The sequence below is a fragment of the Dermacentor silvarum genome, chromosome 8 (assembly GCF_013339745.2).
Source record: "Dermacentor silvarum isolate Dsil-2018 chromosome 8, BIME_Dsil_1.4, whole genome shotgun sequence".
In the NCBI taxonomy this organism is placed as follows: Eukaryota; Metazoa; Arthropoda; class Arachnida; order Ixodida; family Ixodidae; genus Dermacentor; species Dermacentor silvarum.
Window position 1 is genome coordinate 158,727,582 of NC_051161.1, and position 144,179 is coordinate 158,871,760.

At 46.7% G+C, this 144,179-nt stretch overlaps 1 protein-coding gene across 1 annotated transcript; it reads left to right on the plus strand.

The window, feature by feature from the left end:
- Positions 1 to 4,673: 4,673 nt before the first annotated feature.
- Positions 4,674 to 120,895, plus strand: LOC125947748 (uncharacterized). The gene is made up of 8 exons (XM_049673022.1): positions 4,674 to 5,043; positions 42,763 to 42,896; positions 74,452 to 75,051; positions 93,581 to 93,746; positions 96,069 to 96,245; positions 104,341 to 104,454; positions 119,310 to 119,392; positions 120,836 to 120,895. Exons 1-8 carry the CDS (start codon positions 4,674 to 4,676, stop codon positions 120,893 to 120,895), a joined length of 1,704 nt encoding a protein of 567 aa, XP_049528979.1.
- Positions 120,896 to 144,179: the final 23,284 nt, after the last annotated feature.

The window sequence follows — 144,179 nt, forward strand, 5'->3', positions numbered from 1 at the left end:
GCCTGCCTTCCCGGGAATCGCCACCCTGCCCGATAATCAACTGCTGCTGCCCGAGGCCGGTGAGCGTCTGCGTCCGTGGGCAGAACCTGAGCTGTCGGGCTACGTGCCCGAGAGCCACGATCAGCTGCCCGACCAGAACGCCACCACAGTCGGCTCGTCCTGCCGAGCCGCCTATCTTCCCCCTCCGAGCCAGAGCTGCCACGCTCTGGCAGCCTGTACGACGCTCCGACACAACGTCTTTTGGTGAGACCAACACCGCTTCTCTCGTCGTCTCCGCTTCGCCGCATCGAGACTGTAGTGCATACGCACACCCGCAGCCTGCCCGAACTTGCCTCATATCATTAGCGTTCCAGCTGCGTGTTTTCATCTTATCTTTGTGTGTTTGTTTTTATGGGTTAATTTTCGTTTCTAGTTTCATTAAAAGTTTGTGTTTATCAACAAACGGCTTTGTCCCCAATTGGGTCTTTGTCCCCGATTGGGCTTTGCCCTTAATGGGGTTGTCCCCCAATTGAAGAACCTGTCTGCAGTCACGCTGCATCACATATGTATAAGTCAGGGCGCCTATATAAAGACGCTGACTGCCTGTCCCGCAATCCCGTGGATCAACCGGGCGATACCGATGCAGACTCGGACATCAGTATTCTGTACCTCTCCGGCTTTCTCGATATTGGCGACGAGCAACGCCAAGATCCTGTTCTTCGCACACTTATGGAACGCCTAACCTCCTCTCCTAATGACCCGTCCCTCCGGATGTTCACCTTGCGCCATGGAACATTATACCATCGTAGCGTTCGTCCTGATGGCCCGGAGCTCCTCCTAGTCGTTCCAAAGCACCTTCGACTGGCCGTGCTCCAGCAACTTCACGATGCTCCTACTGCTGGACATCTAGGCATCACTCGTACTTACGACCGCCCGCGGCGCCGCTTCTTCTGGCCCAGCATTTATCGCTCTGTGCGCCGTAATGTCGCTTCTTGCGACCTGTGTCAGCGCCGGAAGACGCCTGCTATGCCTCCTGCTGGTTTGCTTCCCTGGTTTGCTTCAACCGATTGATATCCCTACAGAGCCCTTCTTCCGTGTGGGCCTCGACCTCCTTGGCCCCTTTCCAATTTAGATGAAAGGAAACAAATGGATTGCTGTAGCAACAGGTTATGTCACGAGATATGCCATCGCACGAGCGATGCCAACCAGCTGCGCTACAGATGTCGCCGACTTCTAACTATACGACGTCATCCTGCACCACGGCGCCCCTCGCCAGTTACTCACGGATCGCGGCCGCTGCTTTCTATCGAAGGTCGTCGATGATCTGCTCCGCTCCTGTTCTACAGAACACCAGCTTGCTACCGCATACGACCCTCAAACAAACGGCCTCACCGAACGACTCAACCGTACACTAAGTGAAATGCTGGCTATGTACGTTTCCGACGATCACCGCGACTGGGACGTCGCTTTACCATACATCACTTTCGCATACAACTCATCCCGTCACGACACTGCCGGATTCTCACTATTTTACCTTTTGTATGGCCGCGACCCCACCTTGCCCTTCGACACGTTGCTACTTTCCGCAGTACAACCATCCAGCACTGGTTACGCTCGCGATGCTATTGCCTTAGCCGCCCAGGTCCGAGAGGTCGCCCCTCATCGGCTCACAGTCTCGCAAGCTGCTCAAAAGCGACGCTACAACCTTCGGCACCGAGACCACCATTTTTTCACCTGGTTCCCTTGTCCTTCTCTGGGCGCCTTCACGTCGCGTCGGCTTGTCGGAGAAACTTCTTTCCCGTTATTCTGGTCCATACCACATCTTACGACAAATGTCCGACGTGACATACGAGATCGCCACAGTCGGTCAGCCTTCAGTGCCTCCCAACGTCACCAGTGATGTTCACGTCGCCAGGCTTAAGCCATATGTCTCCCCATTAGGTGAGGCTCTATAACTTGCACCGGGACGGAGCTAACCCCACCGGGAGGGTGATGTTACGGTGAAGGGGAAGAAGAAGGGGACACTAAAGAGAGGAAGACAAAGACTCTGGCCGTTGCCTGAACGCCATATACATCGCTTGTAAATATACATTCTTCTACGCTCGTGGGCCTGCTTTCTTCCTGTAACAATGTTTAAAAATACATTAACGTTTCGGCTCCCCCACGGGAGCCTTGTTCAACTAACCTTTTTTTTCAACCTTTTTTAGTCCGTGTCTCGATCCCTTCATTTTAAGTACAGACTCTGCAATCAGTCACTTCAGTGTAGCTTGTGCTGCACTGAAGGTTATCGAACAAGACAAGGCTACACCCAGGCAAGGCTAGACAAGCAGGTTTTTGGCTATCGACCAAGAAGAGCAATGCTGAAGAAGACTAGGAATTAAATATGGCAATCAGAAAGCTTGCGTTCATGAAAGAAGCCACTCGGCTCTGCAAGCACTGAGCACCAAAAGCATTAAGAAAAGTCAAATGCGCATGGTGCAACGGTTAATGCAAGATGCATGCTGATGCTGCATCGGCTATTTCTGGAGAGAAATTGCACATGGCAACGTACACTAAGAAATACTGCTACAGATATGGTATGCTACTAGACAGTGAATGGTGTTAAGAATGAGCAAAAAATCGGTAGACCTTCATGTTTGGATGAGGAAGAATTAGCCCTAACAAGAGTGGGGAATGAAAAAGATTGCATTTATAGAAAAAAAAATGTATACTTGGCACAAATGGAATTTGACATGACAAGGAAGCTGATCAGGAAGCTGATTCAGGAAGCGCAAACTGATGGAACTCTTTTGGCCAGCGTCGTCCGTGCTTGTTCAATGGCTGCAGGTGCATCTCAACATGAAGAATTTCTAGAAAGTCTTTGTTGCAGTACCTGGATGACTCGGCCAATATCCGTGTTGGTGGAATGATGGCTGAGGCTCTTTTCAGTCTTGACACAGTCCTCCGTAGACTTGATATCTCATCCAAATACTTCTGCGTCCGCTTCTTTGTTTGTGGTGTAAAATGCTTGTAAATTCGGCTCCAGCCCCTTCCTGTCAGGGTAGATGAGGGCTCCTGTGATGAGGACCAAGGTGTGCTTGGTGCAGATTCTGTTGGGGCAGAACAGTAACACATGAGACACAGCACAGAGTAGCCAAACTCATGTAGTGTTTTCCTTTAAGTTTGAACCAATTATGCTGAACCGTAAATGTGAAAAAACATTCATATCTGCCGCAAACAAATGACATGTATCTCAAGACTAGCGAGCCAATACAGTATATGTAAAGCATATATATTTCTGAACTTGGTATTGTTTACCTTCTTGTAACAGCCAAAGTCCAACTAATGGCCTTGTTGTAGCAGGATGTAGCTTGTCTTTGGTGTGTGGAGTGTGTTGCTTCACACTGGTGTCATCCTCTTTACTGCATGTCTGGAACAGAAATTTTGACTGCATCAGAAATTGAAAAAGCACAATTTTGCAATATGAATTGTAAGAAGGTGTGACATATATTGTAATGGTTTTAGACTGCAGAACACATGCAAATGTACAGTTTTTGTTCTAGGTTTCTTAAGCAACATATTAATTAAATGAGTATTGCTACTGTCCATGAAATTGGTGCCTGCCTAATTACAATGACTGTCAACAGCTTAAGTAGGATTAGGATCACAAATGAGAGCATTTGTGCGCTCATTTATACACTAGAAGTTATTACGCTGCTGGTTCCACAAGCAAATGCAAGACAATCATGAAGCTATTGGAACTGCTGCATTCTTTTAACTGATGCATTCTTTTTCTGCATGAACAGATGCACCACTTCATTAATGGAAAAATAAATGCCCCAAGGTATATCAACACGGACAGCAAGAACACTTGGAACCAACAAGTACGAAATATGGGTAAATGAGCATGCGTGCAACTGTTTAATACATTAAATTCAGTACTTCCACTTCAATTTACCAAAGGGTTATCCGGTTTTGTGAACGGAGGAAGTTGGCGGCAGAATAAAAAAAATATGCATATATAAATATATATTGAAAAGGCTACTAAGTCGCCTACGGCCACGGATACAACGAGATGAAAACTGTGACGTGCGTTCCAATATCGCTCTCTTTTTTTTCGTGATTGTGTTTGCATAACGACGGCCTCGCAACTAGAGGTTTATTTGAGAAACATTAACGGAGGGTCCTGACTGCCCATATGTAATGCAGGATCTAGTTCGTTAACTTGTCTCCGCCTGTAAGTTAACAAGACGAATATTACACAATGATTCAAGAAGCAGCGATCTTAAACGACTTACCCGTATTGCCGTCCTCAGTCGCAGCAGAATCTGACTCCCGTTTCGATGCAGACTTGTTCCGCATGGCTCACGACCGAAACCTAGCCTTCAGGCTTACATATCCTCTCGCAAACCCGTCACTTCACCCCACGTTAAATAACGCGAGGTGTCGAAGCGCGATAAACTGGTTTTAGCACAAGATAAGTGTTGTATAAGGCATCGCCGCCGACTGCAGCGCCATTAGATGGCGCGTGCTTGGAGCCGGCCTGAAGAGAAAGAGGAAGATAGAATAAACAGTCAGGGACTGAGTAATGGCTGTAATGTCTCCTTCCAGTATCCTGCACGATACAACATATTTGGCGACGAGGATTTAACAGCCCATGTGCTACCGGCTTGCCCCTCATCTGTGCCTTCGATTGCTGCCTATCATCCTATACGATGAGTATTTCGGGACTACAACCACCACCCCCTTTCCTATCCTCACCTGGACACCCGGTCATTCCATGGGAGCAATGGATTCAAGCGTTCAAGAACTACATGGTGGCGTCGGGCGCCTCCGACCTACCTGCCATGCGTCGGAAGGCGATTCTGCTCAACTGCTTGGGCTTGGAAGGTCAACGTATCTTCCAGACTCTGACGTCGGAGGACGACCCGCGCCTTTTGGCTTCGAGCGCCGCTGGAGAGACGTTGACGGCTCCTGGCCCTGATGAGTTCGACCGCGCCATTGTGATTCTTGCAGACCACTACAAGAGCTCTTTCAACGTCACTGCAGCGCGTCACCGTTTCCGTCGACGTGCACAAGCCCCAGGTGAGACGGCCGTCGATTACGTCACCGTGCTACGAGGTCTCGTTGGAGCATGCAATTTCGGTGACTTGGCGGACGATATGATACGCGACCAGCTCATAGAAAAAACTACCAGTGAATATTTGCGCGAACGTCTTCTTCTGGAAGAGTCTCTTACGCTTTCTCGGGCTCTTACCATTGCGAGACAGCATGATCAAGCGACAAGAGAAGCAAAAGAACTTGCACGACACGAAGCACAAGTGCATCACGTTAATGACGAAAACACTTCAGAGATCAAAGAGAAGCACTGTGGCACGTGCACATGCTATAAGAAGCAAACTGAAAGTCGTCGAGCCTTGCAAGAGCAAGAGTGTTATCGTTGTGGTTCTTAGACCATCTTGCGAATAGCCCTCTCTGCAAAGCTAGGACACATAAGTGTCGTAAATGTGGAAAGATTGGCCATCTGGAAAAGGTCTGCAAGTCTCTCCGAAAGTCTTCAAGTCCGAAAGTTCAGCATGTCGCGGAAGACGACAAAGATACAGCTGACCCAGACGATCACTTAAGTGTTTGTCACATCTGGAGCCGTAAGAAGGGAATTTATGCCGTGTTGGAAATTGAAGGAGTTTCCGTATCGTTCCTGATTGACACCGGATCATCGGTTTCAATCCTAGCCGAAGAACTTTACCAACGTCATTTTGCTACTGCATTTCCTCTGACATCAACATCCGTCCAGCTCCTCGATTATTCTAAGTCAGCAATTCCAATCAAAGGATGTTTCATTGCTCCAGCCACATTTCACGGCCGATGCACTTCTGTTCTTCTGTACGTTGTGCCTGGAGGAACAACCATACTTGGTTTAGATGGTATCGCAGCTCTGGATATGAAGATTCAAGGATCGCCGCTCAGGTGTCTGCTAATGACACAAGAAACTCCTGTGCTACCTCCTGAATTACGTTCCGAGTTCGAGCACTTGTTTGAAAAACAGCTAGGAACTGTCAAGGGTTTCACTCACAAGGTCAGAGTTCGAGCGTCTGTTCAACCAGTGGCCAGCAAGATGAGACGACTACCACTCGTCATTCGTGAGCAAGTCTCGGCAGAAGTACAAAAATTAGAAGCTCAGGACATCATTGAGCGCGTCGACTCTTCAGAGTGGGTCTCACCAATTGTTGTAGCCAGAAAAAAGGATGGCTCGATTCGCATGTGCGTAGATCTACGAGAGCCAAACAAAGCTATAGTGGTGGACAGTTTTCCCCTGCCACAAACTGAGGAACTTTTGAACAGCTTGGCTGGAGCACAGCGATTCTCCAAGCTAGATTTAGCTTCGGCCTATCACCAATTGCCACTAAGTCCAGAAAGTCGTGAACTTACGACGTTTATAACACACGACGGCCTATTCCGCTTCAAGAGGGTTTGCTTCGGACTGGCATCGGCACCGTCAGCGTTTCAGAAGATGATGCATATGATCCTCAAAGGATGCAAATGCGTGTTATTTTACATTGACGACATAATCGTGTACGGACGCACCCGAGAGGATCACTTGGTCAATTTGCGCGCGGTTTTGAAACGGCTCTCTGATGCTGGTCTCAGGCTCAATCATAAATGCGTTTTTGACGTCGCAGAGTTGACTTTCCTTGGCCATGTTGTCAGCGCCAAAGGGTTATTCCCACTGACGTCATCTATCGAGGCGATAACCAAGGCACCATCACCTACAAATATCAATGAACTTCGTTCGCTGCTGGGACTTGCAGGCTTCTACTCCAAGTTCATCCCGCATTTTTCTGATGTTGTGGAGCCAATGCGTGCTTTGCTTCGAGGAAATGCGCCTTTCGCTTGGACTGCAGCAGCACAAAGCGGCTTGGAGCAGCTGAAAACTCTGATAACGTCTTGCGAAGTTCTTCACCTTTTTGATCCTCAGTTACCTGTGTACGTTACAACTGATGCCTCAGGATATGGATTAGGTGCTGTACTGCAGCAGGCTAACGGAACATCACTGCAAACTGTCGCGTTCGCCTCTCGTACTCTGCAGCCACATGAACGGAAGTACTCGGTCGGTGAACGCGAGGCCCTTGCCTGCGTCTGGGCCTGCGAGCACTGGCACGTTTACCTGTGGGGCCGACCTTTCATTTTGCGGACAGACCACGCTGCTTTGGTTACGCTCCTTTCAACGAAAGGCACAGGTCACCGTCCGTTAAGGATTGCGCGCTGGTCATCACGGTTGCTGTGCTACAACTACACCATGGAGTACAGGAAGGGTAGCGAAAACGTCGTGGCTGACGCACTCTCCCGGCTGCCCCTAGAGAATTTCATCCGCGATGCACCCGAAGAAGAATTTATATGTCTTCTGTCCCCAGTAGTTACCATGCAAGAGCTTCAAGAAGCATGTGCCGCCGATCAGGTTATCTCTCAAGTGAAGCAGTTTATCACTACTTCTTGGCCTGACAAGAAATCCCTGTCAAAAGATCTGCTACCGTACTTTCACGTGCGATCTGAACTCTCTGTTGTTAGCGACGTTCTGTGCCGGGGTGACAGGATTGTCGTGCCTACAACTTTGACACGCCGTGTTATGGATCTGGCACATGAGTCACACCCAGGAATTAGTCGCACCAAAGCTCGTCTTAGAGAGTCATATTGGTGGCCATGCATGGATAATCACATTGAAGAACTTGTGCGCACATGTGTAACTTGCCAGTCATGCGACAAATCCGCGCGTACATCTGCAGCTCCAATGCAGCCCGTCACTCTTCCCGAGAAAGCTTGGGAAAAAGTCGCTATCGACATTGTGGGACCTTTCACGCAAGCTTCAGCCGACTGCCGTTTTGCCATCACAGTTATTGACTATTACAGCAAGTGGCCAGAGGTGGCTTTCGTACGAGATGCGACAACATATACAGTGAAGAAATTTCTACTTGAACTTTTCGCAAGAGAAGGATATCCACGCGGTATCGTATCCGATCATGGACCACAATTTTCTTCAGCGAATTTTGAAGAATTTCTCACAGAGCGCGGAATCACGCATTATAACTCTTCTGTGTATTACCCGCAAGCTAATGGTTTGGTTGAAAGATTTAACAGGGTATTAAAGTCATACATTCAATTGGCCCTGTTAGAACGCCGTGATATGAGAACAGCAATGCTTGATTACCTGCAAACATATCGCTGTACGCCTCATGCGACTACTGGTGTTGCACCCGCTGTTCTTCTTCATGGACGACAACCTCGAACCAGACTCGACATTGTGGGATTGCCTGACAAATGTTTCAGCACGGACCCTTCAAAGGCACTGCAGGAGTTGCGAGAGCGCATCAGGAACAAGCAAGTCAAGTCGAAGCGTTACACCGATGAAAAGCGCGGTGCCAAGGAACCCAACTTCGTCGTTGGTGACTACGTCCGGGTTAAATTACCTGCAGTTCATGGGAAGCTATCTCCACAGTTTTCTGCGCCCAAGAAAATTATTGAGAAGCGTGGACCCGCCTCTTACCTGTTAGAAGATGGCCGTGTCTGGAATGCTTCCAAGTTAGCGGCCGTTCACCGCGAAGCTATCAGCAAAATGAAGTTCGGTACCTCTGCTGTCATGAACTGGTCACCGGCATCCGATAATTCCGCTACTGCAGCTGTAAATCACCCTTCACAACCTGGCACGTCAAGCGCAGATAACTATGAGAATGCACGCTTTAACCATGAACCACCTGCTGCAGAGCGCACGCAACAAGCTTCATTTAATCTGCCGGGATGCGAAGCCCGCGTGAGAAGAAGCGCCCGTAACAAGAAGACGCCGAAGAAGCTGCAGGACTACATTAGGCAATAATGGACAAACAACCGTTTTCTTTTTTTTTTTTCTCTTCGTGTTTTGTATTTTTTTTTTCCAAGAGGGGATATGTTGTATAAGGCATCGCTGCCGACTGCAGCGCCATTAGATGGCGCGTGCCTGGAGCCGGCCTGAAGAGAAAGAGGAAGATAGAATAAACAGTCAGGGACTGAGTAATGGCTGTAATGTCTCCTTCCAGTATCCTGCACGATACAACAATAAGCAATCAGCATAAGTGTACGAACCAATGAATCCGTGCTTTGCCGTGTACGCGATAATACCGGTAAAAATTTTAAATCCAGGCCAGAGGTCACGTGGGAGATCGATGATGATGAACGTTACTTTGCGTTTATAATGGCAAAAAAGCAACAGAGTTCGTTCTCAATAGTACAATCCCTAGTTAAGAATAATAATTTTGTACTCTTTGTCATGTAATAAAAACGCTTCGATAAGCGCAGGAGAAAGTGTGTAGGTTAAAATTGCGTTTATTACGGCGCCTCTAGCGGGAGCTACTGAACTCACGTAGGCATATTTTCGAGAGGATGTACTATGCTTGTTTTATTAGCAGATATTTTCTCGCCCTCTCTGGCCATTTGGTGAACTCGGGAGTTTCTGGGGCCTGTGCTCTGCGCCGACAGCGCACGCTTTTATTCTGCTCAGTAGACCCCCCCCCCCCACCGCTATCTCGCCCCGGAAAGCGTCGCGCCGCCGCCGCTACGCCGCCGTCTCTCTCTCCTCGGCTGCGCCCACCTGTCGCTCGGCGCGCGTTCTCCCTCTCGCATCCTCGCCACTCTCCGACCACCTGTGGCTGGCGCGCGCTTCGCAGAACTGATCAACGCTTGGCACGGTTCAACCTCGGCCTTAAACAGCTCCGCTGTTAAAAACGCAAAAAGGGAGAGGGTTACAAACGCAGAGCAATCGTATACCGCGCAAAGTAACAGAGCCCAACAAAACAGGCGCAATTAAAACCTCATAAGCCTTAAGCACCAGCAAACTAAGGCGGCAGGATGATAGGCATGCGTGTCGCCCGTCCCACGCTCATAACTGCGTACGGTCTTTGTAAAAACAGGCAGCGTAGTAACTGGGGCCATTCGGTAAAGAAAGCTGACAACGCGGCTCTTTAGGCTCGCGTATATTTATCGAGTAACCGCTTGCTCAGAAAAGGGTTTCCACGACGGTGTTACGATTCCCTTAGACCTGCGATTCCCGCAGCAGGTGTGGTGAATTCCGATTCACGTTGAGCGACCATGCTCGGACCACGTGCAAACGCATGGTGATCGGCGGGCCTAACGATCTCCCTCGTCAACGTGAATATTAGATATCTCATTCGCGAGGGTTAGAGACGAAACCTTTCGTCCAGCCCTAAACCTTGCTTCCCCGCTGAGGACGTTCACCCCGCTCCGGTCACTCATCATCTCCACTTCGCCTGGTTTGCCCTGTCCTGCGGTGGGGGGAGGAGAGGGAAAAATTTCCCGGATGGATAGGGTATAAGAAAGCCAGCCAGCAGCCACGTGGGGACACTATTGCTTTGCCCTAGCGTGCAGGAGCACGCACCCTAAACTTGTACGTTTTCCTTGGAGCACACCGCTCACTAGTAACCATGCATTAAACGTCAGTTACTTGTTTTTACGTCGCCTCGTCTTCCCTGCCGGACCCTGCCCGATGGTCAACCTGGTTCGAACTCCAAGCAGGCGCTGTTGAAGGTACCCCCGAACCTCGACCCGTAACAACGGTCAATTGGCCACAGTTTCAGAAAGAGGTTTCCACATTGTCACAACTGGGAGGGTACGCTCAGTGAATCATGAGAACGGCGCTCGCGCGTTGTGTGCCGGTGAGACGCGTGGCCGGCGCGCGTCAGGAACCAGTGGCGGACACGGACCTCTTATTTTTCGCCGTTACAACGGCCGCACAAAGGATGGACGCGGTGCAGCATCGATTGTCACTCTTCTTGAGGTCAGTTTTGTGCACTAATGGTTGCTAATCGCGTCGTCATGCGCCTCCTGCGTTTGTTCAGTGCCAGCCAGCTCAGATGCACATATCGTAACCCTTAACCGCGTTCGTCCCGCTCGATCCCACGTGAAAGCACGCCGCTGAACGTGCTTCGGGACCTTGCGCCGCAGACGACCAGGGTCATTAACGCGTCACGAATTGTGGGCAACAATCGCCACTCCACGTGTCGGGTGTAATCGGCCTGCGCCATGAGCCGCGCACCTGTGTCATCTCGGCGCCGTCACCGCGACAGGCACCCGCCGCTGACAACCAATTATCCCATTGTATTTCGCTCATCAAGCAAGAACCAGAATGGCAATACTTCTGTCACGGGCTCAAGCCAAGTCTCGCCTATTCTGTCCTCAATTCCGCAGAAAAGTAAGTTTGAACGACGCAGACGATTTTCTGCGTCGTCACATTTTCGGTAAGAACTTTGATTTTGGTGGAACGTGTTGCAAGGCTTTGACGCTCGCCTTTAAGCCTATTTCATTGGAATGAGACCTCTGCACAATCATTAGGGCATCGCTGCGAGCCGAAAGGCTTGTACGAGGGTCTCGATGCTAGTCTGTGATGCTCGGATTAGTGAAATTTCCCACAGAATGGAACTTTGGTATGTTTTTATATGAGATATGACTTTTGCAATAGTTTCAATGGACGGGAGTGAAACTTCAACTGGTCCTGGATTTAAATTTACGTCTCCCGACAGCAATAGAAGCAGATGAACTGCTTGAGCATTGATGTAGAAAGAGGACGGTGAAACGACATTCGACATAATCGAATGCTTGTCTAAAATCTTCGAATATATCCCAAGAGTGAGGAGCTTGTTTTCACAATTATGGAGTATAAATTTTTAATCATTAGAACTAACTCTGTGGACTTGTCTGTTTGAAACCCGTATGAAAATAGGTAATTAGTTGTGCTTTCCACACAACGAATTCATACGAATTGAAATTATTTCCTCTAAGCCCTTGAAAAAAATACTAGGATGGATATCGGCGTGCAATTCTTTATATCTAGCTTGTTGCCTTTCTTAAGATAACCATTACTCTTGCAGTATTGGTCTTTCTCAGGAATACACCGGTTAAAATGCGCCTGCTGCATACGTGTACAAGAAGCTCAGCCATCTCATGCAACACCAATTTATCATGTGTCATTCGGATCCCGTCAGGGTCACAACTTGAGGAATCCTTAAGGCTCGAAAATGCAGTATTGGACCTCAAGGTCCGCCGGCCACCACGTTGTCTTGATGAAACAGAGACGGCACATCTTAAGCGCGTACTCTTCTTTTAATGGAACAGCAAATATATGGAAAGAATGGCTTCATGCCCTCGAGCGAGCGGAGCTCGAGAGGCGGAAAAAACGATGATGATGAACGATCGTCTGCTAGACGTATGAAAGACGAAGTTCCAACATCTTCCCGCGCCCAGCAGATGGCGTTATTCAATTCCCAACGGGTAGAGCAGTTGAACAGGGCGTCTGACTTCGGATCCGCCCGGCAAACGTAGTGAACAGGAGGAGACCTTTGCATCACGTCCGTTATGTAGTTCCCCAATATATCGAATGTCTTCACAAAAAGTGCGGGCATTGTCGCTGTACATGACCTTGCATATTCCTCTTCATGAAATAAATATCCTGAAAGAAAATATGCACTTTTCGGCAGTCATGTCTTCGACCAACTATAGACGAAAGACGGATGATTGTCTAGCAAAGTCAACTCCTGTGAGCAAGAAAGGTTGTGCTTTTGTAAATCTGTCTTCTGGTAAAGGAGGTGTTTCTTGCTGTACTAGCTTTGCTTGCAGCCGCTGACATACCAGGTGCCGACATATGGTTTTCTTGACTAGCTGTCTGGCCTGTGCAATCTGAATCAGGGTATCTCGAACGCCGCCATGGAGAAACTTCATATGTGCTTTTAGAATAGTCAGCGTTGTAAAGTGAGTGTCCTTCGCAAAAGCATCAGATTCTGATTTCCATAGTTCTCGTTTTTGCTGTGAGCACGACCTTGTACACGAATTATTCTTTTCTTGTCGAAGAAAAGTCGTAGATGCTTAATCTGACTCCGCAGATGAATAGGCTTGTTTTCCGAAGAGCACTTCAGTTCGTCGCTTAAATGTGTCTTTTGATCAATACGTATCAGTTAGAATTCTGCCTCTTGGAGCTCGTCATGCATCCTAATGGCATCTTCTGTTTTGTCAGCTCCAATCAGAAGGTCGTCCATGTAATGGATTTCTGAAGCAGTAAAGCTGTCATTTTGTAGGTATCCTCGGGGCACCGAAAATTATGTTGCAACGTGGCCGTCAAAATAAAAGGGCTTGAAGTGGCTCCAAATGATACTCTGTTCATCCTCCAGATTTCTTGTTCTGGTAAAGGTTTGTTTGTTCGTGAAGCTCTGTAAACCCGATGAATCCCAGTGAATCTCTGTCCTCATCATGCAGGCCGACTTGAAGGAATACCTCTTCAACGTTTGCTTTCATAGCGACCTTCTATCGCCGGAAACGCAAAAGTAGGGCTACGTCTGAGTTTAAGCTCGGCCCAGATTCCAAATTTACGTTTAATGATTGCGCTCCACGTTCATGCGAGGATGCGTCGAAAATGATGCGAATCTTTGTTGTAGTCCGGTCTTCCTTGATCACCGCTCGATGTGGAATGTATAGTAAATTCGAAATTTCCTCGTGGAACTTGAATACGAAACTCTTTCTGCTGATCCTTCTTCGAGATATCCCCGAATGGTCTTGTCGTACCTCTTCAATGGGCTGCGGTCCTTGATGAGTTTGCGCATCAAATTTCAAAGACGTTTAGTGGCCACAGAGAAATTGTCTGCCAAGTCCCCTGTTTTCTTCCAAGGAAGTCGAACTTGATAACGACTGTCCTTATAGTTATATTTTTCTCGAACTCTTGTAGCGTCAGTTCACTATCAAGCAGGCTTTCCTCATCAGCTCTGACACCTAGACTTTCCAGGTCCCAAAATCGCGAGAGAACCTCGGAGACAGTGTCCTCTTCTACGCAGGTTCGGAGTATAATGACGCTGGAACAGTGAACAATGCTGCCTAGGAAAGGAAGAGGCCCTTGCACAGTCCATCCTAATTTAGTGCGCACAGATTTTAGATTCTTCCATTTCTTCCACGCGGTTTTCACGTCGCCAGTCACAAGTTGCCAGTAGTAGTCTGAACCTATAAGTATATCTACAGAATTTCCGCTATCTCCACCTAAAGAGAGGGATCGTGTATCTAATCCAGTTTCTTCCTTCTTCTTTATAACTTCTTCATCTGGAATGGGAATGTGCTCGATGCAGATATCTGCCACTTCTAAGGCTTCGATTTCGATAGGGTTATCTGTCTTTTCTGGGAAGACGATCACGCGAACTCTTCTCATTGTTTTCTGAGTCTTCCGTCCTCCGAAAACTCCTACATTCACCGTTTCCTCTTCCAGAAACTGACAGCCGAGTGTGCGAGAGGCATCTATGGTAATAAAGCTGCGCTGGCTTCCACCGTCGAAGAGTATCCTGTAATGTTTTGAAGTTGCCGTGCCTGCCACTCTCGCCGTCAAGCACTGCAATAATATAACGGGGCTCGCTTGTTGAGAAAGAAGGTTAACTGCTGTCGTAGAAGCCTCATTTTCTTAGTTCTTGAAGTCAGGGTTACACATCGAAGTGACATGACGTCGAGAGCATCGATCACATCTTCGTCTTCCTCTACAGTCCCTTGCCGTATGACCTTGTTTTAGACATGGAAAACATCGTCCGGCCTTGGTGAGAATCTGCTTCTTGTATGTCAGGCTCACTTCATGTTGTCACAGACTGCAGGACTATGCCTAGATGATTTGAAAAACAGGCACAGGTCAGTCTTCTCCAACACATTTTGTAGAGCTGCTGTTGACGACACGTTGCGATGCTGAACAGTTCGCGATGCCTCTCTATTTTTCTGGACAACTTCTGGCGTTTTCCCAGACGTATATGTTGTCACAGCTTCTCGGCACTGAAGTTGATGATCGAATTACTGCAGAAGACTTGGCAACTCTTTTTCTGCTTTCGTCATCCGGTGCTCTGAGTCAACTTCCGCTTCATTCGTTGATACCGCTGAGGACGCTTTCGTCGGCTTGTAAAGCTCTTGAAATTTAAGCACTAAGCCTGACGGTAAGACTCGTAAAAGAATCTCCCGTAACATGGAACAGTACGTTGAAGGGCTCGCTCCAAGAGCTTTGAGGCTCCTTACATGCACCTGTACTTGGTCATAAAGATCTCGAAGTTGCGTGATGTTCGAAGACGACGAGATAGGTCTCAAATCTAAAAGGCTTCGAAGGTGCTTTTGAACTATTATACTTTCATCTCCGAAGCGTTTCTTGAGAATATATATTGCGTCCTTATACCTCTCTTCCGTTGCCTGGAGTCCAGATATGGCCGAAGCGGCTCCTCCATTGAGTAGGGTGTTCAGGTAATTGAACTTATCAGCAGTGCCGAGCTCTTCCTTATTGTGCACTGCTGTCAAAAACTGTGTCCAAAAACAGTGCCATTGCTTTCGGTTGCCATCGAATTTCATCAGTTCCAACTGCGGCAGTCTAGACTTGACGCTGACTGAAGCTGGGCTGCTCGTCTGGCACGAAGCTTGGGACGTACGGCTGTTCTGAAGCTCCAAACGGAGTTTTGATGTCATTGTAGCAACCTTGTCTCCAGATTTGCTCGCGTTTAACGTCTCACTCTCGATTAGATCGTCAGCCGTCTCGTCTAAAATCCCCTCATCTGTTTTCGCTATCTGCAGGTAGAGTGCGTCAATCCAATCTTGTAAAATGCTGACCTGTGATGTTGCTGGCTCTTGCTGTTCTCGTAGAATGCCTTCCGCTTCTTTGAGGATGCCGTGCAACTGCGAGCGCAGGCACTTGCGTCGTCGGAGTAGCCGTTCCATGAGTCAGTTGGCGGCCGGGAACTCTTCGCCAAATGCACAGGTATCACAGCGCGATAGCGTGAATCGATGAGGTTGACGTAGTTAAGAAGATCCCAGGGGGTTTCAGCACTATGTTATTGGACCGCAAGGCCCACCGGCTACCACGCTGTCTTGATGAAACAGAGACGGCACATCTTAAGCGCGTACTCTTATTTTAATGGAACAGCAAATATATGAAAAGAATGGCTTCATGCCCTCGAGCGAGCGGAGCTCGTGAGGAGCAAAAAACGATGATGATGCATTATCATCTGCTAGACGTATGAAAGACGAAGTTCCAACATACAGGATGCACTTTATCAACGTCTGTAGGCTCAAAAAAAGTCACAGGCCTGAGCAGCACAAGCAGCACAGTCACAGCGTAAGCTGGTGGAGCGGCTCAAGAGTAGCTCCAATTTCGGCACCACACACAACAGGGCTTTCGCGGCAGTCTCTTCGCCTCGCTTTGACGAGAACAATCTGAACTGTCCGCCCGGCGTCGACGGCAACCTACGGCTTGTAATGCTCTCTGCACAGCAATCTGCTGAGCCCGATGACGCCTAGTGGTAACCGCGCACGTCTCTACGATTCGCTTCTTCAGCAGCGGTTCGTACCTTGCGAGGAAACGCCATAACGTGTACCGAAGAGGTATCCAGAATACCTGGTACAGTTACATGCAGCATGCAACTTCTATAGACAACTTAAATGTCGGGCATGATGCGTTTGCAGGCGCCTTAACTAGATGGCGCCACAATACTGGCGAAGGTTCGGGATCCCGTTGATTTTGCGCGGCAAGTCTGAATCGCATCTCGTCATCCGCGCTTGCGCGCCTGCCTAGGAAGCGTTTATAGGGCATTTTCCCACTGTCTGATAGCAAGCGATTGCGTGGCTCAGTGATAAAATATCCGACACATGCGCAGCGGGCCTGGGTTCGATCCCGCCGGCATCCGGGTACTTTTTTTTTGCATTTCCGGCGATAGCGGTTACGGTCACCGGCATCGGAGGCGGACACCATCGCGAACGGAAACGGCTATTGGAATGAGCCCATAAACGCTAACGCTGTAAAAAGAGCCTGTCCTGACTTTGCGGAAAAGGAAAGTTTGGAAGTATCACAGAGGGCATATCAGTATCTCTCTGCATGAAATATCTATTTAATTGTTCTACCATCTAGTGCCGTGAGAACTCACGTCCTTCGTAAGCAATGTTTTATATTGGCTTAATCTTACGCTGTGGCCCCATTAGTGAATGTAACTTATTCTACACCTTATAGGTTTGAGAGAAAGAAGTACCTGCAAATAAGAGGCGTCGCTTGCTTTTCGTTATTCTTTGGTCATTTTTATTTCTGTATTCCGTAAGTTGATAAATTTACCTTAGATTGTCACGTTTTCTGATGTTCTTACATTCGTATCTCGTTAGCCACGGTGTTCTAAAGTTTTTATGCTTACGTTTTTTCTTTAGAATGCGTTTTGAATAAACATCAAAGAAAATTGTGATTAATCCACAGTAAGCTACTTCAGCACTTTTTATGAAGAATATCCTCCCACGTTATATCGATTAACTCTAACTGAATCTGGTGCAACGTTTCTTCAGTAATATTTTGATAAAGTGTGAAGGGTTTTTTTCTATCCACCACAATATCATTACTTTCAACATGCATACAGATTGGCATGTGGTCACCAACACAATGCGTTAAAACGCAACTGCTAATACCGGAATGATCGTAATTTGTCAAAAACGGATCAAGAATAATTACATCTGCAGCATTAATCCTAGTCGTTGATTCTATGGCACTTATGCAACCGTTCGCAACAAGCGTATTGATAATTACTTGTCTTTTTATTATCAGAACGCATATTTATATTAAGGTCAACACCGATAATTAGACGTTTTCAGTTATCCCTTAAAACGACAGCAGGTCACCCACAAATGTAAAGAAAACATTCAAGCTACCATCAGGCGGTAGGTGACAAGCAGCAAACAACGCATCCCTTCTTTCAGCACTCAACGCTTCAAAGTCTTCTGTCATGGGAGAAATTTTGCGACAGATCACACAATACAGACTGATTTGCCAACAAATATACATCTCCACACAGTTACCTTCTGTTCAAATAAAATAATTTCTTTCTAGGTAGCTAAAAAATATCGCTGGCAACAGTCTACCATGTTTCCGTAAACATATTTTACACCGCCAGTTCTACGCCCGTAGAGTTTCCCCATTCGCATACCGAATAAACATTTATAGCCCAGCATTCTTACGCGATCTTTGGCATAGAAATGCTTTTTTGAGCGAGGGGTCTTAATTTCAGCGATGTAAACCTTATCTTCACTTTATGTCGAGTTTCGCTTCTTAGCAAAGCAAGCATCGGTAAATTCCTGGCATGCAACATGTACCAAGGTTCCTAACGGTTTCCTGGGCTTTCTAGGTAACCTTTGAAGGGCGACGACATCTTTTTTGCTCAGCAACGCAACCTCTAGTCTCTTGGCGACTCCGTTTAACTCACTCAGCATGTCTTCTCCATCACATTTAGTGAGACCGTGATTTTCCAGATTCAGTCGCCTGCTCCACCTCTCGAGAACCTCAACACTAGATTCCAGCTGAGAAAGTTGAAGTGTGCCCTATTTCTTAATCTTTTCAACCCGATACCTGAAGTATCTCTTTCTCAAGGGTATCCAACCAATCTTGAATAGCGTAGAAATATTAATATAATACCTCAATAGACTGTTCCAAGGAAGCAACCTGAGCCGGAAGCTCCAGAAGCGAAGTTAGCTTGTGGACACGTTCCGCCAGCTTCACAAGAACACCCGGCTCACATGTCTCATTTGCAGCAGCAACATGGCTCTTGCCTGCGGCAGACTCCCCGAAGAACAATTCCACGCTTTCATAGACGACTCGCGTGTTCTATTAATGGCTCATTACGAACACTCCATTACATGAAACCCAAACTTGCACTCAGAGCAAATCACAATCTGGGCATCATCGCCCAGTGGTACTCGGTAAGCATAACGGCTCAATGCGCTTGTCTTACACTTTAAAACGGCGAAAGAAAGCAGCGCTTTGAAGTGCACACAGACATGGTTCAAATGTTCCACACTTCGATACACTTTGACGGCAGCGGCAGAGCATGAATGCGATAAAATAAAAAGACAACAAAGCCAACTAAGAAGGGATTTACAAAAGCGCTGTTTAGAAAACGTGCGAGAGGGGCTCCGCGTGTACGCCAACTGATGAAAAACGTGCCCCGCAGTGATCAAAATTGTTTATCTAGGCCGGAAGGCACAGCACACGCAAGGTCGAACCAAATGTTCGTGAAGCTTTGGGCGAAAAAGCGGTTCAGAACGAATTGTCACCGACATCAGCAAAGGTGGTTATGGGAGCAGCGATTGAAGCACACATAGATTCATTCAACGAAAATGCAATTCCTAATCAATTTTATATACGCATGGCGAGAAAGGAACAACTCTGTTTTACTTGATCATTATCAGTAAATACCTTTTCTCAGCGCTCACCATAAAAGCGCTCACCGATAGCTGCGGGCGTTGACACCGCTATCACTTGCGATGCAATGCAGCTCTTGAAGTGGGCAGAAAGGGCCACTCGTAAAGTTCAGCTGTTACAATGCGCCCCCTCACATGTTGTGTTGCTTTGCTTGTCGACGTTTGTGTGAATTTAGTGAAGCTTGCAGTTTCATTGTTTTTTAATTTGTTCAGTCAAAAGTAGTGAGTTGCGACCGCCAGATAATTATTCACTTTAGTTGTGTTCATGGGACAACGCTGGCCGACGGGCTTATCGTCCGACGAAAGGACGAGCACTCTACGCCCAAAGCGTTCGTCGGCCTCCAAACAAAGTATGTTCTGCACAAGGGTTTGGTTTCGACACCCCTATTGCTGAACTTTTCCTGCATCGGTTTCCGCGCTGAAAGCTCGAAACGCCCATCACGTCGAATGGCAGGGCATTTGAATATACAGCTCTAATGGCAGGCCCCCCAAAACAAATTTCGCGTCCTTGAGAACAAAATGACGTTACTTCTGTTTTTAACAGATATGGCATCACATCATTTTTTCTTCCGCCGGACGTGTTCCCTCCTCACACAGATGGCGCTAAGCCCCACGAACCGCCGATGAACCGCTGTGTTTTGAACATATGGGTTTCTATGGAAGCTTTGCTACCAGGTGTATTTACCTTGGCACACGGGACTATGCAACTTCTTCCCGCGCCAATTTGAAAGACGAAAAAGGCACTGGCCCAGGCGAAGTTCACCGGTTAAGCCACACCAGGATGACAGTGCAAGCGTGTTAATCTCTGAGTTCGCTGCTCAGTCCATCGCGAAATCTGGCAATTGCAGGGTACCTGTTTACAAGTGTTTAGTGTTTGTCAAGTTGATAATGCTGAAACTTCAAAACCTAATTAACGAAACTCGCAACTTAACGAAGTTTTTCACTGCAAGTACACCTTTTTTATATCGAGGTTGGTCTGTACATATAGCATAATGTTTTGTCATGTATAAGTACGTGCCCGGAGCTACTTATGCTATTACAGCACATGGACTTTCAGCGATAACGTATGCTTGCTGAATATCTACCAGGTGTTTTCTGCTATGAAGTAATTAGGCGATTGCAAACTGCCACTCCTATTTAAAAAAATAAAACAAAATCAACATGAAATAAACAGGTCATCTGCTCAGACCTGTGAACTTCCGCCGGACGTGGCTTAACGGGGCAATTTGCAGCTGCGTTTTCGGCGTGGTTATGTTATGTTTCATGGGGGCAACGTTCTGAATAGCGGACAGATTACTTTGACCAAACGCACATCATGAAGCGACGGAAGAAGACATCTACATAAAATATACGTTACCATATCCATGCAAACGCACACTGCTCGTGCATAATAACTCTTTACCTAGCTGAAATTTCCTGAGCAAACGCAATAGGTAACGAATGCAATACATTATTTCTTGCAATTTTATTGCAGTTAATGCGATATTGAATAGTAAGGTGTACGACTTAACAACATGAAGCCTTAGTTAGACTCTTACTAATATCATCTATCATTTGTAAAGTTATACCTGACTAGCCCACTATACGGCCTATGCGCATTCTCAATGAATAGGTTAAACACACAAGCTCTGCATCTGCCCACGTCTCAACTGTTCTTCCTTTCTTCTAAGAAATCAGGCACCTGGTTCAGAATTTCATGACACGAAGAAACTCACGGGAAATAACATGTGTTGCTTTATTGAAATAAAAATACGTAAAGCAGAGCTGTAAACGCTTACATGAGGCCGCGATGAGGTCTTTGATGAGCAAGTGCACGAATGGGAACACACACATGTGAAAAAGTCGCATTTTTGCCCGCAAGACGAGGTAGTTTTAGCTATAGCAAAGTGTCAGGCCACTACACAAAGTAGGGTTCGCAGTTTTGTCAGCGGCACATACTGCAGTAAAGATAGGCTTACAAATTAAATTAACAGGTAAGGCATGTTGTTGGGCTAGTCGGTTCGTGGATCCCGAATCTTAAACTGCGCGATGGAGACGGGACGTGAATAGAAACGTAGAAGTGAGTAAAAACGTAGAACATGAATACAAAGGTAGAACGTGAATACAACCGTAGAAACATAGACACAGACTGTGTCTGCATTTATGTTTCTACGATTCTATTCACGTCCTGTCTTCATCACGCAGTTTAAAACATTGCTTAATTAAGAAGGTTCGAGCCACGCACGCCTAGGCAAACATGAAGAGATCTCGCTCGACGACCGTGAACCACGATGACCTCTGACAACGAGGGCGTGACGAAAAAGGCAGGCAGAAGGTAGCGCGCGTTTCAATCTGCCTCTCGTGTCAAAACATGTCTGAAACCTGAGACTACGCGACCTCCAGCCCTGCACGTGCGAGAAGATGAAGATAACATGAATGACAGAAATCTGCAAAAGTGAATTCAATTGCATGTATTGTTGGAAAGATCCAACCTAAACTGGCGAACACTCTGAAATGCGACGCATTGGGGCCATCGGAAGCCTCTCATAGAACTGCGTGAAAATTGGACCTCCAGCAATTTATTGCAGTTGATTCAATATTATTTCTGGTCTAAATCTGGTTCCTCCATCGAAAAACATCTTGGAGCTTTACTCAAGTGGTGACCGGGAGGACGATGTTACCGGAGTGGATTTTAATTTAGAGGATGTTTCCGGAGAACTGAAGTTGTCAATCAAATAAACATGCAAGATCTGACATTGCGACCTGCCTCTGGTACCATGGAAAACGTCGAAAAACTTACAAATGAAAGAAAAAAGACTTTTCTCTCCACTTCCCCGGCTTCCCCCAGGCTCTGCGCTTGGCGGACAGCCCGAAAACTTATTGCACCCGGAAAACACGCAAATGGAGCACGTTTAGTTATCGATGCACGTAAGTGAGTTATTATTCAAAAAAATGCAGAAGTGACAAATTTATACGGCCTTCAAACGAAACATACGACCGTGAACATGACTGCCGGAGAACATGCTATGGTGTTCCTAGATATATAGTAGCGTGGATTTACTCATTTCTAGATGACAGAGCATTCTATCGCGGTAAATGTGTTTTTTTCTGCTTCTAGGTTTAAACAAATGGTAGGAGTACCACAAGGCTCAGTCCTTACCCTGGTGCTTTTTTAATATTCTGATGAGCATAGTTCCCCGTCATGAGGAAGTAGCTACTCATGTTTACGCAAACGATATTGCGTTTTAGCATCTTCAAAAGGCACCCACACGCACCTACAAACTTATCTTCGTGTCCCGGAGAGGTGGTTAGATGTTAATAAGTCTTTACTCAATGCCAGGAAATGTGCCATTTCCGTTTTTTCGCCACAGGTCCCAGTGTCTTGCCACCTTGAAGACATATCATAGGAAGAGCTTATTAAATATCTTGAAGTGATTTTATGATGTCCCTGTCAAGTGGCGCACACACATAGATCGTTCGACACCAAACGGTACCCGTGCAACTTGCATTTTGCTTAGGTTGAGCAATCGTCGAATAGGATTGAGAAGAGATACGCTCCTAATGATATATCGTATGTATATTCATCCTGTATAATGTTTTGGTTGAATGCCTTGGAAGGCCGGGACAACAAATCGCCTTGGAAGGCTGGGAAAACAAAGACCGGTCATAATTTATTTCCAGGATTTTAATGAAAAGAAGCTTGTGCTCAAAAACGCTTAGAAATTAAAGGCACCAGAATGACTATTCGCGAAGTACTCTGAATAAGCGAAGACTTCTATGGAACAGCGCAAAAGCTGAGAAGGAGCAAGGAAAGAAAGTCAGCTTAATTTATGACAAACTGCGAGTGGATAGTAAGCTCTTCATTTGGGATGAACAAGAAAACTCGAGAACGCAAATTCGAGGTAATCAAGGCACTCTAATGTATGACTGACGCACTACGGTTGCAGCTAAAGAACTACGGATTCTAAACAACATGACTGGCAGCATTGTTAACAAATCGGAGAAACTTGAATCGGTTATCTTGAGTTACAATCCCTATGTAGTTGTGTTAACCGAAACGTGGCTACATGACGTTATTGATGACACAGTTGCTTTTCCCCTGTCTTATCAGGCTTATCATCGTGATAGGTCATCGAATGGAGGCGGAATGGCAATATTGGTTAAAAAAATATAACTGCAAGATATTATACCCATGTTTCTGGGCAAATTCCGGGCAGTGGTGCTGGCTCTAAGAAGATTAGGTCCGTGATAGTCATCAGCCGTGATAATAACTGATTCGTTATCATTGTGCTCATCCCTTATTGCTTCTCGTGACTCTCAAGGCGTTGCGCTGCTGAGCACGAGATCGCAGGGTCGAATCCCGGCCTCGGCGGCCGCATTTTGATGGCGGCGAAATGCAAATAACTGTAGCGGCTGACAAGATCATAGCTCGCGAAGTTCAGACCATCGCCTTCTTCGGAGTAATCTGAAAACGTCTTCTTCATCGCTCTCATAGCTCGCACAACCTTTTCACCTCGCAGAGCACGCGAGTGCGAACGCCCCAGCTGTGGACGAAGGCGACGACGCTCGAACGCAATCATATTGTTCGCATAAATGCATGCTCTGAAGGCGTGGCTGTATAGCCTAGTGGTTACGGCGCTCGCTTTGGGACGTGGGGTACGCGGGCTCGCATCCCGCTTTGGCAAGGAAGTTTATTTTCTTTTCTTTCTTGGTAGTTTCTTGCCACGTACCAGAGAGAGAGAAAATAGCGCCTCTTCCTCTTCACAATCACAATCTCTCTCTCGGCTACGCACCACCAATTACGGCTGGCCTAAACAGCTTCGCTGTTAAAACGCCCGTGTGCTTGTGTTGTAGTGCATGTTAAAGAACCCCAGGTGGTCAAAATTATTCCGGAGCCTTCGACTATGGCGTGCCTCATATTCAGAACTGGTTTTGGCACGTAAAACCCCAGAATGAGGAAGTCTCTCCAGTAATGAGGCGCTTCATCAATTGGTACCTGGATACTTGCGAAGTGCTTGTCTAATTTCGGTGCCTGGTCACAAGGACTACTTATAAGATTGCAGATTCTCTAGCCAAAGAATTGATAAGCCGCCCGATTCTCCCGCATTTTTGACTGCTCAGGTCACTGCTTCTCGCGTTCGCATGAGTGTCAGTATGCAGGCGTTTTTTTTTCTTCTAAGTTAGGGGGTTTTACGTGCCAAAACCACCAGCTGATTATGAGGCCCGCCGTAGTGGGGGACTTCGGATTAATTTGGACCACCTGGGTTTCTTTAACGTGCACCTAAATCTAAGTACACGGGTGTTTTCTGCATTTCGCCCTTATGCAGGCGGTGTCAGGCGCCGCAATAGCTAACTCTGTGGTTACCGACATCTTCTATATCCCTTGAGACAGAGATTTTTACGAAGCACGGAAAGCTGAAGTGTACATCAAGAGGCTGTGCTGCCGTATAACTACGTTAAAATCTATCTACACAGGTACGGCCTGGTCCCCTCACCATTAGCCTCATTTTGTGGCGAAGCGGAGGCATTAGTGTGGCGAGATGGGCTTGTTGGTTCATCTTGAATGGCAGCAGTTGAGCGCTTAATAAAGACGAGAAAAAAAGAAGACACACAGCGCCCGTGTGTCCTGGAGGCATTAGACCATTTCTTGTTGTCTTGTAGGCGTTTTTCCGCAATAAGAAAAAGATTACTGGAAACCCCGCTTCGCAATGTGAACCATAGATTTACCTGTGACTGTGATCGAATCTTTTGGAGCTTCTATTATTGGGTTCAGCCACTGAAATGGTTGCATGGCAATCCAAAATTACCCGATTGAATCAAATCGATTACCAGGCTAGACTGATCGCGCCCCTCCCCACCCTAACTTTTATTTATTTACTATTTTATTTCCTTACTTGTATTGCATTTTCATTTAAACTTTAATTCATGGTTTTCTTCCGAGTGTTTTTTACTCTCACAAGAACTTTACTTTTTAAGTTCGAGCATTTAAAATATTAATTCCCTTGCTTTTATCCACCAAATTTTATTAGCCGATTCATGGCGAATATCCCACTGTGGGGATGCGCCACAACCACTCACGTCACCAAGAACAACAATAAGTAAAGAAGATCACGGCCATACGCTCGGGATCTTCCCAGGAGAAGTTTGGTTTTAACGCGACAGCGTTAAGGGCCCCATGTCGCAGAAAATCTAGCGTCGGTGTCGGCGTGCGGCGTCCGCGGCCAAAAAAATCATCCAGACCCACCCCGATCACGCAGGCTCTTCTTGTACCGCAGAGGCGCTTTTTAACTAATTGAATTTCTCAAAGAAAATTCGGCAGAAAAATCGTAAAGTACGACTTAATCACAACATACAAGTACGGTAGCGTCGGACTGTAATTTGAATATACGCGAAAACATAATTATGTTACTCGGCAACTCAAACACCAAACCAGTTGCGTCTCGAATAGGCAGGGCGCATCCTTGCGTTGTTTGCATCGAGGCAGCCGCTTTCATCAGGGTCGCCTAGACGGCGACAGTGCCCGACGCCAAACGTCACGGGAAAACAGGCGCGCCAAATCGGAAGTGAGCAAACTTTGGTTGTTTCCATCGAGGCAGCCGCTTTCATCAGCGTCGCCCCTACGGTGACAGTGCCCGACACCGAACGAGACGGACAAACAAGCGTCCCAAATACGTAGTGCGCACTCTTTGGGTGCTTCCCCCGATACCACCCGCTTCAACAGCGGCCACCTAGCTGGCGACGCGGCCCGACACCGGCTGGCAGTAGTGTTTCATTTTCATCAAAGTTTCATTTTCAGTTTCATTTCCTTACACCAGGGAATTGGATGATCTTGGTGTGGCCAATCAGAGGAGTCGTATTGTTCACAGAACTCCGCCTCTGATATCAACCTTCGAAGAAAAGACGAGGCAATCTGGAAGCATTCTTCCAGATTGCCTCGTCCTTGCTTGGAATGTTGACATCAGAGGCGGAGTTCTGTGAACAATACGACTCCTCTGATAGCCCACTCCAAGATCATCAATTTCCCCTGGTCTAGGGAACTAGGGAAGACGAACTGCTTAAAAGAGGTCTCTCCAGTGTGAATGAGAGAGCTCTGAATAGAATCTGACTACTTGTTTCAATATGTACATAAACATTTCTCTTTCGCTCCTACCCCCGCACGTACTCATCGGATTCCTGGCGGATTCCTGACTTTGACTCAACTCCGAGACGCGACAACCCCTTTTCCAGCATTTCTACCATTCATACAGCGGCACGCCCTGGTCGCTGTTCCTTTTAAAAACACCGTCCAGATGGCGCTCAACTTATCGGCAGTGGCGCACCGAGACGAAGGTGAAGAAAAAGAAAGCCGCACTTACCGGGAAGCCTGACAAACAGTCAGAAATATTTGAATGCTATGGCGTTCCCCTCTTGAAGGCAAAGCTTAACCGTCGTCCAACTTTTTTCATTTGTAATTCAAATATCATGTTCGGTAATACGTAGATACAATAGAGTTTACGTTTTTCATTCAGCAGCAGCAGCAGCGGAAGCGGCAGCTGCTGCTGCTGCTGCTGCCGTGCTTTTACAGCGGTGCATTATATTCCGCGGTTTCATGGGCCAGTCGTATACGTACTCAGATGCCTGAAGCAAACAAAATTTGCAGTCAAACTCATGTCAAAGCAGTCATCGGTATCTTGTAGCGGAACTTGGTAAACACTGCTATCACGCCAGGCCAACTTGGCAGCTGTGCGCTACGACTTCACATCGCTTTAGTCAATACGTTCTTTGCGCAGTCTGCTTCAAGCGTGCCCACAACAAAACTGTTCTCGTAATCAAGCAAGGATCTGTCCCATCTACCGGCGATCACTTCAGTCATCGACGGTTTGGTGTGAGGCGAGGTGACTTCTCCTGCGCATTACACAACGGTTCCTCGACTCTGCATATATAAAGGGACCATCCGCTTTTGTAATCTTCAGTTTGGAAGCAGTGCGCGACGACTTCCCATCGTTTTCCACAATACGTTCCTAACGCAGGTGAGCGTTGTTTTACATGCCTTATATGTTAAGGCCGCTGTTCCTTGCACCGCTGCCAAACAATAATGCTTGTGTTTCCTGTCATGGCGAAGGATATTAAAAACGTGCTCGGGGACTTTAAGAGAGAAATTCGTGCTGAACTCCGAGGTTTCAATCAGTGCGTTGATCCAATTGTAGTAAAACTTGTGCCAATGTAAGCGTGCTCTCGCAAGAAATCAAGGCCTTGCGCGAGGAACTCGCAACGACGTGGAAAACTAATAATCAACTCATTTCGGAAAATCGGCAGCTGCCAATGAAAGTGGAAGAGCTAGAACAAAAGACCTGCGCTAACAACAGTCGAATTAAGCTTGCACCCGCTGAGGGAGATGCACTTGACATTATGAAAACAAAATGTGCTGCAACTCGGGAGCCAGTTACAGAATCTGACATTGATACCTGCCGCAGGGGCGGTACAAGTAAGCAAGGAAGTACAAGCATTGTTGTGCGTGTTGTACGACGTGAAAAACCAAATGGTGTTCTCGTGAAACTCAAGAAAGAAAAGCCCTGGACTAAAGCAATTGATTTCAAGACCTCAGCTTCCGTCTTTGTAAATTAAAACTTAAGCTACGCAGGGTAAACAAATACTTGGTGCTGTGGTGGCAAAGGAACGAGACGTTGACTGGCATTTCGTATACACACAGGGAGGAAAAACCTTTGCAAGGAAATCGGAAGCATCAGAGAAGTTTAGAATTTGTTGTCGGGAAGATGATGATAAAATGCGTCACTAGATAATTTCAGGTCAATCGGCTTTTGTAAACTGCACCAAGATGACCAAGAAGGCAGGTTGCCAATATTATGACCAAGCTATTTTCTCTCGGGCGTTAGGAATGTTGTCTAAACAGTTCGCTGCATTTCACCTAAATTTTCGTAGTATTCAAAATATAACACACAGCCCGAGTTCCTACAATGTCTTGACACTAAATTTGATGTTATGTTATTTACGGAATCCATGTTAACTCTGAATGACAGCCCACCACACTTTAATAGGATATCTTTAAAATGGCATTATCCTTCCTAATCGACGCGGTGGAATTTGTTAAAGATTTCCTCACCCATGATGGTATTAAAGAAATGACCTTTATCACGCCTAGTATCGAACGTGTTACAGTGCGCGTGCAAAATTTTATCGTTGCAGCTGTTTATCGACTTCCCAAACGGTATAAGAAAGAATTTATTGATTTTATGGAAGCGTTACTGGGAAAAATTCATTTGATGCTTAGTCCATTCTTTACCATAGGCGATGTAAACAATGACATGCATCTTAAAAATAGTGGGAAACCACTATTTTTAAGCTGCACTGAGCAACCACTGAGCTCGTATGGTTGCTCAAATGTCATTGCGCAACATGCTCGTCTTACCGACTACAGTGCCATGTTACTTGATATCATATCAGTATTGGGAAATTATCAACTGCTTTCTAAACAGCAATTCTCGACCAGAACAGGTATCAAAATTTTCTACAATAACTCCCCTATCAAAGTAGCTAACGCCTTCAATTCCGATTTTTTTTCACAATGACACACCCTCTCATTCACAAGAGGAATAATGATTATAAACAGGGATAAGGTGCCTCAGAAAGGCTGGCCAACGTTTCGATAGGAGGACCTATCTTCGTCAAAGGCGGCCTCGTCATCCTCGGCGGGTTAGTTTTAAAGGGTTAGTGGAGTGAGGTCACGTCGATGTCGGCTGTGGCTGGCTGTAAAGGAAGAGACTGAAAAGAAAATGAGCGCTGGCGCTTGACTGGCTAGGCGCGGTTTGTAAGACGAGGGGACAAGAGCGGGAGAGCGAGAAAGTGGCAAAAAAATTATAAAAAAAAGAAAAAAAACCGTCAGAGGGGGTTGGGGGAGCGAGAGGCGAGTGAGCGTTCGGAGGTGTCGTGGTCGGCGTGCGTTTGGGGTCCCTGAAAAGCCGGTCAGTGTGCAAGTGACAATACGAGTTGAAAGCATGACTTGAGTAGCGTAGCATCAAGGCATCGGGTAATTTTGTGGTTGACAGGGAGCAGCTTGGTCCGTCAAGGGACGTTAGCCTCACTAGTTCGCCGTAGGCGTCGTCGCGGCGGTATACATAATTGGCGAGACCCTGTGTGGTCAAGACGCCGAAAAGCTATCCTGGCGTCTGGCATTTTGGACTGTCTCGGTGTGGATCTTGTGTGGAGAAAAAAAAAAACCGGCACAGGGGGGTGACAGTGTAGAAAAAATATAATTACAAATTTCAACATGGCGGGGAGACAGGTGTACCTTGAAAAGCGCTCGTATGGTTTATCAATGCGTAAAAGCATGGAGGACGATAATAAATTGAGTGGTAGGGGAGATGCAGGGAAGAACTGGAAATGGAAGATTAGGTGAGATTGAGGGGAAAAAAAACGGCACAGGAGAGTGACATCGGAAGAAATATAATTTGAAACATAAACACGGAGGGGACAGGTGTACCTGGAAAAGCGTTCGTATGGTTTATCAATGAGTAAAAGCCTGAAGGAGGATAATAAATAATAAATTTATTATCGCCCTTCATGCTTTTACGCATTGATCAACCATACGAGCGCTTTTCCAGGTATACCTGTCTCCCCCCCATGTTTAAATTTGTAATTATATTTTTTCTACACTGTCACCCCCCTGTGCCGTTTTTTTTTCTCCACACAAGATCCACACCTAGACAGTCCAAATCCCAGACGCCAGGATACCTTTTCGGCGCCTTGACCGCACAGGGTCTCGCCAATTCTGTATACCGCCACGACGACGCCTACGGCGAACTAGTGAGGCTAACGTCCCTTGACGGACCAAGCTGCTCCCTGTCAACCACAAAATTACCCGATGCCTTGATGCTACGCTACTCAAGTCATGCTTTCAACTCGTATTGTCACTTGCACACTGACCGGCTCTTCAGGGATCCCAAACGCACGCCGACCACGACACCTCCGAACGCTCACTCGCCTTTCGCTCCCCCAACCCCCTCTGACGTTTTTTCTTTTTTTTAATGTTCCTTTTTTTTTCTTTTTTGCCGCTTTCTCGCTCTCCCGCTCTTGTCCCCTCGTCTTACAAACCGCGCCTAGCCAGTCAAGCGCCGGCGCTCATTTTCTTTTCAGTCTCTCCCTTTACAGCCAGCCACAGCCGACATCGACGTGACGTCACTCCACTAACCCTTTAAAACTGACCCGCCCAGGATGATGAGGCCGCCTTTGACGAAGATAGGTCCTCCTATCGAAACGTTGGCCAGCCTTTCTGAGGCACCTTATCCCTGTTTATAATCCTTATTCCTCGTGTGCTACTCCATTAGTCAGCCATCTTTTTTGATTTTGGACTCTCATTCACAAGTCAGTCATCTCAGTCGTCTCCCTCACAAATTTTTTCTCCTTCCCACAACGCCAGGATTAATACATAAGGTACGTCACCTAAAGGTACGTCACCTAGGTACGTCGCCTGGTACGTCACCTAAAACCACCAGTGCGGGAATTGATGAAGTTCACCCTGCTAACAATAAAATGACTGCGCACCTAATTTCTGATATTTTGTCTTCAATTATTAATTTTCATATTCAAGACTGGTGTGTTTCCTAATGAGCTTAAGCGTGGTAAATTCATCCCAGTTCTAAAAAAATGTGACAGCACAATATTACATAACTACCGCCCTATTTGTATATTAGCCTCTTTCGGCAAAGTTCTCGACAAATTATTCGAATTGCGTCTAACCAAATACCTCTCTAAATTTAATATTCCCTCTCCATGCCCATTCGGTTTCCTTAATGAATAATCCACAGATCTGGCACTCACACACCTAACCGACCAATTAAAAAAATAATTGACGAAGTACTACTTGCATGTTCAGTCTTTGTAATCTAACAAAGGCATTCGACTGCTTAAACTATAGTATCCTTTTGCTAAGCTTCAGGCTATCGGCGCACGTAGTCCTCACCTTTCACTACTAAAAAGCTACTTATATTATATAGTTCAGGTTGTGTCTGTCTCTAATGCCTATTCTAGACAACAAACCACTAACATTACGGTCCCTCAAGGATCCATCTTAGGACCACTCCTGTTTTTTGTTTTATTGACCCTTTTCACGGAGCAGTTTGCTCTAGAGGAACGAGATGGTGCTTTCGGCCACGCGCCATATGTTGCCTCAGTGAACGCGCATGCACGAATACGTAACCATTACTGATTCTACCCTGGTATAGTGCGACCGCGCTGTCGAAAATGCAACTGGGTGTGCGCTAATGCACTGTGCCCAATTCATACTGCAAAATGTGTAACGATAAAGGGAAGACGTGTGCGGTAGTTCGCTGCAAAAATAGCGATTCACATATTAATGAATGGAATCAACCTGTGTCGCCGCTGCTACATAAGGACTGCCTGTGTTGCCGCCCTTCGCGATGCACGGCTTTCCTCAAGGATAAAAAAATAAAATTCATCCGCCTGCGCTGTATACCTAACCTCCAAAGAAACGACTTCAACTCCGGAACATCGGCACTTGGGAGTGAGTACCGCCCGTTACAAAATGAAGTAGTGCCACTTAATGGCATAGTAAGTTTCCGGCAAGCTATCTACACACATCCACCCTTACTCGCACGAAAACTTACGCCCACCCTATCGCCAACGTGTGAGTGAATAGGCGCACACTTGAATCAATGTGCCAAAGCATGAGTGACGGCAACTACACCGACAAGACACGAATGTTGGAAGCTGAATGTTTCGTGACGTTCCACAGAGTAAGCGAGGGCCTCGCGATAATACGTCTTTGCTACGAGCTACCGCAAAGTACGGCACATTTAAATTCCAAGCTTTGTGCGCAGCAAGAACAAAATTTATCGCAGCAAAGCACACCCGCGAGTGATTACGCTGAAAATAAACAATCAGATAGTGGCCGCACCGAGGAAATTTACTGAGTCATGACACGCCGTTGGTTCAAAATGTTTGCTAAATAAAGAACGCAGAGCACACTGATCCCGATTTAAATCATAAGCGGAAAGTTTGGACAGCTTGGAATACATTTCTAGCCCCGCTTTTAGTACAAGCACCATATACGGTGCTCACGCCGTTTGGACAAGGCGTAAAGAGCTCTGAAAGCACTTACATGTCCCCTAAAACTGTGGCCAAAGGTTCGTGTCGTACACGCAGTCACCGTCTACGATACGCGTCGAAACAGAGGTTTGCTGCGCCGCGCCGGCGTCACGCGCTTGCATTGTATACGCGGAGGCAACGGAGGCGGCTGAAGCAAGCAATGGACGCGTCACCACGAGATCAAACATGGCAGCGCCCACGGGAGCGCCGCGAAAAGGGTCAATAATAAAGATCTACCTAAGTGTTTGTCGTCTACTAAGTGCACTCTGCACGCTGATGATGCTACCACATTTGCATCTAATAAAAACACTTTACTCTTGTTAGCAAGCTAAATACTGATCTAGAAAAATTTAAGTCGGTCTAATGCTAACTTATTAACAATTAATGCCACCAAGACTAAATCTGTTGTATTTTCCTGACATCAACAATATCCTGTATTTTTTCATTCTTTAACTTTTGGCTCAAACTCTGTCTCTGCCATTCCATGCTCATCTTTTCTTAGAATTTCTCTTGACTGCAACCTGAAATATAAAGATCACATTTCTCACGTAAAACATGAAATAACATACGGTATTCGCGTTCGAATAAAACTCGTCCCTACTTTAGACATGACATATTATTTTCGCTATACCACTTATTTGTTCACCCTCATAATAACTACGGCGTAATATACTGGGTCAAAACTTATACCACTCATTTGGCATCCCTCCAGGTAATCCAGAACCAATCCATAAGAATTATTACAAGCAGTTCACGCTTTGCTAATGGAAAATCCCTACTACATGAAATCAACATCCTAACCATTTGAGAAGTCACCAAATATAAACTTGGGATTTTATTTTGCAAATATATGACTAAGGAAGTACCATCAATCTGCTTCTCACCTCCTGACTTGATAGCTCATAGTAACACTAGATTTGCATACAATAGCAGTTTCCTTTTATCTGAAATGCGTACTAACTACGGTAAACAGGCTGCGGGATTTTCCTCGATATCGCTTTGGAATACTCTGCCACCTAAATCAAAAATTTTAAATATTTATACCAATTTAAAAAAGAACTAACATCACATATATTACATACTTACTGATATTGCCATTTCTTTATACTGTTAACATTTGTTGTTATTACTCGTATGCTATAAATGTTTTTACTCATATTTCTCAGCTGTGATACTGTTGCTTCAAACATTGTGTGCAATCATAAGTGCTTTTAACAGGAGATCCCGATACAGTCTTCGACTATGAGACCTCCTTATTTATAATATACACATGTAATATTTCTGTATTTGTACCAATAAATTCTGATTCTGATTCTAACACATGCTATTTTTCGAATGCTTGAAACTGGAATCTTCCCCTCCGATCGTGACCTTGCCCGCAAATGCACAATACACAAAAGTGGTGCCATCAGTGACATATTTAATTACAGGCCAATTTCGGTGCAGCTCGTGCATGCTATCTAAAGTCCTTGAATATGTTATTAACGCGCGTCTCGCTAATTTCATAACTATAAGCACCACGTAATAGATGACGCGCAGTATGGTTTTCAGAAAAGGAAAACCACTGAACTAGCTTTAATACATGTTAAAGGTAAAATACTGAATGACAATGAAAATAAGCTTTACACTGTTGGTCTGTTCATTGATCCTAGGAAACCGTTTGATTGTGTGAATCATGACATTCTATCATTTAAACTGAATAATTGCATCATTCGCGGCATTGCCTTACATCTTCTAAAATTATCTTTCTAACAGAAAACCGTCTATGAAAATTGGTGATGTAATATCCCCAGCTACTACGTTAAAACAAGGAGTATCTCAGGGGTCGATTCTAGGCCCTTGTTCTTATACTCTACGTAAACTTCATTTTTGTTATCCCTAACTGACCAAAGTTAGTCATGTACACCGATGATACCAATCTGTTTTTTTTTACGCATCCACTTACTGACCTCTAGAACACAATAAACGACTACCTAATACAGCTTCATGGTTGGCTTCATGCAAATAAATTACCGTTAAACCTAAAAAACCTAACTATGTCTTCTTTAAACCCACTAACGAACCATACGACATTGAACTTAAGTGGATGTTTCACGGGACACCGTCATAGAACGCGTAAAATGTCAAAAAGTTAAGGTGTGTGGTTTGAAGAAAGTACCCTGCATGTCGTGGAATGCACCCATAAACAAACTCACCTCAGAATTAAGCAGAACAGTTGGTTTGGTATTCAGATTGTCGAATCTATTCCTCTGCAGCTAAACAAGGCAATATACTATACGAACTTACTCACGTTCATCCTATTTCACACTAGTCTGGGGTATTACAACAAATACGAATCGTAACAAATTGTAGGTAGTCCAAAATAAAGTGCTGAGGATTTTTGATAATCATTATGGTGAATGCAAAGATTTATCAACTAAACATTTGTTTACCAAGCACAATTTGCTCAAACCGAGTAAATTATACGACTAGGAACTCCTGCTGCACCTACATAAACATAACGTGATACGGTGATACATGTACGTCATTTACAAATAACCTGCAGGTACAACTAAAACCTGTGCCGGTATTTCCTAGCTCCAGAAAATTTGTTCCAGCGGGTGGTCATATGCCACACTGTTTGACAACTTGCTTGCCTGATTTGATGGCTTTATTGCACTACACATAGTGCTGTTTCACCGCTTTCCATGCCCTGCCATTACTATTTCAAAATGAGCGGCTTCAAATTATTATTTGTTTCTGAGGGGGATAATAAAATCAGCAATAAGCATCTCCTACTAGCGACAAGTTATTTTACTGTCCAATTTCGTTTTCCGTTTTCCTCGTTATTTTATGCATTGTTAATTTCAACTACAGATAACTACCCTTACACTTTGTTTATTTCATTGCCTGTGCTACTTATATGGTCGTAATTATATATCTATAATGAAAAACGTAGTGGGCCGCGCCTACGTCTCCCTTTATTCAATTTCGTCCTCTAACTCTCTCGTCTCGCCAGTCATGTCTTCTTGACCTGTGCGTGACAATAGATGCATATACGTGTATTGTGGATCGGTCATTCAGCAACAGCATCAGCGCAACAGAAAAAAATACTGGCTCGAACCTTCGTGGCCATTAGTGGAGTGCCGTGATGGCAGCAAGATGGGAAGAGGCTGGTCAACTGTGCGTCTACAAAAACTGATTGCCTTCTAAAGTATGAAATCTCAAAGCACCGTCTTCTTGCACGTTAAAATACCACACACCTGAACATATCTTCTAATGATATAACAAAATTTGCCGCCATTTCTACATGCAGCCCTGCAATGCCGATTTGCTTTTTTTTTCAAATATATCGTGTACTTCGTGCTAGCAAATAGAAAAAATGCCTTTGAAAAACCCATAATTCAGTCTTCACTTATTTTTGGTGGACTCGTATTAGGCAGTGCAATGGTTATGGTTAGTAATAATGAAGCAGACTTAAACGTATGCCTCGATACCAAAAACGCTTACTTCCGCCGACGGCATCAGAGGGCATTGTTACTGTTACACGCTTCGATTGTGGTCTCGTATACATCTTTTAGTTTGCATTGCCTTTAACTGATGGTTACTTCGACTGTTTTGTGTGTCTGGTTGTTCTGGCGAACATTGTCAACTAGAGATGGGCAAAACGGCTCACTTCCGTGAGCGGCTCGGAACGGCTCAGCTCACTGAAATGAACCGGTTCACTTGAACGGCTCACCGGTTCACTTGAACGTGTAACCTGTGTTATGCATGTTCTATAGCCATGTGGCTTTGAAAAAAAACGATATATGCATAATTTAATAACCGAGTTATTGGTATTTTCCCTATGTTTAGAGAATATTTTTACATACATTAAAAACGTGATTTGAAGCTTTCTTTTCTGATATTGGGGAAAAATGCTTATACTGTGACAGGCAGAATGCGACGTACTTTTTTCAGAAAAAAAGTAACTTCGTCGTCATTACAGAAGCTTGTCTGTTTTTGTGGTACTTTAAAATCAACTTTTGTCAAAATAAGAACACAAAATGATTGGACATTATGTTTTAACTTTATTCATTTATTCACATACTCTGCTATGAGTAAGCTGTAACGCCATGCAAAATGAATGTAGAAATCATTTCTTGAAGTACAATACAAAAATCATACGAAAGATCCACCAAACTGCCGCACGAACCTTTCGTTTTTTTCTCTCTTGAGTGCACGTGCGATACTGGCGATCATGCCATCATACACCAGGGCAAAAAAGAAATGAAGTTTTATTCGTTTTATTCGCCTCGTTTTTGACCTGCTAATGATACACGCTCAGAAAATGCACTGAAGTGGATGTCATGGGCGACATTCTTATGACTACACTAATTAGCAGAAATGAAGACCAGGACGTATAAACTGTACGTTCACCTCTTGTCGTTAAAGGGCCCCTAAACCACCCAGAGGTCGAAATTTAGTTGTTGTGTTGCAGTTGTGCACGAGTCTACAACGAACATGTAGCTGCGAGAATTTTCGAAATTGTGCCGTAATAGCGGAGTTACACGCGTTTGATGATCGAAAAACGGCCTTCGCTCGTTTCGCTCTTTCCTTTGCTACTCTCCTCATCGGCTGGTCTCCCCTCCTCGCCGAGTGCTTCTCGAAAGGTCACGTGACACACGTCATCGCCAAGGGGCTTCTCAAAACACTGCACACTTCCGGTCACGTCCACGCTAGCGGCACATATAGCGACGGTGAACCAGTGCCGTAGAACGTCTGCCACGCGAGAGGTGTCCAAAGTAGACGGCAGTTCGGCCGGCGCCCCGCCCGCTGCACCATCAATGGCCCAATCGACGACCGCGAACCTGCGCGCCTCCGCCACCGGCAACGAAAACATTAGCGGCAGCCGGGAGACGACGGGCTCGGCTGTGCTCGCGTCGCAGCCGACGGCGCCGCTAATAGCGTATTTTTCTTCTTTGTGTACGTACAAGTATTGCGAAGAGCGATTACAACGATAAGAAAATATTGCGGCTTGTGAGCGTCGATATTTCATTTCAAAGCGCCGTCCGTTTTAGCTTTGAGGGGAACCAGAAACTGCTTAGCGACGATATCGGTGCCGTCGAGCGATCAGCGGCGGTGAATCTACCGCACAAATGAATCCCGGTCTCATCCTCTCTACGTACGGCAAGAAAATCTCGCCGTTCGCGGGCAAGAATTAACCGCCGTCGAACGGCGGCCCGCGATTGGCAAACAGCGTGCGATGAGTTACCGTGCCGGTAACGTAGACTCAGCGCTTCTCGGCTACCCGCTGTTGCAGCGGTGCCGGCCCGTGTTATGCGAAGCGTACCGCTATAGACCCTGTGTTTCGCACACGTCTGGAAAAGCCAACACTGTCACACTCTGTTCGCGCAGCTAATCAGACCGCTAAGCACGACTGTGTTGGAACGCGAGCGATTTGGCACTTGCGTTGCGGGCTGTAATTACCGATTCGCAAGGGCGCACAAACGAGCAACACGACGAGGAAGAGCAGAAAGCGCGCGTACCTGCTAGCAGACTAACCGGAAGTCGTAGGTTCTTGTTCAACCAATGGACATCGTTTCCGCAGTTGACATCACCAGATTCCCCCTGCTGACATGGTGACGACCGCTGGGGATACCGGAAAGGCGAGGGGAGGAGAGCGGCATTGTTCTTTTTTTGTGTGTGTGGCGCTCCCGCAGCGCGTAGCGCTGCAGCGTTTGACATCGTTGATCGTGACGGCAATCTGAACTTGATGCGCGTTTACTTGAAATGTTCAAAAAATATATGAGGTGGTTTAGGGGCCCTTTGAAGACACGGAAGACCATCTTCGAAGTGTTATTGGACCAGTGCCCGACGTGCGATCGGTGAGAGTCGTGCGACATCGTTCGAACAGCAGCAGGCAACGAACGGTACCATCCTTTGCCAATTAGGACTTCTTTACTTCTCCCCTCGGTGGCATCGGGTGCCACACCATAAGACGCACAAAAAACCAAGGGGACTGCTGCGCACACCACACACTGCGAGCGAGTACCAGTAGCGCGAGTCGGCCTCACTGGCCACCCTTCGTCGGTCAGAAATCAAAAAACATCGAAACCCACAAGAAGACCCAGCTCTGACGGAACGGTTCGACACGGCTCATTCAAGGAGAGAGAACCGGCTTCCTCACTCCGAAAGAACCTCCGCTCACTTACTGAACCACGGCTCTCTCGGTCTTCAAAAGAGCGGCCCGCTCCTGAGCGCTCAGGAGCGAGCCGGGTCTTTTGAAGCGTGAGGGAGCCGAGGCGAAAAGAGCGGCTCGGTCCTGAGCGCTCAGGAGCGAGCCGGATCTTTTGAGCCGCTCTTTTGAAGAGCGAGGGAGCGGTGGTTCAGTAAGTGAGCGGCGGTTCTTTCGTTCTTCAGCCGAAGGCGAGGGGGTGAAGGCGACTCTTGCGAGGAAGGGCGGGAGGGCACTTGCTTTCTCGTACCGCTAATAGATGGCGCGGAAGTCGCACCCAGTAGAAGACCCGGCTCTGACGGAACGCATCGGCACGGCTCTCTGAACGCGAGAGAACCGGCTCCCTTTCTCCAAAAGAACCGCCGCTCATTTTTACTGAACGACCGCTCACTCGATCTTTAAAAAGAGCCGCTCACAAGATCCGGCTCGCATTCAGATCCACGGAGCAGTTTCCAGCGGAAGTAGAATATCTGTTCTGCGTTCACTTTAAGTTGTCATTTAGAGCATCTGAACTAGAAAAGAGTGTTCAATAAATTGGCGCAAGTTTAATATTGCCTTCACAGCCATTTCATTCATTCCGAATTTCAAGTTTGCCACCTTGGGCTCACCACCATCTCTATATATGCACCCCGCCGCCATGGTGAACCAATTACTATTTCGTTCTCGGAAAGACTTCTAAATGTACTCCTGCGAACATAACACGAACAAATTCCCAGGTTTTGACGCAGAAACGAATAATTATTCTGGTAACCGAAGCTATATAACTTTAGTCTTCCTGCTGTAAAGCGTCCGAAAAACGCAGACATGTGTCATGGAGCAAATTGCTGCTCATGTATTGGGAGAACACCACTATAGGCTACGAAGTTGTAGCAATTTCCTGCATTAGTAATTAAGACTTTACAGCACTGCGCGCGTCCGCTTCCGTCGTTACCTGTCGTGTAATTGCGATGCAGCACGTTAATTCCTGCAGTATGCGCACGCGGCCTCAGTAAAGCTCAACTGCCACATCATCATATTGTCACGTTCGCTACATTTTAGTGGCACGTCTTCCGTAAAGATCACGACAATAAATAAATGGCTTTGATTCATTTGCGACATCCTAACTCGTCATTTGCATCAGTTGGTCGGTGATCGCGAACTGCAGTCAATTTACCCGTCGAAACATGACGCTCAGAAACGCGCAAAATTGCATGGTTGTGCCACGCACGTTAGAGAGGCACTGCAACTCCTCTTGAACAAGGTAAGAAAACCTCTAGGTAACTCTTCTATGAATATGCAAGCATTAGTTCGCCGCATGCTGCAGGAAGCCCACAATCTCTCAAAATGTACCGCGGTATCTCTCCCGCGCTCTTCTGTCTTGTAGTGCTGGCACGTGTCATTGTCAACGTGGCATTGCACAGGCTCCAAACCGGAAACGGTTGTTTATTTACCTAGTGTATGTAATGTGGAGGTGTGTACTATCTGCATTGTTTGTACTTGCCATTGTCCAATTTCCTTGTACCCCTATTGAAAATTATCTTGAATTGGTTATTTATTGTACTTTCCAATTTATACGTAACGTTTCTGCATATGGTTCATTGCGCGACTCACTGCCACCATGTAACACGGGGGCTAAGGGCACCTCAAGCTGCCTCACTGCAGCTTTTATCTTAGCCCCTGCCATTGTATTTTGAGCAATGGAAACAACAAATAAAGAAAGAAAGAAAGAAAGAAAGAAAGAAAGAAAGAATCCCTCCCGAGCGAAAACTCGCGCTTGCATACACACCACTCCAATCTTTTAGCCAATGCGGAAGCGGTATTTATTAACGCGTCCAGCCTGTTCTAGTCCCCGTTGCTTTGGCGTGCTGGGGAACGTTTGTCGTACGCAAACTTCGAAAGGTTACCATAAGCGGAAAGCCTAAAGCTGAAAAAGAAAGGATCAGTAAGTAGGGTATTGCTATCAGATCCGTTTCGGCTGAAAGGCTTACAAAACACGTTGTTGGACTGGTTGGTGCATGTTTTTTTTACCGGTAATTGTGGTTCGGCAATAACTACACAGCATAGCGACGACATGGACGGGCGTGCACTTCCAACTAATTCATTTCAGCAAGAAAGCAGGCGTCATTTATTTGCAGCACATGTGCAGAGAGGCAAGAGCGAGGGGTATCTAGATGGGCTAATCAGCTGAGAGGAAACGCTGTGTTGTGATTTAATAAGGAAAGTAAGCAATGCTTTTTTTAAGTGTCCGTTTCTATTAGGTGCTTCCCAAAAATTTTTTTCGAATCTCTTCGTTGAAAGCCGTCTCACTTATTTTAGTAGGTATATCAGTTTTCATGTAAGGTTGCTGCAGCGGCCTTTTAATTACATCTTTATAAATATGGACGTGCCCCTGGAATCCCGTTATGGCTTAGACTTTCCCGTAGAACAACATTTTCATAGCCGCAGCATCAGCTTTTTATCTAATTTGTAGTATCACTGCACTTGGTTTACTTAGTGCGCTGTGTGTGCCAAGTAGAGCAATATTAGTTGTATCAGCTCTGTAAGCTGTATAAAGTTCTACAACTCCTTAACACTCAATAGCCCAGTAATGGAATAAATACCCAGTAATGGAACAAAGTATACTTTGCAGTCATAGGCGTATGCAGGACTGGACTGGACTGGAAAAACTTTATTTAGGTCCTGCAAGACGCGCTTAGCGCGTAGCGGGCGTCTTCCACGTGGGACCGCGCGACAGGGAATACCTGGCGGCCGCTTCGTGGGGCTGCTGACCGAATGAAGAGAAAGGTAAAATTTGCCCTATATGAGGACCCCTTTGGAGGGCACACAATGCCGAACTTCCGAGGCAGACAAGTACAACTCTTCCGGAACTATCCATCTAGGTGCTTTTGAAACGCGGTGCATTCGTGCGTGGTAAAAAAAATATATAAAAACTATAGACATCCCCCGCACTGTGGCAATCGATGTAAGCGAAGCTTTGTATGCTGTTTGCGAACACTGACAGTATTTAGCGGTGATGTTGACGACATACGACAGTCGTGATGTGATGTGAAATGTTACCTTGCCTGCATCACTTGTGTTTGTCCACGTAGTACACAGAACACGGAGAGACATGTGATTCATTCACTTATTGCTTTACTCAAAACAGCCCAAATTAGCAATACTTTCTTGCGACGCATTTTATTTCTCCCATGTCATGTTATTTGAACTTCCATGCGCGCAGAGGGGTAAGGTTAATCAGCCGTTTCCTGACTGCGTCGGTACGGGATCCGATTTACCCATTCCCTGCCTCCCCTCTCTCTGCTCCCTCTCTAACCTTATCCCTACATCCTCCCCGGACTGTCGTTCATATTCTACATGAGCACGGAGCGAAGTGCGGCAGCTCTTGAAATGCTTTCGCGGGGAGTCAGGTCTAATTACGTCGTCCACAAGGCATCGTTGCGTCCCCCAAAGAGCTTCAGAAGGCATTTCGGTGTCCCCCACGGCGCGTCGGAAGGCATTGAGGCCCCCGCTCTATCGAAGCGTCATTGACGTCGCCTATCTCATGTCCCGCTTCTATCTACGTCTACTGTGGACTTGCCCGTTGGTCGAACGGTAAGCGCTGGAGTTTCTGCAGTGCTTTTGAGGAGGTCACGGATAATTACAGCTGTCAAGAGGCTAATGTGGCGACCCTCAGGGAGCTCCAGAGGGCGTTGTGCACATGCCACACCATGTAAAGGTACAAACGAGCTTCTCGCGTCGACGTTCCTCTCTTCCACGCTCCTGCCATGTATACACACGCTCTGGATCACCCACCGATGAGGCCTGCAAGGAAATAGCAGCACGCAGCAGTGCAAATGTCGTAGGAAGAAGCAATGAAAACTCCGCTTTAAAAACAGTGAATTTTGAAGGCTGGAGTTCATTTGCCCAATTAGGGTATCGGAAAGACCGATTAAAAATGGAACCGATCCGACGTGCCGTGTTGAAATCTATATGCAGCGAAGCTTACGAGGCAGTCTTCACGCGCACCTTCTCATCAGGCTCAAGGATTCCGCGAACGATGACCTCTGCAGTGCAATTCACCTTTGAACTTAACCAGCATTATAGGGGTTGAAAGAGGCAAGCTGGCTTTGTGCTCCATTTGTTTGGTCTACGCGAGCGCCCCTTGGAGGTGCAGTTGCGAACGTCCACGTGGTTTCCAGGCGGCGCAACACATGCGCAACGTGAGGCCATCTCCTCCGGCGCGCTCTCTCTCCCGTCTCATCGCGGCTCCCTCGCCCTCTCCACCGGCGGTCAACTACGCGCATGCGCAGGCCAGCTTCCCACCTCTGCCTTCTGGCACGGCTGCGGCCGAAGTATAGTGCTCCTAGATGGCACCGCCGTACCGGAGCCGAGTGTTGACTATCCGGCGAGAACGCTCGAGCAACAGCAGCAGGCGGCAACCACGGTCAGCGATAGGCGCAGGGGTGTTCGCAAAGAAAGTTTCGCCTTAGTAAGCTGCGTAAGGAACTTCACGAGTCCATCAGCCCCTGTCACAGAGGGTCTCAATAAATATTTTCGTCATCCGTGACTGATAAATGATTCATGCCGTCATTTGCGAGCAAATAGTTGTATTCAAACAAGGCCTGGGTTGACCGTAATAGTTTACGGCCTCCCAAAATTCAAGATTGCTCTAAGTGCAAGGTTAGTTGGAAAGCAGGTTTCCAGAAAACGAGAGGGGTTATTTGTGTTTGCGGGGCTCCACCTATTGTGTTCTGATTTTAGAAGCTGCCCGAATATTTTTTTTTTTTAGTCAGGCGCTCTGCGACGCATGAATGTGCGCGCTTCCTCATGAAAAGGCAACGAATATGGGCCTTTCAATCGAGCACAAAAATAACCTGCCCATGTCTTCCTACGACGCCCATGTGAGTATCAAATTCTGTTAATCAGCTCACACATCCAGCAGTCACACACTGCTGGATGATTTCGCATAGAAACTCACCCGCACAGTAGAGTTCTATTTACTACCACTTCGAACACAAAAGTATGGAAAAGCGGCAATCCGCACTACTGCCTTGGTTCTAGGAATTGGCGCGACGTCGTGAAACATGGAGTTCGATAATATAACGTAACATATTATTCACGCATATGTGTTGAAGTAGAACTTATGCAAAAAGCTATAATTTAACGCTTTATTTATGTCTAGGCTAAAACCACATCATAATTTCACATAGTTTGGCTCGTTTGTGACATTACTGGCTTCTGCAGAACCATGAGAGCGTGGGTAGTGCGTCCGATTTCTTAAAACTATGGTGCGCATTAAACCCCCCCTCTTGTTCCTAAGCAGCTAACTTCGCCAAACCCCTCGGCAGCAATGAGTACATATATCCTTAGTGATGTGTTGTGGAGGCCTCGCCAACCAGGCGCGCTTCGTGTGAAGGCGTCTGTTGTTTTCTTACCCAGCAAGCAGCAATATATTTTGTATTCAGTTTGTGGCCATGCCAGTAGTGTCCTTTACTTCGCAATCTAATATCGCCTATTATAACGCATCCAATTCTCGGTATTTTTATTGGCAGCGGTTCTAGGATGTTAAAAGTTTATTTGGTTTCACAAAACGATTTATCCTTTTTGAAATATACGCACAAGCCTTTCAACACAGAACACAGTCATGCAGCAAAGAAAATTTATATTAGCAATTGCATTCCCCAGAACGAGAAGGATTCGAAAAAAATTAATAAAAACTGTAGCAATTTCAACAACTTTCTTGGGCGCGAGGTAAACAACATCCGCCAGAAAAAATAATTTACAATGAGGCCGTGTAAATCTCGCCCGAAAGTATCCGTAATGATTTGAGGGCGTATCTTTCGTCCCACATTAGCTCAACGCGTGAAGATACTGATGCAAAGTGCACTACCCGTACAAAGACTTATAGCCTACAGACGAGCTTGAGGTGGCTTCAGTTATTTCGAGTTTGCGAAACGCAGCCTCTGGAATTAACAATAATTCGTGCGGTGCATGTCGTTAAAATTCTAACAGATATCGTGTCACCAATTTTCGGGCGTATCGTCAATACTACGTGTATATTGGGGATGGGTGTGTTTCCAAAATTGACAATGTGGTGCCACTTCACGAGTCAAAGCACAAGTACAAGATAGAAAGCTACCGTCCAAATTCTAGTGCTACCGTTCTTCAGCACAATAGCTGAAAAATATTCGGGAAGTGTCTTAATAAGCGTTAGGGCAAGCATGAAAATCTTTCTCTTCACCAATTGGGTTTTAGAAAAAGGCTTTTCCACACAACCTGCAAACTCAACATTTACAGACCTAATTAGTAAAGCAATAGGCAGTGATTACCTATTGACGTGATTGTTCATAGACTTTGCGGAAGTTTTAGATTCTTTAAATAATGTTATATTGAGACCTGCACCTCCACCACTTGTTAGACGACGCCAGGGATGAAGGCAGAGCTCTTCTATTGTCACACAGCACCAGACAGCCCACGAACACCAACCCGAAAAATGATGATGATTATGAGGATGGTTATATACACATGAAGACGATGATGAAGTGCACAGTTAGCGCTCACAATAATAATAGCTAAATTGCTTAACTGCGCAAATGTTGGACTACCTTTGACGTTAATTCGCAGCTATGTAGAATACCGGCAACACATTTGTCAACCAGCGATTTTGAGTCCAACAACTCGGCGTTCCCCAGAATTGTTCCTTCTTGAGACCAAAATTTTTTTACTGAATGTTAATGAATTCCCTTGCCAGCTTGCATGTGCGACCCGAGTACTCAATGCAAACGACACTAGCCTTATAATCTTGAGGAATAAAAAATAACTAATAAGCTTAACTCTGAATTATAAATTCTGCACCATTCCTGCACATTGAATGCTCTCCACCTTACCCCAACGAAGACTGCTTTTTATCTTATTTCACTCACAAAAAAAGAAATCGACTGTTATTTTAGATGTAATTTACAGTAACCATCCTCTAAAGCAATCTAGTGAGGCAAAATTTCCCTATGGTATTATCCATGACCATGTGAAATTCGCCTTCCTGTGCTTTTCTCGGTGCTCTCCAAATATTGTGACTATGTCAACTTATTTATCAACCTTTACTACGCATTTGTTCACTCGCATCATTTATTGCATAGCGAGATGGGGTTGCACATACAAAACTCACTTGTAACGCATTTATACACTTCAAGAGATTGCTCTGCGCATTATACCACCACACAATACGTAAATTAACAGCAAATAATAATTTAAAGCCTTGAATATCCTTAAGATTTACGATTTGACACCTGCACCTTCAGTCATCAAATAGTTAATGAAAAACTCTCGCCGACCACAATCTCGCTCCGCCCCTCACTTCGTACACTTGGCAACGCATAGAACTGGAGTTTTTTTTTATAGCCTAGGGTGAATACAAATTACGGTCACACTACATTGCAATCTACAGGCGCCTCAATTTGTAATGGGCTTCATAGTAATCAAACGCTACATTGCATACTTTCCTTTAAAAAATTAAACCAATCATTTATTGGCAACGCGTAGCATGGCGCATGCATGCACACTTCTTCCCTTTTTCTTTTTTGCTCTGCAGATGTTTTCAAAGATGTCAAAAGAAAATTGTCACACAATTAATAACCTGTGTAAAGCTTTCCCCACTGCAGCAATTTCGTCTCTTACTTATTTCAGATGCTGTCGTTTTATGTGATTACGCAGTTTAAACAAGCCGCTACAATATAAGTATTCTTTCTTATTAACAATCAGCCGGGAGCCCCGCAGGGGCGTCTGCGTCAGCAGGCGTTTGGTGTGTTGCGACACCACGGACCCGAGCACATGAGGGTCGGACCCTCCTACGCTTAACCGTGCGTGGCTTAGCCGTGTCCGGGGAAAAGGGGATCCTGGGGGTTGAGCCGATGCCGGGAGTTGGACCTTTATGGCCCCCCGGCGGAGGCAACACACTTCTTTGGCCTCCGCTTCACGTAGACGGCACCCCCGGACTGACCCACCCGGGGGAAATCGGTAGTTGCCTTTTCCTGGCTCTCTCTCCAATCTTCGTCTTTCCCTATCACTTTTAATCTTTCCTGTCTTCTCATCTTTTCCATTCACTTCAACTTTTCCTGGCGGCAAGGGTTAACCTGGTGTGGCTGTCCTACCTTGGGTATACCATATTAGGTTATAGTAACGGCATACTGCTGGCGCTGTGCAGACTTGTTTACATGTTCTGCCACGTCCCTTTGTTGGGCTCCGTGGTGGGTGGCAGACGCCGTTGCCGAATAAACCACTTCTTTCCATGGGATCCTCAAACCCGTTTACAACCGATCGTGCCTCGAAAAGGGTACGCACCGACGCAACCTCGCTATTCTGGCCAAAAAAACAAAGAAACTTTCCCGAAATTTCACGTCCTTCACTGTGAGCAACCATCTACGAAAGCTAGAGCAATTTCCCCATTTCTTGTGGCCAAGTGCCTAAAAGAGACCATTGGAGCTGGGTATAAGGCAACAAAGATGGCAACCGGAGATTTGCTCCTCGAACTAAAAGACAAGGAACAATACAACAAACTCGCACACCTCGTAGCCTTTGGTAACATCCCTGTTTCTGTAAGCGCACATCGAACAATGAACACAGTAAAAGGTGTAGTATCAGACGAAGACCTAATGACATTGAATGAAGAAGAACTCCTGGATGGATGGAAGGACCAAGGGGTAATCCATGTGCAGCGCATCAAAATCAGACGGAATGACAACGAAATCCCAACAAAGCATTTAATACTCACTTTCAGTTCAACTACTTTACCCGAGACTCTTGAAACCGGCTACGTAAAACTTCATGTTCGACCATACATTCCGAACCCGCGACGTTGCTTCAAATGTCAAAGATTTGGTCACGCATCCCAGAGCTGCCGAGGGCAGCTTATGTGCGCAAAGTGCGGCACAACCGGTCACTCTTCTGACGATTGCAATAATTACGAGGTACATTGTGCTAACTGCGATGGCAGTCACCCTGCATACTCCAGAGCTTGTCCAGCCTGGAAGAAAGAAAAAGAAATAATTACTGTAAAAGTGAAGGAGAACATAACATTCCGTGAAGCACGACAACGTATCTCCTCTTTATTCTTGCTCAAAACATCTTTCGCCGAAGTGGTGCAACGGGGGGCGGCACCACAACGGCATCTGGCGGCAGCCCGGACCACGCCTAGCGTGCCGAGGCCAACGCCACCCGCCCCTAAGGTGGGAGCAGCCAACGCTGCCCTGCCATCTCTCAAATTGTCCACACCAGTGGCCTCTACAAGCTCCGGCAGCAGCCAGGGCACCGCAGAGGCCCCAGGGGTCCTGTCGACCTCCGGTCCGGTGAGGACGCAGACTTCGTCGCTCGAGATGAAGTCTACGCGACGCACACATCGCTCTCTGGAGCGGGTGTCCAGTGCCTCGCAAGAGGCTATGGACACCAGTCCAAGCCAAACGGCGCTAGTAGCGTCGATGGAGCGGCGAGGTTCTCTCGACCGCTCCAAAAAAGACAAAACACCAATTACAGGGCCTAACAAAGGCTCTGTAAAGTAAGTTACTCTCCTCCCTTTTGAGACACACAGCACCTTTCATTTTCCTCAAACATGAACACAATAATGCAGTGGAATGTTAGGGGACTAATCCACAACCTAGACGAAATCCAAGAACTTATCAATAAATTCAATCCAAAGGTGCTGTGTGTTCAAGAAACACACCTAAACTCCAGAAACACCAACTTCCTACGTCAAAATACTGTTTTCAGAAGAGACCGCGAGGATTCTGCCTCATCATCTGGTGGTGTGGCCATCATACTCGACAGAAGTGTAGCCTGTCAGCAACTTCCACTCAATACGGCACTTGAGGCGGTAGCCGTTCGTGCTGTACTTCTGGGTAAACTCGTAACCATTTGCTCGCTCTATATACCCCCACATTATCCTTTACACAAGCATGAATTTCAATCATTTATAGATGAATAACCGGAACCTTACCTCGTTCTTGGCGATTTCAATGCACACAGCAGCTTGTGGGGCGACACGCGTATCGATGCGCGAGGACGCCTAATCGAACAATTTCTTTTCTCCTCTGGTGCGTGTCTCCTGAATAAGAAGGAACCCACCTACTACAATCTTGCAAACAAAACATTTTCTTCCATTGATCTCAGTGTGGCTTCCCCGTCTATATTTCCTGAACTTAAATGGGAAGTTATAAAAAATCCTTACGGGAGTGACCACTTTCCCATACTGCTGAGATCACCACTACAAAACGAACCTGCACCACAGGCTTCCCGGTGGAAGTTCGATAAGGCAGATTGGGAGAAATTCGAAAGTCTTACGAGTAGTATCTCGTGGTCTGACTTATCTTCGATGGAAATTGATGCTGCTGTCGAGTATCTTACATCCTTCATAGTCGATGCCGCTTCTGAATGTATACCAGAAATGAGTGGTGCGACCTGCAAACGCCGTGTCCCATGGTGGAACGAGGAATGTCGGAACGCTCGTAGGAAACAGAACAAAGCGTGGGGGTTGCTACGCGACTCCCCAACTGCGGAGAATCTTGTAAATTTTAAGAAAATTAAATCGGAGGGCAGAAGAACGCGCCGACAGGCCAGGAGAGAAAGTTGGAAGAAGTTTTTATCAGGCATAAACTCGTATACAGACGAGGGCAGAGTCTGGAAGAAAGTTAATAAGATAAAAGGGCTACAAACTTATTCACTCCCGTTGGTAAACACACAAGGCGACACTCTGGAAGACCAAGCTAACTGCCTAGGAGCACATTTTCAACAAGTGGCCAGCTCATCTCATTATTCCCAAACATTTAAAAGGCACAAGGCTATAATAGAAAAACAGAAACTAGAAAGAAAATGTACTGGAAACGAAGCATACAACCAGCCATTCTGTATTGCTGAACTGTATGCATCACTTAGTTGTTGCAACAAGTCTGCGCCAGGCTCTGACCGCATAGCTTATCAAATGCTGAAACACCTTCCCCATGAAACAAAGAAAACTCTCCTCACCCTATACAATGCTATATGGACCTCCGGCAAGATCCCCTCTGCCTGGAAAGAGGCCATTGTCGTTCCTATACTGAAGCAGGGCAAGGTTCCCATCGTCTGCTTCGAGTTACCGCCCTATAGCACTAACAAGCTGCCTCTGCAAACTGTTTGAAAAAATGATAAACCGCCGACTAATACATTTCCTCGAATCAAACAAACTGCTTGACCCGTACCAATGCGGGTTTCGAGAAGGACGATCCACCGCCGACCATTTGATACGTATTGAGACGCAAATTCGAGAAGCTTTTGTCCGTAAACAGTTCTTTGTCTCTGTATTCCTTGATATAGAAAAAGCCTACGATACCACCTGGCGGTTTGGAATACTTAGAGACCTCTCACACGTTGGTATACGTGGTTGCATGTTAAATGTCATCGAAAGTTATTTATCTAATCGCACATTCCGTGTTCGTGTGGGAAATGCTGTATCAAGACCATTTGTGCAGGAAACCGGAGTGCCACAAGGCGGGGTGCTCAGTTGCACTCTCTTCATCGTAAAAATGAGCTCCTTGCGTCTGTATATCCCAAGAAACATGTTTTATTCTGCATACGTCGATGATGTACAGATAGGTTTCGCCTCGTGCAACCTCGCAGTCTGTGAGCGGCAGATTCAGCTTGGTCTGAACAAGGTGTCTAATTGGGCAGATGAGAATGGATTTAGCCTTAACCCACAAAAGACCACCTGCGTCCTGTTCTCCAGAAAGAGGGGTCTGCACCCCGATCCTGACATTGAGTTGCAGGGAAAACGTGTGGCCGTAAAAACAGAGCATAAGTTTTTAGGTGTGATTTTAGATGCGAAGCTAACATTTGTGGCACACATACAGTATGTAAGAAACAAGTGCATGAAAACAATGAATATTCTAAAAGTATTGTCACGCACCGCTTGGGGTAGTGACACAAAGTGTCTTTTGAATTTGTATAAGAGCCTCATACTCACAAGACTAGATTACGGCGCCATAGTGTACCATTCTGCTACACCAAGCGTCCTAAGGATGCTGGATCCTGTACACCACCTAGGCATCCGCATAGCCACTGGTGCCTTCAGGACAAGTCCTGTGGCAAGCCTGTATGTAGAGGCAGACATGTGGTCGCTTGACATGCAACGTTCGTACCTAAGCCTCACCTATTTCATGAATGTTAATTCGAACTCGGAACACCCGTCCTTCTCAACCGTAAATGACATGACCAGTGCCACACTCTTTAATAACCGGCCGACAGCAAGAGATCCCTTCTCAGTACGTCTAAGAAACATTAGTGAACAAATCGATATCCCACTACCTGGAAATACTCTGATGGCCCCAGCAAAGCCAGTGCCACCGTGGCAGTGGCAGCTCATAGAGTGTGATACCTCATTTGTAGAGATCACGAAAGACGCTCCAGAGGCACATATCCGAATGCATTTTCTGGAAATTCAGTCCAAGTACTCGTCCTGCACTCAGTTCTACACTGACGCTTCCAAGTCACATGCAGGGGTATCTTATGCGGTAGTCGGACCATCGTTCTCAGAGTCCGATGTACTGCACCCGGAAACAAGCATTTTTACGGCTGAGGCCTATGCACTTTTATCGGCTGTGAAGAGTATAGGCAAATCAAAACTGAAAAGATCAATAATATTTACAGACTCCCTAAGCGTCGTAAAAGCCCTCATGACTCTACATAAACACAAAAACCCTGTACTCATTAAACTGTATTCTGCTCTGTGCAAAGCATACATGTCTAACCAGCATATTATTTTGTGCTGGGTGCCTGGCCATAGAGGCATCGAGGGCAATGTTCTGGCTGATCAAATGGCCACATCAACTACATCGCGAGCCCTTATCCCTACCGCTTCTATCCCTGCCACAGATCTCAAGCCCTACTTGAGAAAGAAACTTCGAAGCCACTGGCAGCGCTTGTGGGATGCCGAAACGAACAATAAGCTCCACTTAGTTAAGCCACAGATTGGCCCGTGGCATCCTGTTACGAAAATACGAAGAACTAATGTCCTATTCTCTCGTTTGAGAATAGGACATACATATGGCACCCACAATTTTCTATTAACTGGAAATGACCCGCCAACCTGTGGTAGATGTGGAGAGAGGCTTACCGTGCTACACGTGCTGGGAAGCCGAAAGAGAGAGAAAAAGACACTTCCCTTTAGCGTACCAGTGCCGTCTCCCTCTCCACCCTGCTATGTTCCTTGGCGACGAACCTCTGTTTAGCACTAAAGCTGTTCTGGATTTTCTGAGCGATGTTGTACTGCATGTTATTTGTCCAATAGTTTCGTAGCGCGTCCTCTCTTCAGAGAGATGTCGCCGCGACAGTAGTTTTGCATAGCACGCGCCTCCAGGCCCTTACGTTTTCAAAGGGTCTGTCAAGGCAGTAGTGCTTTTTAAAAAGATTTGTCTGTGATATATTTTCGCCTATCGTTATTATCTTGCAATTTGTTCTTTCGTGATCATAGTGCACCTCATTAGCCATTGCCATAATTTTATTACTTATACATTTTACGCATTTTACAGCGATTGTTTTTAGGCCCTTTTACAGCCACGACACATCTACCTTTCGCAATTCATTGCTCCATTGTCAACTCATGAACACTGGCCTGGCGCTCTTTGGCCATATCTGGCCCTTGCGCCATTAAACACCATACATCATCAATCAGCCGGGAGCCTTTAAAAATTTTTTGACACCCAGAAGTGTGTACTTTGTATTCCTATTAACTATTTATGTTATAGTTTAAAACTCGCAAGGCTTTCAATGGTTTTCACAATACCAAATGAATAACCATCCGAAGCTAATGTTAACCAATGGAAAACTTAAGGGACACAAAGGAAAATATTAGGTCAAACGAACGTAGGCTTCTTAAATAACGAATTCGTCGTTCGATCGCAGCTAGAGCAGAGAGTTTATAAACGAGAAAGTTACGCAAATGAGAAATCAGCCTTTGAGCAGACTGGCGCTCACGGCAACGAGAGCGGGGCGCTCACAGAGCAAGTGTTACAGCGTCTCAGACAGAAAACAGTGAGTGAGTGAGTGAGTGAGTGAGTGAGTGAGTGAGTGAGTGAGTGAGTGAGTGAGTGAGCGGGCGGGCGCGCGTGTTGGGTGGAGGAGAATCAAACTTTAATGCACAAGAGGGATCTCTGGCCTAGGAAGGGGAATAAGGGTAGGATAGGTTAAAGGCTAGTAGTAGTAGTTTCGCTTCGCACTCAAAGTGCGAGAAAGACATAAACGTGCACCGGAAGCTTGCCTGAGCGGCCGTCCTAATCTAGTCATCCAGAGTGCGTCTTTCTTACCTCTTCGAGACCAGGGCATTACCACAGCAAGTGGTGCAGACGGGCGTGGCCACATGTTGCATGCGCAACTCACAGCAAGCGCGTTGGAGGAAGATGATTCGTCTCGCGTAAGCGCACCCTCTTTGGCGCTGTCTCTGGTGTTTTATGTTCCCTTTATGTGATCCTTCACCAAGCCTTCACATCCTCCGTGAGGGCTATTTCAGTCCTGGTTTAGTGGACCAGGACCTGAGAGCCACAAGGAAGTTTGTTGGGGAAAGGGTGAATGTTATGTGGAACTCTTGTCTGAAGGTTCATTTTGCCCCTCATATGCCGTGCTCTCGTAAATTTCCCGGTCCCATAATCTTTCGCGCAATAGGAACATCGTCCATGGGAGTAGAGGGTCGGGAGTATAGCAGTTTGGTCGCTGCGATATCGGGCGCGCCGTTGCTGAAACTGTTCGCCCGCCTGAGGAATCAGTCCATGAGAGTCAGTCCTACCTCCGCTTCGTGAGACACATGAAGATCTCACGCAGCTTCTTTCATAAGATATTCCCAAGTACCGTACTTAAGCTCGTTCAAAGCGATGTCAAGCCATCCAGCAACTCAGTAAAATTGTTATTGCTTGGGCCCTATGTGCACCGTCATTGTATAGTATCATTTAGTCTTTGCAAGGCGAACAGCATGACGGGAACTTATATCTTCTTAATTAGTTCCACTTGCTGTCAGAACACCACAACAACACTGGTGTTACCACACGATGACGCCAATGCCGAAAGTCGGGGCACTCTATCCCACGCGGCGTCGGTGAATGCATCGTCCCTAGAGCACTGCACGGGCTCGGGCTTACCCGAAAGCCCGGACCCAGGGCAGTTTTTTCATGAGCTCGGGCCGGGCTCGGGCACGGCATGTGCTTTTTGACCCAGGCCCGGGCCGGGCTCGAGTATTTTGACGCGGGCCCGGCCCGGGCTCGGACTTTCAGGTGGTGTGCATATAATCTGCAGCGAGGTATCCTCGCGTGTCTCGGCTCTAAAAAACCTGTTGCCCCGGCGCAGCTGGAAGCTAGCAGTTCTACTCCTGTGTACTCCCCTTTTCTTCTTCCGTCGTATTTTGTGCTGTTTGAACAGAATGTAAAAGTCCAGAAAGACCGAAGTCGCCTCAAACCAAAGGATGCCATTGTATTCTTTACCTAAATCAATGGAATTATAGCTTTCAGCGCGGTGCAAGCGCGTTCGCGACTTGCTGATTCTTCAAAGGCGAATGGGTAAAACGATGACTGGTGAGATAGGATAATTCGTCACGCGGCTGAAATATGGCACTGCGTCCATCCATAACGGCACGCATGTTCTTATCCGGCCGCCTTGCAGCAGCACATTACGCTGCACCATGGAGGAACGCGAAGCTTTCTTTCTCCATTTACTCCATCCATGCGCTGCGCTCACGACCGGTCGTGGCTGCGCTTCGGCTATAGTGTACGAGAGTACGGTTGAGTGGGACAAGCGGCTGGGGCGGCGCATGCTTTGCAGTGAGGCGCCCGACGTGGAAAAATACTCTGGCGGCACTGCAATAGAAGTGGATTCGACCGCATCAAGGTCGTGCCGTAATTGGAAACTGTTGGCGATACTGCTCGGCAGGGTCATTCGTATTACTTTGCCTGCTGGTATTTGCGTTCAGACTGCTCAAATGATGTTCGTAATTGCATTTGGCATATATTTATGCTTAAGAATAAATTCCTTTGATTCTATTCTTTATTTAATTTTTTTAATGCCGCTCGGTGAACTTTTTCGGTCTCGGGCCGGGTTTGAGTTTGAGCCGGGCTGGGGCCGGGCTGGGGCCGTGCTAGGGCCGTGCTAGTGCCGTGCAAGGGCCGGGCAAGGGCCGGGCAAGGGCCGGGCAAGGGCCGGGCAAGGGCCGGGCAAGGGCCGGGCTAGGGCCGGGCTAGGGCCGGGCTAGGGCCGGGCTAGGGCCTAAGTCAAAGGACCGGCGGGTCGGGCTGGGAGGGTAACGTAGATTATTTCCGCGCCTGGGCCGGGCCGGTGTCTCACCATACAATTTTTGGTCGGGCTCGGGCGGGCAGCCCAAGGTAAAAACGGGCCCGGGCCGGGCCCGGGCTGAAATAATCGGCCCATGCAGTGCTCTACATCGTCCTCGGTATCGCCCGCTCTTCCGGCAATGGCCGCCCTGTGATAAGGGTGGTTGTCCTTGCAGTGGTGGTGGGTCACCGATTGGGCGACTCGCAACTACACAATGTCCGATCGTGCTTTCTTTGGTTGTAAGTTATGCGTAACTTGCGTTTAGCCAGTCTAATCAAAGAAGGAGATATCCCGCATGGGTGAAACAATGGCCCCACTCGTGTCCGACACTTTAATCCACTATGATGTCTCGCAGCGGTGGAAGGCCCGAATATGGTGGAGGTCCTGAATTCTGGTGTGGCCAGGAAGCCCTGTCATTACTAAGCGTTCCCGGTGGAGTTTCTTGTGTTTTTCTTTTTAAACTTTCGTAAGCTAGGGCACGCCAAGAAGATGATGCCTCCGTTCAGACGGCCAAACCAAACCGGTTTGTAGGTCCAGAAAGAAGGCGCGCGCTTTCCTGCCAGATCCAGTTTTTGTGAGAGTAAGAGGCGCCTGGCCAGCTTCGATGCGCGGGTCACGGCGTCGATAGGCGAGTTCGTGTCGCATGTGGTTGCACGCAACGTCGATGCGTTCTAGTTTGCAGTGACTGTTGTGGTCGGGCTGTGTGCCGCTTTTGCCAACTTGTCAGCGGCCTCGTTCCCTGGGATGCTGAAGTGGGGTGGTATCCACTGACTGAAGGATAAGGTGAGTAGCGCCGTTGTTTATGATGCATCATAGTTTGCTGGCAAGGTGTCGCGCAAAAGGGGAGGCGCTCTCTTTTTTAAACAAGTTGCATCAGGCCACTTTAGAATAGCAATAGACTGGGGCGCTAGTGCTGTCGGGTGGCTTGTAAAGGAGGTCAGTCGCAATGTGTAGAGCCGCAAGATCTGTGACAGTGGATGAGACACGATAGCCTAAACGACATCGCTTGGCGCAGCAGAAGACGACAGCGCCTGCACGGCGTGTAGTGAGAGAGGGAGTGCAGAGGCAAGCTAGCCGAGGCAGTCGGGTCAAGAACCGCCGGCGACGCGTGTTCAGAGAGCTGTGGCAGAGAAGGTGACGTGAAATTTACGGCATATCTTTAGTTCTGATGGCGGTGGGCGATTCAAATTCAGGAGCAGGAGGGCGCAGGAAACGATGGCGATGACAATAGGCGCGCAGAAAACGATGAATGACTTCTAGACGAATAAGCTACCGATTTAACTGAACTTATTAGTTTCATCTGGTGTCCCTTCTGAAGGGGTCTTGCTCACGCTAGACCTAACAACATAACTGTTTATCTTACAAAATGCACTACCTTTTTACAAATTCGAAGACACTAGTTCGTTCTGCTGGACAACGAGTTCAACTACAGAATAATTTCCAATTACACATTAACGAAAAGTACTAGTAGAGACATTTCGCACTTTTAGTAAACGAAGTTGGCGTAGAATGTACAGACGAATATAATTTTTTCTTAATTTGGCATATCTCACGCACAGTGTGAATCGCTGTTGTGGGAAGTATTTTGCTGGCAGCTCGGTACACTTGCATTGTTCAGGATTCCGCAAAGCGTTACAATGCAGACAAGCATGTTTCAGCAAGACGAACAGCTACGTGTTTGACGTGGACATGTCTGTGATGACAGCAGCAAGACGACGGCGAGGACGATCGTGGGACGCTGACGGCAGGATTTCTGCTCCGATAGTTCGACGCGAGCTTACAACAAGATGATTGTTGTTTTACAGGGGTGTTGGACGTGAGTGTATTGAATTGAAACACACATTTTGACATTATTAGCGACAACGTGTTATGCAATTGTACGTATACCTATGGCTATGTCTAATTGCACATGGTAAAGTTACAGCATTTGCTCTCAGGCCAAGAAACGTTAAAACCTTCTCGATCTCGGCCAATTATAAATGCGGTAGTGTGTCGAACGGTTTATACGTATGACTAGCTGCTACGAGTAAAGTACTGGCGATCTGGGCCGATCCCGGTGTCCGTGTGTCTAACACCGCGTCTCAAAGCGCGAGATGTCACGAGGAAAGAACACGAGCAAGTGGTGTGCTGGCACTCACGAAACATCTGAAAGAATAGTCGCCTTTGAAATAAGAGGATAATGCATACACGCGTGGCCTTGTGGTTCCAGCGTTGGGCTGCTGAGCTCGAAGGCAGAGGTTTGATTCTGCTATGGCTCGCGTTTTAATACGATTGGCATTGTTTGGTAACCTTCGGCCACCTTAAGCCTATCTATCACGCTGCCTATGTCTGTCCTCTCACGCCGACTCAGTGACCCATGTTGGCTAATAGCCTGGGCCACTTTTTATGTTCTCGTGATGGCATCGTGGTCATTGCATCACCGTCATTTTGGCTTCGTCATCCGATTTTTGCAGTGCTCAGTGCTGTAGTCCTCGCGCTATTGTCGCCATGCATTTTTTGTCACGCCTTCATCGCGAGGCCTTCGTGGTCTTTTCATCATCGGCATTCTTACTTGTTCATCCAACTCTGGTCATGCCGTCATCATCACGCAGTCGTCGTCCTACTATGGTAGTCTCACTCCCGTCATCGCTTGAGAAACGTCACCCCGTTGTTGTCTTGCCGACGTCGTCATATCACATTCGGCGTTGTAGTGTAGGTCGCATATAGTCGAAACAAATGTAGTCATGTACGCGGCCAAATTGCGAGACGGGCTAATTGGTCTATGTTCATCGTAAATTATTGTTTAGAACGATCACTGCAGATTTTAAATAAACGTGTCTATAGCAGTGTGGTGTCTCCCTGCATTGCATCAATGCTAATCGCATTACCGTGGACAGTCATCATGAGCAGGTTTGTGCTGCATGTTTTATCTTATTACAGAGTTCGGAAATGTGGCGAGACAGAAAATACCTACACTGTAGAAAATGCTGCAGTAAACGACGTGATATATCTTTGCAGTACTATTACCACCCGTTTAACCGGTAAAATAATGGCAGGCCATGGTTTTGTAAGGCGCACACTAATGCTTACTGCACACAGTAGCCAATCGAATGGGGTTATTATCACGAGCAATTTCTCTTTTTCTTTTTCATGTGTAATTCCTGACTCTATCCTTCACTCCTTGTTCATGGCGATGAAAACGGCTTATCGGAGTGACGCCGATGGCTTGTCAAAAATTATAAAAACATGACCGTTGAAGTGACGGCTGTTTTTTACAGTGCACCTATACCTACCTAATGACCTAACACAAGGTGCAAGGCATGGGACGCCAGGTAGGTTCGCATTAAAACAAAAGAAGGCAGAAGACAAGAAAATCAAGTGCACGAACTATTGATACTGTTAGAGAATCATAGCCAAAGTGGACCGTAAATGTGACGGTATTTTGTGAAAATTTAGGTGGTAAAGTTATTCCGGAGGCCTGTGTGAGAATGCCTCCCATAATCATCGTGTTTATTTTGGACGTTAAAAGGCGCCAAAATAATTAGTGAAAATAAATTAATATATCCTTAAGATGTAGGCAGCAAATGCTTGTACACACTGCACACCCAAGTAATGATACGAATTACCTGTTTGAGACCAGACCGCCGATTCACGAACGGGCTCCGATTCGAAGCATATTTTCGAATCCACAGAGGGAAACACAGCCACGGCACTTAATTGTTGAAGACTGCACGCTTCACTAAAACTACTTGGTGAATTATTACGGCAATGTTTCCCTAGGAAAACACACCTTTGTTTCAGTGCACTCAAAAAAACGTGGAGAGCACGTTGGTAAACACTAACTTCTTAACGATTGCCTAGGCAATTAAGCGGAGCTCAGTGGCGCGTTCCTTCAAAACGCCACACCGTCGTCCACTTTCTTGAGTCGAGGCTGTGTATAGATTATAGGAACAACCGGCAATACCACTTCCAGGGTGCCGTCCCAGGGACGCCTCACCCACACATGGTACTGCAATCCGGCATGTGAGCTGTCCTGCTTCACGCTGCCGACGGTAAACAGGACACTGTACGCAAGGGCTGTGCGCCTCGCTGACACAGTCTTTGTGTTTAGTTTAAGTGCCATGAACTTACTGATGAACCCATGCTGTTCTACTAGCGCGGCTGCAGTGAGTTATTGTGTAATGATATCATGTACGCGGCCCAATTGCGAGACGGGCTAATTATCCTATATTCATCGTAAATTATTGTCTAGAGCTCGACAGCTGATATACACACAGAGAGATAAAAAAACGAAAGAACGATAGCACAACGCTTTCTCGCAGCTTAAAATATCAAGTAATCCCCCTCGTAAATACATGGACCTTTAGCGATACACGCGCGCGGGAGAGAGCACAGGCGTACACAGACAATCCTTACGTACGTACGAATGTGTCCATTAAACTGCAACGGAAACGAGACGCCAAACCGTAACCACTGAGCTGTCGATTTTTTATTTCTACCCCCCTCACTGTGTGTGCCAGCAGCTGCGTTAAAAAAAAGCGTCCAGATGTGCGCGAATGAGCAATGCTATCGTCATTCACATACACGTTTTTCAGACACTTCAAAAAGGTATTTGTTTCCGTTTTCTGTACCCAAAGCAAACAGACTCAACTGAACGTGCACGTATTTTTGTTCTGTTCTCATTTGTCAATTTCCTCGTAGAAGTCCAATTCACCACAATTAAAATTCACAATATATCAATAGTCTTTCTCCCCGAATAAGAACTGTGTTTACGGATAATTTATAATTTGACTCCTGGTGCTTGAAATCGTCCAAAGACGTCTGTGCTTGCACTACAAATTTAACCCAAGCAAAGCAATCGACTCTGTGGACTGAGCCTCTCACCGACTCACCGGCTAATTTCCAAGCAAATCATCATCATCAGCCTATATTTATGTCCACTGCAGGACGAAGGCTTCTCCCTGCGATCTCCAATTACCCCTGTCTTGCGCTAGCTGATTCCAATTCGCGCCTGCAGATTTTCTAATTTCATCACCCCATCTAGTTTTCTGCCATCCTCGACTGCGCTTCCCTTCTCTCGGTACCCATTCTGTAACCCTAATGGTCCACCGGTTATCCATCCTACGCATTACATGGCCTGCCCAGCTCCATTTCTTCCGCTTACTGTCAGCTATAATATCGTTTATCCCCATTTCTCTCTCTCGCTCTCTCTCTCTCTCTCTATATATATATATATATATATATATATATATAAATGGAGGTTATGCCGGGACCCGGTAGTGGAACAGGTACTTGTGGGTTGTGGACCCACGTGTGAAAAAAAAACGATACTTGATTTCCTACGTTTCAGCCGGGTCCCGCATTCGTCAGGGAATACATGAAATGGTAAGGCGTTGTGCTTAAATACGCTCATGGGATCACGGGCCCCCATGCACATTGTTCCTGTAAGGAACTCGCATATATATATATATATATATATATATTGTGGGCGTTTATTACGCACGTCTTCTTCATCTGTATATTATCATCATCATCCTACGTTGCGCGATCCTCATCTTCAGTTATGTGTGATCATCATCATCGGGTGTGTGCTTTTGCTGGTTCGCTGCCGAGTACTCGGGCCGAATAAACGTCGTGCCAACAGAGACGCCATAAGTGGTGGAGGTGCTCTTCGATCCTCAGTCCTCTGCCCGCTCAGTCTACCCCCTGGAGCTACGTTCAGGCCGCCGCTTGGGCCCACTGTCCGCTAGCATGTCTGAGGACGCACCACCTTCCACTTCTACAGCTACCGTTCTGACACCACCAGCCACCCCTTACATCCTCAGCAGCCACCAGCGTGACCCCCATCTCTTCGCTGGTCTTCGTGAAGAAGATGTGGAGGACTGGCTCGACGACTACGAGCGAGTCAGTTCCGCTAATCGTTGGGACGACCTTAACAAGCTCCGCCACGTCTCCTTCTACCTGACGGGTGTGGTGAAGACATGGTTCTTCAACCACGAGATCGACTTTACTGACTGGGCTGTCTTCAAGCAGCGGCTGCGCCAAGTATTTGGTACACCGGCCGTTCGTTCTACCATCGCAAAGAAAACCCTCGATACTCGCCAACAACAGCCAGGCGAGTCTTACACATCATACATAGAGGATGTTCTTGCGCTTTGCCGCCGTATGAGTTCATCTATGCCAGAGTCAGACAAAGTGCGCCACATTCTGAAAGGCAATAGATCAGTCGCCTTCAATGCCCTTGCCATTAAGAACCCCGCTACAATCGCTGACGTTGTTACAACGTGTCAGCGCCTGGACGAACTCGAGTCTGTTCGCCTTCAGCCGGACGTTGGTGACTATTCTTCTACGGCGGACCCACATCTGCGTGTCGTGATACGAGCAATGATACGCGAAGAATTACAGTCAATGGGCTTGCGTCGCAAAGCAGCTCTTCGGATGTCACTTCTGCGCCGGTTTCCTCTCTAGCCACCATAGACCGCCTTTCTCCGGACGACGATCAAACATTTGCATTTCGCCAAAGGGCTGACCCATATTGTCGGCGTATGATAGACCACCTCTCTGGCGCTTCTCGCCCACCTAGCGCGGCTTCGACGCCAACTCGCACAATTCAAGCTGAACAATCACGTGCTGTATCGGCGCATTTACCACCTTGGCGGTCAACGCTGGGTGCCCGTTCTCCCTCGCTCTCTTCGAGCCCATGTCCTCAGAGCATTCCACGATGACATGACTGCTGGCCATCTCGGTTTCCACAAAACCTACGATCGCATTCGAAGCCGTTACTATTGGCCTGGCCTTTCTACTAGTGTGGCGAGATACGTCGGTTCCTGTTCTCCGTGTCAGCGTCGCAAACTCCCAACCTCTGCTCCTGCCGGCGAATCACTGCCTATTCCGTGTCCTGACGCACCATTTGAGGTTGTTGGTATCGACCTTTACGGGCCCCTTCCTGTTACTGCAGCTGGAAATCGGTGGATAGTGACCGCCATCGACCACCTGACGTGCTACGCTGAGACAACATCAGTGATCACTGGCTCAGCTTCGGAGGTTGCCGACTTCGTCCTTCAAGCTATAATTCTGCGCCATGGTGCTCCTCGAGTACTGCTCAGCGACCGTGGAAAGGTCTTTCTCTCGCAACTTTTAAACGAAGTCCTGCGCGCCTCTGGTACCACCCACAAAACAGCGTCGAGTTACCATCCACAGACTAACGGCTTGACAGAGCGATTTCACCGCACGCTTGCCGACATGATCGCCGTATATATTCAGCCTGATCACAAGAATTGGGACATACATACATATATATATATATGTATGTATGTATATTCGAGACGAAAGTAAACCGAGCGGCCCGGTTTTTAGTAATCATATCAGAAGAAGCCAGCAAACAATGACACCAAGGACAGCATTAGGGGAAATTACTTTAGTTCCTAATTGAATTAAAGAACTGGTAATTAAATTCAAATGAGAGTGCATGAAAAAGCAACTGGCCTCAGGTAAGGTACGAACTCATGGCAGGTGATGCTCTTACCACCTCAGATACCGCAGCACCCTTTTTTCATCCACTTTCTGGGGTATTTATGTATATCTAGTAGAACTAAGCCTGGCATATTCGTTTCTATTTATTTTTCACAATGTGCCGTATGGCTCACTTGGCCCATAAAAACTCCAGAGCATTTTTTTTAATCATTTCAAACAGTGCAGTCTCTTGAGCCTTCTACGCGGCACTTCAGTCACGCGTCTTCTTCATGACCTATTGTCAGGGGTGCATCGGATACGCTGCGCAATATATTGTTACGATGGGGAGTGTTTATTTAACAGATGAATTGATGAAAATGGGCCGCGCCGACACCGAGCCGCTAGCAAGACAACTGCACTTCGTTCTCCTCTTCTTCAGTGCTTTTCGTAGCTTTAGCGTAACACTCCTCCCTTCTCAGACGAAGCCCGCTGGGCGAGTAACTGTTACGTCCACTCGGAGTCACGTGGATGACAGCGTTTCAGGCGAGCGACGTGAACAAGCTGCGTCTTCTTAGACCGGTAGCCATTGGACACGAGACGAGCAATCGAGTAGGTCACATCACTTAGACGATCGGTGATGACGAAAGGCCCGGTGTAACGGGCCAGAAACTTCTGGCACAGGCCGCACTTGCGAAGTGGTGTCCAAAGCCATACAATGTCCCCTTTGTCGTATGACACATTCTTATGTCGTGAATCGTAGCGGATCTTGGAGTGGTCTTGGGACGCCAACGTACGGAGCTGAGCTATGCGGCGTGCTTCCTCAGCGCGGCAGAGAGTCTGGGCAATAGAAGAGTCCGTATTGTCACGTAGTAGTGACGCTGAAGAAAACAGTCGTAAAACTGTGTACAACGAAACTGGTTGTTTATTGGGCGAACCTGTGCCCACAAAAACAAGGTACACTCAAAGCACAACGATAACGGCGAACACAGTCGGCGATCGTCGAAAATCTGATCAGCGGCGAAATGCGTCGGCTTTTATACCTGAGTCATCGAAGGTTCTAGATTAATCCCTGATGCCCGCGTGTCTTCCAGAAAGTTCTAGACAATTCGCGTCAGTCATGCAATCAGATAACAGAAGCGTCGGTGAAAACAGGCAATGGAAAGAAGCATCGATAACGTTCTAGAAACTTCCGATACAGGCGCGTCCTGCGCCGAGCGATAACGTTTAACATTTGTTAGCCGGTGGAAAGCGGCCACCGGTGAAAGATAAACATCTATACGTGTCAATACCCTCCCCTTAAAAAAACATCGTCCCGATGCTACAAACAAATGTGAAAGCGAAAACAAAACCACACGTAATAAAGAGAGAGAAAAAAAATAATGTAACAGAGTACCTAAGTTCGTCAGCGGGCGTAGAAAGGCTTAAGACGCACCACATGGACGACTTCGGGTCGTGCGCGGCGCCGCTGTGATTGCGAAATGCCGTCTGGCACGACCTCATAGTCCAGTGCGCCAATACGTCGGATGATCTTATATGGTCCGAAATAGCGACGTAAGAGTTTTTCGCTAAGTCCTCGTCGGCGTATCGGAGTCCAGACCCAAACACGGTCTCCGGGCTGGTACTCGACGTAGCGTCGTCGAAGATTGTAGTGTCGACTGTCGGTCCTCTGCTGGTTCTTGATGCGCAGGCGGGCGAGCTGTCGACCTTCTTCAGCACGCTGCAAATAGGTGGCAACGTCTAGATTTTCCTCATCGGTGACGTCCGGTAGCATGGCGTCAAGCGTCGTTGCCGGGTTCCTTCCGTAGACCAGGTTGAACGGCGCCATGTGCGTCGTTTCTTGCACGGCCGTGTTGTATGCGAAGGTCACGTACGGAAGGATGGTATCCCACGTCTTGTGTTCGACGTCGACGTACATTGCCAGCATGTCGGCGATGGTCTTATTTAGGCGCTCGGTGAGGCCATTCGTCTGCGGGTGGTAGGCGGTGGTCCGGCGATGGCTTGTCTGGCTGTATCGCAGGATGGCTTGATTTAGTTCTGTCGTAAAGGCCGTGCCTCTGTCGGTGATGAGGACTTCTGGAGCACCGTGACGCAGGAGAATGTTCTCAACGAAGAATCGGGCTACCTCGGCGGCATTGCCTTTGGGCAAGGCTTTTGTTTCAGCGTAGCGGGTGAGGTAGTCCGTAGCTACGACGATCCATTTATTCCCGGACGTCGACGTCGGAAAAAGCCCAAGTAAGTCCATCCCGATCTGCTGGAATGGTCGGCGGGGTGGTTCGATCGGCTGTAGAAGTCCGGCTGGCCTTGTCGGCGGTGTTTTGCGTCGCTGACAGTCTCGGCATGTCCTTACGTAATGGGCGACGTCGGCAGAGAGGCGAGGCCAGTAGTATTTTTCTTGTATCCTCGCGAGCGTGCGGGAAAAACCGAGATGTCCAGCCGTTGGGTCGTCATGGAGAGCTTGCAGAACCTCTGGACGCAACGCTGAGGGCACCACGAGGAGGTAGTTGGCTCGGAGAGGCGAAAAGTTCTTCTTTAGGAGAATGTCGTTTTGCAAGAAAAACGACGCCAATCCTCGCCTGAACACCTTCGGCACAGTGACGGTCTTGCCTTCCAGGTAGTCTACAAGGCTCCTTAGTTCCGGGTCGGCTCGCTGTTGTTCAGCGAATTCGTCGGCACTGATGGGTCCCAAGAAAGTGTCGTCATCCTGGTCGTCTTGTGGCGGCGGTTCAACGGGGGCGCGAGACAAGCAGTCGGCGTCAGAGTGCTTTCGGCCGGACTTGTAGACGACGGTGATGTCGAATGCTTGAAGTCTCAGACTCCATCGTGCGAGGCGACCTGAAGGATCCTTCAAGTTAGCTAGCCAACACAAGGCGTGGTGGTCGCTTACAACTTTGAAGGGCCTGCCATAGAGGTAGGGGCGAAACTTTGATGTAGCCCAGATGATGGCGAGGCACTCCTTTTCTGTTGTGGAATAATTTGATTCCGCCTTCGATAGCGACCGGCTAGCGTAACTTACAACCCTTTCTAGTCCGTCAGTCCTCTGCACAAGCACGGCGCCGAGTCCTACGCTGCTTGCGTCGGTGTGGACTTCGGTATCGGCGTTTTCGTCGAAATGCGCAAGAATGGGCGGCGATTGCAGGCGTCGCTTCAGTTCTTCAAATGCTTCGATTTGCGGCGTCTCTCACTTGAACTCGACGTCGGCCTTCGTGAGGTATGTCAGTGGCTCGGCAATCCGTGAAAAGTCCTTGACGAAGCGCCTGTAATAGGCGCACAGGCCAAGAAATCTACGCACTGCCTTCTTGTCGGCGGGCGGAGGAAAGTCAGTGATGGCCGCGGTTTTCTGTGGGTCAGGGCACACTCCAGACTTGTTGATGACATGGCCCAAAAACAAGAGCTCCTCGTATGCGAAGCGGCACTTTTCTGGCTTCAACGTGAGTCCGGAGGTCTTGATAGCTTGAAGAACTGTTTCAAGGCGCCGGAGGTGTTCCTCGAAGCTTGAGGCAAACACAACGACGTCGTCCAAATAGACGAGGCAAGTCTGCCACTTCAAGCCTGCCAGTACTGTATCCATGACCCGTTGGAAAGTCGCAGGTGCCGAACAAAGACCAAACGGCATGACCTTGAACTCGAACAGTCCGTCTGGTGTCATAAAGGCAGTCTTCTCCCGGTCTCTCTCGTCGACTTCGATTTGCCAGTAGCCGGTTTTGAGGTCCATCGACGAAAAATACTTTGCGTTGTAGAGTCGATCCAAGGCGTCGTCAATCCGTGGGAGAGGGTATACGTCCTTCTTCGTGATCTTGTTGAGGCGACGATAATCGACGCAGAAACGTAGGGTTTCATCCTTCTTCTTCACTAACACCACGGGGGACGCCCACGGACTCTTGGACGGCTGGACGATGTCGTCGCGTAGCATTTCGTCGACTTGTTGCCTTATGGCCTCGCGTTCGCGCGCCGAAACTCGGTACGGGCTCTGACGGAGTGGGCGGACATATTCGTCGGGCGGTGCTTGGCGACCGGGGTTTGTCGAACTTTTGACGACGACGAGAAGCAGTCCTTGTATTGCAGGAGCAGAGCTTTTAGCTGTTCTTTCTTATGCCAAGGAAGGTTCTGATTGACGTCGAAAGTTGGTTCAAGTACTACAGTCTTCGTTGCAGGTGCACTAGAATCCGTGAAGGCAAAAGCACTGCTGGCTTGTACTATTTCGTCGATGTAGGCGACCGTTGTGCCTTTGTTAATGTGCTTGTATTCGTCGCTGAAGTTCGTGAGCATCACTCTTGCTTTCCCTTCACGTAGCTTAGCTATGCCTCTAGCGACGCAAATTTCACGATCGAGCAGTAAGTGATGATTGCCCTCGATGACGCCCTCCATATCTGCAGGCACTTCGGCACCGACGAAAATCATTACACTGGAGCGAGGCGGAACGGTGACTTGTTCTTCTAGCACATTCAAGGCATGGTAACTGATGTCTGTATCCGGTGGTATCGCGTTGTGCGTTGAAAGCGTTATTGACTTGGACCTTAAATCGATGACTGCACCATGTTGGTTTAGAAAGTCCATGCCTAGGATGACATCCCTGGAGCAGTGCTGCAGGATTACGAAGCTCGCCGGGTAAGTGCGATTGTTAACCGTGACACGCGCTGTGCAGATTCCAGCCGGCGTTATTAGGTGGCCTCCCGCTGTCCGGATATCAGGTCCTTGCCAGGCCGTCCTCACCTTCTTCAACTTGGCGGCGAACGGGCCACTGAAGACGGAATAGTCAGCTCCAGTGTCGACGAGAGCGGTGACGCTATGACCATCGATTACCACGTCTAAGTCGGTAGACCGTCGTCTGGCGTTGCGGTTAAGTCATGGCGTCGGATCACGGCTACGTCGCCTTGCTTCGCTGCTGCTACGTCGCGTCGGTAGGTCTTCTTTCGGCGGCGAAGTGTTGTCGTCAAGGCTCTTGCTAGGCGGTGTGCTGGTACCTCGTTGTGATGATGCGTGAGTTGTCGTCGTCGGTGGCGGCGGAGGATCTTCGGTATTGCGTCGTACAGCAACCGCACCTCCATCGGTTGCTGCCTTTAGTTTCCCGGATAGGGGCTCACGGACCGGCCCCGCGCTGGGCCAGTGTATGGTCGGCGCTGCGGCGACAGGTAACGTCCTGGTGACGGCGAGCGTGAGGGTCGTCGTGGTTGCCACTGGGCTCCGGTGAGGTAGTCAGCGATGTCGCGTGGTCGCTCGCCAAGCTGTGGACGTGGCGCGTTGACGGCGAAACCTCGTAGGCCCATCTCGCGGTATGGGCATCGGCGGTAGACATGGCCGACTTCCCCGCAGTGATAGCAGAGCGGGCGGTGGTCGGGGGCGCGCCAAATGTCCGTCTTCCGCTGGTAGCTGCGCTGGGCGACGGGCGGGCGTGCTGGCGGCAGCGGCGGTGGACGACGGAACTGCGGCGTTACGGGGCCCTGGCGCGAGCGCGGAGGGGGGCCTTGACGACGGGCGACGGCGGCGTAGGTCATCGCTTGCGGCTGTAGTTGAGGCGATGCCGGAACTTCTGGCACTTCCAGAGATCGCTGAACCTCTTCTTTAACTATGTCGGCGATTGAAGTCACCTGAGGCTGCGACCTTGGGAATAATTTCTGCAGTTCTTCCCGTACAACAGCTCTGATCGTCTCGTGCAGGTCGTCGGCGCCTAGAGCTTGAGCTTCGGCGTAGTTTGTCAGCGCACGGCGGTTGTATTGTCTGGCTCGCATTTCAAGCGTCTTCTCGATCGTTGTCGCCTCCGAAACAAATTCTGCCACAGTCTTGGGCGGGTTGCGCATCAATCCAGTGAATAGATGCTCTTTGACGCCCCGCATCAAGAACCTAACTTTCTTTTCTTCAGACATGTCGGGGTCGGCGTGGCGGAAGAGGCGAGTCATCTCCTCCGTGAAGATCGCGATGCTCTCGTTCGGCAATTGAACTCTGGTTTCCAGGAGAACTTCAGCCCTTTCTTTTCGTACGACACTCGTGAAGGTCCTCACGAAGTTCTCGCGAAATAGGTCCCAAGTCACCAGGGTGGTCTCCCTGTTCTCAAACCATGTCCGAGCAGCGTCATCCAACGAAAAATAGACATGGCGCAGCTTGTCATCGTCGCTCCATTTGTTGAATGTCGCGGTCCTCTCGTACGTCTCCAGCCATGTTTCAGGGTCTTCAGCTGATGATCCACGGAAGGTCGGTGGCTCCCGAGGTTGCTGCAGCAGGATGGGGGACGCTGGGGCTGCCATTGAGGTCGTTGACTTGGCCTTGATCGCTGTGGTCTTCTCGGGAAGAAGTCCGTATTCTGGCAAAAGACCTTGCTGCCTACGGCTAGCTCGCTGGTCCTTGGCGATGTTGGTCTCGTCCTCCGGTTTCGGGCTTGGGCCGCGGCTTTGCGGGGGTGTCCGCTGCATGGACACAAAAGCACCTCCACCAGATGTCACGTAGTAGTGACGCTGAAGAAAACAGTCGTAAAACTGTGTACAACGAAACTGGTTGTTTATTGGGCGAACCTGTGCCCACAAAAACAAGGTACACTCAAAGCACAACGATAATGGCGAACACAGTCGGCGATCGTCGAAAATCTGATCAGCGGCGAAACGCGTCGGCTTTTATACCTGAGTCATCGAAGGTTCTAGATTAATCCCTGATGCCCGCGTGTCTTCCAGAAAGTTCTAGACAATTCGCGTCAGTCATGCAATCAGATAACAGAAGCGTCGGTGAAAACAGGCAATGGAAAGAAGCATCGATAACGTTCTAGAAACTTCCGATACAGGCGCGTCCTGCGCCGAGCGATAACGTTTAACATTTGTTAGCCGGTGGAAAGCGGCCACCGGTGAAAGATAAACATCTATACGTGTCAGTATGAGGAGTAAAAGGTAGAATGGTGTCAAGGAAGCTGCGGGGTGATCGAACATAAAGAAGATAGAAAGGGCTGTAGCCTGTAGTTTCATGCTTTGCGGTGTTGTAGGCGTATGTCATAAAAGGCAAGATGTCATCCCAATTTTTGTGCCTGGAATCCACGTACATCGAAAGCCTGTTGGTCAAAGTTCTGTTAGTGCGCTCGACGAGACCATTTGTCTGTGGGTGATACGGGGTCGCGTGGCGAAACTGGCAAGCACAGAGACGCAACAGCTCTTCGACTACGTCGGCCACGAACTGCCGACCGCGATCGCTCACAATAACACGAGGTGGTCCATGACGGAGTATAACAGAGGACAGGAGGAAGCTCGAAACATCAAGAGCCTTGGCCGTTGGCATCGCTGCGGTTTCAGCATAACGCGTCAGATGGTCGACGCAGACTATAATCCAGCGGTTGTCGTTTGTTGAGCGCGGGAATGGGCCGAGAAGATCCACTCCAACCATTTCGAAAGGAGATGATGGTGGCGCTACAGGGTGAAGGAGTCCGACCGGAGCAGTATTAGGGCGCTTGAATTGCTGGCACTTGTTACAACTGGCCACATACTTTGCTATATCTCGTCGCATACTGGTCCAGTAGAATCGGCCCTGAATGCGGTGGCATGTCCTGGTGAAACCCAGGTGCCCTGCGGTCGAGTCGTCGTGCATAGCACGGAGCACGTGGGTTCTCAATTTTTTAGGGACCACTAAGAGGAGACGGGCACCATCAGCCGCATAATTCTTCCTGTAGAGCAGGCCATCTTGGATGACAAAGCCATTGTGACCTGTTGGCTGAGCAGCTGAGGCGAAGAGGGCATCCAGGCTGCGGTCGTCACGCTGCTCTTGCCGGAAGGTGGCCAGGTCGGGGAAAAGAATGTCGTCGATGGCGGCCAGAAACTCATCGAAATTGTCGGCGTCACATTCACTTGTTTGTAGAGGGAGCCTCGAAAGACAATCGGCGTCCGCATGATGTCGGCCACTCTTATAACAGACTGCAAAGTCAAATTCCTGTAAACGTAGGGCCCATCGAGCAAGGCGGCTAGACGGGTCGCGGAGACCAACCAACCAACATAGTGAATGTTGGTCAGTAACGACCGTGAAGCGGTGCCCGTAGAGATATGGCCGGAACTTCTGGACTGCAAAGACGACGGCGAGACACTCTTGCTCAGTGACGGTATAATTTTGTTCGGCCTTGCTCAACGAACAATGGCATGCTCGGCAATGGCATGCTCGGCGTCACCAAAGCGCTGCACGAGGACGGCGCCGAGGCCGATTCCACTCGCGTCGGTGTGCAATTCTGTTGTGGCAGAGGGGTCAAAATGACGAAGTATGGGTCCGGAAGAGAGCAGGAACTTCAGTTGACGAAACGAGGAATCGCAATCTGCTGTCCAGATGAAAGGGTTATCCTTGCGCAGCAATGAAGTCAGGGGGTAGGCAGTATCGGCAAAGTTGGGCACAAAACGTCGAAAGTACGAGCAAAGACCCAAGAAGCTCCTCAGTTTGCGCTTTGACTGCGGTTGTTTAAAGCCGCTAACTGCAGCGACCTTCTGTGGGTCTGGTCGCACCCCGTGCTTGTCCACTAGATGTCCAAGTACTAGCGCCTCTCGTTGGCCAAAGTGACATTTCTTTGAATTGAGTGTAAGTGCAGCTTGTTCAAGGCACGTCAAAGCAATGTCCAGTCGATCGTTGTGCTCTGCAAAAGTGCGGCAAAAAATGACGACGTCATCAAGATAACACAAACAAATCTCCCATTTCAGGCCGCGCAGTACCGAGTCCATAAATCTTTCAAATGTTGCAGGTGCGTTGCACAAACCAAACGGCATAACGTTGAATTCAAACAAGCCGTCTGGGGTCACAAAAGCGGTTTTCTCTTTGTCAGCTGAATGCATGGGTATCTGCCAGTAGCCTGATCGGAGGTCCACAGATGAAACGTAGGACGCGGAATGAAGGCAATCGACAACGTCATCGATGCGGGGAAGCGGATACACATCCTTTTTCGTCACAGAATTGAGACGCCGGTAGTCGACACAAAACCTCCAGGACCCATCTTTCTTTTTCACGATGATGACCGGCGCAGCCCATGGGCTAGAGGATTCTTGGATGATGCCCTTGGCTAGCATGTCGTCGACCTGTTCAGCGATGATCTTGCGCTCTGACGCCGACACGCGGTAAGGCTTCTGCCTTATGGGATGCGCTGAACCCGTGTCGATCCGGTGGCGAGCCCGCGTAGCTGGAACGCGTACTTTGGTAGCGTTGTGCTCGAAATCAAATAATGACGCATGTTTGCTAAGGACGCTGACCAAGGCTTGACGCTTCTCTAAAGACAGTGACTTGTTTATCATTTTTTAGAAAAGGCAACGAGTCTTCTGGGACAACGGGACCAGCCCCGTGCTCTCGGGATTCGTGTGACGTGTCATCAGTTAAAGCGCCTATGTGTAGGCTGGTATCCACTTCAAAAGAGGCAAGTCGCATACCCTTGGGTAGCACAACTGACTGGGAGGCTAAATTTCACACCCACAATGTAGTTGTTCCGCAGGCCACAGAGAGGACGCATTGAGGTACGAGCACACTTTTCTTCACAACCATCGAAGGCACAGGCTCAACAATTGCATCAAATGTATCGGCGTCGACACCGCAAGCAGCAACTCGAACTCTGGATAAGGAACGTGCCAGTAAGACAGCATCTTCAATGACGGCGAGAGTGCATGAACAGGCAGCAGGTTGGTCGGCAAGAGGAGAGAGGAAAAGCTCGCCAGTACCGCAGTCAACAGTGGCACCGCACTGTTGTAGGAAATCGAGGCCAAGAATTACGTTGTGAGTGGATTGAGCAAGAACTGCAAATTCGGCTTGATACACGTGATCAGAGAAATAAACGTTCGCTGTGCACACTCCAATAGGTCGGAGCAACTCTCAACTCACAGCACGAAATGCATTAGCGTTATCCCAGAGAAACATCACTTTACGGCCTAGTTGGGTTTTGAAATCCAGGCTGATAACGGAGACACTCGCTCCTGTGTCCACTAAGGCCAACGTAGCAACATTGTCCACTAGAACACGAATCTTGTTATGACACATGGTGACGGACGGAGGCATAGGGGCGTGTAGCTGAAGATGACTGGCGACCTCACCTCCATTGGTCGCGCCGCTAGTTTCCCGGCGGCGGTGACGTCAGACGTCGTCGCGGAGATGGAGACCTGCGCTGGCGTGAAGGCGGAGGCGTCAAGCTCCGCACAGAAGCTGGTGAGTCGCTGCGGTAATTCGCCTGGTGGTTTGTCCTGCCATCGGAGTCAGAAGGCCAGCGTGTCCCGTCACCGTGGCGATTGCTGCGTCGATAAAAAGTGCGTGGTCGCTCATACGACGGTGGTGACGTGCGACGGCGATGTGGACAAAATCTGGCGACATGTCCGCGAATACCGCATTGGAAGCAGATGGGACGCTCACGGGAGGCACTGAAATTGTCATTCGCTGGATAACTGGCACGGCCATCCCACTCGTGAGGAACTGCAGGTGCTCTGGGTGAGTAACCGCCGTGGAACTGATAACTTGGATGCGCAGTTCATAGTAGGATTTGACGCTCTTGAACGAGGAGCGAAGTTGTAGGCATCTGTGGAGACGGCGGTGATGGACGTCTCACCAAAGTCGCAGTGAGCAAAGGGCTCTCGAACCCGCGCAGTCGAGAGGGAAGCCGCCTCACGTCGGTCAAGCTCCTCGCGCACCACTTGCCGAATAACAGACGCAAGGTCGGATGAAGCTGGGACCACGTCAACACTGGCCACGTTAGTTACGTTCGCCAGGCGGCCGAACTTCGGTGTGATACGCCGAGCTCTCAAGGCTTCAAACGTGCGGCAGTGCCGAATGACGTCACTGACGGAGTCGATACTGTCTTTTCCGATGAGGAACTGGTACACGTCCTCGGCAATCCTTTTTAGAAGATGACCAACTTTGTCCTCTTCTGTCATCTGAGGGTCCAGGGCCTTGCACAATTTCAGCACTTCCTCTATGTACGTCGTGCATGTTTCGCCGGGAACTTGGGCTCGCTGCATTAGGGTTTGTTCTGCACGCTTCTTTTTAGCTGCCGGTTCTCCGAAGCACTTCTTGATTTCATCTACGAACCGTTCCCACGTCGTCATGCTTTCTTCGTGGTTTTCAAACCACACTGATGCGGTTCCCTCGAGGAAGAAGGCAACGTTGTTAAGCTGGGCGGTGGCATTCCAGCCATTGAACCTACTTGCGCGTTGGTAAAAGCTGAGCCATCCGTCCACGTCTTCCCCGGCTTTTCCGGCGAAGGTTCGTGGTTCGATGTAGGGCTGCCATTGGGAGCTGGAAGAAGGCGGCGGGTTGTCACCGTCGGAAGCCATCTCTGGTGGCAGACCGGCAATTCGGCGACTTCGGCGAAGCTCCACGGATTGCAGCTCCTGCGGGCGCTTCGTCGTCGTTGCTCGGGGACGCCGTTGTTCTACCCAGCACCTCCACCAAAAACTGTTACGATGGGGCGTGTTTATTAACAGATGAATTGATGAAAAGGGGCCGCGCCGACACCGAGCCGCTAGCAAGACAACTGCACTTCGTTCTCCTCTTCTTCAGTGCTTTTCGTAGCTTTAGCGTAACAATATATTCGCGTGCCTCCACACTCAATCTTGATTTTTTGTTTAGTTTTATAATGGCGCACAGTAAAGTTTCTGGCATTGCGCAGGCGTAAACAGTCATGAAAGTTCAATTCGCACGCTTAATGGGGTAAAGCCAGCACAACAAGCTGGCCAAGTACATATATAATTAGTTTTTAGTGTTGTGTGAATATTTCATCATTGACGTTTTCCCGTGGGCATAAATTTCGTGATAATATCGTAACGCAAAAATGACGTAAGTTAAGGGCACACGAAAATAAATTGCATTAAACTACGTGGGCAACATATATACTCCGAAACACCGACCAATGCAGCAGCAGCAGCGCCGAACCCGAGTATGCTAGTGAACAAAGCTTCGTTTTAAAATGCCTATTGTTCCAGAATATACGGTGATGGGATGCAAGAGACTATGAATTATTTGCTGCTTTCACGCGTGCATGGTCTCAAACACCTAAATGTTATAAGAAATGAAGTTTACCTTAATGGCGAAACTTTTTAATATTACCCAATGGGGCGACATGCATGCATGCATAAAACGAATGATAACTTGACAAAACATATTTTCCCCTTCGTTAGGCAGGTGATTAGCAGACGGGGCCAGCGTTCATGTTTATGGCAGTCGATGGAACACAATATTTAAAGAACATGTGCGTCTCTAATTTACATGTGATCTTCAATTAGTTGCTTATATTACATGTGTGATATTGTGATATTGTCCTAATTCAGGTGCGCAGGGCATACTCTCGAAATACAAGGAGTGTACAAGGCATGGATGATTCAGCCGTCATGTCGTATGGTATGGAGAAACAACTAAAGCAAACAACGTCAGACCTTGATCCAGAATCGTTTACATGGTTGAAGCAATTTTCCTACAGCGAGAACCTGGCAGCCTTAAATCATGTGCAATTCCGAAGGCCCGCAAGCGATGACTACCAATACCTCGATGTCGGTTGCGGACCAGGTAACTTCCTCGCAGAGAAGCTGCTACCGCGTCTGCGGCCCTTTGCTCGTGTCATCTCCACGGATATATCCGAAGACATGATTGTATATGCCCAAAACCACCACATGGAGCCAAAAGTTTGTTTCGAGGTCTTGGACATAGAGAACGGAGATGTTCAATTCATCGTCGACAAGTACGGGCTCTTCGACCGCGTCTTCTCTTTCCTGACTTTTCACTACATTTGGGACTTGCACAAAGCTTACCGCAACATCAGTCGACTGCTCAAGGATGGCGGAGAGTGCCTCATTGTCTACTTTACGAGGACTGGCATCACAGATGTCTGGCACCGAATATACCAAAAGGAAGAGTGGCGATCCCACATGCCGGTAAGTGATTTTCTCAACTCCGAGAAAACAATCGCGTCTGCTTAGAATGGTAACATTCCTCCACCTATATTGTGTCCGTGAAAGTAGTGTTTTGCGAATTTCAGATAGGTATTGTACCACAACAGAGCTTGTTCTGAAAGAAATAAACCAGTTAATATAAATATCGCTGCCGGTAAATTGATTATGCATACCAATGGCGCGAACATTGGAACTGTGCCTACTGTCAGGAAAGGTAAAGATAAAACACGTTTTGTAGAAACCCGCGAAAGACCACGCAGGAAGAGCGGTTGATGAGAAAACATGGCGTTTTAATAGAACAACTGGGACGATGACGATGATGATAGCAGGTGAGCGAGGAAGAAGTTTCTACACACTCCCCGTCGCCACATGAAGGGTTACTTTCGCGTTGTTGGTAAAGAGATAGTCCGGTTACAACACATGAAAACGATCGCGATGTTCCAGCAGGCCGGATAATGTGAAGGAAACCTTGCACAGGAGTCGTTATTCACTGGCTCGTCTAAATTCGCCTTGTGACCGGTGTGCACCAGGATCTGTGCCCTGTCCTTGTTGCCTTACCGAATGCAGAGTTGTACTTTGTTTCGTTGTGTCACTTCTGGTGTGCACACGTAGGGGTGTTACATGACCTCGTTCAACGTTGAACATCTGTAGCTGGCGTTTAGTATTCTGTGGTCGTTGCTTGATGTTCTTTGAAGCAGTACTAAACGTCGTCAAAGCACTCGGCGAAACGGACACGTAATTTTGTCTTTGCACAGCTTTGATTTTGCGCGGATGATGTCCGGATGCTGATGCATCGTTGTCCTTGCTTTAATAGATATCTGTGGGAGCAGCAGTCTTAATTGTCGGACGTTGCCTGTTTGTGCCACGTAGGATTCTTTGAGAGTTAAGCCGTTAGTTATGACAGCGGGAGGCAGGGCAGTGGTCAGACGTTCTTGTAAGTTGATTGCGCAGTGACGATGGGCCTCCTGTTGGCAGCACCTGTACTGGCTGGACTTCATTTCGCTTCGGTTCACGCGTGCGCTTTCGTGGTCATCAATACAATGAGCATGCCTTCCCTTGCCTGGACAGGGACCGGGAATTTTTGGTTAAAATGAGGCCTTCGTGGACTCCTGGACTGTTCATCAGATAACTTGTCAAACCGGGTGTTGCTGTTTGAACCGTTCGCATTCTCTGCTCACTGTACAAACGTCTTTCGGTATCGGGTGTGGCTACAGCAGCTACGACTTGTTCATCATTGTGCTTTCGAAACGTCTCTAATGTCCAAGATGATATCCGTTGATAGCTAGCTGTCTTCGATTCCATCATACACGTCTTTAACCATGGTACTGCCGGTTTTAGACACGACAATATTGTCTTCAGTAGGTACTTCCACGTCATTGAAAATTTGTCTTTATGCCGTTCTTTCTTTTACCTTCTTCAATGTAGCTATGGCTTATAGTTTTGCTCTTACAATCTTTTACCGGTTGTATACAGGGTGTTTCAGTGAACACTTTCAAAATTTATTTAAGGTTGCCTGTGGCAGATAGCCCAATTCTACTTAATGAGCTGGTCTACTCGAAGAGGCGGACATCACTTGCACAAAAAATTGAAATGCATAATCGACTAGTTAACAAAAATTCACTAATGAAGTTTTTAAATAATTACCTGATGGCCCACATTGCAATTTACAAATTGTAGCCATGGAGTTCGCGAGGCTTATCCACTTAAAATTAATTCTCAGGGTGACACTAGTTTCGAGATATTAATTTACGTAACTTTGCTGAGAAATACATTGGCGTTACAGTTAATTTTTAGCTTCCATGCATGAAGTGACGTTTTCTTAAGAACCTAACTGGAACGCCAATGCATTTCTCCGCAAAGTTCTGGAATTAATATCTCGAAAATGGTGTCATCCTGAGAATTCGTTCCAAGTGGATCCGCCTTGCGAACTCCACGGCTACAATTTGTAAATTGCAATATGGGCCATCAGGCAATTAGTTAAAACTTAATTAGTGAATTTCTGTTAATTATTTGATTATGCATTTCAATTTTTGTGCAAGTAATGTCCGCCTCTTCGAGTAGACCAGCTCATCAACTAGAATTGTGCTATCTGCCACAGGCAACCTTTAAGAATTTTTGAAAGTGTTCGCTGAAACACCCTGTATATCGCAACGCTTCAAGGCACAAGAGTAATAAGATGGTTATACCCCTTTCAGAGATCTCTGACACGCCTTGACTGTTTACACTCTGTCTCACCTCAATAGCAAGGCTGAGTTTACACTCCACCGTAATCCATCTATTCTACCTGAATAGTATATCATTCATACGTGTCATCGTCATAAATCAACACTTCGATCTTTTCAACTAGAAAACTAAGCATCTCCTGAAGCATGTCGAGCCGGCTGCTCATGACATGAAGTTGAGTCGTTGTGGCCTCACTGAGCACCGTGTCGATATCGTCGAAAATCACGGTTACCGTCATTCTGATCAGTGCCCTATTGATGGTCAGTTTGGCCTCCTTGTAGCAGGTGACTATCGGTGGGTGGATGGGGGCCGTCGGTAGCGTTGATTCCACTCTTCCCGGCGAATTCATGCGTGACCTCGTCGTAAGTCGGTTCTGGGGGCTGGTCGGTCGTTAATTAATACAGCTCCCGGGTTTCACGGGCTAATTTTGTAGAAACCCGCGAAGGACCATACAGGAAGAGTGATCGATGAGTAAACATGGAGTTTTAATGAAAAAAAGTGACCATGACGATGATGATAGCAGGTGAGCTAGGAAGAAGTTTCTACACACCTTTAGTGAAAAGTCCCTGCTGGGTTCGAAAGGGGAACGGAGGGGCCGGGAGGCTAGTCCCGTAAAGCTCCCTTTTCCGTCAGACGTAGGCCAGGCCTTCAACCGTAGCGGCGTCCTCCGCGAGCCGGACAGCCGGGGGCTGGTCTTCTGGGCATTCGCTGAGCAGTATAGCCTCCCACTGCTCAGTAGCTTTTATTTTAGCATTGTGGTTTGTGCTCTGTCTGATATTGTTTGGAGCTGATGGGCATGCCCATATAATCTGATGGAGGTCTGCACGTGGTGTATTGCATGTCTTACAGTGTGATCAGTATGCTTCTGGGTGTATTCGGTGCATCATTACTGGTGTAAGGAAGGCTCTTGTTTGCAGAACCCTCCATGCAATTGCTTGATCTTTGTTTAATGATTTGTCGGTGGGAGGGCATTTGTAGCGGGCATTTCGATAGTATTCGAGGATTTCTCCGTAATCATGAGTCATTCGATCTTCCATTAGTTCGTATTGGGAAACTGTTCTTTCTTGATCTGGTTCTGGTTCTACGGGGTGTAGATCTGTTTGGGTCTCTTTGGAGATTACTTGTCCGGAGAGGGGATCGGCGACGCAAGTGACTCTCCCGGTTGATACTTGCTCGGGCACCGTCGTGCGCAGCGTTGTTCCCAATTACCCCTGCATGGCCTCGCGTCCACATCTGTCGAAAAGTTCTGCAGGTAGGATGTGTTTCACTGAGAATTTGGTATGCTGGAGGTGATTAGGTCCCTTGGTGTAATTAATTAAGGCTGCTTCGGAATCGGTGACAATGCATGATACAGTCGTTCAAGCGTGTGCTAAAGCTACTTGCGGCCTCTTCACTTTCTTTTGGTTGCTTGGTACGTATGGAGCTGGTTGTGATATCCATTTTTGTACCCACAACAACTGCCAGGTTCATGGCTGGTTGTGACGGATACATTGCAGCATCAACATAGGCAAATGTTCAGCGTCTTTGAGCACTGTGGGCACTTTCATTTGCTTGCGTGATGTCTGCCCTGGATATGGCTTTGTTATTCGATTCATTTACGAGTTAATGAGGACGTTATGCGTCAACAACACTAAATACTGATGATCTACTTAGTTCCTCCGCTCATGTGTGCTTTGATTGCTTCACTTGTCCATTGGTATTTAAAGACCTGCAGTGAAGCAGCGCTTATTAGTGTAAGCGCAGAGAAGACATCAGGCTTTTTTAGCCTGCTCTAAACAAGAGTAGGCAAGGACTTTTTGCAATGGACCGCGTTGGACTACGGTCACCGTGGCCGATATTCGAATCCACGAAGTCGGGAGCGTAATAGCCAGTGAGGCACCGTGTTAACCATGTGATTTACAGATGGGGACCGAGCATATTACACGTGTACTTGTTGATATTTTTCAGGTGACCACTTTCGACCAGCTAACAAATGTTAAACATTAATGACCGGCGCAGGACACATCTGCGTCTATCTGGACATTCTCGATTACCGTAGTCGATTCAATTTGTAGTCTGTGTTGTTACCAAACCTTTTGTAATCAGATTACATGCGTGATGCGAATAGCGTTATACATTCTAGAACTTGTACATTCTAGAACAGTGTCCGTTATCGAGTCGGACCGACCATTTCCTTCATATATTGCTGTCCGACGCTCTGGATGCCTGATTAAGTGCACGAATTTATCGGTTCGAGAAGTTTACGAGAACACATTGCTCGTGTATTTTTATTTATGTATAAGACTGTATATTGAGCTATGTAGATCACGTTCCTTGTTCAGCGATTTCTAGGTTTTAACTACAACAACTCTGCTGGTGCACATTCCATTTTTTCCCCGCAGGGGCGTCTGCGTCAGCAGGCGTTTGGTGTGTTGCGACACCACGGACCCGAGCACACGAGGGTTGGACCCTCCCACGTTTAACCGTGCGTGGCTTAGCCGTGTCCGGGGAAAAGGGGATCCTGGGGGTAGAGCCGATGCTGACTGCTTGGACCTTTATGGCCGCTCGGCGGACGCAACACACCCCTTTGGCCTCGGCTTCACGTAGACGGCACTCCCGGACTGACCCATCCGGGAGAAATCGGTAGTTGCCTTTTCTATCCTCCTCTCCAACCTTCGTCTTTCTCTCTTACTTTTAATCTTTCCTGTCTTCTCCTCCCTTCTATATTCCTTCCGATCTACTTGGCAGCGAGAGTTAACCCTGTGTGAGTAGCCTGCCTAGGTTATTTCATATTCGCTTATAGTGGTGACGTACAGCTGGCGTCTGCAGGGCCTATGTTTACAGGCACTGCAGCGTCCCCTAGTAGGACTCCATGGTGGGTGGCTGGCGTTTCTGCCGAAACATGAATATTTTATGGCTAATTCTTTTCCAGCGCTTTCTGATTACCCCAAAAAAAGGGGGCGCACCGAAGAAGTTTTTAAATCTTTTGGCCGACAAGTTGAAAACTTTCCACGCTACCACGTGGTACACAGTGAGAAAACTGAAAAGACCGTGAGAGTGATCTCACCCTTTATCGTTGCAAAGATTCTGACAGAGACTATAGGAACTCCGCGATAAAAAACAACACGATAAACTACAGAATCTAGTGTCGTTTGGAGACTTTCCTGTGACTGTGACCCCGCACCACGCTATGAACACCACCCGCGGTGTTATTTCTGATGACGACCTGTTGGAGCTCACCGAAGATGAACTTTTGGAAGGATTCAAAGAGCAAAATGTTTTGACTGTAAAACGAATCAAGATGAGGCGCGATGGCAAGGAGCTAAAGACAAAACATATAATCCTTACTTTTGGTTCTAGTGTTTTACCCGAGACCATTGAAGCCGGATACATTAAATTACGTGTCAGGCCATACGTGCCAAACTCTCTTCGATGCTTCAAATGCCAAAGATTCGGCCACAGTTCGCAGAACTGCCGAGGCCGTCAGACTTGTGCGAAATGCAGTGCAACTGAGCATCTCTCTGAATCATGCGAATATCTCTCCACTTTGTGAACTGTGATGGGGAGCACGCCGCATACTCGCGGTCGTGCCCATCCTGGAAAAAGAAAAGGAAATAGTGACAATTAAGGTAAAAGAAAACATAACTTTCAAGGAGGCACGCAGGCGGGTATTGCACCTGCCGAAAACCAGCTTTGCCGAAGTGGCGCGTCAGGGGGCAGCGCCACAGCGGCTTCCGGCGGCTGTCCGGCTCACACACAGTGAGCTGCCAGCGACGTCATCCGCCCCCTCGGCGGCTGCAGCTAGCGCTGCTCCGCCACCCCAGCAGAAGGGGCCATCAACCTCTGGGCTAGTGGCCTCCAAGGCCTTGTCTCTCGAGACGAGGCCTTCACCGCGAACAAACCGCTCTCAAGAGCGGGTGTCCAGCGCTCTGCAAGAGCCGATGAACACATCTTCCAGCCAGACGGCGCAGCCAGCGCCAAAGGAGCGGCGAGAATCTCTCGACCGCTCCAAAAAAAAAAAAAAAAGCCCGCATCACAGGGCCCGACAAGGGCTCTGTAAGTTAAGTTAGTGTTTTCACACGAGACACACAGCACAAACATTGTCTGCAAACATGAACACACAGATACTACAGTGGAACGTCAGAGGATTACTTCGTAACCTCGACGACATCACAGAACTCATACATAAATATAATCCGAAGGTGCTGTGTGTCCAAGAAACACACTTAAAGCCTACACAGTCCAACTTTCTGAAGCAATATGCCATTTTCCGTAAAGATCGTGACAACGCCTCTGCCTCGTCCGGAGGTGTAGCCATCGTTGTAAGTAAGTCTGTTGCTTGCCAACAGTTTGCCCTACACACGCCTCTCGAGGCTGTATCTGTGCGAGCAATTTTATTCAACAAGCTTATAACCATTTGCTCCATTTACATACCACCCAACCATCACCTCAGTAAAACGGAATTTTACAGCCTCATCGACCAGCTCCCAGAGCCATACATTATCACTGGTGATTTTAATGCTCATCACACTCTTTGGGGAGACTCGCGATCCGACGCGAGAGGCCGATTCATTGAGAACTTCCTTGTTAACTCCGGTGCGTGCCTCTTCAATAAGAATGAACCAACATATTACAATATCCATCATAGTTCTTATTCATCAATAGACCTGTCGATTGGCTCTGCCTCACTTTTCTCTGATTTAGAATGGCATGTAATTAAAAACCCATACGGAAGGGATCATTTTCCAGTAACCCTAAACTTAGTAACCGAACATGACTCCCTTCCGCATGTCCCACGCTGGAAACTAGCCTCAGCTGACTGGGAATGCTTTAGGGAATCCACGTACTTATCACGAGATTTTATAAATAATTTTAGTATAGATCACGCCGTATCATATTTTGCTGCTTTTATCATTGACGCCGCTGAGAAGTTCATTCCTCAAACGAGTACTTCATTCAAAAGACGGGTCCCCTGGTGTAATGACGACTGCAGACAGGCACGAAGGCGGCAAAATAAAGCTTGGGGGAAACTACGTGAATGTCCTACGACTGGAAATTTAATAGAGTTTAAACATGTTAAATCCCAGGGAATAAGGACGCGAAGACAGGCTAAGAGGGCAAGCTGGGAGAGGTTTCTCTCTGGTATAAACTCATACACTCTAGAGGCAAAAGTCTGGCACGGGCTAAAGAGGTTAAAGGGAAAAGAAATCCATCCTTTGCCGCTAGTGAACGACGAAGCGAACAGCTTGGTAGACCAAGCTGACGCTCTTGGCGAACACTTCGAGTGCATATCTAGTTCAAATCATTATTCCGAGGCCTTCCTAAAGCACAAACAAATCGCAGAACGCAAGGCAGACCATCGCCGTAAATCCCATCGCCTCGTAAATGCAGACAGAACGAACCCTATAACACGCCTTTTAACATCGCCGAGTTGAGAGCCTCCTTGAATACATGTCAGAGCTCTCCACCTGGACCTGACAGGATCATGTACGATATTATTAAACACATCCACAGCGATACTCAAATAACGCTACTCGCACTCTTTAATGCTATATGGGCTGCCGGGTACCTACCTATTGCATGGAAAGAATCCCTTGTCGTCCCAATTTTGAAACAAGGTAAAGACCCCACATTAGTAACAAGTTACCGCCCAATAGCCCTCACAAGTTGTATTTGCAAACTTTTTGAAAAAATGATAAACCGTCGCCTATTACACTTCCTTGAGTCAAACAAAATTCTTGATCCATATCAATACGGCTTCAGAGAAGGACGGTCTACAACCGACCATCTCGTGCGCATCGAAGCAAACATTCGTGATGCCTTCATACATAAACAATATTCCTTATCCGTGTTTCTAGATATGGAAAAGGCGTATGATACAACCTGGCGTTATGGAATCTTGCGCGATCTGTCGGCAATTGGCATTCGCGGCAATATGTTAAACATTATTGAAAGCTACCTACACAACCGCACATTTCGGGTTAAAATAGGCAATGCACTGTCGCGTCCATTTGTACAGGAAACTGGTGTACCCCAGGGAGGCGTGCTCAGTTGCACGCTCTTTATCGTCAAAATGAACACGCTTCGTGCTTCGTTGCCACCAGCTATTTTTTATTCCATCTACGTGGACGATATACAAATAGGCTTCAAGTCCTGTAACCTTGCAGTGTGCGAGAGACAGGTACAGCAGGGGTTTAACAAAGTGTCTAAGTGGGCAGACGAAAACGGGTTCAAAGTAAACCCCCACAAAAGCTCTTGTGTTCTTTTCACCAGGAAGAAAGGTCTCGTTGCAGATCCCACCATCGAAATGTATGGACAACAAATACCTATGAACAAAGAACACAAGTTTTTAGGCATCATACTTGACTCTAAGCTTACTTTCATCCACCACATAAAACACCTCAAGACGAAATGCCTAAAAACAATGAACTTACTGAAAATTTTATCTCGCACATCCTGGGGCAGTGACAGGAAGTGTTTAATGAATCTTCACAAGAGCCTCATTAGGTCACGATTGGATTATGGTGCCGTGGTATATCACTCTGCTGCCCCGAGCGCACTAAAAATGTTAGATCCTGTCCACCATCTAGGTATCCGCCTGGCCACTGGCGCATTCAGAACAAGCCCCGTTGAAAGCTTATAGGTAGAATCCAATGAGTGGTCACTCCATCTCCAGAGAACATACATCAGCTTCATCTATTTTCTCAAAGTGCACTCCAATCGAGAACATCCTTGTTCTGTAACCGTAAATGATTTGAAGTGTGCAACGCTTTTCTATAATCGACCCTCTATGAGGCGGCCTTTCTCACTGCGTGTAAGAGAACTTAGCGAGGAGTTGGATGTCCCAATTGTAGAACATCGCCTAATGCCTCCTGCCAAGCTGTCACTGCCCTGGGAGTGGCAGGTGATAGATTGTGATTTATCCTTTGTAGAGGTCACAAAGTACGCTCCTGAGCTCGAAATTACAATGCATTTCCGCGAACTTCAATTGAAGTACTCGTGCTCGGAGTTCTACACAGACGCATCTAAGTCCCATGCTGGCGTATCATACGCGGCTGTTGGCCCCTCTTTTTCTAAATCTGATGTATTGAACCCCCTAACAAGTATATTCACAGCAGAAGCATACGCAGTACTGTCTGCGGTGAAACATATAAAGAAATTAAAACTAGAAAAAGCAATATTATTCAGAGACTCGTTAAGTCTTGTAAAAGCGTTAACATCTTTACAAAAGCATAAAAATCCTGTTTTTATTGAGCTTTACTCACTCTTGTGTAACATTTACCAATCTCGTAGACATGTAATAATATGCTGGGTGCCTGGCCATAGAGGCATCGAGGGCAATGTGCTAGCAGACCAGTTGGCCACATCAACTACATCGCAAGCTATTAATCCTGCCGCTGCTATTTCCTCCACAGATCTGAAGCCTTTTTTGCGAAGGAAACTGCGAGGCAGCGTCTGTGGGACGCTGAAACAACTAATAAGCTCCTCTTGATTAAGCCACAGTTAGGTTTCTGGCCCTGTACAACTAAAACACGACGAACTGATGTCCTAATCTGTCGTCTCAGAATAGGACACACATATGGTACTCACAAGTTTCTATTGAATGGAAATGATCCTCCAACATGTGGTAGAGGTGGCGACAGGCTCACCGTCCTCCACGTCCTCTTGGAGTGTCGGGAAGCCGAAAGAGAAAGAAACATTTTCCTCTCGCATATCGCTATTGTGTCCCTCTGCATCCCGCTATGTTTCTCGGTAAAGAAACACTTTTTAGCACCAACGCAGTCCTTGCTTTCTTGAAAGATGTTGTGCTACATGTTGTTAGCCCAATAAGTTCGTAGTGCATCCTCTCTCTAGAGGATGTTGCTGCGATAGTTTTTTTTTAATTGCACATGCCTCCAGGCCCTTGTGTTTCAAGGGCTATGTTTAGGCACTTGTGCTTCTGGCTAATTCTTGCATCTTTAATTTTTTGTAACTCGTATCATTCTTTCGCAATGCATTGTTCATGTCCATAGTACACATAATCACTCATTGCCATAATCTTATTACTTATAGATTTTACGCACTTTACAGCGACTGATTTTAGGCCCCTTTACAGCCATGCCACATCTAATGTTCATATAATTCCCTATTCATCTACATCTAACAAGCCATTACCATCGTCTTGGCGCGAACTAATACTGTCATGGCGCTCTTTGGCCATACCTGGCCCTTGCGCCACTCAACTCCAACAATCATCATCATCATTCCATTTTTTATGCTTGTCTGCACATGCATTTTATTGGAGAGACAAAAAAAGCATCGCTGGCACAGAAAAACCATGTTTTGGAAATAATTTTTAGCGTAGAAAAACAGCTCGCAGCCGTTACCAAGCTATTTACTACGAATGTCGCAGTGGATGCTCAACAGGCCCTGGTTACGCTCCTGGTAACCATGCTCCTGGTTACGCGCGACTTCTCGTGGTAATGCGCGAAGTTGTCTGTATAATAAACATGGGTCGCTCAGGAGCGAGCCGGATCTTGTGAGCGGCTCTTTTTAAAGAGCGAGTGAGCGGTCATTCAGTAAAAATGAGCGGCGGTTCTTTTGGAGAAAGGGAGCCGGTTCTCTCGCGTTCAGAGAGCCGTGTCGATGCGTTCCGTCAGCGCCGGGTCTTTTGCTGGGTGCGACTTCCGCGCCATCTATTAGCGGTACGAGAAAGCAAGTGCCCTCCCACCCTTCCTCGCAAGAGTCGCCTTCACCCCCTCGCCTTCGGCTGAAGAACGAAAGAACCGCCGCTCACTTACTGAACCACCGCTCCCTCGCTCTTCAAAAGAGCGGCTCACAAGATCCGGCTCCCTCCTGAGCGCTCAGGAGCCAGCCGCTCTTTTCGCCTCGGCTCCCTCCCTCTTCAAAAGAACCGGCTCGCTCCTGAGCGCTCAGGAGTGGGCCGCTCTTTTGAAGACCGAGGGAGCCGTGGTTCAGTAAGTTAGCGGCGGTACTTTCGGAGTGAGGAAGCCGGTTCTCTCTCCTTGAATGAGCCGTGCCGAACCGTTCCGTCAGAGCTGGGTCTTCTGCTGGGTTTCGATGTTTTATTGCGATAGCAATTATATGAACACACCAAAGCGTATTTCTGCCGTTGACGTCGCCGTCGTTGCCGTCGTCGTCGCCGTGAGGTTTCGTATGACGTCAACGGCGATGAAATCGTCGCCGCGCTCCGGACGCTGTAGTGCGAGTGAAAGGGAGCGAGGGACGCGCGCTTTCACAGGGAGCGAACGCACGTCGGAGAACAAACGCGCGTTCTGCGCCGTGCTCTCTGAAGGGCTGCGTCTCTTTCTTCCGTTACAATCACCATATATAGAGAGCAAACGCGACTTCTTCCGTGGCGCGAAATGCCGTGGGGGGACGGGAGGAAGGGGAGGCGACGTTTAGCTGCGGCACCAAACGCGTATTCATATAAAAACGTTGCGAGGCGAGATGGTGGTAAAGGCTTCCGACGCTGATCGACGAGTGTTCCGTTCTGATCTCGTCGAAAACCTCTGAGCCGCCCCCAGAGGCAGCGGCAACAGTCACCAAGGGCCGTGCGTTCGGTGCGAACGCTGGCAAAACGCCGACGGTGTCGACAACAGTTGTGCGCGTTGCTTGTGCTGCTGCATGTCCAAGTTTATACAGCTGATAAAGCTACTATCCTTACTCCGTATAGCAATTTCCTATCGCAATTTATGCTTTCTCTCGGGTGAAACTGAATTTTTTTTATTGCGATAGCAATTATATGGACCCTCCATAGCGGATTTCTGCCGTTGACGTCGCCGTCGTCGTTGCCATCGCCGTCGTCTTCGCCGTCGCCGTGAGGTTCCGTATGACGTCAACGGCGATGAAATCGTCTCCGCGCTCCGGACGCTGTATGTGCGAGTGAAAGGGCGCGAGGGACGCGCGCTTTCACAGGGAGCGAACGCACGTCGGAGAACAAACGCGCGTTCTGCGCCATGCTCTCTGAAGGGTGCGTCTCTTTCCTCCGTTACAATCACCATATATAGAGAGCAAACGCGACTTCTTCCGTGGCGCGAAATGCCGTGGGGGGACGGGAGGCAGGGAGGGGAGGCGACGTTTAGCTGCGTCACCAAATGCGTATTTATATAAAAACGCCACGCGCGTTTGGTGCGAACGCAGGCAAAACGCCGATGGCGTCGACAACAGTTCTGCGCGTTGCTGGTGCTGCTGCATGTCCAAGATTATACAGCTCATAAAACTACTATCCTTACTCCAAATAGCTCTCTACTCATTTGCTATCGAAATTGATGCTTCGCCTTTCGAGTGAAACTGCGACATTTTGTCGATTTCAGACCGACTAATGGTGGCCGGTATGGGCCGACTCGCGCTACTGGTACTCGCTCGCAGTGTGTGGTGTACGCAGCAGTCTCCTTGGTTTTTTGTGCGTCTTATGGTGTGGCACCCGATGCCACCGAGGGGAGAATAAAGAAGTCTTAATTGGCGAAGGATGGTGCCGTTCGTTGCCTGCTGCTGTTCGAACGATGTCGCACGACTCTCACCGATCGCACATCGTGCACTGGTCCAATAACACTTCGAAGATGGTCTTCCGTGTCTTTAAAGGGCCCCTGAACCATCTCAGATATTTTTTGAACATTTCAAGTCAACGCGCATCTAGTTCAGAATGCCGTCACGATCAACGATGCCAAACGCTGCAGCGCTACGCACCGCGGGAGTGCCACAAGACAAAAAAAAAAAAAAAAGGTTTCCTTGCCGTGCGTAGAGGGGATGAGACCGGGATACATTTGTGCGGCAGATTCACCGCCACTGATCGCTCGACGGCGCCGATATCGTCGCTAGGCCTTCTCTGGTTCCCTTCAAAGCTAAAACGGACGGCGCTTTGAAATGAAATACCGACGCTCACAAGCTGCAATATTTTCTTATCGTTGTTATCGCTCTTCGCAATCCTTGTACACAAAGAAGAAAAATACGCTATTAGCGGCGCCGTCGGCTGCGATGCGAGCACCGCCGAGCCCGTCGTCTCCCGGCTGCAGCTGATGTTTTCGTTGCCGGTGGCGGAGGAGCGCAGGTTCGCGGTCGTCGATTGGGCCATTGATGATGCAGCGATTGGGGCGCCGGCCGACCTGCTACTACTTTGGACACCTCTCGCGCGGCAGACGTTCTACGGCACTGGCGGAGGGCTCGCCGTCGGTATATGTGCCGCTAGCAGGGACGTGACCGGAAGTATGCAGTATTTTGAGAAGCGCGTTGGCGATGACGTATGTCACGTGACCTTTCGAGAAGCACTCGGCGAGGAGGGGAGACCAGCCGATGAAGAGAGTAGCGAAGGAAAGAGCGAAACGAGCGAGGGCCGTTTTTCGGTCATCAAACGCGTGTAACTCCGCTTTTACAGCACCATTTCGAAAAATTATCGCGGCTACGTTTTCGTTGTAGACTCGTGAACAACTGTAACACCACAACTAAATTTCGACCTCTGGGTGGTTTAGGGGCCCTTTAACGACAAGAGGTGAACGTACAGTTTACGTCCTGGTCTTCATTTGTGCTAATTAGTGTAGTCCTTAAAATGTCGCCCATGACATCCACTTCAGTGCATTTTCTGAGCGTGTATCATTAGCACGTCAATAAAACGAGGCCTGTTGTGTTGTAATAGAACTTCATTTCTTTTTTTTCTTTTTTTGTCCTGGTGTGTGATGGCATGATCGCCAGTATCCGGCGCGCTGTAATGACGACGAAGTTACATATTTTTTTTCTGAAAACAGTACGTCGCATCCTGCCTGTCACAGTACCATAAGCGTTTTATCCCCAATATCAGAAAAGAAAGCTTCATTACAACTAAAAATTCACGCTTTTAATATATGTAAAATATTCTCTAAACATAGCGAAAATATAAGTAACCCGGTTATTAAATTATGCATATATCGTATTTTTTTTCAAAGCCGCATAACTATAGAATATGCATAACACAGGTTACACGTTTAAGTGAACCGGTGAGCCATTCAAATGAGCCGGTTCATTTCAGTGAGCTAAGCCGTTCCGAGCCGCTCACTGAAGTGAGCCGTTTTGCCCATCTCTACTCTATAATTTTAACCGCGGATCTGTTTAAGGCCGAGGTTGAACCGTGCAAAGCGTTGATCAGTAATGAAAGCAGAGCATAAGAGAGAAGGTGCAGAGAGAGAAAGAAAGGAGACAGACAGACAGAGAGAGAGAAAACAAAATGAACTTTCTTGGCGAGGCGGCATTCCAACGCGAGTCCGAAGGCGAGCGTCATAACCCCTGCGCCATATACCCTCCCTTGCAGAACGTGCATTTACGGGAACCATATGGTTGCATTGTACAGACGATTGCAACACAACTTGGTATGGGCGACAGAAAGAGAAAATGAGAGCGAGAGAGAGAGAGGTCGTGAAAGAAATAGAGAGGGAAGAAAGAGAGAGAAAGAAAAAATAACAATATAAACTTTCTTGGCGAGGCGGGGATTTCATCCCAGGTACTCACTGTCCGAAGGCGAGCGTCATACCCACTACGCTATCCACCGACGCTTGCACAGTTCCGCTGTTTCATCACATTTCACAAGCGTGGAACTGGGTTATTTTTTTTTTACTTATTTGTAGGAGCTGCAGAAAATTACACTGCTCCAAGCTTAAGTGGTAAAAAAGTAGTAAAACCATCGCAAAGCCTAATAGACCCACATCTACCGAAAACAGCCAGTCCCATTATCTACTTTGCATTTTTTTGCAATATCACTGTACACTCGCACAAAGCTAGCGCCCTGTGGGGCTTGTGCCACAACAAAAGTAGTCACCTGCCTTGCTTCCGTTTCCTTTCTTCATACTGTGCGCTGGCTACTTTCCTGACAAGAATACAGTGTCAACTTCATAACGCGCATGCCATTCGTCACCTGGAATTACCAGGTGCGCAGCGTTCAATAAAAGAAAGGCGCGCAACATAGATGACGATTATCGCTGCTGGATAAGGGAAGCCCCGAAGGCGCTAATGAGTAATTATGAATATTTCATGTTTGCTTGAGTCACAAGCACACATATATACAAGAAATATAATATTTTATGGGATAATCGTATGACCCACGATAAACAGCTAATCATCTTCGTATATATAACGTTATTTGTTATAGTACTAGGGAAGGCGTGCTAGGAAAATAAGAAGCTCGCCCAGACGGAGCAACACTCTAACAGTAAAGTTGCTTTCGCAAATGGCGTGTCGGAAGTACCAGCACAGAGTTATGCGGAAGAACTAGATATTTTGAATGTACAATTACTAAACAACGTTAGGGTTTTGTAAATGAATGCATATAATTAGTGCTACAGGTAGTTCAAACAGGGCTTGTGATTTTCATTTCCTAAATACGCTACACAATAGCAACCTTTTAAAATTAAAAGCTTAGACTTGTTTTAGCACATGATGTCTTGCTAACTTGAAGAAATAAAATAGTCCAAAAAGCGCCTCGACGCCTTTGCATCAGTATTAATCAAACAGAGTGTGTCTACCCCACAAAATCTATTATCAATGCGGACGTGAATGGAAGTGTACTATACCAATATGTATTGGCATTTTGACTGGTATCTACTTTACATGATGCCAGTATCTGTGGGATGAAAGAAGATGAACGATGAACAGATGAAGCAGCAGATACGGTGGCTAGAAGGGGGAGGTGGGAGCAACGCAGCCGTCGGAGAGCGCGATGCGTGTTGCAGTGATTCATGATGCCGAGTGGTGGCGCGCGCGTCGACAATAAGATGCCTCCGCTGTAGTTTAGCTGCTGCCGGAGCTAGCGAGTGCGCTCGGTTTGCATGCTTCTGTTCGGTTCTTTTAGCTCCACGGCTCATTTCTGTTTGCATTCATGCTGTGCAGTTGTACCTCCTTGTGGTTTCCTACAATAGTTTCACACGTTGCCATGCCGTAAGAAGCCATGGCAAGTCGCATGAAACGACAGACGCACTGTTTTGCGCCGGGCTGCAGAACAGGCTGTGTTTCTGCTAGAAAAGCAGAAGAAAAGAAAAATATCCCTTTTCTCGGTGCCTGATGACGATGAGGCACTTGAAGCGTGGCAGCGGCCCGGGCCCCGTGCATATAAGGCCTTAAACAGGACTTGGAAGATCTGCAAGCTGCACTTCGAACCCCAGTTGAATCATCTACAGGGTGTCCCAACTATCATGCAACAAGATTTAAAAATATCATAATGCCCCGTAGCAGGACAGAACCAAGGCAATGTTGTTTGCCGTCGCTTGTAGATACTACGACTATTTTTTGCATCCCGCTTAACTACATAATTAGTCTTAATTAATCAACTTCTCGAATATTACAATAAGATGAAAAGTGTCAATGTGAAAATTGTAGAACAACTTAATAAACTACCGATACAACTTGCTTTTGCTCAATACGTGCTACATAAAAGTGTTTTTCCGAGCGTGAAAGAAGCCAGCGAATACAAGAAGCCAGCGAAGTGCCTCGAGCGGCCAGTCGCGCGTCAATTTTGCGTGTATTCGCGGGCTTCTTTCACGCTTGGAAAAACACTTTTATGTAGCACGTATTGAGCTACAGAAAGCTGTATCCGTAGTTTTTCAAGTTGCTCTACAATTTTCACATTGACACTTTTCATCTAATTATAATATTTGAGAAGTTGATTAATTACTGAAGACTACGTAATTAGGCGGAATGCAAAAATAATCTGAGTATCTACAAGCGACGGCAAACAACATTTCCTTGGTTCTGTACAGCTACGGGGCATTTGCATATTTTAAAATCTTGTTGCATCATAGTTGGGACACCCTGTATAATGGATCATATAATGAAGTGCTGTATGTCGTCCTTTTGAGTATTCTTCATGTCCCCGCCATTCTAGTTCATCAGCGACTAAAATAAGTTTGTTTACTTAACTGCTATGTGGAATGATCTCTAAAGCTTCATATATTGGTAATAACCAATTTGACGAGCAGCATGCAGTGCGTCGCAGTAATATGACCTAAGGAGCTCTTCACTGCGAGCCTAGAAATCGGTGCAGCTTTTTTTACCCACACTACTAGCATAATCTTCTTCGCATTAGCTGAAATCATTCTTTTTTTCACTCCCGACGATTCGGGAAAGCACGTAGAACGCGTCCGACCGAGACGAGCGAAAAATATTTGTGCCGGCCGTGACGTGCCCGAATCTAATGCATTTTAACACTTAACCGCTCATCAGAGGATAGCTGCTATTCATTTATTGTCTCCTCTACTAACAAGGCACGATATGCATTAGCTTAAACGCTAGTTATGTAAAATATGCGACCGCTAATTGCGAACAGAAACGCCCGCTTCGAAACGCGCGGCACTAACCGCCGTGTTTCCGCGCCCGGGGAGCGATCTTGCCGTCGACTGCAGCGCCGCCGCTGCTGTCATGATTGCTTGCAACACTTCGCCGCCCCCGTTGCTCTCACCTCCCCCTTATAGACACCGTACAGCAGAGATAAATGAGCAATGTGCAGAAAAGAGTAACCTGTAAATTGAAGAAGCAAAGCCTTAATATGGAAGGAACGCCATGTATTCATTTTTTCAACAGCCTTCAAGAAGAGGAATGAAAAGTGTTAGGAACATGACCAAGCTAAATATTCTACCAAAGAAATTAGTTCATTGCCTGAAATCTTGAATAGTCATTGAAAGCATATGTGTAGCAGTCAACTAATTGTGCACGGTCCCTCAAAACGTAACAAGTACAGCAATGCAAACTCCCAATGTTTAACCACAGAAGCACGTAACTTAACACGATCATAACAACCTATACCAAATATGCACACGACATATACTCAATACAAGTCATAAAGAAACTGATATAGGTATCTACATCAGTTTTAGCAAACCGTAAAATATGCCATTTGTGCTCTTATAGTAAAGCGCGCGACTGACAATAATAATAATAATCACTGCTCCAAACTGAAATTGTCGTAAAACATTTTCAGCGGGCTATTTAAAATGCTACGCATTGTGCTAGCCTATTTCTCTTACATCACTGGTCATGATGTAAGAGCGGTTTTCAGATACAGGGTTATTACCTAATAACAGCAAACATGGTTGCTGACTGTTATGCGGTTCTTGTTTGTTAGGACAATAAACATTACACAACGGACCGAAATCTTGAATATTTTCAGTGAATACTGGCTGGACAGATTGTGACGTGAAGCTTTAAAATCTGCCTACGTATGTACCCTATATAGCCAGAAACAGCACGAAAAACCTAATGAATTGCATTGAAGGAGTGCGAGCTTTCGACAAGCACGTATAACAGAGCCTTCTGCAATCGCGATCACCGTACTGTCTTACTCCCGTGGAAACAGGACCTGAGCTCGATGTTCGCGGAGCGCTACTGCTTCGACGAACCGGTGGACGAAGAGAAGCTTGCTGCCCTGGAGAAAAGCGCCGTCACGGCGGCAGGCCTGGAATTGGTCACGTGCCGGACTTACTCCAGCACGTGGACGTTCCCCACCGCTGACATCTGCCTCGGTGAGCGCGAGATTGGTGAATGTAGAAATCTCATTAGCCCATTACACGCAGGCTTCCTGCCATTCAAAATATTTCCAGCACTTCTAAAGTTGACATACTCAGCCGAATAAATTGTTCGAAGCAAGTAACTTTCTTTAAACCCCACAAAATCGACAAATCTGGCACACTTCCTTGAATGAAAGTAAATTGAAACAAATCAATTATTAGTGGGGTAATCGTAACCCTATATAGGGTCGTGCTAGGACTTAGCAGGGAAAGATGGCCGAGCAACAAAGTTTGAATGTGGGTGTTTGACATGAACAAAGAACAATTGGCAGCCAAAAATCTAAAGCTCAACAAAATGCAACCACGAACGCGGAGCTGCCAACTGGTTCTATTAAATAAAAGATGGAAGAAGCTTGAAGTGCGCGCTCTAAAGTAATGGTAATGACCCGACAAGCACATAAACCTTTTGTGTAGCCGCGGTGGTTTACGTCGCATTTTTGCCTTGTGGCAGTGAATATGAAAGGGGGTGGTGCGTTAGCGCAATCATCAGCGAGCATGCCCAATTATGGAATTGAGAGCCGTCGCACTTGGTGACGGAATGAAGTTCTTGTTGGTAAGAGTCTCTTCTTAAGTATGAAGCTATTGGATCTTTTAGCACCTTGCCCTATATCCTAGTTTTGTATTTAAATGCAAACTTCGAAATTGTCTTCATTTAGAAATTGCCGTAGTGCCTTAGCGATATTATCACGCTTGAGCGAACGCCTGTAACTATCTGTCTGATACCTTCGTAACTCGGACAGCTCTCATAATCCAACTCATGCAACAGCGCGAAAAAAAAATAAGGAAGGGACGACGATAGAGACAGACTGAAAAGAGCGCTGACTTCCAACTGTTTATCTACTGACATACGATGCGCCAGCAGGAAAGGAAAAAAGCAAAAAATACGTCGTCCCTTCGTAAATTTTTCGGTCTGTTACATAAGTTCCAATAAACCAACTAGTCCAGCAAGCAACCATTCTCATAATCCCATCCGGAGTTATTTTTAATCAGAAGCCACAACTACAGTCTTGAATGCGAATGCTGGAGGAGCACAGTTCACGGAGCTTCAGCGGTTGAACTCTACGTACCGAATTTACTAATGCTGTCGTATTTACAAATGTCACACAAGCAAGCTGAGGATTGGGTGAAGCATTTCACATCCAAACAATCGACAACACCGGCGGGAATGAATATTTTGAGATATGGAGTGAAAGAGCATAATTTTAACAAGCGTACCTAATATTAATATTCCGCAACTGAAGTTTACGAGAAGGGGTTAGTGAGTTCAGGAGCGGCACGTGACATGCATTGCCGTGAGGCGGCAAAGGTCCGGCACTTGGATGCCAGCCCATGCGACCACAGCGCCGCCGCCAACATTCGTCGATGCATCGTTGATTCTTTCTGTTGTCAGTCGTGCTGTTTGTGAATTATGTAGCTCAAATGTCTCTTTGTTTAACATAAGGGCTTGATTTTCCCTGAGGTATTCCAGTTTCAATTATACACAGCGGTTGTCACCGCAATATAAAGAGCTGAATGCGTCTAATTAATTACCTATTTATTGAAATAATTTGAATTATTCAATTTTGAGATAACTAAATTAATAAACATATGATCATTAAATAATTAATCAAATAAATAATTACAAATAATTGTACTCTTGATTTGAATTACTCATATTAACTCAATAATTGAGTAATTAGGCAAATAACCACTTTGTAATTAATTACTTTTGCTATATCCAATATGTTGATCGTGTGGCTTTTATAAATGAAGTAGCCAGACAATACATAATTTTCATGTATTGTTTGGGTAATGTCTGCATACGAAGCAGTAGGGTTTCCTTGATACGTTTTTTCACGTGTACACATATAATTGTGTACGACGGCATCCATGCCGTCGTCTGAATCAGCAAGCACGAAGACCAGACAAATTCATGCGCTACCCATAATTGCCTTGGCGGCTGAACGATCGCAGCGCCAGAGAATTGTCCCTAGTAGTTACTGTGTGAAACTCTGTGACATCCGTAGCTTTTGTCTGAGCAAACCTTACTGTAACACTTAGTGCTTAAATAGCCGCAATCGATGTACATAATTATCCCTTAAACTGTGATTTTTGAGTTGTGTTCACGGGATATTTCATTTATTACTGGCCCCTCATTTAGGTTGATGCCAGGGGTCTCACACACTGCATTCGTCTTCCGCAGGATAAGAATAATGTAACCGCAAATACTACACGTGTCCTACAATAGAGTACGTCGTCAAGTAGTACGTACACTACATAGAGGTGTTTTTCACGCAGATGCATACGTGCCGTTCTTCAAGCTGGACGCCAGGGTGCCGGAGGAAAAACGTGCACCTTTTTGGAACACTTGGAGAACTGCACTACATGAGGCGTCCAACTCAAACTCCGGCGGCATCAGCCTCGATTGTGATGTCCTGGTCGCGCACTCGCAGAAGCCTCCAGCTCCTAGGGATGGTCGATTAAATATTTTAATCGATTAACGATTAATCGTTCGTCAGTTTAGCCTATAATCGATTAATCGCTTTCGATGCGGGGTTTTTCGTCGATTAATCGATTAATCGACTTCTTTTTCGGGCGCTTTAAAAAGGCTGAAACACAGTTATCTACTGACGTAAGTACCTATTATAACGTTTGAAAATGGAACCAGGATAAGAAATACAAGGATGTAACCTTTGATAAAGAATAATGTTTAATTTCTTAAAGGCCAACTATAATTGCCGCTAGTGACTAGTGAAGGAATAAACAATATACAGGGTGTTCATATTTAGGTTTTACGGAATTTTTCAAAATTGCCTGTGTCAGGTAGCATAATTCTTATCGTTGAGCTGGGTTATTCGAAGAGGCGGACATTAGTAGCACGAAAAATCGATAGACAGACTTGACTAATTAACTATAAATTGACTAATGAACTTCTTAGTTACTTACTTTACGACAGATATTGCAATTTATGAATTGTAGCCAGTGAGGTTGCAAGACGCATCCACTTGAAATGGATTTCCAGGATGACACCAGTTTTGATATATTATTTCTCAAAGTGTGGGACGAAATACACGGGCGTTCCAGTTACTTTTGTTCTTCAATGCACTTTGGTAAAAAAAGTAATTGGAACAACAGCGTTTGTTTACGGCGAGTTAGATCGTGCATATCTCCAAACTGGTGTCATTCTGGAAATTCATTCCAAGTGGATACGCCTGACAAGTAGATACGCCTGTTTTCTAATATGTGTTCCTCAAGGCTCAGTCCTGGGTCCACTTCTCTTTTACAGCAAAAGCTGTATATGGCTAGGCGAAACGAAAAACCATTCGTCTCATGTTTCGGTAAACGTCTCCAATGGCTGCGCCGTCAGTTACGTCGTTCTTTCTCTATGTCGCACTCAAGCACGCGCGCCATTGGCAGCGCCGTTAGTGACATCGTTAGCGAACGCGTTCCCGGAATTGTCACGTTGACGCTGCTTTGCCCGCAACGCCTCCTCCTCGGCTCGCCGTTGTCACATGCGTTCGATATCACGAGTTAGCTAGGCGTCGTGGTTAGCAGCATCCGCCCCCCATTGGCGCTTGCGTTCCACTAGAAACACAATCATGTAACCAATAATTGAGAAACGCTTCACAGCTTCGGGATTAACCCACTTCTAAACACCGGGGCCGCACGCTTCAGCTTCGCTGGTTAACCATCTGTACGGAGTGCTTGGGCGGTGTTTTTTTTTTTAATCTATATTAACTATCTTCCGAACTGCGTTCTTTGTTCTTCCATAAAGCTATTCGCAGATCACTGTGTTCTCTACCGTAAAATTACTAATCCTTCCGATTCCCAAGAACTGCATAGACGACCTTAACCGCGTAACTGAGTGGTGTTCTAATTGGTGCATGCAACTAAATTCAAATAAATGCAAGGCCATGCGAATATGTCGTAACACTCTCATGCACACGTACTTTATTAATGGTGCACCTGTGACGTCAGTTACTTCTTACAAGTATCTCGGCCTTCATATATCAAATAACCTTTCTTAGCATTCGCATATTGAGTATGTTGCTAATAACGCTAACCGTATGGTTGTTTACTTGCGCCGTAATTTTAGCTCTGCCCCTTCGTCCCTGAAGCTAACTCTCTACAAAACTTCAGTTCGCTCCAAATTGGAGTATGCTTCAGCCATTTGGGATCCGACTCAGTCTTCATTAGTTTCTACTCTTGAAATTATTCAAAACCGCGGTGGACGCTTTATCTCACCTTACCTTATCTTTCGTCACGCCGCAAATGTTCCCGTCTTTCCCTTTTTCAAAATTTTTTTCATTTTAACCCCCTTTTAAAAGAAACCCTTCTTGCCCTTCCCTTTTCCTTGCCCTTCCCTTCCCTTATATTTCGTTCCGCGCTGACCGCAGCCTCGAAGTCGGGGGGCCATTGTGCCGCACAAGCCGGTACAGTGACTCATTCATCTCTGGACAAGCACGGACTGGAATCGCCTTTCCGCATCAGTCGCACTCATCACCGACTCTACCAACTTCAAGAGCGCTGTTCGAATGCCTTTTGTTATTATTTTTTGTTTGTATTTTTGCTGCATTATTGTTTGTTTTTGAATCCACTCCTTTCTGTAACGCCTTCGGGCCTGGAAAGTACGTGAAATAAGTAAATACGTACTTTAAACTCCAAACGAGTTAGCTAGGCGTCGTGCTTAGCAGCATCCGCCCCCCATTGGCGCTTGCGTTCCACTAGAAACACAATCATGTAACCAATAATTGAGAAACGCTTCACAGCTTCGGGATTAACCCACTTCTAAACACCGGGGCCGCACCGGCTGCAATTGGCAAATTGCAAGATGTGTCGTAAGTTAACTATGAAGTTAATTTAGTAATGTTTGGTAATTAGTTGAATATGTGGTTCGATTTCTCGTACTAATGTCCGTCTCATCAATGATAAGAATTATGCTACCTGCCACAGGCGCTCTCAAAAGATTCCGTAAAACTTAAAAATGAACACCCTGTATGTTAAAAAGGACACTTACTGAGGAGGGTGGGGAAGAAGAAATTAGAAGAGAACATCGCAGCGACATCAAGAAGCAACGGCCCTACACGTGATCGCCACATCAAAGCGCGCGGTAGGTTTAATGCTGCCTCGCTGCAAAAGGTGCAGGGCAGCAGCTGAACGGGTGCGCGCTGATCTGAAATTATTCGCCAATTCGTTGCCTCTCAGAGTCACGTGTTGACCCTATACTGCGAGGTAAAAAGCGAAGGAAATGTCTTGACGGTAAGTTCGCTTGCCAAGACTTGCTGCCTCACGTAATGCTCTTTCCGTAGTTTATTTCTTCCTCCATGGGGTCGGGCTCTCTTCGGCCTCAGGCAGCCTGTGTGACGTGTGCGTAAAGCGCGGAAACGCTTGGCAAGCTCGGCAGGACTCGGGAAAACAGTCGACATTCGCTCTCGGTCTTCGCAGCCGCGCTGTCGTTGCTCGTGCTCCGCATTCTATAGTACGATTTGAAAATTTTCACGCCACTTTAGTCACTGTCTGGAAAACGATTAATCGAACTGGTTTAATCGATTAAACCGATTAAATTAAAGGTAGACATCGATGACGATTAATCGTTTTGCGGCATACTTTTAGTCGATTAATCAATTAACCGTTCATCGATATTACCATCCCTACCAGCTCCCATTTAGACAACGCATTCCGTGCGTGCAGTCTTCACAGCTTTCAACTGCATGTGCTTCATTTAATTTTCTGCACAGTGGTGACTAGACTTCGCAGTGATGGGAACGTGCTTCCGTGAATAAAGAGGGATACTTATTTTTGGCGCTCACATTATCCTGCTAGACATGACAAGACCGACGAGGCGGTGCTACTGCACCTAGTTTGTTTTGCGCACTCCCTTCGTGAAAATGGTGGCGCTCCGTCGACGCTTTGTCTACGTTGCCGTTGCGTGTTCTTTTGCGCTCCCGTTGCATTTTTATCGGCAGAGATTGGCAGACATATTAACCTGCGGTGTGAAGGCTTGAGTGCGGTTTGCAGAAGCCGTACGCGGCGAAACGCTTTTTAGCGGCGGGATTATTAAGTCGAAACTGCGCTGCATCTTTCGTTTCCATCGACAAACAAAATATGGATAAGGACGCGATAACCAGGGCCAAATGCCCAATGCGCCTCACCATTACGAGCTGCCAGAACAGCGAGCTTATTGAAAATATACGCCTAATTAGGTGCAACACACAAACCACCGTGCGTACAAATGCGTTATCAAGGAAATGTGCACTTTCAATATTTCTGACACACTATTTTTGGTGACGTCGTTACGCTTCTGCAAAAACATTTTATTAAATAGCTCGTGCTCTCGACCTTGTTGTCTTTCGCGTAGATGAAAAGCACTTAGCGCCACTAAATTAGTAAGGGGAAGAGTACATTAATCAGAATGATCAATAACAGTTGTTTGGGCGACATATAAGTGGTAGAAGTGGTGAGGCTTCTAAGGGCAAATCGCATCAGAAAGACCTAAGTGCTTATTTGTAAAACACTCCCAAATTGCGCCCAGTGGCTGCTGTTACTGCGAACGTTTTTACGAGGCACACAGTTTCACAAACAGTCACGAAATGGACAGAATGACAACCAATTATGCAAAAAAGAAAAGTGTTCACAACACGCAGATTTTTTTATTTTGAAATGCACTTCAAAACAAGAATTTACATCAGTACTTGAGATAATATTCATTACCTGACTAAACAAACCAGCACTTGTGACAACATAAGAATTCTTTCTTCGCGACTTGTCCATTGAGTTCACACAGTATGTAAATGGACCAATTGTTGCCTTCTTGTAGGTCATAAGGCCTCCTTGTGCGATTTCCTTTCCATACAATGCCACAGCACCCTTTTGCACACAACTCTTTCTAAGGTTGTAACCCTTAAGTAGGGACTTGACAAAAGATTGAATGTCCTCACTCTTCCATCCACTACTCATAGGCACAACTTGTTGAAGGGCTGTTAATAAAGCGAACTTCTCAACAATCTGCTTATGGGCATACCTGGTGCCATTTACGAGACTGACCAGCCTCCCATTCATGGACTCGAAAGGCAGAGAAGCCCCACAGTGTCCCCCATTGATCCACATGGTCCACCATATGGACAAGGATATGAGCATTGTAGGTCATGCTCTCTTGGCCGTAGAGTTCTTCATAACCTTTCAGAAACTGCACCATGAGCCGCCTAACTTTCCTCATTTTATCCATAGGAATGGTTGACCGCAAGAAAAAGTGCATGATGGCAACAAACTTCATCCAGTTTTTATAGTATCTGCTAAGTAAAAAACCCTTCAGTACCACTGGAGGGAAAAAAAGAAGCCAATCTCTCCACTCAGATGCCTTCCAGTACTTCATTTCCAAGAGTGACCGCGGCAGTCTTGTCTCCCACACTGGAGTCAACTGGCTCAACCTCTCACTGCAGGTGCGATCCAAGGCTAAATTCGTTCTGCCTCTTGTGGCTGAACCACAGAAAGGCCGTCGTGCGAACAAATCCATTGCAGACAACATGCATATAATCGACAACAAATGAGCTTAGAAACTGTATGAATGCCATGAAAAACAGCATGTTTGCACCTTTGATGCCACAAGACGGTTCCCCGCTCCTGTGTGCCTTATCAACATGCCTAGCAAAGCTTTTTGGCGTCCACTGCTTTGGCTCAGGCTCTTGAACTGTGTAAATGCGAGCATGGCGTCGTCCTCGTTGGACAACTTCGACATTTTGCTCGCACCACGCACAGCCATGAGACCCGTCGCTAACTGCGTCATATTCATGACCATGCAGTGAGCACTAGTGTCAATAGTGCAAGGACCTGGATAAACACGACATGTTTCTGTCACACCAGATTTGCTTGACCAGGAGATGCCCTCAGACGAGAGGCAGTTAATAGTTTCTACAAATGGCTTCAGAAAGGGGTTCATGTGTGGCTTCCCGTTTCCAAACCACAAGCCAAAAAGCAAAAGCTTGTTTACCCTTTCTTTAAAGGGGAGCTCATTGACCTGCAACAGCAGGGGCCACACACAATGTCCAGATGACTGGAACAATGGCACACCATCTGCGTTCCATGTTAATGAGATCTCCTTGTTCGTTATTGGCAGAGCGTTATAGGCCGTGCTCTCAGTGATGTCTTTGACATCATAGGATGCACCCCTTCGGTTCTGTAATAACTTGCCGCTTAAGAGTATGTCTTTGACTTGGGCATCAAAGTTCAGAGTAAGAAAAAAGGAACCTAGGTCTAGAAGCGCAGAGATACTGTGCACTGAGGTACATTGAGGACACGTTACATTAACACTATCACAAGGCAGTTGTGCAAGGTATTCACCACAGTCAGTGCAATAAATATGTGTGCTGCGTTGACATTCAAGTGCCGACGAGAAATTTTTAAAAGATAGGTGCTTTGTTTTGGGGAGTGCAGCACCTTGAGGCATATGGGCATCAATGACCTTCAGGAGGCTTTCTGTGGCTTCCTTTGATGAATGGTGCCGCAGGCTGTGGGCCATCACCATCACCTGAGACTGACCCCGTGAAAGCTTTGATTCAGGGTACAACGGGACATCCTGGGCAAAGAGAAAGTACATGAGCAGCAAGTTAACATCCCCAGCTAGCTTTTCAATAATTGTACAAATAATGGCAACACTGGCAATAGTGATGACTGGGCAAATGTGTAGCAGATTGCTAGGCATCCAATATCATGATCAACATTATAGCACATTTTTGACAGCTTTCACTACATCTTCGCACATAAATGACACTAAATAATGTTGCAGGTCTACCATGCTCTAGGGACATCTTAACATGACAGCTGGTATGATGTCACGGCAAATTGTCTATAAACGATCAACTAAACCACTAAAAATTCCTGTTATTTTTTAGCTAGAATTATGAGGATCGTTCAAGTTGAAACCAAACTTTTCTTTGAGAAACGAAGTGCTTGCAGAACTTCCTCTTTCAATATAAGCACTTTAAACATTGCTGCACTTATCAGTTTCAACCGTACATAGCTGACAGCAGTACAAAGAGCCAACAGTCTACTGAAGCTGTCAAGAAACAGATATATACGCCCAGTGCAATTGTGATCCAACCACGTTCATGTTGCAATGTTCTCATACGATAGAGGTAATAAAATAACAAAATGTTACTACACAAATGCTGTATGGACTCCCCATATTGACACAGGCCCTCTACAAGAGTTAGAGAGGTAAAATTTCTCATTCACAGCAAAGCATATTAGTGCTGCTGGAAAGGAAATTCGCAAACGTTTCGTGAAATGAAAGCTTTGCAAAAGTTAAAAAGCCAACGCAGGAAATCGAACACAGGATGGTTACCTCGGTGGAGTGCACAAGCTTGTCTCAAAATGTAATTGTGCAGCTAACTATATCGAGAAAGGGCTTTAACTACTGATCTAGGATCAGCAATTTAAAAGTTGACAAGGGCAACTTTTTATTATCGATATACCTGCAAAAATTGTCTTTAATGTACACGCTACGAACCTGGAAACTGAAATGGTTGAATCAAGGTCAACGTGTTTTATATTTGCCTAATATTAAAAAATAGAAGCTTCTCCGTATATGACGGCATACCGCACTGTGAAAGACCGTATTGTAAGTATAACGAAAATAATACCATACTAACCAGCTCGTTTCTCGTCTGTTCAGCTTCCTCAGTTCCCTGGTTGCTTTCTTCGTCATCTGACGACGAGGAGTCGTACCGGAGCCTGTCGGCAGCATTTATGTTCCCGTAGTTCAAACACACAAAAGAATTTTCACCGATGTCACTGAAGCTTTCATCGTCACAGTTGGAATCAGCAAGTGGGCTGCTTGGTAGCGACGAACTTCGATCGCAGCATGTATTTTCTGAACGCTGTTCGTGGGCACCTAGCGAGTCCTCGTCGCTGTCAGAGGCGGACGTACTATTGCCAGCACCGTTTTCATAGTCCAAAGCTTTCCTCCTGCATTTCGTTCGTACTGGGACCTCACAAGTACTGTCATAGAGATATTTTTTATATCTTTTTCTGTGCGGCATTTCTGGAGGTGAAAAACGCCAATACACAACCAAACACCGCTGACCGAGAGTAGGCCTGGCACGGCATCGCTGTAACCTGGCTTACGGCGACGCCTAGCGTATTAGCCAAGTCAGCGCCAAGCTTACCCATAAATATTTGAGAAACAATTTTTAATTTCGACAGCTTCCTATACTTTATTCTCAATATAATAGTATATCTATAATTAATGGTTCTTTTAAGCGTTGTTTTATGAATAGTATCGCAATTTGAACAAAAAATGCAGTAACGTTATTGTGGTTTGGCCATATTTAGCGTAAGTGGTTCACGTTAGATTCAATCCGATTCAATCCAATCCGATTGGTGTGTGTCGTAAGTGCCATTTTTAATTTCAGTGCGTGTTTGTCAGTTGCCACAGAAAGTTGGTTCTTTATTCTATGGCCACAGCCGCAGTCACCGTTCCACAGCTTAAACATGAAACACATTCTGGTTTTATGGAAAGACGAGGAAAAGTGGGACATTTACCCTATAACTACAGTTGTTGACGCGAGCATAGGGCTGGAACTTATGGGGGACCCGTGCGGCGCATTGAAGCGGCTCGAGAGCGACTTCATTGAAATCAAGTGGGACGCAGATAAGCCACCGGCACCAGCCAAAATCTTGGCCGTGGGTAAGTACTGTCAACTGCTAAAGCGAGCAGGACATGTGCGCTACGTGTCAAGACGGCACCAATTCCGCAGTCGCCGCGTACACTGGCGCGATTTTTTTATTGTTTAAGTGTGCATGGGTGCATTGCGCTGTAGTAGTCCTTCAAGAAAATATGAGATGAGTTTCACATGAAGATCTGATGACTTTGGCATTAAGGCCAAAGGAGTCTCTGATGTGTTTCTTCGGAAATACTCTGATGTATTCCTAATGCCATTCTAAAACATATTGGCCACCGTCGTTCTGATGCATACTTGATGAGTGTTTTTCTTGTGAGCATGAAATGTCTTCCTAATGTGTGCTCCAAAGCAGTTTTCGTGTGACCGTGTCATGTCTTCCTAATGAGCCTCTACGGAGTTTATACATTAGATTGCTGGCATTCATATAATTCCTAAAACAAAATTAGTCACCACGTGTGGCAACATTTTCTGATGTGTCGTTGGTGCTTGATATACATATACCAAGCTAAGGTGCAGCACTTTTTCCAACATCCAACATGTACGTGGGCCCGTACATATGCTGCACATTAGACATTTCTCAACAAAAAAAACTTGATAAAAACATTTATTGATTATATACCACGCTTCCTTAAAGACAGAAGGAGGTTAAATGTATGGAACACATAGCATCTGTCTGGTTATGGATGTGGTATTTTCCTTTCATTTAATCTCGCTGCTAGTCTTTCAGGAGAGACTGTTTTCGAGGTGGAGGGTCGCCGTCTTGAAGTGAGTGCCTGTGTACCTTGCATGGTGAAAGGACAGAAAATTAACAACATTTGGCAATGAACCACAGGAATACACAGTGTATCACTCGCTGCGAAACCATTTGGAGATGTTAGTTGTGCGAAAAGTTTACGCGATGTCGGTTCACATAAAGTCGTTGAGGAACCGCTGTGTAGCCCTTGGGTGTAGCAGTAACTATAGTATGCCCAAATTTTTCTTGGCTGTACAAACATGCAACATGGATCAGCTGTGGGTGTATGTGTTGTGAACTACTTTGGCTGTATTCGTTTCCACTCGACAAAGAGCAGCAGTGTCTCTGGATTGCTAGCGGGAATTGGAAAATCTTCTATCTGATCACTTGGCATGGAAACAAGCATAGGAGTGCTGGTGTACGGGCAACCCAATGCAACCCCGAGAAATTTAAGTGCCAGCCGTTATAGAATATTTGCATGAGCTACCGGCATAGTTCTCATGCATTTCAAGTCCACTATGTCATGCCTATGTTGTCCTATGTCACATCTATGTTGGTGCTCTCCCAGGCACATGTTGGGGCACCGGCCAGTCTGCCCCATGTAAATCTGACCAAATATACACATAATCAAAGGAACAGACCACACAACCCCTAACAGATACAAGACAAGTTTGCTGGTACCTTTAACTAAGCAAGCCTCCCTTGCCTGGGTGTCTTTCTCAATTCGCTTGTGGACTGCTATGCACATATATAACCAGAAAGAAATAATGTAGACAGGATATGAACGACGGTCCGTAAGTGAATTGTGAAAGGCGAGCAGGCAAGCGAGGCTTGCTTGGTTACCACTAAATTTGTCCACTAAGATACCACTAAATTTGCCCAGTGTGTGTCCGAGGCAGTGTATTGTACTCCTTTCACATGTGGTGAAATGCACATAGTGCAGACTGGCTAATGCCTAAATATTGTCACGTAGCTGTGACGCTGAAGTAAACAGTCGTAAAACTGTGTATGACGAAACTGGTTGTTTATTGGGCGAACCTGTGCCCACAAAAGCAAGCGACACTCAAAGCACAACGATGGCGGCGAACATAGTCGGCGATCGTCGAAAATCTGATCAGCGGCGAAACGTGTTGGCTTTTATACCTGAGTCATCGAAGGTTCCAGATTAATCCCTGATGCCCGCGTGTCTTCCAGAAAGTTCTAGACAATTCGCGTCGCTCATACAATCAGATAACATAAGCGTCGGTGAAAACGGCATCGGTTTGCGGGTCACCCTGTCAAGCACACTTGAACTTCTGTCGTACGTTAATAAGTTAGGCTACAAGTACCTAATGACATCTCGACTTAGTCAAGACCCCCTAGAAAACTTGTTCAGTATTGTTCGCCTATCCTCTGGCTGTAACGACAACCCTACGCCCACTCAATTCCTAATTACCATGAATTGTATGTCTTTCTACAGTTGGTAAAAACTGTAAGGTATAGAAATTCTGATCCATATGCTTTGAGTGCTCTGCTAGAAATTTAAGGAAGTGGCAGCACTCGTCCTCGTAAGACTACCGTTTGGGATCGGGTTGACAGCCTCATTGATGCAGAAAATTTGCCTGCAGCAGAGGCAGCTTTGTCCTCACCTGGCGATCATGACCAGCATGTAGAGAGAAATGATTCACGCCTCATTTACTATGCAGCTGGTTATGCTGCACGGAAGTGCATAATGAAAACAAACTGGGGGCACGCCACCGCAACTATGCTAGTCACGAGAATGCCCTTTTTCATGCAGGTCGCACTGTTTTTGATCGTCACGTCAACGCCGTTGTGCTGTCAAGGCAGCTGTTGCGACCTGGACCATCACTGGCACGTTTGGCGACAAACCGACAACACAGTCAACACAAGTAACGCCGGGCCTTACGCGCTGCCTCTAACGTCGGACCGTTTCCACATCTGGCAACCAAGTGCTACGCTCTGCGCAGCCACTTCGGATGGTCTACAAATACTACCCCCATGCTGCAATCACTCGGGGCACGCCACCGCAACTATGCTGGTCACGAGAATGCCCTTTTTCATGCAGGTTGGTTACTTGCCTAATACTAATTGCATTCGCTCTGATAACGCTTTTCTGCTAGCGGTGTCGTGCCCCACTGACGCCATTGATTGCTTTCGAAAATCAATGTTCATATTTTGTTACCAGTGTATCAACGCCGATGTCGTTTGCCTTCTGTTAGTGTTGGCTGGGGATGTCGAATTGAACCCAGGACCCGATGGGAATAGTAAACCTCAGCCGTCTCTTGAATCCATCGCTATGGCCAATCCCGCATTGAATGCTCTCAGAATACTGTGTTAAGTGAACTAGCGCTGATTCGCGCCGCTCAGTCGAAGGTGGAGGATTCAATTTCTAGCCTTTCCTCGTGAGTCCACGCCCTAAAAAAATCGCGGAAACAAATCAGTTAAGTTGCACAAGCTGTGTAGCCGATCCCGAAATGGCTAAACTTTCCTCGGACATTAAACTGCTCTCGAACAAATGCGACGATGCCGAGATTCGTCTTCGACGCACTAACTCGCTGTTTTTTGGGATCACCGATAAGCAAGATGAAACGTGGTCCCAATCTGAATCACGTATCACTTCATTCTGCTTCCAGGAGCTCGATATCACCATTAATAGTCATGATATTGAACGTGCCCACAGACTTGGCCGCTACCAGCTTGGAAAGAACCGCCCGATAATTGTCAGTTTCATGAGATTCAAAGACAAAGGGCAAATTCTGTCTGCCAGTTCAAAGCTAAAAAATTGGTCGTTTTCAGTCCGTGAAGATTATTCTGCACGTGTGCGCTTGGCAAGGAAGAAACTTTTTCGTATAGTAAGCATTTTCAAAATCCGTTTTGATAAGCTTATTATGAACAACAAACAGTTTGTGTACGATGCTGGAACTGATTCTGTAGTCGAGCTAAATTCATAGCGCTCACTGCATGCACCTAAGTCTTTGGTGCACCACCCTTTTGGAACTCCCAACCGCGCAAGCTCTACCCCAGGAAATAAATCTGTATCAGTTTTACTAACCAATATCCGAAGCTACTTCCCAAAGAAAGACGCTGTCGAAGCTATATTTGATGACAACAGAACTGATATTGCCATCTTTACTGAAACTTGGCTCACACCTATATACAGAATGACGAACTTTTGCACGAACAGCAGTGTTTCGCTTTTTTTCGGCGTGACAGATGTGGTCGCCGGGGAGGCGGCGTGATGGTTCTTGTTAAGGGCACCCTGGTTTCTTCTGTTGCAATCAATAGTAAAAGCGAAATTCTTTGTGTAAACATTTCATTGGCTCATCGCGCCACTATCATCACTGCCTGCTACCGGCCATCCGATTCTGATCGCTCCTTCATTGACGACCTAAGTACCATTCTACTTGATATCAAAAGCCAGTTTCCCGGCGCTAACCTCATGGTTTGCGGTGATTTTAACTTTCCAGACATTGATTCGGACAACCTAACTGCATATTCACGTCACTCCAAAGATTTTTTGGATTTTATTTTTTCTTTCAACCTCGCTCAAACTGTCGGAATACCAACTTGTGATAGTAACAACCTTGACCTTGTCCTTGTGTCAAATCCTGAGCTAATTCAGTCATTGTCATCCACCGACGGTCTTGGCGATCATACGTTAGTGATGTTCAACCTCGCAATTTCAATTCCTTCGCGCCAACGTTCAGTAAAGTACATTCGCGACTACAGCAAAGCAGATTTTTCCAAAATTAATGAGGAAATGGCCAAATTTCTCCAACACTTTGAACAATCTGCTCCTATGGGTCTATTGACGAAAACTGGTTTTTGTATAAAGAAAAAATTATCTCTTTAATAGAATTCTATGTACCCCTCGTTTGCATTCATGGCGATGCCGGGAAACCGTGGTTTACAAACTCATTAAGAAAATTATGTAACAAGAAAAAGCGGTTGTTCAAGGAAGCCAAGAGCTCCAATTCAGCACTAAAATGGGAAAAGTACTTATAGTGTCTGCGTAATTATACGAAGTTGCTGAGGAGCACGAAACGGCACTTCTACAACAAGGGCTTACTTGACATCCTCCCAAATAACCCCAAAAAATTTGAACTTTGTTAACTCCCAATCGTAGTGGCTCGCATAACATCTCTTTTTCTTATCAGGATGGTTCTGTCGTTCCGAAGGAGCTTCGTTCTGACGTTTTGAATGCGTACTTCACGTCCGTTTTCACCTAGGAACCCGCTGCTAATATTCCTATATCACTCAGCTCAAATTTCCCTCAAATGCCACCAGTTGGTATGTCGGCAGAAGGAATCTGTAAAATAATTGACAATTTGAAGATATCCAGAGCCCCTGGGCCTAACAAAATATCAGCTAAAATCCTTAAAGGCACAAAAGTAATATCCAGTCGCGTACTACAGATCATTTTCACGCAGTCTATTTCCAGTGGCCAAATCCCGTCCGAGTGGAAGGTAAGCAGAGTTGCATCGGTTTTCAAGGCAGGATCCGATCCATCGAGTTATCGTCCTATCTCGTTAACATGCATTGCATGCAAACTTATTGAACATATAATTTATTCCCACGTGGCAAAGCACCTGGATAATAATTACTTTTTCTTCAAAAACCAACACGGATTTCGGTCTGGCTTTTCGTGCGAATCTCAACTTTTTGAATTCACGACTGACCTGCACTTAAACCTATAGACTCATCCTTTCAAACTGACATCATTTACCTTGATTTTTCTAAGGCTTTTGACCGTGTTCCCCAGCAGCGCCTCATGACTAAACTTTCTTGTCTTTCATTGAACCCGCTGATATTTTCATGGATTCACTGCTTTTTAACTGATCGTTCGCAGTACACCGTCATTGAAAGTCATCCTTCCGCCTCTACTAACGTTATCTCCGGTGTCCCTCAGGGCTCTGTTCTTGGCCCGCTTCTGTTCCTGATCTTTATCAATGACCTTCCTGCTGAAATTTCATCATCCATTCGTCTGTTTGCGGACGATTGCGTTCTGTACCGACGTATCTCTACTATTAACGATCAGTCATTACTGCAGGATAATTTAACCTTAATCCAAAATTGGTGTTCGAGTTTGCTCATGCAGTTAAATGTATCAAAATGTAAATTCCTGCACGTGTCTCGTAAAAGATCTAACCTACACTTCTCATACACGCTAAACACTACCGCGCTATCACAAGTGGAATCTTATAGGTATCTAGGCATATAAATAACAAGTAATCTAAGCTGGTCAGAGCACATCACGTCGGTTTCTACAAGCGTCTCTAAATCACTAGGTTTCATCCGACGATCACTCACTTTTGATGTATGTTTTGATCATGCAGAATGTACTGAATGTACTGAACAGAATGTACTGTTCCTATACCCTTATCGAGGACAGACGCTGCGAGGGGTCTTCGTTTGCTCGCTCAAACCGAGAGAGAAACGTCATGGAGCAGCCCGATTTTTACGAACTGTCATCTCCAACGGCTGGATCCTACAATGAGGCTACAAATTCCATCGAACTTCCCCCGCCGTGATGCAACTTTACTTTGCCGCCTCTGGTTAGGGGGGGCTTTTACGAAAGCATACTCATTCCTTCTGGGCATGTCCGACACGCCAATCTGTGACTCGTGCAACTGTGAGGAGACGGTGGAACACGTGTTGTGTTTTTGTCATCTTTATGAGATCGAACGTGACCTTCTCCGGAGTGTGTTAGACCGATTAGACAGCAGACCTTTTTCAGAGACAAAGATTCTTGGACTTACAGGCTTACAGGTCGCAGGCTTACAAAGCGACGCGGGCATTGTTACAGTTCATGAAGTCGACTGGCCTCAGTGACCGATTGTGAAGTGTTGGACAACCGCATGTGTTTATACTGCGAGTGCTTTCTTTCCTCTCTCTCCTTTCTTTTCATCCCTTTAAACCCATTCCCCCGTGTAGGGTAGCAAACCGGACGTGCTTCTGGTTAACCTCCCTGCCTTTCCTTCTTTTTTCCTCCTCCTCCTCCTCCACTCACTTTTGCTTCGCCCACGGTTAGACTAATCGCATACGAAACTTTCATCCGTACCAAACTTGAATACGCATCCCCTATCTGGAACCCCCATCAAGGGTACCTAATCCAGGCGTTAGAGGCAATACAAAATCGAGCTGCTCGTTTTATAACGTCCAAATATGATTCTCGGTTGAGCGTTACTAACATCAAAGCTTCGATTGATCTAACCTCCCTAGCATCCCGTCGTAAGATAGCAAGTCTTTGCCTTTTTCATAAGCTGTATTATAATTTTCGTCATTTACGTGAGAGCCTAATTTTGCCGCCCATGTGATCATCACGACGTCTTTTTAATTGTCACAGTGTTCAACGCATTCATGGTTCAACTAACGCTTTCAATAAATCATTTCTGCCGACTGTCATATCGGATGGGAATGTACTTCCTGATGGTATCGTCAATGAAACTAATTCTGTAAAACTTAAACAGTTATTATTACACCAGTGTTGTCCACATACCCAATAGTAAGCCCTTCTTTTCGGCTTTCTAATTTTCATGTGTTTACTGTGTTTACCTGTTTTTGCAACCTGTATTAATGTCTTTTTTGTTTTTGTTTTTATGTGACCCGAGGTTACCTTTTGTTGCCCCCCCCCCTTATGTAAGGCCCCATCAGGGGCCCTTAAGGGCGAATAAATTATGATGATGATGATGATGATGAACTGTGACCCATGTATGCAATCTTTGACGTTGTCATCCGTTACAGAAAGCTCCGACGTTGCTATGTATACACGACAGAAGGACAATGGAGGTCTTCTTTATTCCTCCAGTGCGCTTTTCCATTTTGTGGAAATGCTTGGAAACCTGTTTACAGAATGTTTAGCAAGCAAGACTGCATGCCGACAGTATTATGGATATACTCACCCTCGTCAGGGCAAGGTGCATGAGCAACATTGGTTGCAATGAGCGCGCAGCTGAAGTTACAAGAAAAGTTATCAGCTTCTATTTAACTACACGGCTCCATTTTTTTCGTGAAAGGCATCAACTCAGAGCAACGAAGCAGAAGGGAAGCAGCTAAGCATCGGAAAATAAGTAAAACTGTATGAGAAAGCTGTGCAGTACATGTTTAACACACTTTCTCTGTTTTTTTTCAATTAAAGTTATGTTTGTTTTGTTTGAAGAGGGGGCAGGCAGATCTAAAAAAGAATAAAACGTTACATGTCTACGCGAATGAAGCCCATATGTCGCGGTGGTGCACCTTATGAAAAAGGGCATGAAAGAACCAACACCGTACTTGAACTCTTAAGGAGTCAGGTTCACTATGACCTTAATGGGAATTTTGTATATATTTTTCATTTCGCCTTACTCCATATTCTTAGGCATGCTCTTAAAGTGCTTTGTATCTGGTGTGTGCTCTGTGAGAAAAAAATGGTTTGTTTTATTTTGTAAACATTGTTATTGTAAAAAGAAATATTTCCTGCATGCACTAACAGTGAGATTTGTGGTATTTTTGCAATCTGTGCAGTTCTTTGAGTATTCTTCGGTTGTGCTGATTTTGCTTATTTTTCACTGCTGCAAAAATATTGTACATCGTTTTTGTTTTAATGCTGTTTCTAATAAAATGTACGAACTTGAAAGTGTTTTCGAAAATAAAAGCAATTTTATGCGCTCAGAACAATGTCGCCTGCTCGCTGAAATACTTGCTGGAAAAATTCTATACAATTACAAATAAGCTTGTTTGATACTTTAAGGAAAATAATTTTTAATAAATATATGTGCCGTATTTTTCTTTCCGGCGATCTGTACCCACACGTCGCAATGACGCAAGAAAACTGTCCGCAACTTGACCAAGTGCGGTCAGCTTGGGCAAAGGTCCACTGCTAATGTGAGCGGCGCAAGCTCGACGCTGGCCTTAGTGGACCGCAGTGGAAGATTACACGGCGACTACTGGTACAACATGTAGATAAATCGAATCATCGCGCTCACATTATCATCACAGTAACTGCTACAAACTACCGCAGGCTGCCCACTTTGGTGGCGAACCAGCACCCACATTCATGTACTCGCGAGGTCATCGATAACGCCTCCCGAGCCGTCGCAGTCACAATGGTCAAGTTTTTTTTTAATATATAGCACAAAATGCGAATTGACGCCTTTCCGGTAATACAGATAGCAACAACTTATTTAGATTTACGCTATGCGGTGAAATAACCCGCAGAACCCGCATAGATTAGGCGCAGGACTGCAAAACGTTTCAGGGGCTCTATTCTGGACACGCATGGCGGCTGCACGGCCGCCATTATCCGCCATCTTGGCTGTCTCATTGGCTGTCCAGAGGTCACTTGTTTCGAAATTTGTGCCGGGAAACGGAAGTTTTGCAAAATGCAATTTTGCGTTTTCGTCAGAATGACGAAGCGTGACGTGGAGCTGCAAGTTTTATCGACTAATACTTTTTTGTGGTCCTTGGCACCTATATTGCGACTTTAGCGCTTTAAAAAGAAAGTGGACGGTAGCGTGCAGAAGCTCGTGCAATGCATCTGCAATTTCGCGAATATGTGGTGGTGTTCCAAGATAGCCGGCATGTCAGTTGTTGATTGGCTGAAAGAATATCCCGTGAAGAGCGTCACAGGAAGGGCCGTTTCGTAAACGTCAATCTGACGTTGCGTGACGTTGCGCTGGGCCGCCATTGCACAGATTTTCCGCCATAATTTGTGGTGCGACGAGCCGCGCGAATTATGGTAATGAGCGACCATATGCAGTGTCAGTCTAGAGGCATGCGTATCGCCGCATTTTCCCTGTCATTTGGGGCCATGAAAATCTTTTGTTCACAACGCGTGCTCATAGCATTTGAATCGCTCTCGGGTGGTGTTGGCATTTGTGTTTGAACCATCATTTCTATTAAAAACACGTTTATTTGAAATAATATTGGTGGAAACTAGCAAACTTTCTGTGACATTTCGCACTTTCACTATTGTGTTTGTATTGTAATCAATATTAATGACTTTTCGCGTCATCAAAGGCTATGACAACGGTGACTTTTTAATTTACAAAAAGAAATGTACGCAAGACGGCGCCTTGAAGTTTCCTCTCGCGGTGCGAGTAAGCAGCGAAGTGCACAAGAGATGGCATTGCCAGCGTTTGCGTCACTCAAAGCGGATACCTGTGGCGCGCGCAACGCTATCGATGATATTCGGTCGCTTCTCAGCCAGACGAGTCGGGCTGAGTCACTTGCGGATCACGAGATAGCGATAACGCGGCCTAGAGCGTGCGCTGATCATCACTGGCAGGTCGCGTATGTTGTCTCAAGGTAGAAAGCAAGCGCGTGGGCGCCAATATACGATGACTCATTCCGTTTCCCGAGGACACGCATCCTAGCTAATGAAGCAGACGACAGCCAGCGCGCATGCAGACGACGGAAGCGAGAAACGATTTTGATGGAATAATCGTACGCTTTGAGCTAGCTGCTTTATTTTTACTGGGAAGGAAAACTGTTTTGCTTTATCAACCACGCTATGTTCAATGTCTACATTACAGTTTCTTAGGCGAAACGTCAAATTTGCGTCACGTTACGAAAGCAAAACGGGGCCATCAGCGCCATTTTGTAAGCGTCGCGCCTACGTCACGCCTCGAAGAAAATGGCGGAATGTCCAGAATAGCGGCTCAGGTGACAATGTTTGTAGCGCCATCTCTCGGAGGCTACATAAAGGGCCTCAAGCGGAGCCGTCATCTGAGCCCACTACCCCTATTCTAGAACACCATAGTTGCAGCTCGCACAGACGACCGCCATCTTGAAGACTGAGGAAAAACGACAGCGCCACCTGCATACTTGTGAGGTTGTTGTGGCCTACGTGATGCCAACAATAATAACCAGTAAACTCATGTTTTGTGCCGTGTTACGCCCCGCTACCTATATATGCTGCGAGGCAAAGCAAACCACATAACAGACCACATTTTACGCTATAGTTTATCGTAGAAAGAAATTCTATGACGTATTTTCAATTGTGGATTGCTTCCGCCGTCTGCCGCCAGTAAAAGCATGGCCTTAGAGATCTGGTTATGTTATCCTTTGAAAGCCGTAGCTGGGGCGTGAGTTGAATGATTTTGACTGCCTGCGCCAGCACTTCGTTTAGATAACTTCTTGCTGTTGTTAACATCAGCTGTAGGCTCAGAAATTGGCGAAACGATCTCTGCAGTGTGCCTCGATCGTGGTTTTCGCATAAACCCCAGAATTGATTTTAAATCAACATTTTTGCCAAGCTATGTAACACTGCAATTTGCCTGTAAATTGTGCTCGATATGCTAGACCAATAATCTGTATTATTAGCCCCCCCCCCCCCCCCCCCCCCCCAAAAGAAATCGGAGCCCTTCCACTATGTGCAGATCGAAGATCAGCGAGGCTGTTGGCTTTGCTTCATTATACTTAAAATTGTTTTAATTTGGAGGTTATGTTAAATGGTTGGAAAGACACAACACATAACTTCGTTGCATCGCCGCGCACCGTATTCTGTATGTGCGAGTGAAAACGAGTTTAGGCGATTAGATTCGCACCACCTTGCACCATCGGCCTCAGCACGTTAGGCCGCTACGCGTATCGACTTCTCGTCGCTTTCGTATCCATTCGCGCTGTTGAGTGCGCCGGTGATCCTCGAAGGCGCGCTCTTCCTCTTCGGAGTGAGCGACAAGGGTCTTAACCATACCAAGTCCAAGGGGCAACTGATGACGTCGCTAGGGAAATGGCTATGTAACGAGAGAATGAGACACAGCTACTGGTTGGTAAGACTATTGCGTTTTATCACTGACGTTTCGACACGCATCGTCATAGACTAGAGTTTGGGCAACAGCGTTCATCACTCCGGCGCATTGTTTTTGTCTGTCTGGGTCCCACGTGTGACAAAGGTAATTCAAGGGCGCGTTACAGGTCCCCGAGCCCACACAGGTATGCGCCATTGGCCTGGACCCTTTTTTTGCATACCTCCAGGATCGGCCCACTTGTCTTTTGTCTACATTTCGGAGACATTTTTTTCCAGATCCTAACCAAGGACAGCTTCGCTGCATAAAATAAAAAAATAAGAAAAAAAAATAAAAAATTAAAGTTGCTGTCATACACAATTTTATGTCATGTGCTTTGACATTAGCAACGACAAAAAAAAAAAAGCTGTGTACTCCTCTCATCAGAAATCCTAATATGCATTGCCATTTGAATCTCTGATGTACTTGTGATGCTAAACAACATTAGACGATGCATTTCTGATGCCTGTCTGATGGCACATTAGAAATGCATAAGGTCCTAATCAGAAACTCATGGTTCATTTTCGTAAGGGGTGGCAGGCAGCATGTCCCTTTTGCAGCTAACTTTAAAGCATACCTTAATTGTTGCAGCCACGGGGGTGAACAAGTTAAGAAGCGCCCCCCCCCCCCCTCAAGCAAGTCGAAATTACCGGCAAAGTTAGGGGGGGGGGGGGCGCTATTCCGGAACGACACCAAAATTCAAGGTGTCAACGGCAAAAAAATTTCCGCCCAAAAAAAGAGGTGCAGTGGGAATGGCATCAAAATTTTATTTAACATGAACTTTATTAAGCCAAAGGTTTGTTAGTGGTGTTTATCACTCTCAAAACCACCGAAAGAACTACAGAAAGAGCGCATCGACGCTGCACCGACGCGCCGCCGCGACCAGCGAAACGAACATTGTTTATGCAGCTTCTATTTCAGGCAAAATTATGTCCGCTAGAGTAAAGTGACGCCTAATGTTCACTTTATTAAAAACCATGTCCACGGTGAAATGTTTACCACTAATGAGAGTTCCGATACAAGTCAAGCTCAGCTTCAGTGCATGGCTACCGACGGCGGACAGCGAACCGCGGCTCGGCCATGCTCGCATCTCAGCTGGTGGCGCCGCAAATATCAGCATGTTTTCTTCATCGTGTGAAATTATTGCGAGGAGAGGGTATAGCGGCAACGACGGTAACAAAACATTGTTGCTTGGGAGCGTCTGTGGTTCGTTCTGAAGCGCCGTCTGCTGCAGATTCGAAGTGAACTGGAAAAGGCCTAGCGACGATATTGGTGGTGAGTGATTAGCAGCGGTGAAGCTGCCGGCGACGCCAGAGCGTAGCCGCGACCACTCCTCTGTCGCCGAGTGGTCACGTCGCTGTGCCATAGGAAAATCCTCTGTGCCGTGTGAGAGGTAGACCTCGCCGTCGGCCGGCGGTCCGTCAACCGCTGACACCGCCAGCCGCAGTTCGCCCCGATGCGCACGTGTGCCCACTGGGGCGCCCGGGTGTGACCATGATTCGATGAAATGGCTCATCCGGGCACCCCGATGCGCACCGGAGCGATTTGCCGAATTTGCCATTATTTTCGTGGACTGGATATGGCAGGCCAGTGTTGGTGCGGAGCGAGGGGGGAGGGTCGCTTTCCCGGAACGGCGCGGAAATTTGAAATTAGCAGGGCAGTTAGGGTGGGGGGGAGGCTCTTGCACGGGTAGGGGCGCTTGCTCGGACTTTTACGGTAATAGTAGTAATAATAATAATAATAATAATAATAATAATAATAATAATAATAATAACACTTTATTGACATCAGTCTTTTTATTGACACCTCATGCCATGGGCTTACTTTGAATTATATTTTCGAGAGAGAACGCGCCTCCTCTAGCCTGAGGCAGATGTCTGCATAGGGCGGCCACATGGTGCCAGTTGTAACAGACGGTAGTAGGGTACGAAATAGTTGTCATCTGGACCGCGCTGCCACAACGATTTAGTTACTCTTCACCAAAGCTGTTGGCATTGTTGTGAAAGGACCATTCAAGGACCATTCGGTTTGCGGTGTAAATTACATGCAGTCTATGTATGATTTAGCTTGAAATGCAGCTACGGCAGTTGTTAAGCTGTAAGGACAATATTGTCTGTTGGAGTAGTTATGCATGCCTTGATGTCCACCTGTCAGTTTTTTGTGAGCTAACCGATATGGCCTATGGACCCCAGAAATTACGCGCAGTCGTTGTTCCCAAAGCAAATTGCTAGACCATGCTTATTGTCGTATTTTGAATATGTGCCGCTCGTATTTAAACCGTTCAGATCTGAACATTAATTTTTTAGTACTTCCAGGAATCTGGTAGTGTAAATCGCAGCGTGTTGCATTCATTTTAGAAGTTATTAAGCAGTATCTTTCAACTTCAAAAAAAGTCTTTCTTAAGCAACTTCATTGCAGTAGCATTATGAGATCCCATCATTGGACTGTTATGTGTAATGTTGACGGTGGTACCACATTCATTTCTAATAACCATGCAATGTGTATCTGCACTTTGTTTTGTAAGCCAGTGAGAACCAGCTGGTTTGTCATACCCAGCAGCACTGAACGGCAACAGGTGACACGCACCACAATTGCACAAAACCACATAGTTTTCTTCGCAGCACAGTGAACACACGTGCCATGAACATGTGAGACCACTTAGTTTTCGTCACTTGACACTGCCTCTCATTTTTCCACATTTCTCCATATATTTTCTTGCCTTCCCGAACATATTATAGAAACTACATGATACACTGACAGGCTTATGTGCTTGAAGGTGGACAGTCATCGCAGTGAAATTTGTGAATTTTCATCATATGTTACTTCGAAAACCTTTGTTTCTTCGGGGCATTCCATAGAGAACAGACACGCTCACTGGCATGTTTGTAGGACAGAAACTGGAGAGCATGTAAAGTGGCTCATTAGGCACCTCCAATTCAATGCAGCTGTGGATGTACAGGTGTCCCAGAAAGTAAACGGACTGTGCGAGCGGTGGCAGCGTGTACTACAAAGAAATGCAGGAAAGAAATCTGTGGTGACCGTCCGATCTCCTGTTGCACTTGTTGCAATGGTCGACGCTAGGGGAAGTTTCTGCGCTTGCAGCAACCGCTTATCGGTGGTAAGCTGCTCTTAAAGAAGCGTTTCTATTTCTTTTTTTAATGCACTTTTGAATAAAACTTGTTTGTAACCGTACATAGTCGAAGCAGTATACAGTTTATCTGTACTAACAAATGTCAGGCAATTGCTCGTCTCCACATTATTACTAGTAGACATTTTAAACTAAACCATGCGCTTCTGAAAAATGCTTCTTGAACTTGCTGGGTCATTTAGTGTGGTAAGTTGATTCACTATTTGGTTGCAGGGAGCCTTGTCTCTATGGAAAGAAAAAGAAACAACCGTGCATCAGCACGTGGCACCATCACATCGAGTGAGAGCGAAGACAGCGTAAATTTTCTTGAAAACTTGAAATCCCGTTATTGTTATCCCGTTATTCCTGTAACGTATGTGCAACAGACCCCACCTGTCATCTGTTGCTATCAAGGAGTAGCAGTTGCAGCATCACAGCCATGGTTGGAATATTGTGAACAACAAACAGTCACAGATCAAACAGCAGCTTGCACAGAGCATTGGACATGTGGTGGTTGTGGGTTAGGACCATACCAATGATCTATTGCATTCCACCTAATCTTGTGGAAAATGTGATCTTAAAATGAGGCGTCACTGCCTGTAACCTTTCTTTCAATGTCAAGCTTTCAAGTTTCTCACCATGCAATTGCCCTGCTTGGCCCTTTGTGTTGTCTAATTGCAGCTGCATTCTGTCTTTTAAGGAGACTAAAGAAAATATATCACTTGCATTAGTAAATTACCTTTCTAGAATGCCAAAAAACGCCACTCCTACTGCGAGAACAGTGGGCCAAAAATTGTTATAAAAGGAAACACTGGTGGCCGCGTCACCTTGAAGTTCCTGCACCAGCTTTTCTTCAAGTCATAGATTTTGATGGCCTATTTAGTTTTTGTCAGTAAAAATAGCCACCATTGTACTCTAAAAAAGATAAAGATTAAACATGGCAGGCTTTACAGATTTGTACTAAGCCAGCATGGTCCAAATACAAAAAGATGCTTCGAAATTTATGGCGTCACGCTAATGTCCTGGTGTTGGGTTAAGCATGAAATTCAAAACTTTAAATGACTGGTATTTTAGCTGCCAGTAGTAAATCTATGACTGCAACATTTGCCCAATTTGAGCCACAAATACTCTGAGAACACACGAATTACTTTTTGTTTTATACTATAATTTTGTTTTTGTTTTTTTTTTTGCAAGTGGCTCTTACTGCATGAAGTTGATACTTGCTGCACTTGCTTAGCAAGGCATTTTGCTTATGCCTGTGCAACGAATTCTCTGCATGGTTCGAGCGAGAATAAATATTCAAATAAGATTGTGTGAATATATATACATGACGCGGGTTTTATCAATCACAGAGTGGAGAAATTTTACAATCAGATTTTTGCCATTGAAGAGCGTCACATACTATGTGACACATATGCTTTGTAGTGTGGACAGCTGAGGGGCTGCGGTAGTTTTGGCTTTGCTGAACAATCATTGCTCCCTCTGGCGCTTCTGCTTGTGGTGCTGTTTGAATGGCTCTAGAACAGATTATAGCTTATCCAATGCAAAGAAATCATGTATTCACTGGAACACTTCTTTATTGTGCGATTGTGGTGATGCGAGAAACCAAAGCCAAGTTCTAAGCAAGCTGTTATTTAAAATCTGACATGCTGATGGATTCTAAATTCTGGTTCATGGTAAAAACATTTTACAAAGTGCCTGAAGCCAACAAATGCAGTTTTTATTTCATGCCACTGGTTTTATACATGCTATATTTTCAGGATGACCAGGCTGACAAGGTGGAGCAACTACAGGCCCCTGTTGAGCGCCTCGAAAGTTAGCTGCGAAAAAACGAAAGCGGAGCAAACACAGGACTGTCTTGGTAAGTGCACACGTCTGATGAAATGTTGGGGTAACATTGCTGTAAAGGCGCTGGAGACTTCTCTGAAGTGTTTGTAAGTGGCCACTATCAAGAGCATAACAAAGATCACTCTGGGTTGAAGGCTCCGTGCTGTAAATTCTAGCTGATATCTACCTGATCTTTCGAGAACATGTCCACTGTTGTCTGTAATCCATTTGAAGAGCTAGACTTGTGGTATTTCCAACTAGCAATTTTTGAGAATAATGGATGCTATAAAAAGATGTCCATTATTTAGCAAAGTAAAGATGAAATTGTAACGTGATGCTGCTTGCTAGAAGTGCACAGGTTATTTTTTGACACTCACAATCAAAGATTGCCACGCTTCTTTTGCAATTATAACAGAACTACCTTGGGGCAAATTGTTGCTTGTATTAATTATGCTAAACCTTGTTAACTTTGTGTACAAATATAGTGTCGCAGTCACCCACAAGTACGCATGTCTTCACCTGAGCAGACATGCAATTCGCAACCATAGAGACCACAGTTATGTTGTCACCAGTATAAGGTGGCTGCGAACTAATCGTTCATCGCGATGTATCCAGCAGATTTGATACTAGTGAGTGAGCTGCAGTGGAGTCGCTTTTCATTCTCGACAACAATGTTTGTGACATTGCATGCCTTCCATAGAATCAAAACGAAATTGCTACTCACTGCAAATGCTGCAGATAAATCCGACCAAGGGGGAAGGAATAAACTAAAAAATGTAGCATGTTTCATTAAATGTGTTCGAGAAGTTTGCAGACTATCCTGGTTAAAGACTTTGGCTTCCAGTTGTGAGGATAATGGGCATTGCCAGATTTCGGTAGTGGAATCACCTTAACCACTTTCCACTCATCTGGCAATGTAGAATTCTGTAAAAAGCGACATGTATAATGGAGCTGTAAACTTTTGTATTTTTGAATTTGAGTTTTTGTTATTATTACCTGCAGTGCTAGACAACTCAAAATTTCCAATTAAATGGCACAATGCTCACAATGCTGCTCAGTCTACAAAAATAAAGTCTATTATTATTGTTGTGTCTGCGTCATACCGAGTTCTGCGCATGCGCAGTACGTGTCATTTTCTTCTCCTCGCTTCCACATCCTCTCCCACTTCGGGGATAAAAGCAAGCCTACGCCCCCAAATAAACGCTTTGTATGTTCGAGCTGGCTGTGCCTCGTAACTGCTCCGGCCTGCGTGCCGTGGCTATGCTACAGTGGCGACGAGGATGGGATACCACCCACTCGGTGAAAGGAGACCCGGATTCTACAGCCGCGAAGGCAGCCTCGCCGATTACAAGCATGGCTCACCAGATGCTCCCTGCATTCAACGAAGACACAGATAAGTGGAAGCCGTATCTCATTAAGGCAGATGCCTACTTTGAAGCTAATGAGATCACCGATTCGGCCAGAAAGAGAGCACTGCTCGTGGCAGCATTGAGCATGCAAACCGTGCAAGTACTAGCCGGGAAATTCGCACCGCGAGCTCCAAACGCTTTGAGCTTCGAGCAAGTTGTCGAGGTCCTAAATGAGTACTATGATCCGAAGCGACATGAAATAACGGAGAGCTTCAAGTTTTTTAACCGCTGCCAGATGGAAGGGGCACCTGTCACGAAGTTTCTGGTGGAAATACGTCGCATAGCCGATAACTGTAATTTTGGCAACGCCCTGGATCGGATGCTCAGGGATCGTATTGTGTGCGGTGTTCGGTAAACGGCTCTGCAGAAGAAACTACTAGCAAAGGCCGACCTAACGCTAGCTGAGGCCGAAGCGCTGGTAATTTCAGCTGAAGCTGCCGAGAATGACGCTATGAAAATGTCGTGCGAGCCAAAAGCTCTATTGAAATTGCAGGCGGCTCAAAAAACACCGTCAAGAGGAAACAGAAATGCCGAAGAGAATCTGGAATGCGGAAGGTGTGGCAGCTCAAAACACGATGATGTCGGTTGCGGATCGGCAAATGCGCGTTGCTATCGTTGTGGCCGGCGGGGACACATTGCTAAGAAATGTCAAAGCCGCTCTAACCGCGGGAAGTTACCTGCCAGAGCAAAGTACGCTAATACATTGGCTATAACGGAAAACACCCCAAGGGACGATAGCAGTGACGAAGTCAACCTTTGGAATTTGGTGTCGGAGCGAAAAAATTTTCTCGAGCCACCAATCCGCCGCTCATTTATATGGGGCGGGGTGTAAGTCGCCATGGAAGTCGACACCGGGTCCCCAGTGTGTGTCATTTCTCGGGAGCTGTACATGAGGCATCGGAACCATTGGCCTACCCTAAAGCCGTCACGCGTCAAGTTGTCTTGCTACGCAGGGCCGTTACCGGTGTTGGGCGACCTGACACTACGTGTGGGCTTCAAAGACGTGCTCGTGGACTGTTCCCTCACAGTGCTCGACTGCGAAGGCCCAAGCTTATGCGGAAGGGACCTGCTGACGCTACTAGACAAAGCTGGCGCTCCGGTGCTACATGTGACTCCGGTCTGCGGAGCCACAAAGACAAGCGAAATGGACCCTTGCAAGGTTAAGGCCATTTTCACGGACTACCAAGACATTTTCACTACAGAGCTCGGCCTAATGAAGGGTCCTCCCGCAAGCCTGCACCTCAAAGATGGAGCAATACCGAAGTTTTGTAAGGCGAGATCCCTTCCTTATGCTCTACGCGATAACGTATCTTTAGAGCTGGACCGACTTGTTTCCCTAGGTGTTTTATCGCCAGTCAGTCACTCGGATTGGGCAACGCCCATAGTGCCGGTGCTAAAGAAAGATGGCTCTGTACGCATTTGTGGCGATTTTAAAGTTACATTGAACCCTGCATGCGCAGTCGAACAGTATCCGATTCCCGTAATCGAGGATATGTTCGCAGCTTTAAGCGGCGGTGAATGCTTCAGTACCCTTGACTTGCGAGACGCTTATAGCCAGGTGCCTCTAGATGAAGCCGCTCGCAAACTTTGCGTAATCAATATGCATAAAGGGTTATTTTGCTATAATCGTCTTCCATTCGGAATATCGTCGGCACCGTCGATTTTCCAGAGAAAAATCGACGCGATTATCAGTGATTTACCCGGTGTTCAAGCCTACCTTGATGACGTAATCGTGTCGGAGAAGGAGTGCGATAACGGAGAGCGATTGAAAACTGTCTTAGAGCGTTTTCGAGAGCATGGCGTTAAGTTACGATATGACAAATGCAAATTTAGGCAATCGGCAGTCATGTATCTCGGACATCGCATTGACAGCGAGGGCCTCCATCCAATAGAAAAGAACGTGGAAGCTATCATGCGCACACCTTATCCGCGGAATGTGACAGAACTGCGGTCATTTATCGGAATGTTGACGTTCTATGCAAAAATTTTGCCAAACATGTCAACGCACCTAGCACCACTGTATCAGCTATTGGAAAAGAACGCGTGGTGGCAATGGAAAGCACCGCAAGAGGCTGCTTTCGACGAAGCAAAAGAACGTATGAAAAATGCCCAAATTCTTGTGCATTTTCACCCCACAAAGGAACTCAAACTAGAGTGCGATGCATCATCGCTCGGGGTCGGGGCAGTTCTGTTTCACTGCATCAACAACGTAGACAGACCTATCGATTTTCGCTCAAGGACACTGACCCAAGCAGAGCGGAACTACTCCCAGTTAGAACGTGAAGCGTTGGCACTGATCTTCGGTGTAACAAAATTTTGGGACTATCTTCTAGGTCGTGAATTTACGTTGGTCACGGATCATCAACCACTCGTGGGCCTGCTGAGACCTGACCGCCAGACACCGACCATGGTGGCTGCGCGAATTCAACGCTGGGCGCTGTACCTCGGAGGCTACAAATACAAACTTCAGTACGTTCCCGGGAAACAACTGCTCAACTCGGATGCTCTCAGCAGACTACCACAGCAGGCGACCGGAGATGGAGGGGAAGCTGAGCCCCCGGAATATGTCCTTGCACTAGAAAGCCTAGATGAAGGTGTGGTCTCAACGCGTGAACTAAAGGACTTAACAGGCGTAGACTCGACATTGCGTAAGGTGCAACATTACGTGTTGCGTGGTTGGCCACCAAGCAAGACAAACGTACAGCCAGATTTGGCACCTTATTATGAACGTAGGCTAGAATTGTCCTTGGCCCACGACCTCGTATACTGGGATAATCGCGTCGTCATACCAAGTGATGCCCGAGAGCGTTTCCTGCAACTGCTTCACGAAACCCACCAAGGATCATCAGCTATGAAAGCTGTGGCACGCTCACTATTTTGGTGGCCAGGGCTTGACCGCGACATAGAGCAGCGCGTGGCTAATTGTGAAATTTGCATAGCAAGTTTGCCTATGCCACCGGCTGCACCTCCCGTAAACTGGCCGAAGACGCAAGAAAACTGGTCGCGGATACATATTGATTTCGCAGGACCGGTAGCCGGGAAGATGGTGCTAGTGGTAGTGGACGCGCACTCCAAATGGATCGAAGCGTTTCCTATGAAGCATGCAAATGTGGAAAGTACAATAAGGACTCTGAGGAGTCTATTTGCCCGCTTTGGTGTGCCACGTACAATTGTCTAAGACAATGACACACAGTTCACGAGTAAGGAATTTGCCACATTTGCAGCCAAAAACAACATTACGCATCTGTGCACGGCACCCTTTCATCCACAGTCAAACGGAGCTGCTGAAAGAGGGGTGCGAACGATAAAGGAGGGCATTCGGAAAATAACGGGAGGCGATCTTGACGAGAAATTGGTACGGCTACTGTTCAACTATAGAAGAACGCCTCTTAAGACTGGTAAATCGCCTTCAGAAATGCTCCTCGGGTATCAAATAAGATCGCGTCTAGACACCTGCTTCCCTGTGAATATTACAGGTCCAAATGATGAGAGCGACGACTGCACACTGCCGCCAGACAGCATTGTGTACGTCCGCAATTACGGACAGGGGGAGAAGTGGATCCCTGGTCGGGTCAAATCGGCGACAGGAGCACGGATGGTAACCGTAGAGACTCCCAATGCCATCGTCAAACGGCACGTCGACCAAGTACGCCGCCGCTCGGATTCATCACCAAGGTATCCAGTCAACGATACGGCCGCTGGTGGTCCAGGTACCAAACAGACGCCAGGTCCAAGCGCGGCCGCCAATGGAACCACTCCCTTGGAAGCGGCCGCCCCGGATAGTACTTCAGCTACTGCCCAAACTCCGGAAAGCAACACTGAACCTCGCAACCCTCCTCTCCTAACTACCGCAGGTCCGGCCGAAGATTCGCAGCAAGTCCTGCGTCGGTCAACAAGGCAGCGCACGCCAGTGCAGCGGTTCCATTTTTGAGGAGAGGGCAGTGTTGTGTCTGCGTCATACCGAGTTCTGCGCATGCGCAGTACGTGTCATTTTCTTCTCCTCGCTTCCACATCCTCTCCCAATTCGGGGACAAAAGCAAGCCTACGCCCCCAAATAAACGCTTTGTATGTTCGAGCTGGCTGTGCCTCGTAACTGCTCCGGCCTGCGTGCCGTGGCTATGCTACAATTATTAAAAAGTCAGTGTCAGAAATTGTGGAGGCAGAAAGGGGCATTGCAGCAGTAATCACTAGGAACAGTATCACCAGCAATTCAATTGCGTTAAGAATGGGCCAGCATAGTTAGATCAACATGTGCACTTTCAACCAAGGTACAATTCACTTGTTCTTAGTTCTTTTTTTTTTTGCAGACTCCGCAAGGATGGTCAAACGCCGGAAGCACATTCTGGATAAAGCTGGCGATGGTGAGGATTGTGAGCCTGTCGCAGTCGTGTCAGCACCAAAAGTAAGAAGCTAATGTGATTTCTCAGGGCAGATTGTCTTGTGGGGATAACTGACCCGTGGAAATTAAGATTGCATTGTTTTATTTTATGGAGAACTCTTTTCATTTGTTAGAAGACACTACACAAAACCTTGCTTTTCATTTATTAGAAAAGCCTGCTGCATGGAGCAGCTACTACATCTTTTATTTCACCTTTTTTGCTAAAGCTTTGACTGTTCTAGCGTTGCGACTACATTGAGCACTAGGAAATAACAAATATGCATATATATATATATATATATATATATATATATATATATATATATACATTCTAGGCTGCTTGATATAACAATCAATCAATTTTATTTACCGGAAACAAAAGGAACTGGAGGGACACCTGGGCAAAACGCCGTCGCAGCAGCTTTTACGGAGGCCCAGGGTCCCTTACATGGCAGTAGCACTCACAGAAAGAAAATGCTTTCCACTTGCCAGAATGCCTGGTTGTGGCGACTGCTTTCTTAGAAGAGGCAAAATGCAGAAACTCCCATTTGCCTATATTGTGTACATTAAATGTGCCTATATTGCGTACGTCAACTAGGTGGTCAATATTAACAGTGATGTGATTGCTGCTCCAAAATGCGAATCCTGCTAAAGTTTCGATAATGTGCTCCAAAGCTGCTCCAAAAGGTGTTTTCTGCTACTTTAAAAAACAGACTCATCTATAACAAGCCACATCATTTATCACATGCACTCATCATATGTGCACATGGAGGAAGTAAAACATGGGTACAAGAGTCTGGCTACTACGTGCCTAGAATGTGCTGTCTCCGGCCATTGCTGAACTTGCGCTTAGGAGGTGAGAGCACACAACTTTCTTAATAACGCTTTATGGAAAAGCGTTCTGCTGATACAGCAAAGCCTTTTTGCGATGCGACTTTCCTGTGGTGTCGTCAAGTGGGTACATGACAGCTGAAAATTTTGCTAAACGGAGACAACTCGTCACACATGCTACTGAGCTTGTTTCTATTCCTTGCACTGCTGCCATTTTGCTGTTTTTTGCTGGGGTAGCTTAGCAAGCGAGCATTGCACACTCCTAAAGCTCTTCTGTAGTCGAGTTCCCAAAATTCCCATCTCCATGTGCACTTCTATAGTACCCGTCATTTTATCACTGGAAAGCTAAAGCAGAGATTAGAGTTGTTTGTGGTCATACTATCATCGTGATGCTGTAGTGGTTGTATTATCGTCATCCCAGCTTCATCTAATTTTCGTCACACCACCGTCTTAATACAGTTGTCATTCCATTGCCATGATGCCATTGACATCACACTGCCGTCGTCATTACTTCGTCATCATGCATGGGATTCCTATGTCTTAGCACCACAACTTTATGTTGAGCTAAATGATTCTTGGTGAAATTTTGCTTGTTTCCCGTTAAATTGGGCTTCCTCCTACTGTAAGCTCACTTGCTTCTCTCAAAGGCAATTTTTCCACTTGGAATAAGCATTGAGATTCTCCAAGAAGCTGCTCCAAAATCTCCTCGGCCAATCACATCACTATATTAATCAAGAGCCCTCCGCTACGGCATGCTTGATAGTAGCAGCTTAATTTGTAACATTGGTTTACGCATTGGTCCTGTAACTAAGAGTTTATTGGTTTGGAGGAGTTGCCATTTGCTTCAAGCAAGGTGATTTTTAGTTGCCTGCGTGCCATAGTTAAATCTGAGTAAAATACAAACTCTTCCACATTGTACAAGTTTAGTTCGTGTAAAACTACACGTAGCGTTTGCTTGCAAGACTGTAACCCTTCTGTAGTGATCAACAGCTAAGTGCATGTGGCTAACAGAAATTAAAGTTGGTGGCATCGCCACACACTTTGCGTTCCCTATGGTTTCACAATCGCATGGTACAGATGGCTTATTTTATATACGCAGAGATAAAGATGATGTTCCGTCTTGTTTCAATGTTTCTCCTTAGTATTGAACGGCCTATGCCAAAAGCCATTGTGTCCGAAGCACTTGTCAAATTGGGCTTCAACAACCCAACTCACAGGCTTGTTTTGTACGTACGCATTCTCGTATAAAAATGGCATGTGCTCAATGACATGCCAATCGGTAACTTTTAAGGCTAATCCGCCCGTAGAAGTACTGTGCATACACACATACTGCAGGCATGGCTATTGCCAACCACCTGAGTGTGCCATGTGAACAAGCTAGTCTGCGCGAGCCTAGAACATTTGTGATGTCGTGATTGTAAGTAGATGCTGCACATGAAAGTGCACAGGTATGTGGATGAAATGCAGTTGGCACTAACCAGTGCAGTGCAATGTGCCGTTGCAGAGAACTTGTATAGGCCTGAATGATCGCCTAGCCAAGTTCAACACCATTATTTTGAAGGCTGTAAGATACTTTCAGCCTGACACTCTATCTGGCATACACCTACGACCTCATGCTCATCCAAGCCACTAGCATGGTGAAATGCCCCTGATGTTGTTACTATAATGAGCAAGGCGAGATCTGCTGCAGAAGTGCATGGTTGGGCAAACAGAAGACGTATGAGCAAACGGGCTGAAGCGAGGAGCAGGAGTTCTGATTTTAATGAATGTGTGGATCTAAGAGTGGGAGTGCCTCAAATGAAAAATGACTAATTAGGACGAAAGATGAGTTGGTCGCAAAGCTTAGATAATGCCTGAATTTCGCTGCTGAGGTGAGATAAATTAGTCAAAATCTGCAACACTGCTCACTTCTAAAGAGTGAAATGGAGCAGCAATTGTTGCAAGTTGTGCGCGAAGTAGATAGGCTAGATGCAGCATTGCTGAATGAAGCCGTCAAATTTCTATTGCATACTGACTCACTCGAAGAACCTTATGAAGGTATTTGGGCAATTTATGAAGTGGAGAGCAAGTAAAGTCAACAATTGGTCGCATCGGGACGTTAGGTTTATGTATTTCTGGCAAACCGTAGAGCGCCGGCGCCGAACCGTTAGTGCACAGAAGACAGAAGTACAAACCTTTGTGCCTTTGGTCTACAAAACGAAACACATCCGTAAGAAGCTTCTGGAGCTCCCTCTGTACCTTGAGCATAGGATCCTTCTTCTGACGACTGTACGTCGCCTCGTCCGCAAGCAGTGACATCTTGTCACGGTAGTCAGTCCTGTTGAGTAGCACCGTGGCGTTGCCCTTGTCAGCTAGGACGATGACGAGGTTTTGGTTTTAGCTAAGGTCTTTGATAGCCTTCTTTTCTTCCGTTGAAATCGGGGAGGCGGAAGGGTGTGCGCGAAGCCGCGAGACAATGCCTATAGTGCGGGTTCGTGCCTCCTCCCACTTTGAAGGTTCTATTTGGCTGACAGCATTTTCTACAGCACAGACCAACCTTTTTGCATCCTTCTGCGGTCCGAGGTTGAAGTTCACGCCCAGGCTCCGGACAGCGAGTTCTGCCAAGTTATGCTTGTGCAACGAGAGGTTGTGCACGGTGGACGCGACAAGGTTTCTGTGCTGTGGGGATGCGCGATTCTCACGCGTTCCATGATGTTGTTTTCCCCGCATGTCTCCTGTAGTCCGGCTTCTCTGCGTGGCTAAGCCCGGCGGTGGTTGCGGCGCATTGCGAGAGATGGCGCTAGTGTCGCGATGCTGCGTAGTGTCGCGATGCTGGCGCCACCGAACGGCGGGGTCACTTGCGGGAAAAAGGTCGGAGGCGCTCTCTCTTTGGCTGGGGATCGGCGACCAACACGCACGGACGCCTCGCGCGTGCGCCGGCCCGCCTCGCGCGTGCGCCGGCCCGCCTCGCGCGTGCGCCGGCCCGCCTCGCGCGTGCGCCGGCCCGCCTCGCGCGTGCGCCGGCCCGCCTCGCGCGTGCGCCGGCCCGCCTCGCGCGTGCGCCGGCCCGCCTCGCGCGTGCGCCGGCCCGCCTCGCGCGTGCGCCGGCCCGCCTCGCGCGTGCGCCGGCCCGCCTCGCGCGTGCGCCGGCCCGCTTCGCGCGTGCGCCGGCCCGCTTCGCGCGTGCGCCGGCCCGCTTCGCGCGTGCGCCGGCCCGCTTCGCGCGTGCGCCGGCCCGCTTCGCGCGTGCGCCGGCCCGCTTCGCGCGTGCGCCGGCCCGCTTCGCGCGTGCGCCGGCCCGCTTCGCGCGTGCGCCGGCCCGCTTCGCGCGTGCGCCGGCCCGCTTCGCGCGTGCGCCGGCCCGCTTCGCGCGACCGTCGCGCGAGGCTTAGAGCGGGACACCGGTATGGACGAACACGGATCGTTCGAGCGCGCCACCGTTAGCGTGACTGTACACGTGAACGACTAGGCGATGGTGTCATAGCATGGGGCGAACGTATTCGCTCGCTATCGGGTCGCGGTGAGTCGGACTTCCTTGATTTGTCGCGCGCCCGTGTGAATGTTCAATTGGTTGTAATTCGGCTAGTGTGCATTAGTGTATGAAAGGTGCAATAAATGCCCTTTTGATTGTTTGCGCTACTATGTGTCGTTCCTTTGTCCCAAGAGCACATGTGAGACCCCACATCTGGCTGCCCAACGTGGACCTCTTGGGGCATCGGACGATAATTTTAACAGCTTTGCTCGGTTCGAGATGTTTCAACCGAAGCGAAGTCCTAGCGTGGATTTTGATCGCTAGTGTCGGCGGTGTGCTTTCTTGAGCGAGGCGACGGTTGCTGCAGCGTGTTTGAACTTTTCAACATGCTAAGCCTTTTCGCGAGTGTTTTGAAGTACACTCGTCGGTACGAGAGCCACGTGGTCTGCATCCTGGGAGAGCGAGGCCTAGCGCCCGCGGAGAATTGGCAAGCCTGAAGCGAGTGAGTACGGAAGCCTCGTGGGTGGTCCGAATTTCTTATGTAAATAGCTTCTTCTATATCTTTGACTTCGGAAGTCGAGGCTCAGGGAGCCGGGTGGCCGCGGGCCACGGGTGCCGCTACGGGCTGACTGGTATTGCGGCCTGGCACCGGGCGCTCCGACACCGTCTGGGACGGTGGGAGCCGTCAACTCGGATGCTGTGTGCACCGAGCGGGGTAGGACCACCTCACAGAGCTAACGTCTCCTCGCGGCTGCCTGTTCTTGTGCCCATTTTGGGTGTTTTTTTTTTGGATGCCGGTTGTTGTCAAAAGTAGCGACGCATTAGGCCTAAGGCTTAACAAAGCCGCCTGTCGCACGTTGAGGGACACGACCTGGGGGACCGTGGTGTTGAGATGTCGCACCTTTCTTCCCTCATTAGTTCGCCTCGCACGAATTGAAATTACTCGTTCGACTAAAAAAAACAAGGTTTGTTCACGTGAACTTGGCATCAGAAATGCCACCCGAAATTTTTGCTAGCCGAATTGAACATCGTACCACGTGGGCGATGCGTATGCCGAATTCCTCTCCCTTGCACTACTTTAGTGTTTGTCGAGTGCGTTGAGTGTACGCAGCGTGAGCGGAGTCACCCCTGGTTTGCTGTCACCTGCACATCGTCAGCGCTGCTGCCCCGGACTACAATCGAGCTACCCCAGGCTTTGGAGATGCCTGTGGTCAATTCGGCGCAGCGACTTCGGCGGCCGCCAATGTCCGGCTCGCAACCCTCGGCGGCTGGGAAAAGAGCCGGCAGTGACCAACGGCTACTGCGGCTCTCGTCAGCAGGGAGCGAGCGACGCTTGCTCGTGCCGACTTCTGCGTCGCCGTTTCCGGAGTCCTGGGCTGGAGTCGTGCCATCGAATCTGCAGACGTGGTGCTGTGACCAACGGCGCCAGCGGTGAACCCCAGAGTCAATATCGGCTCGCACGTTGCGGATAACGCGTGGACATTTACTCGGCGGCGCCACTGTCGCATGTACTAACTTTTGTTCGCGACGCGCGCGTTGATAGGCCTTGTAACATGTTTCGCCGGCGTATGTGTAGTGATTTAAGGTTGGGGGGATGTGGGGATGCGCGATTCTCACGCGTCCCATGATGTTGTTTTCCCCGCATGTCTCCTGTAGTCCGGCTTCTCTGCGTGGCTAAGCCCGGCGGTGGTTGCGGCGTGTTGCGAGAGATGGCGCTAGTGTCGCGATGCTGCGTAGTGTCGCGATGCTGGCGCCACCGAACGGCGCGGTCACTTGCGGGAAAAAGGTCGGAGGCGCTCTCTCTTTGGCTGGGGATCGGCGACCAACACGCACGGACGCTTCGCGCGTGCGCCGGCCCGCTTCGCGCGACCGTCGCGCGAGGCTTAGAGCGGGACACCGGTATGGACGAACACGGATCGTTCGAGCGCGTCACCGTTCGCGTGACTGTACACGTGAACGACTAGGCGATGGTGTCATAGCATGGGGCGAACGTATTCGCTCGCTATCGGGTCGCGGTGAGTCGGACTTCCTTGATTTGTCGCGCGCCCGTGTGAATGTTCAATTGGTTGTAATTCGGCTAGTGTGCATTAGTGTATGAAAGGTGCAATAAATGCCCTTTTGATTGTTTGCACTACAATGTGTCGTTCCTTTGTCCCAAGAGAACATGTGAGACCCCACAGTGCAAGGCATCAACGGGTGGCGACAGTCTAGCAAGTTTTCTTTCTCGAGTCTCCTGCGTACGAAGGGATTGTAGCCTGGCCTTGAAATTAGCGTGTATTGAATGCTTGCGAACTCGTCTGGGACCCGATGTTCAAGGTGACTGCGCGAAGAGAAAGCTTCATTGTTTAGGTTCCTCATGGACTGTCTGCAGTCTAAGATCATGGCTTCTAAAAGAAGTTTTTCCGCCTTGGCAACCACACTGAAACCAAAACTTGAGCACACAGGCCCGTTGAGATGTAGCGAGTGTGGAATAAGTCCTCGGGACTTGCAGGTCAGGTTGAAGTTAAGATGATTTTGAATGCAGAAGCTGTGCTTGTCACTGAAACGTACTGACAAATCTCGGTGATGACTGGTTGGCCGTACTCCCGGCGAAGGTTAGGTTAAGGCTCCCGTCAGGGGAGCCGAAACGTCTTTTCTTGGTATTCTTTCAGTGGTCGGTGTCCTTCTTTTTTACTCTTCTTTATAGCAGTGAAAAAACTAATGTTTTAGTTAGGAAGCATAAAAATCAGAACTAATGTTTGCTTTCTGTTTGCAGGTGGACCTTGGTGAAGGTGTTCTCCTCGATGATGGTACGCTGACACGACTGCGACGGGATGCAAAGAATTCAGGATCCAGTTTAGCCCGGGGACCGCTTAAGCTGTTGCTCACAGCAGAAGAGCAGGAAAATAAGTCTCTTTTTGGCTGGCGTTCCAATGCTCACAAGGACGCCGCCCAAAAAGAGGCTTTAGATCCAAGGCGTGTCAACACTAATCTAAGTAAGTTTGACAACACAGGCAACTGAAATGTTTCCTTTCGTTGGTCATTTGAAGTTAAAATCTTGTGAGTGACTCCTGTGTGTTGTCTCGTCCAGATACACTGACAAATACATGAGGCTAAACTATTTTTAAATTTTCTCTTCCCTTAGGCTACAGGGCAAGACACTGTGATCCAATGACCGGTGAAATAAAAACACGCTGTCCTCTTTGCTCGCTCGCGGGTTTTAATGTATCGAAAGGTCAAAAATAAATGTCAGTTTCTTTTTGAAGATTGGTGTGTTTTGTCCAAGGTTACATCAGAACAGCACCAACATATTTCGAAAATATGCCGGAAAATTTTGGTTAAATGTCGCAAGCATGTTTGAAACACAAAATAGTTGCTAGAATGTTTCTAGGGTGGGCAACAGAAAGTTGGGATACAGTTGCTAAGTCGAGGAACAGAAAGTTGGTAGAATGTTTCAAGGTCAAGGAACAGAAAGTTCGTAGGATGTTTCTAGGTCAAGGGACAGAAAGTTGGTAGGCTGTTTCTAGGTCAAGGAACAGAAAGTTGGTAGGATGTTTCTAGGTTATGGAACAAAGTTGGTAGGATGTTCCTAGGTTACAAAACAGAAAGTTGGTAGGATGTTCCTAGGTTACGGAACAGAAAGTTGGTAGGATGTTTCTAGGTTAAGGAGCAGGAAGTTGGTAGGATGTTTCTAGGTTAAGGAACAGAAAGTTGGTGGGATGTTTCTAGGTTAAGGAACAGAAAGTTGGAAGAATGTTTCTAAAATGTATGCAAGTGGTCAGTAAATTCTGCTTTAAAGTCGAAAGCAAGTTCATTTATTGTTTAAAGAAAGTTTGTAAAAAAGGTTTCAAATGAATATCGGTGGCCAATAGTCGATAGAATGTTGGTATGAAGTATCTATGAAGTTTAAAAACGCCATCAAAAATTTGATAGACCGTTGGCAGGTTCTAGTAACATTTGTCTAAAAAGTTTATTAGAAGTTACTAGAAATTTTTGCATGGGAGATTTGAAACTCACGTGGGCAACATCGACATCTGCATTAAAAAAAAGCTCTTTTTTATTAGACGCCGACTCTGCTCAACGCCACCTAAAACGATACTGCTTGCCTATACTACGCTGGTTCAGCCAATTCTGGAATATGCCACAATTGCTTGGTTTCCTCACAATAAGAAACTTTTATCACAACTAGAAGCTGTTCAACGTAAGGCCAATCAGGTTTGTATTCAACAAATACACACGAACTGATTCGCCAACATAAATGATAAATAAAGCCGGTGTACTAAGTATTAAAAACAGAGTGCTACTAGCAACTAGTTTTTGTTCGAATGTCTGAATGGCAACATTAAAATTGATATATATAAGTTCATTTCTTTACCCACCACCAGACCAACCCGACATAAGCACTCCCGAACGCTGGACGAAATCTCAGCCAACTCAAACTGTTTTATATATTCATATTTTTCACTTGTAATTAGGAAATGGAATAAATTAGACAAAGAAATTACTAACCCTGAGTCATTAGACAGTTTTGTATTCCTATTAGAAAAGGCACTGTTAGCATCTCAGTCACATTAACTACTGTTACTTTTTTCCCCCTAAGAAATAATCTCTTAGCATGTTATCTGTGTTACCGGGCCAGTATTACTAATGCCTACGCGGAGTACTTGTTTTATGTATGGCGATTTTATTTATTCTGATCCTGTGCCCCGCCTGGTATGATCTCGCAAGAGACTGGTAGTATTGTAAATAAATATAATAAATAAATAAATATTACGCCTGCACATTACCTCTATCTGCTTTCAAGGAACCAATGTGGGCTAGTTGGTTACGAGTATTATGTATCTCGCTGGTAAATTAGCTTATGGGGGTTTACGTGCCAAAACCACGATTTGATTATGAGGCACACCGTGGTGGGAGACTGCGTAACAATTTTGACTACCTGGGGTTCTTAAACGTGCACCTAAATCTAAGTACATGGGTGTTTTCGCATTTCTCTCCCATCGAAATGCGGCCGCAATCGCCGGGATTCGATCCCGCGATGGTGGCCGACACCATAGCCCGACACCATAGAGCCCGACACCATAGCCATTAAGCAACCACGGCGGTTTATCTCGCTGTTTCCCGTTTAAATTTGCGCCTTAAAACAATGTTTCATAATACCACTATATGTGCATGCGAGTACTGAAATAGTTGTGGTTGTTTGAGTCAATGTTAGAGAAAGAAATATCTTGAGGAATCATTCTGTGTCGGCCATTACACAGCTCATCGCCGCCTGATAAGTGGCACTGTATACGTTCATTTTCATTTTGATCATTGATGATATCTGCCTTGTTGTGCTCAGCTGACTCAGCAAGGGATGCTGCAAGGCAGTAGTTACATGCGTTTACCTTTAACGCTTGCATTTGAGCAGCCAACGGCTGAACAGCCGACGATGGTATTGCTAGGCGCCGGCAACCGGCTAATCCAAGGTAAATGCGCCTGGTAGCGAAGCTTCCATAGAAGCCCATACGTTCAAAATATGGCGGCTTATCGGCGGTTATGGGGCTTAGCACCATCTGTGTCAGGAGGGAACACTTCCGGCGGAACGAAAAAATAATTGGACGTCATATCTGTTAAAAACAGAAGTGACGTCATTTTCTTCTCATAGCGCGAAACTTGTTTTCGGAGGCCTGCCATAAGAGCTGTATATTCAAATGCCCCGCCATTCGACCTGATGGGCGTTCCGAGCTTTCAGCGCGGAAAGCGGTGCAGGGAAAGGTCAGCCGTACACGTGTCGAAATCGCATCACTGCACAGAACATACTTTCTTTGGAGGCCGACGAACGCTTCGGGCGTAGATTGCGTAGAGTGCTCCTCCTTTCGTCAGACACCAAGCCCGTCGGCCAGCGCTGTCGCACGAAAACAACTAAAGTAAACAAGTATCTGACGGTCGCAACTCACTACTTTTGACTGCACCGGGGAAGAAGCAATAAAACTACCCGTGTCGCATAATTCAGACAAACGTCCACATGCATAACAACACAATATGTGAGGGACCGTATTGTAACAGGTGAACTTTACGAGCGCACCTTTCAACGCACTCGACCCGCCGTGGTTGCTCAGTGGCTATGGTGTTGGACTGCTGAGCACGAGGTCGTGGGATCGAATCCTGGCCACGTACGGCGGCCGCACTTCGATGGGGGCGAAATGCGAAAACACGCGTGTACTTCGATTTAGGTGCACGTTAAAGAACCCCAGGTGGTCCAAGTTTCCGGAGTCCCCCACTACGGCGTGCCTCATAGTTTTGGCACGTAAAACCCCATAATTAAATTTTTTTTCACGCACTCCAAGAGCTGCATTGCATTGCAAGTGATAGCGTCGTCAACGCCCGCCGCTATCGATTGGCGCTCTCACGGTGGGTGCTGAAAAAAAAAGGTATTTATTGATAATGATCAAGTAAAATAGACTTTTATCTTCTTTTCTTGCCATGCGTATATAAATTGATTAGGAATTTTATTTTCGTTGAATGAATCTAACAGCGTCTCGCTTAGTTAATAAACGCTTTTTTTCTTTCCCAGTGTTTATTCCCTCCAAACATAGTCGCGCTTCAATCGCTGCTCCCATAATCACCCTTGCTGTTGTCGGTGACAATTGGTTCTGAACCTATTTTCGCCCGAAGCTTCGCGACCCTATGTGGATCGACCTTGGGTAATCTTTGTGTGTGACAAAGCCGGACTGCAAGCGCATCAATAGGCTTCAACGGTGAAGCGGTGGCGGTGGCTGCCCCGACTCGAACCGGAAACAGCTAGGAGACGGCGCATCCCAGAATCCCTCGCTCTTTTACGGGTAACCTATTGGTACGGTGGCTAGAAGGGGGAGGTGGGAGCAACGCAGCCGTCGGAGAGCGCGGCGCGTGTTGCAGCGATTCATGATGCCGAGTGGTGGCGCGCGCGTCGACACTAAGATGCCTCCGCTGTAGTTTGACTGCTGCCGGAGCTAGCGAGTGCGCTCGGTTTGCATGGTTCTGTTCGGTTCTTTTAGCTCCACGGCTCATTTCTGTTTGTATTCACGCTGTGCAGTTGTACCTCCTTGTAGTGACAATAGTTGTACACGTTGCCATGTCGTAAGAAGCCATGGCAAGTCGCATGAAACGACAGACGGACTCTTTTGCGCCGGGCTGCACAACAGGCTATATTTCTGCTAGAAAAGCAGAAAAAAAACATCCCTTTTCTCGGTGCCTGATGACGATGAGGCACTTAAAACGTGGAAGCGGCCCGGGCTCCGTGCATATAAGGCCTTAAACAGGACTTGGAAGATCTGCGAGCGGCACTTCGAACCCCAGTTGAATCATCTACAGGGTGTCCCAACTATCATGCAACAAGATTTAAAAATAACATAATGCCCCGTAGCTGGACAGAACCAAGGCAATGTTGTTTGCCGTCGCTTGTAGATACTCCGATTATTTTTTTGCATTCCGCTTAATTACATAATTAGTCTTAATTTATCAACTTTCCAATATTACAATTAGATGAAAAGTGTCAATGTGAAAATTGTAGAACAACTTAATAAACTACCGATACAACTTTCTTTTGCTCAATACGTGCTACATAAGTGTTTTTCCGAGCGTGAAAGAAGCCAGCGAATACACGCAAAGTGCCTCGAGCGGCCAGTCGCGCGGCAATTTTGCGTGTATTCGCGGGCTTCTTTCACGCTTGGAAAAACACTTTTATGTAGCACGTATTCAGCTTCAGAAAGCTGTATCGGTAGTTTTTCAAGTTCATCTACCATTTTCACATTGACACATTTCATCTAATTATATTATTTCAGAAGTTGATTAATTAATGAAGACTAATTATGTAATTAGGCGGTATGCAAAGATAATCTGAGTATCTACAAGGGACGGCAAACAACATTGACTTGGTTCTGTACAGCTACGGGGCATTTGCATATTTTTAAATCTTGTTGCATCATAGTTGGGACACCCTGTATAATGGATCATATAATCAAGTGCCGTATGTCGTCCTTTTGAGTATTCTTCATGTCCCCGCCGTTCTAGTTCATCAGCGACTAAAATAAGTTTGTTTACTTAACTCGTATGTGGAATGATTTCTAAAGCATCATATATTGGTATTAACCAGTTTGACGAGCAGGATGCAGTGCGTCGCAGTAATATGACCTAAGCAGCTCTTCACTGCGAGCCTCGAAATCGGTGCAGCTTTTTTTACCCACACCACTAGCATAATCTTCGCATTAGCTGAAATCATTCTTTTTTTCACTCCCGACAATTCGGGAAAGCACTTAGAACGCGTGCGACTGAGACGAGCGAAACATATTTGTGCCGGCCGTGACGTGCCGATGCTAATGCATTTTAACACTTAACCGCTCATCGGAGGATAGCTGCTATTCATTTATTGTCTCCTCTACTAACAAGGCACGATATGCATTAGCTTAAACGCTAGTTATGTCAAATATGCGACCGCTAATTGCGAACAGAAACGCCCGCTTCGAAACCCGCGGCACCAACCGCCGTGCTCCCGCGCCCGGGGTGCGATCTTGCTGTCGGCTGCAGCGCCGCCGCTGCTGTCATGATTGCTTGCAACACTTCGCCGCCACCGTTGCTCTCACCTCCCCCTTCTGGCCACCGTACTATTGGCCTAGTGTACTAGAATACTTGAGTAGTGGAAAGAGTGGCAGGCTACGTGTGAAGCACTTGATGTTAACGCTACCAGGTGGCGCCAGCGGCTCCTAACCGAGCACCGGAAAGCGCTCGAAAGCGGTCAGGCAGCCGCAAGCACGGAAGTTTTCTTTTATTGTTACTGCAGTTATGCTTAGTACTCGGGCTGCAAATGCCATTGCTAGCTTATGAGCGAATTAATCAAGGTAATATGACTTCAGCAGGGCTAAGCTTTCGTCAGATTACCTCCGCTGAGAAGACGGCGCCGAGACACGAAGTGCGTGAAGCTTCGCGCTTACTTGATTGTTTTATTTGCTTCGTCACAGTACAGTGTAACAGGAGGCGGAGGGAAAAGCCGTTCAAATGACGGCTTGAGGGATCCTCCGCCCCCTTTGTGAAACAATGGCAGCAGCTGAAGGACATCACAATATACACTTTTTATACAACTGTCACATTGTTTTACGTAAAGATCATGTCATAAAGGAAAACTGAAAACGTGGTTAATACATAGCTTATACCACAAAGAAACCTGCTGCAGTCTTCTGCACTTAAATAAATTGCTACATAGTTTATACAACAAAAAGAGCCGCTAATTCTGCGACACTTAAATGAGACACATCTATACCTTTGATAATGTAATCATTTAGAATTCGCGGAAGAGTACATCGAAGCATCTGAAAACCATAATTAGCACGAAATTTAGGAACGTTCCACATTTCTGTATTTCTTGTTTCATAAGCCTTTTCCTTTAAGCAAAGATTCGCCATCTCCATAAACAAAAAGCTTGAGCGTTTGCAGCTAAGACAGTACTCTCGTAATAGTCTGTATTGATATAGGTCACTCGCTTTGATTATCTTATATTTTTTAAATAGTGGGTCCCTAGGTGCTAGAACTTTAGCGTTGTCTATCAGCCTCAGTATTTTCTTCTGTATTCTGAGTAATTTTGTTAAGTTTGTTTCTGTAGTTGTTCCCCAAACCAAATAGCAATAGTTAAGATAAGAACTAAACAGCGATTTGTATATCAATAACTTCACCGAGTTGGCGATGAGGTAGCGGATACGGCTTAATATTCCAGTTATACGGCTTAATTTTATTTGAATATTATTGACGTGGTCATCCCCTTGCAAAGAACTGGAGAAATGTACCCCAAGTACTATCACTGACTTCACTATTTCTATTTCTGAGCCTCTAAATACAATGTTTTTCTCCAAAGTCACCTGTTTACCTTTCGAATGAAAAACTACGGCTTTTGTTTTAGTTGCATTTAATTTTAACTTATTGTTACTTGTCCAGTTGTCTAACTTCTGCAAGACGTCATTATCTTTATTAGAAAGAATAACATCTGATGCTGAGGTGACAAATATACTCGTGTCATCTGCATAGATAACAAACTTAACTTCTTGGGAGATATGGACTATGTCATTAATATATAAAGTGAACAATAAATGGCCAAGAATGCTCCCTTGTGGCACCCCTGAAATTGTATTTTTCTTATCTGATACTAAATCATTTATAGAAACAAATTGACATCTATGCGCCAGATAGCTTTTAAGTAACATGAGTGGGAGCCCGCGAATGCCATAATGGTTTAATTTTTCAAATAAAATACCGTGGTGAATGTAGTCAAATGCTTGTGTGAAATCCACAAAAATGCCGACCACTTTATTTTTTTTTTCAAACTGTTGTAGAATATATTCTTTTTCATCCAGTAGGGCGAGTTCTGTAGACTTATGTTTTTGGAAGCCATACTGCGATTTTGTCAGGACATATTTGGTGCAAAAACAGGATAAGCGACTAAAAATATTTTTTCGAAACCTTTAGAAAATACTGGGAGAATAGATATCGGTCGATAATTTGCAACGTTATGCTTGTTCCCCTTTTTGTAGAGAGCTATTACGCGTGCCGTTTGCAATTTCGAAGGAAAAACCCCTGTCGAAATACAGAGATTGAATATTGTGTTAGTGCTGGACTGATCAGATCGATAACATATTTCACTGGTTTTATTTGCATGCCATCGGCGTCGCAGCTGCGACTGTTCTTTAAGCCGAGGAATACTGTGCGGACTTCTGGTTCACTGAACCAGGAATCTGGGACATCGTCGAACAGCGCCTCTAGCGGCCGCCTCTGAAAACATGCGCATTTTCTATGGGAGAGCGTCGTTTTTCCCAAATAACTAATCATAGAAGCCATCTTTCAAAATATTACCATGGAAATAGGCTCTAGAAGCTTAGCCCGTCATCTCATGCAAGCGGTACCATTACTTACAACAGAAAACCCGTTCCAAATTGCGGGCGAAGTTCGAAGTATGGGAGTCTATGGAAATGGCCAAATTTTGGAGGCTTTTTTGGCCAGTAAAAAGCAATTTGCAATGAGCCTATTGCATCAATCGACGTATTACCGGGGATTTATCAACTTCAATGACTCTGCGTTCAGCTAGTTGCAGCAGCAGCTCTTGAAATGGCAAAAAAGTCGTTTTAAAATCGCATTTTTCATAAGAAGGTCGCAGAATTTATTGTGGTACGTATATAAACCTAGTTTTTGCCTCCGGCAGCACGTCGAACCGATAGCCGAGCGTTCTGCGTGACCACGGATTAGGATCACTGATGCCACAATTGTGAGTTCGCATGTTCGAAGCCAGTGGCACCGCTATTTTTTTATCCCTTTGTGGCTGCTTACTTTGGCGGTTTCCCGCCAGATGGCATATTCCCAAGTGCAGGTCATTTAGTTACGGTTCTTGTTTCGTTTCTTTCTACTGTACCAACGTCTTCCTAAAAAAATTGCTGGCTGCTTTCGTGAACATGCGAACGTGCTTCCAAACTTCTTTTGCACATTAGGTGTAATGTATTTGAGCCAATAAACCCTGGTTACGTGTTTTGAAAGTTAATTTCTTTCTTAAGGCAAACATTTATGAAGACATTACTAAGAAATATTTTTGGCGTCTTCAGTTATGTTATGGAAGAGGCGTGTTTGTGCGATTATTTTGCAGCTTGAAACGTACCACACAAAAAAAATTGTGTCCAGTGTGCGCAATTAAAAGACACAGAAGTACAAAACTTGGCTGCAGCCCCAGACGTAGTATTCTTACAAAGGAATACAGAAGCTATTTGACTGAGTATATTCGCATTATATCAAAGCAGAATTTTTCCGTACCGGATCTTCGGTGCAAATGAAGGCTGTCCGAATTATTTCACAAGCTTTTTTGCTTAGTACAAACCGATACCTCGAAACATGAACATTCTATCCTCAATATGCAGCGCACGTGTCTTATCATTTGAGCCATTCCCTTATACCTTCACGAAATTCCAGAAATACTAAAGGTCTTCATATCCTTTTACCACAACGTGCGCTGAGGAGTATTGGAAATTATGCGAAAAGACACCGGGACGTGCTAATGTAGTTTGTCGTGTAAAAATAGAGGACGATTTCAATCACAGACCATGCCCTTTTTGAGTTATGCCCACAAAGTGTTGCAAGAAGACATTGTTTTCGGCTAGAATCACCAAAGTTGCTACGGCATTAAGCTGTTCTGTTCTTAACTAACTCTACTGCTGAATCAGATCGCAGCACCATGATATAATTACTGGTACAATTCTTCGGTAATTCTGTAAGAATATTCTCCTACCCTAAATTTAACGTGTTTGAACAATTGAAGAAACATGAGAAAGGACCGTGAGGGTTTGCAGAAATGTTCCCCAATTAGAATCGTTTATGGCCCATATCGGTACGGTGGTATTGTCATGATCACGCCAGCGTCCACTGACAACCATTTATCACTTTACTGCCTGTAAATAAAATACAAACGTGTCGTTCCTTGTGCGTGAGTAGCACAATTGCAGCTGATCCTTTCATATGGGCCCACTAAGCCACACCTTCCCTTTTCTGCCATGGTGCCACAAGAGATGTCAATTTCACCCTTGAATTTCTCCCTTTCAGTTTCCTAAAAGTATAGGGACGTACACAAGACGAACATTCGAAGTTTTGAAGTAGTCCTGAGATTTTAGTAAAATTTCATAGGCAATGTTATTATCCTTTATTTTTTACATATTTATTACACCTGATTGGTGATAATAATGACGTACTACATAATAGTTCAGTTCTTCTACGTAATAAGTCATGTCTGAGATGGCTGTCGTGAAAATTAACCAGGTGTAAGCACTGCATGACGTTGGCTGGAAGGCCATTCATTAAAAAAATTGTGTGCAGAATAAAGAAAATGCAGGTGTTCAATCGCACAGTCGCCGCCAAAGGTTTACGCGGCCGAGGTTCTGCGCAAAAGTTCATTTTCAACGCTGCTACGCCCGCAGCCAGTAAAAAAATGCAAAACTTTTGTTTTGTTTACTCTAGACCAGTATACGCTCTAAATCCGAATACTACGATGCGTGACTAAGGCGTAGAAATATAAATATTTTTTCGCCTTCTCGGGTACGAAAACTTTTGACGCTGACTATACGTTCTGAAGGCAAGGTTGCTTTTATTGCGATAGCAATTATATGGACACTCAAAAGCAGATTTCTGCCGTCGGCGTCGCCGTCGCCGTCGGCGTCGCCGTCGCCGTCGCCGTTGCCGTCGCCGTCGCC

Coding starts and splice junctions, on each gene's coding strand:
- LOC125947748 (XM_049673022.1), top strand. CDS start 4,674: ATGAGTATTTCGGGACTACAACCACCACCCCCTTTCCTATCCTCACCT. Junction 5,044..42,762: donor TCGACGTGCACAAGCCCCAG/GTGAGACGGCCG, acceptor GCGCATGCGCAG/GCCAGCTTCCCACCTCTGCC. Junction 104,455..119,309: donor AGCCAAAATCTTGGCCGTGG/GTAAGTACTGTC, acceptor ATTTGGTTGCAG/GGAGCCTTGTCTCTATGGAA.